The 144,179-nt window shown below is 42.7% G+C and overlaps 3 protein-coding genes across 7 annotated transcripts; 1 reads left to right on the top strand and 2 right to left on the bottom strand.

The window, feature by feature from the left end:
- Nucleotides 1-20,026: 20,026 nt before the first annotated feature.
- LOC147891647 (Photosystem II reaction center PsbP family protein) lies at nt 20,027-21,886 on the bottom strand. 2 transcript variants are annotated; one of them, XM_087388286.1, is made up of 4 exons: nt 21,190-21,886; nt 20,883-20,971; nt 20,619-20,774; nt 20,027-20,521 (listed from the first exon to the last, which is right to left on the bottom strand). In XM_087388286.1, exons 1-4 carry the CDS (start codon nt 21,500-21,502, stop codon nt 20,270-20,272), a joined length of 810 nt encoding a protein of 269 aa, XP_087244412.1. In that variant the 5' UTR covers nt 21,503-21,886; the 3' UTR covers nt 20,027-20,269. The 2 variants fall into 2 exon arrangements, with proteins under 2 accessions (XP_087244412.1, XP_087244411.1); XM_087388285.1 differs by having other exon boundaries at nt 20,883-20,977; nt 21,190-21,884.
- Nucleotides 21,887-62,093: 40,207 nt separating this feature from the next.
- LOC147891646 (uncharacterized) lies at nt 62,094-66,012 on the bottom strand. 3 transcript variants are annotated; one of them, XM_087388609.1, is made up of 7 exons: nt 65,880-66,009; nt 64,794-65,254; nt 64,479-64,690; nt 64,338-64,387; nt 64,163-64,250; nt 63,915-64,031; nt 62,094-62,549 (listed from the first exon to the last, which is right to left on the bottom strand). In XM_087388609.1, exons 2-7 carry the CDS (start codon nt 65,200-65,202, stop codon nt 62,496-62,498), a joined length of 930 nt encoding a protein of 309 aa, XP_087244735.1. In that variant the 5' UTR covers nt 65,203-65,254; nt 65,880-66,009; the 3' UTR covers nt 62,094-62,495. The 3 variants fall into 3 exon arrangements, with proteins under 3 accessions (XP_087244735.1, XP_087244733.1, XP_087244734.1); XM_087388607.1 differs by having other exon boundaries at nt 62,095-62,549; nt 65,790-66,012; XM_087388608.1 differs by lacking the exon at nt 65,880-66,009 and adding an exon at nt 65,352-65,558 and having other exon boundaries at nt 62,095-62,549; nt 64,794-65,302.
- A 32,380-nt stretch (nt 66,013-98,392) lies between these two features.
- Nucleotides 98,393-133,032, top strand: LOC147891645 (NADH dehydrogenase ubiquinone complex I, assembly factor-like protein (DUF185)). Of its 2 annotated transcripts, XM_087388856.1 has the most exons (10): nt 98,393-98,599; nt 98,686-98,759; nt 98,843-98,986; nt 99,070-99,180; nt 109,020-109,263; nt 109,583-109,641; nt 116,934-116,989; nt 117,097-117,328; nt 132,257-132,365; nt 132,540-133,032. In XM_087388856.1, the coding sequence occupies exons 1-10, from the start codon at nt 98,440-98,442 to the stop codon at nt 132,797-132,799; spliced, it is 1,449 nt and encodes a 482-aa protein (XP_087244982.1). In that variant the 5' UTR covers nt 98,393-98,439; the 3' UTR covers nt 132,800-133,032. The 2 variants fall into 2 exon arrangements, with proteins under 2 accessions (XP_087244982.1, XP_087244983.1); XM_087388857.1 differs by lacking the exon at nt 98,686-98,759 and having other exon boundaries at nt 98,402-98,599.
- Nucleotides 133,033-144,179: the final 11,147 nt, after the last annotated feature.

Genomic DNA, 144,179 nt, shown 5'->3' with positions numbered 1-144,179 from the left:
GGCATGCATGTGTCAGATGTCTCAAAATAATTGAAAATTGACATGTTCATTGAAAGAAGACTATAACATTTAACTCTAGTACAAGATGTACTCAGATATTCAATGTATGGAAAGAGAAAGAGACTAAATTCTATTAAAAAGATATATAATGAAGTCTAAAATACATAAGGACGAGTATGATGTTCATTTATTCTCATGCCTTCTCATTCCCTAAGCTTTTCTTGTTGACAATGCAATCCAAAATCAAGATAGACTCATTGTAAAATGGATTGTGCTCAAATTGAGCTATGTATGCCTGGAGATCTTGGCATTGAAGGCAAACAAACAACCAAGGCTATACATTCTCCATCAAGCCTGACTGCATTTCTTCGGCATCCTACATCTCAAACTTTGGAAGTATGCTGCACCAAATACTAGACGAAGTTTGGAACTATGCACCATGCACTAGACGGAGTTTGGTGAATTGTATATAGAGGATCATCTAGGATAATTGTGTTGGTTGCAGACAAGTGCTTGTATCAATCCTAGAGTCTTTACAGGTCATTAAAGAAAATGGCTGTATCACCCAATGCAAATCCTGCTTGATGGCAATCTTCTTGACCCATTATATTAATCTTTTTATAGTAGTACCCAAAATAAGCATGCAGAATTCTATAAACTTTAATTGTTTGGAGGTGTTCTAAACAAAAACATTGAAATGTCTAAGAGAGAAATCCAAAAGTACTCCCACATCCTTCCTAATAATATAGTTCATCCTATGTTCTCTTGAAAGTTGGACTTATATGATGGGGCCTTTTCTCCATGAAAGAATTCTATGACCTTCACCAAAAGGCCGTTTGGTTCTAGCACAATCGCTCTCCAATGTACATGAATAGGTGTCAGGACAACCTTTGATGTGGGTGCAGGCAGGTATGATGGATGCAAATGTCTAAGTCCATTGTTCATTAGGTGACCTATTGAAAATGATGTTGAGAAATAATGCCCATCATTCCTAGGTTCTAGAGTCATTGAGTGCAGAGCTATTTTGGGTGTATACTGGGGTGCGTAGAGTGTAGAGCAGAGCTACTATTTGGGCTGTATGCAGGTGCATAGAGTGTAGCATAGAGCTATTATACCCAAGCTGTTTGGGCTACATAGTTGGGTGTGTAGAGTGTAGTGCAAAGCTATTGTATCAAAACCATTTGGGCTCATTCATAGAAAGAATTTCAAAGTACAAGAATTGCCCACTTTCCTTCCATGTCTTCCTTACTTTATGTTTCCCTGGAATTAGAAGGGATAACATAACATGTCCTTTCTTAATCACCATAGAGGGTGGAAGATTATAATTCACCAATATCACTGGCCATACACGAGGCCAAATGGGTTCACACTATCCATACCCAATCCAAGTCTCAATCTCCTAGGTTCTTCCTTGAAGCCTGGCAATGTGTCTTCAATATGCTTCCATGCAGGAGTGTTCGTAGGAGTTCTCCACTTGCCATCAATTGATCGATGGGAGGAATGCCATGACATCAGCTCTGCAATGGATTTGCACTTGAACATATGTTGGATGCGAGGGATTATGGGAAACTTGTATTGGATTCTCATCAAACCATGTCTTTGACCTACCATGCTTGTAAGTCCAAAGTTTTGCATGACATTTTTGCCTTCTTCTCTACTTTGAAGTTCTTTCAAAATCCATTTTATGGATTATATTTGATTGAGGGCTTTGTCCGAGTCATTAATTTGAGAGGAATTTGATATTACACCATACAAACTATTAAAATGAGGACTATGGTCGAAGAGGTTTGTAGCATCTAGGATCTCTCATTCTAATTTTATGTGGCTCATCTTGAATTTATATGTCTAGTGTTAGAGTGTCACTCTTTTATTTTATCTGGCTCATTCTAATTTTAAATATCTGGTTTTAGGGTGTATCTTTCTTATTTTAAATGTTTGGTTATAGAGTGCCTCTTTATGATTTTATGAACACTTGTTTTTTCATGTCTGATGTTATATGAGTCATTATGATGTACATCTACCTTTATTTTTAAAACTATTAAATTGTCCTTTTTGTACAGGTCTAAGCAATGTTAGTAACACTAATGCCCTGTCAATAGCGCTCATGCCCAATCAAAGTGTGCCTAATCAGTAGCATGTGCCCAAGTAGACAAGGCAATTGAGGATGAGTACACTAAACGAGACTAGATTTTCAGAAGGTCTAACAAGCAAAAGTGGTGGAGTTCTTCTTCTTACCCATCTTGGTAGCCACATTTTCCAAGGGATTTTCATCACCCGTGTCCATTTGAACATCATTTGTTGATGACTACCCTTGGTTCTAAAGGCTTTCCAAATTAGTCATCAATACTTCGAGTATAGCAAAAGAAACCAAAACGTATTTATTCTACGGTGTGGAAATCTATGAAAATTACTTTGCATCATAATAGTCAATTGTGTTGCATGTTGTTGTGAGTGGCTTAATTGACATTAGCATTGCATGCATATTTACTATGATTCTTTATTTTAGAGTAGTCATAGGACATAATAATGATTGTTGTGTGCTCTAGATCACTATCCATCATGGCAACATAAGAGATAACAAGAGCTGAGCTAAAGGCTAATATTCAAATGTTTGTCCCTCAGTTAACAATTTGAACATATGCTTGTTGACTATGTCATGGACACTGTAACAATACTATGCGCTGTTACATTTTGTGAGCAACCTTTCCATAGTTACTGACTGCTCGCCTAGGGATTTGAGACCTATGTTTCTTTCATCAATCACAAGTTGGGATTGGTGGCATGCTACTATATCATCTACAATAGTATCTACACTTGTAGATACTTCTCCTTCAAAAATAGCTACAACTCTTTCCACTCTTGGCCCTTTACACTTCCCAATCTACCTTTGAGGTGCACCTAAGGAGTGTTTGCATATCCTTGTGCCTAAACTTGTGCTCTTTGTGACAAATGTTACATCTCCACTTCATCCTACTTAAGAGAGTAACATAATCACACACCTTTGTAGGGTTTTGTCCTCGTTTCTCTGGAGCCATGTTCTTTACTATATACACATATAAACAATTCATTAGACTCTAAAAATTCCACCCTTTTCATAAAAGCTTTTCTATTAGACTCTATTTGCTTCCCCTATTCGCTTCCAATTAATTAATCTACCTCTCCTCCCTCCTATGTACCAATTAACCTATCTCTACACGATTAACATATCTCTCCATGATTAACCTATCCTCCAACTACTACCGTCACTGCTCCCTCCTTTGCCCAGCTTCTCCTCCATCTAGCTCTCCCTCCATGGTCCTCCTTCCTCCCCTCCTTCCTATGCCTCTGCTCCCTCCATCCTCTTCCTGTCCTCCTTCCTCCTCCTCCCCCCATTCCTCTTCCTTTGGGGAGAAGCCCCCTGCCTCACTCTGCTGCCTCAACCCTCTTATATAGCTGGAGCAGAAGACTCTGGAATTGGTGGTTTCTTCGTGAAGCCACCACCATGAAGACTTTGGAATCAGTGGCTTCTTCGAGAAGCCACCACCATAACCCCCCCCCCCCCCCAAAGAATAGGCTAATCGCATCACATTAATTGGTGCCCCCCAAAGAATAGGTTAATCATGCCCCCCGCCCCCCCTAAAGAAATTAATTAATAGGAGTTTTATTGATTGGGGGGCCCTATACACATATAAACAATTCATTAAGGTGAATAAGTTCCCTATTCATTTTGTTGTTCAATAAGTTTCTTACTATGTTATGACATGTACCTTGTTGAGATATCGAGCTCCACTCATGATATGCCAGGGTGACTGTTGTGTATTTATGTCACCGACTTGTTAGCTGCAGATGTGGTTGGTACACCGCCCATGAATAATAGCTGGATGACAGCTATCCTTATCTACTCTAGTTTGTGGCTCCGTTAGTATGCCACCTTAGTTAGTTGAGTTTGGTTTGAGACCCACATATAGGGTTCTTTTATTTCTTTGTACTAGAGTGCTTTTGGCTTTCACAACTAAGAAGAGGAAAACTATTTTCAGCCTCCACCTGTGTGTGTATTCCGCCATTGTGTACGTGAGAAAGCCGCAAGTGAGACTCCTTCCCTCTCTCCCACTATCTTCACATGGTATCAGAGCCTTGTTTGTGGTAAGGAGCTCAAGAAAGCAAACCAAGTTCGCAGTGTCTTGGTAAGAGGACCAGTGTTGCTTTCCTTTTTCGAGTTTGGGAGCAAATCTCTGCAGGTAGCACAGCCAGAAGTGCAAGAGTACACTGTCTCAGATTGAGACGCCCTTCGTGATGTGGCGAGAGGGCAGTATATGCTGCGAGTAAGGGCAACGCCCTTGGTGACTTTATTTTTCTGATTCGAGGCCATTTTGGGGCCCGTTTTGAAGGCGGAAGTTCTTCGCAGGCACTCACAAAAAGGCCCTGTTTTTGTTGTGCGACCACTGCTCTGCTGGTTGGTGAAAAGTTACCGCAGAAATTGCATCGTCGTATGCCTGTGTGCAGAGATACTAGGAGTTGCAGAATCATGCTTATTGCCTGTTGATGAGGTTATGTTCATGCTATTCATCCTGAGTTTGTTTGCAGGTTGAAGAAAGCCTTGTATGGCTTGAAGCAAGCACCTAGAGCATGGTCTGACAAGATAGGACAGTATCTTATCACTATTGGCTTTCAGATTTCCAAGGCAGATTTCTCACTCTATGTGAGAAAAACAGAGAAAGGTATTGTGCTGCTTGTCATTTATGTTGATGATTTGATCATCACAGGTGATAGTGATGCAGATATCCTTCATGTGAAAATGCTATTGAAGTAGAAGTTTGAGATGAAGGATTTGGGAGAGCTGCATTATTTCTTGGGCATTGAGGTGATTAGATCACCAAGTGGGATACAGCTCTTGCAGAGGTAGTATGGATTGGACATGCTGTCCAAATATGGGATGACAGGCTGTAAGCCTATTTCAGTTCCTTGGAGCAGAATGTGAAGCTGAGCACAGATGCAAGTGAGCTTCTGGAAGACCCTACTATGTACAGACGCATAGTAGGAAGTCTGATTTATATGACTATTACCAGGCCAGATTTAAGCTATGCTGTTGGATTGGTAAGTTAGTTTATGCAGGCTCCAAGGAAACCACATTTGGATGCGGCTAGACACATACTCAGGTATGTGAAGTCCACATTGCAGTATGGACTATTTTATGAGGTTGGGGTTCAGATACAGTTGCATGGATACACTGATGTTGATTGGGCTGGTAGTACTTCTGATAGACGATCTACCAATGGATATGTGTTCTCTTTTGGGAGCGCTACAGTCACCTGGAGCAGCAAGAAACAGCCTACAGTTTCCTTGTCGAGCACAGAGGCTGAGTACAGGGGTGCAGCAATGGGTGCATTTGAGGTAGCTTGGTTGCATAAGCTACTTTATGATATGCATCAATCTATAGATAGGCTAGTTGTCATTTATTGTGACAACATGAGTAGTACACACTTGGCAAATAACCCAGTCTATCATGCTAGAACAAAGCACATTGAGGTGCATTATCACTATGTGCGGGAGAAGGATTTACTAGGTCTTATTGATCTAGTTTATGTCAGCACAGAGGATCAGGTCACAGAAATATTCACGAAGGCATTGGGCACAGAGAAGCTGTGCAAGTTTAGAGACCTGCTTGGTGTGCAAGAATTGGGATTGAGCTCGAGGGGGAGTGTTGAGATATCGAGCTCCACTCGTGATATACCACGGTGACCATTGTGTATTTATGTCACCGACTTGTTAGCTGCAGATGCAGTTGGTACACCACCCACGAATAATAGCTGGATGATAGCTATCCTTATCTACTCTAGTTCATGGCTCAGTTAGTATGCCACCTTAGTTAGTTGAGTTTGGTTTGAGACCCACATATAGGGTTCTTCTATTTCTTTATACTAGAGTTCTTTTGGCTTTCACAACTAAGAAGAGGAAAACTGTTTTCAGTCTCCACCTGTGTGTGTATTCCCCCATTGTGTATGTGAGAAAGCCGCAAGTGAGACTTCTTCCCTCTCTCCCACTATCTTCACATACCTCCCAAGTTATGACTCATGAAATAACTTGCTTTATTGTTTGAAATTTTTTCTCATTAAGTTTCGTACTGAAAATATGATTTCAACATTACTATTGTAACATTATGTAAGTGAGCTAAAACTTGAGAGAGAGCAACCATCCCAATCCTCTTTCCCCCTCCTGACATAATTGGATGACTATAGACATGGTAATCTACCTATTGAAATAGGCGTGGGATGGCAGGTTGCCTTATCCCACATCTTGCTCTTTCTCAAGCAAGCATCTGTCTACACTATAATCATTCACAACGTCATTGTATATGAATGTCAATATTTCACACATACTAGTGCAATTAGCTAGCGATAGTTACATCTATGTGTGGTAATTCTTTGGCAGCATGATTACTATCATCCAACGATAAAAACACAAAAACTATTCTAAACGTTTGGAAGTATTCTGGCACATTATACATAGTATGAAATGTCTAAAAGATGGCTTTTGATTCAACATAGCCAGGTCCTAATACAACGCAATCCTTTCTATGTATTACAAAACAAGGCATGTATCAAATTGCAATTCCCATGCTCCAAATCATTGTCACATTACATTGGCATAGTTGTACTTGGATGCATCATGCATGTTCTACTATCACTCATCTACAACTTCAGGTTCTTCACGGATAATGCCTTACAGGATGGCAGTAATAGATTTGGCAACTAGTCCCTCACACCTTTTTATTTATTTTTGCTCGTTGCCCATCAAATGTTTTCTCATACTTAAGGTAGATCCCGTAAACACTTGGTTGCAAATGTTGCATCTCCACTACTGACAATCTAACATTGTAACAGAATCCCATGTCTTCACACGATTTCACCCTCGTCCATGAGCTTATTTTCTGGGATTGTTGTTGACCTATCCTATTCTCTACAAGGGCAAGATATCCTTCACCCATGGAGTTTCTCTCTCTCTCTCTCTCTCTCTCTCTCTCTCTCTCTCTCTCTCTCTGTGCCATGATTGTTGTCCATATAAAAGAGATGAACAATCTCATGTCATGAAGATGTGTTACCAATTCAAGACCTTTCAAGTAGCTTTGATTTTCTTGTTAGTATGTACATCTAACAAGAGTCTTAATCCATTCCATGTAATGAGCTAGACCTCGAGGGAGAGCAACCATCCAATTGTCTTACCCCCTCCCAACATAATTGGATGATTATAAATGTGCTAATGTACCTGTTGAAATAGGCATGGGATGGCATGATGCCTTTCCCCACGTCTTGCTCTCTCTCATGTAAGCATCTATCTACACTATGATCATTCGCAACATCATGCTTTGTACACGAATGTTGGTATTTCACACACATTAACAATACTTACATCTGCACTTATCATTATTCTTTTTTTGTATCTATAGAGTAAAGAGGACACCTAGCTATGATAAAATATAACTACAATTACAATTCTTTACATCTACACGTACTGTCAGTTCATTTAAAAAAAACTTACGTGTTTACAAGTTTTTTTTAAACAACTGACATAATATTAGTTTATTATTATTAAAATACAATATGGAAACATCTAAAAGTTCTTATTATTTTATGTTTATAGAAGATACATGACTGCATGTCTCATGGAACTTATAAACTATATTGCAACTTATGTTATAATATAACACCAATTGTGTCTTACCAAACAAGTATGGTCCATGACAATCTCTAGCGTGTAATTTGCAGGTTTGTGCAAGCTAGAAATTGTGAGCTACACAATCAGCTAGGCTTTTGATGGGTTGTTATCAGTTGGCAAAAGTGAGCCACAACCGATCAAAGTCAAGTATTCTCTCTCATTAGTAATAACTACTAGCTATAATATATAATATAGTATTTTACATCCATGTGCAAGTTGTTATAGGTTGGCAACAACGAACCCCCCAACTGGCATAAAGATTAATATGTGCCCTTCACATACCTGAGCACCCGCATCCCTGCATTCCAATGATTCTCTCGGGGCTTATTGGAGAACTTGCTCAAAATGCCAATAGAAAAACTAATGTCCGGTATGGTGTTGGATAACTAGATGAGACTGCCGACCAACTTCCTATACCTCCCGATGTCTGCTGGTGGTGAGGCATCCTCCATAGACAACCTCGCATTTACCTCCATAGGTGTAGCTATCTCCTTGCACTCGAACATACTAAATGCCTTCAAGATCTCCCTTGCATATTTCTGCTGAGAGATGAAGATCTTGCCTGGCTCTTGCCAGACTTCAATCCCCAAACAATCGTGCATCAACCCTAAGTCTGTCATCTCAAACTCTATGCTCAATGCCTTTCTAGTCTGCTGGATCCTGTCTTCATAGTCACTTGTAATAAGGAGATAATCCACATATAGAACAATAATAGCAGATTTTCCACCTTTCCTGTACACATACAAGTTAGCATCTGAGGCACATCTTTTGAAGTTTAATTTATGAAAAAATTTATCTATCCGTTGGTACCACACTCTTGGGGCCTGTTTCAGCCCGTACAGAGCCTTCTTCAGCTGACATATCTTGTTCTCAGAATGGGGGGCCTCAAACCCAAGTGGCTGAACCACGTACACCTCCTCCTTGAGGTCACCATTCAAGAATGTTGATTTAACATCCATTTGATAAAGTGGCCACTTTTTATGAGTAGCCACCGATAGTACTGTGTGAATAGTGGTCATTCTGGCAGTCAGAGCAAAAGATTCCTAAAAATCAAACCCATCTGCAATAATCTCACCCATCAAGGCCATATTGACTATGTGAGCAGAAGCCCTCCTTTGCTCCTTGATTCTCTAAGACCGCTTTGGTCCATCGGCATGCTGCTCAACAGACATAGGCATCTAGTTATCATGGTCGTAGAGCTGCCTTACCCATCACGACAATGGCTTTTCCGATGATGTAACAACAGGTTGGTGACTTATACCTTCATCATCTGATATTTCCTCCTCCTTTACAGCTCCTAGGATAGGTCCATAGTGAATTACCTTTTCGCTTGATGATAAAATCGAAGAGCTCTTCTCTGCCTCCATTGCGTGTGGCTGCTCCCTGAACACCACATCACGGCTCACTATGATCTTCTTTGCCTCTCGGTCATTTTACTTATAGGCTTTCTTCTCACAATAGCCTAAGAAGATACATTTGGTGCTTTTTGGTTGTAGCTTGCTTCTCTCTTTGTCTGGTACATGCACATAGCATTCGCACCCAAACTCTTTGAAGTGGGAGACAGATCGCTTTTTACTGCCGTAAGCCTCATGTGGTGTTTTACCTTTGAGTGCCTTTGTATAGCTGTGATTAAGGATGTAAACCGCAGTATTGACAGCCTCAGCCCAAAAGTGGTTTGGCAGTCTAGCATCTTTCAACATACACCTCCCCATCTCCACGGTGGTCCGCATTCGGCGTTCAACAACCAAATTTTGCTGAGGTGTATGTGGTGTCGTCGTTTGTCGCTTGATCCCCTTGCTCTTGTAAAAATCTCCAAACTCTATAGAAACAAACTCACCACCACCATTCGATCTGATTTTCTTTACTTTTCTCCCTGTTTCATTTTCAACAAGCTGTAGCCATTCTTTCAATTTACCAAAAGCTTGAGTCTTTTCGTGAAGAAAGTACACCCACATCTTCCTACTATAGTCGTCGACAATCAAAAAAAAAAAGGAAGATCCCCCCAAGGCCTGTGTAGGCATCTTACCGCACAAGTCAACATGCACCAACCCTAGAGGAGCGTTTGCTCTATTCTTGCTTTCTTGTGGGAATGCCTTTCTCTGTTGCTTGCCCATCATGCAAGCTTCACACAGTTCTTTGATTTTTGCTACTGCAGGTAAGTGAGCAACCATACCTTGCTTCTGCATCTCCTTCAGCACTGCAAATCCGATGTGGTCAAATCTTTCGTGCCAATGTCTGCTTGTGCCCACTCCAGCAGTGGCTGTAAGAGCACTTAGCTCATACAGGTTGTTCCTCCTTACTCCTGTGCTAACAAGATTGCCAGCACTATCCAGAATTTTTGCTCCTATCTTGTTGAACCTCACCTCATGGTCAAGGTCAGTTATGGAAGCAATTGATAGCAAATTTCTCTTGATTTGTGAAACATATAGTACATTAGATAGTTTCTTAACATCTCCATTTACAAAAACAAATGAAACCATACCTGTATTCTCAACATGGCATTTTGCGTTATTTCCAACCATCACGGTGATGGGTTCCTGTAGATGCTGCATGGAACAATATAGACCCTTCTTGCAGGTCATGTGACGGGAGGCACCACTATTCAACACCCATGAATCAGTGATTGACGCTTCTTGAACTGAGGAACACTCTTCCTCAATGGCTAGAAATAGATCCAACTCTGCTTCCGCTGTGTTAGCTACCTCTTTCTCCTTATCTATCTTCTTTGGGGTACCATTCTTTTCATCTACTTTCTTGACCTGGAAATCTGTAATCACATGGCCCTTCTTCTTATAGTAGAAGCATTCTCCCTGAAACTATAGCTATGAGGGCGATAGTGGGATCAACGTAGTTGTGGGACCGACCAGTCAACCTAGTTGGTGAAGCCGACTAGTTGACCTAGTCGATGGAATCGACTAGTCGTCCATGGAATATTCAAGAAATATTTCTTGTACCGTCGCCTCGGGGGCTCTCACCCCCGAACCCCCACTAGGGGGGCCAATTGGCCCCCAGGCCCCAGCAAGAATAAGGAGCTCCCACACAATCACCTTTCTACCATCAACGGTCTCATTAATAGACCTCATCTGACATGCAAGTCAGGATCCATCCAATGTCCCGGGCTCACACATGGCTTCTCCTCATATGGGGGCCTTACAACTTGAGCACCTTGGACCACTGGTGGTTACTAGGAGGGTGAGGCATTGAGCATATCTAATAAAGACCATACATTGTATGCTATCCCCCCCCTAGTTTTGCTAAATAATAACTGGGCTGATGATAGCCTTTTTGAAGTTTGATTTAACAACTTCAAATGGGGGGATCATCACATGCATATTACACATATATGAATGAAATGTTTGGTCATAGCAGTGACATGCAGTAATAGCCCTTGTATGCAATCCCCCCCTTAGTTCTATTGAATAATAATTGGGCTCAATGATAATTTCAATTTAACGACTTCAAGTGGGGGGTTGATCATCACATGCACATTACACAGAGGCATAAAACATCTGGTCATAGCAGTGACATGCAGTAATAGCCCTTGTATAAGTAGGCCGTAGATCCAACAATCCAAGTTTCTCAATTTTGGTCACCAAGCTTATGAAATAGTTTTTCTTCTCATACATATAACAAGATGAATCTAGGAACATGCCCAAACTCATCCTTTGAAAACATAATAAATTGTGTAGTTTCCATCTCATGATCGTCACAAGGTTGAAAATCATTAACTCCATCACATTATACGTATCGGATATTATGGCATCCCCATCGATATCATCAGCACCCAACAATGGGTGTACATCATAGTATAGACAAATGCTCTCACACATACATTTCAACACCTGCATGTAGACTTGCGCATCCACTTATTCAAGGTTCTTCATACTAAGTTTCTGCTATCCAGGGAATATCCCCTGTTGACAGTCTATTTCTGACATGGTAATAATGAATCTCAATGTGCTTTGCATATGTGTGAAACACTGGGTTTTATGCAATGGCTAAAACGCTCTAATTGTCGCAATAAATACTGGTGGGGGATGTCTAACTAACATCCAGACTTGCAAGTAGCTTATGTAGCGAATGCATTTCACTGTGGCTGTAAAAGTTGCCCTCTACTCGACTTCACAACTAGAACTAGAAACTATGGGCTAATTTATTCTAAACCAAGATATGGATGAAGCTCCAAGCATAAACAATTGCCATTGTGTGACATTAGTGTCATAGCATACATCCCATCACTATCTATGAAAGCATGCAGGGTAGGTGAGGAATCATGGGCATAGAGAAGGTCCAAACCTTAAGTGCCTTTCAAGTATTTGAAGATACGCTTCATAGCCTACCAATGTTGTGTACTGGGACTATGCATGAATCTACTCAACTCAGAAACAACACACTGAAGATTTGGCCTTACTTGGCAGATACATATAAGGCATCCAATAATCTACTGATAAAGACTAGTATCAAATGGCTCAACAACATCATCCATGGAGAAACAAAAAACAAGCTCAATAGGCATAGAAACGAGTTGGTAGTCCTTAAACTCAAATCTGGAAGAGCCAACTAATGTACTTGGACTGTGAAACAAAAACTAGGCTCATATAGGTGTAGAAACTAGTTCGTAGGCCTTAAACCAGAATCTTTTGGGAGAGCTAGCCGCTGTACTTGGACTAACTCATCATAATACCCTCCTTGTCTTGAAATAGTAGTGTAGCTAGCCCAAATCTGTCACAACAAACGATTGTTGCAACCCTAAAGATGAAAATATGTTGTGTGGAAGGTCCAATCAAGAGGACACCATCCACATATACTATGAAAATCAACAAGTCGGCATCTACTAGCGTACATGGAGAATGCTCTCTATAAGACTATTCTGAAAACTAAGGCTGATCAGATGTGTATGAATGTTGGCATAACATGTGGGGGATACCTGCTTCAAACCATATAATGCTTTGTGCATACCTCATTTTTAGACCCTCTCACTTGAGGCTAAGGGTCATAGACCTCCTCTTGCAAATATCCATGAAGGAATACGGTTTTGAGTGTCAAGCTGATGCACTTGCCAATGATGATGGGCTACTATGGCAATGATGAATCTAATGCTTGTAATGCGTCATGTGGGTGCAAAAGTTTCCTCAAAGCCAATACCTTCTGTTGAGCTTTTACAATGAGGCGGGCCTTATACGATCAACACTTCCATCAACCTTCAATTTGAGTTTGTAAACCCACTTAGTGCCTATAGCATGCCTACCTTTAGGCAAGTCGGACAACTCCCCATTGCCATACTCATGTATTAGATCCAACCCGGATATCATAGCATCCATCCAATCCTTGCTCTCAAAAAGCATGTGAATCACGGTAGCCTCCTAAGATTGCATTCATAGGATATGGTTGTTGATCTCTCAAAGATGCATTTGTTGGGAAAATGCACTCGTCTTCTTTTCCCAAAGACGGAAGTGTTGGTGGTACATCGTGTAAGTTGTGGGGCCAAAAGGAGATATATAAGAGGGAGACTATATAAGTCCACCTCCACACCTTTATATGGACATTTTTTGATGTCACATCTAATCCACTCACTCTCTCTCTCTCTTCCCTTCTGTTTCCTACCTCTCTCCTACCCCTTCTCCATGTATCTCTCTCCCCGTCTCTCCTCCTCCAAATCTGCCCCTACCCCCTTTTCTACATTGGTATCAGAGCTCCGACCCTGACACCGTTGCTTCCCCTCTTTCATCTTCCTTCCCAACTCCAATAGCACACTAGCGTCAACGCCAAAGCCTAGGTCACCACTAGCAACTCAACCGGCTCACTAGCAACTCAACCGGCAAACATCAATCGTTTGCAGCACACAATGTGGCACAACCAATCAATTGTGAACTACGTGAGCTTGTACCACAGTGAGAGCAAAAGCAAGCAAGCACCTTACTACAGTGCGACTGACGGCTAACTGGGAAGCATGCGCTAGATCCGCGACCCTTACGAGGGACTTTGTGATACTTGGATAAGCAGCAGAATCCTAACGCCACACTCTCGGCAACGGAGGCCTGGCGGGAACCAAACAAATAGTGAGGTGAATCAACGTCCCGAATCAGCTGCCCCTTCCTCGTCCTTCCCGCCGCCCAACCAATTGGAAGGAAGTTGTCCGTTTAACCAACCAGTTGCATCTCCAACTTATCCCAGCGCGTCTGTTACCACATCTCCTGTTTCCGTCCATTTCCGTCTGTCACCCACTCCTGCTGGGTGATCACCATGAGCTTGCCCATTCGCCGATTGCCTGATGGTGCCAGTGGAGATCTACTCCGTCCACGCCACCCACCATTCGTGGCCGCCCTTGCCGCATTCCTTCGTTGTCCTGGCCTCGCCGCCTCGCCCGTCGCCTTCTTGCAAACCTTAGCCTACAAGGTTCTCTGTCTTCGGTTAGAATTTAACCCGGGTTAGTTTAGTCAGGGGTTAGGTTTAGGTTTAGTTAGGTTGGTTGGGTTAGGTCAATTAGGTCTAATCAACTAGGTTGAGTTAGTTGGTTAGTTAGGTTAACCTACCTAGAGTTCAATTATTAAGTCAGGTTGGGTTAGATTAAGTCAGCGTCCTAACTATCTTACTAGTCTTTAGGTTAGGAGTCCTAAGTGTTCTAGGTGACTTAAGGAAACCCCCCCCCAAATCTGCCCCTTGGCCTAGGTGATAACCCTCCCCCCAAAAAAAAAAAAAAAAAACTCAAGGGCAAAAACTCAAAATTTTCCAGCCTCTTTAGGGGCACCCCACAGCCCTATTTGGGCTCATTTGGACCCTGTTCAGAAGCCTCTTCAACGACCTCCTGAGCATCTTCATCAACTTTTCCGAGCCTCTATCACATTTTGAGCTTTGAGACAAGCAGAAAGTCAGCACATGTGCATGTATTTGGCATAGTGGTGCAGCCACAAAGGTTTAATGCACATGATGGGACAGCCACATGCATATGAAGGAAAAATGGAATGACATGCCTCTAGTTTTGGATAGATTATGCAGGGCTCTATGCAGCATGCAAAAAGCTTAGGGCAGCCTCAACGTGGGGAAAATTCACAGCCCAATGGAATCCTGATGATTACCATCCACAATCTGGAGTATCCCATTACATTGGATGTGTTGTATCAAGTATTTTCTCCTTTTGGGTGTATTGATAAGATTGTCATGCATCCGATTTCAGGTAGTGCATTGCAAGCACGAAGCAGCTTGCACGGTCGGGATATATATGATGGTGGTTGTACCTTACATATTCAGCTGTTAGATTTGATAGCGATGTCCTATGCTAAATGTCAAGAAACAAATGCCATAGAGCAAGTTGTTGGAACTATGATTCTGAGGGGAGTGATGCCAAAGGCTATGCAAGCCTATAAGAGCAGACACCCAACATCTGGGGAGAATGCAGCCAGGCCAATGTTTGTCATGCAGCCCAGCCATGCTATGCATCTCCCTAGTACGCAGATAAATCATGCTTCAAAGCCGTCGAAGATGCCTCAATATCTAGGACAAAAATCTGGTTGTTTCCAGGCTATTACTGCTGCAAATATACATATATTGGGATAGCTGCTCAAATTAAAGCAGCAGCCCACATGATGGAAACGAATATGGACAGCAAGGATGCTGTCGTATCAGTTTGCAGGACCGATACATTGCTCCAAATGATGCCCTAGCAGTTCAACATACCAATGGAAGGAATACATGTATGCATGGTGATGGCAGAAGCCTACATAACAGTGACAATGAAGCAGGCCAAATGATTGAAAAGACAGATGATGAGAAAAGCAATGTTGAGCAAATCTGTGATAGAAATCAAGATGCGGATGTTGACCAGCAAGGTAAGGATGTGGATGCACTTGCACTTGACATGTCTAGGCATGCAAACTTTGAGGACAGTTTTTGAAAAGGAGGTGAGTGTCCAGCGTTGTATGGTCTCCATTAAGGAAGAAAATATTGAAGACCACGGTGATGATAACAAAGGATGCCAAAGCAAATCTACTAAGAAGCAGATTGTGCAGCAAAAGCAAGGTATGCATGACAGTTTAATCCCTGAAGCTGCATCACCACACATTCAGGAGCAGTACAGTGGGAAAGATAGCCACATGAATAATGCCCTTCACTATTGCTCACTAAATGAGTATACCTGGGAGTTTTGCCTCCAATACTTTGCAGCCATAATGGGAATGAAGGCATTTCGCATGAGTGCTGTAAATGCAAGGGCAGCATGTCATAAATATTGCTGCCATGTATTGGCACTTTCAAAATTTGAGAACAAAGTTTTCAAAGGGCAATCAAAACTTGAGCTGCTCAACTTAAATGACATGTTTATGAAGCACACAATAGAGATGCATTCATCTGGGACTGAACTTAATGGTAGGAATGGAAACCAGGCCAAGCATGCAGATTTCTGGGATACTACCAGATGGCATACGTTCGTGACTCGTAGGAATGACAAAAGCTGCAAGTACATGGTACAACCTTGAAATAACAGCCCAAATTATGAAGACAATGGACAGCTCAAAGAAGATGGCTGTTATGGCAATGGACAGCAGAAGGAAGATGCCTGTTATGACACTTTTGAGGTGGTGTATGATGGCAAGCAACCCTTGCACTACCAGATTGGTCTAAACAGCTACTGTTTCCAACAGTACATGGGTGCACAGCAGCATGATAATGCAGATTTGCCAGATGATGGAAAAGATGCACATGGAAGTGTGATGGAAGGAGACCAAGGTACAACTACAGTTAGGGGTGAGGCAAACTTGCCACGACACAAGTTGGGTATTGTACAGGACAAAGGCAATCAGCTTCTTTCTGAGAAGGGTGATCTCATACGACACGATGATGCTACATCCTTGTTTGTAGAGCACGAAGTTACACTCATGCATATGGATTCTGTCGCATCCCCACACAAGATGCAGGGTGGGGAGGCAGTAGAGTATTTACTACACAACCAGCCAAATCCTTCCATCTTTGGGAAGCGTATTAGTGAGCAGCCCACTATGATCTCACCCATGGGAAATTTCAGCCAGAGACTTCCACCAGCGATTCTTCCAAGGGGTGATATCCTTGAGTTATGTGCAGGGGATATAGGCCCATCTTCATTGCTGCCATTTGGCACATCCCAACCTCATGTTGATGTTTTTGGGAGAGCCTGTCCCTCTAGCACTCATCTCTCAGCTTTGCTTCAGCCCAATGCCTATGAGAGGATTTGGCCTCGATCTGAATCAGACATGAGGCTCTACATAAAGTCTAGGCCACCTCAAATGCAGCCCGGACAGATTTTTGTGGAAGGATATTTCAGATTATATCCAATGGATGATGAGGGCAAGGTTCCTCATGATGGCATGCACCATGCCCACACTTGGTTAAAGTCGAGGGCTTCGTCTTGGAAGCCCTACACATGGGCAGCTTTCAAAGACCTCATGGGTGTCATGGTTAGAAGTAAATTACAGCAATACAGCCCAGAGCTGAAGGCCTTACAGGTGAGGAATGAAAATCCTTGGAATGCTGAGGAAGCACAAGCACTGCTGGAATTGTTAGAGCCTGAGTACAGCAGCTATAATGAGAATGATTTTCAGTTCCTAGCATATGGGCAGTTGAAAAATGCAATGCAACAACTCCTCAAAGCTGCCTTACAAGGTATATGGCAAAACAATGAGTGCTTCCGACGTGGGGAAAAGTGGGCAGCAAGGCACTGAGAGGTCCCCAAAATAGCTGTCTTGGGGAGAGCCAATCTGTATGTGCTTTTGAAGCTTCTTCATGACAAGTATGCTAGGTGGGATCAACACTTACATGACCCCGGTGGTGCCACAACTTATGGGGACAAGGACTATCTTATTTTTCCTTTTGACCCAGGTGGCATATTTTTCACCGTTTTGCAGCAGCAAGGAGCCTTTGTTTCCAGCCACCACTTGCAATTTTGAGGGCAAAATTATATTGAGCGGGGATGGTTGTAATGAAGGCCAAGATCAGGCCAAGTTAGTGAGGGTTAGGCCTGATTTGGCTTAGGGGATTTTTAGGCCTAGAGGGGGGCAAAAAGGAGATATAGTAGAGGGAGACTATATAAGTCCACCTCCACACCTTTGTACGGACTTTTTTTGATGTGACATCTAATCCTATCTACTCTCCCTTCCTCCATCCTGCCTACGCTCGCTCACTCACTCTCTCTCTTCCCTACTCCCTCTCAATCTCTCCCTCTCTTTCCTACCTCATCCTCTCTCTCCTACCCCTTCTCCCCCTCTCTCTCCCCTTCTGCTAGTCTATCCCCCTTCTCCAAATCTGCCCCTACCCCCTTTTCTACAAACAAGCAAAAGAACAAAGGAAAATTTTCTATTTAAAAAATGAGTAAATGAGAAAACTAAAAAAGAAGAAAAAGAACTTAGTAAACAAAGCTATGCTTATGTTCCCATCAGTACCCAAGCATAAGCTGCCATCTCAGATAAATAAAGACCTTAAATATTATTTTGTTTCCCTCAGCTTGTGAAAAATGCCCCTGCTAGGCAACCTTAGTTCAATCATGCCTGGCAGCTATGACATCCGTGCCCACTTAGTGAATGGTGGTAGCCAAATTCTCACACAACATATGGCTTGATATTTGCATGCATATGCAAATATACTTTTGCAACACTTCATGCCAGCCAAACAGGGCTCTTTCTACCTTCTTGTCAAAGGAATTTGACAAAAACGCTGCTTGGGAGCAATCCCAGCCCTGGCATTATCTTTAAAAGAGATATTCCCACGTTTAACTACAGAAGCCAGACCCAAAGAATAAGGAGTTGCATGGGAACACTGCAAATTTTGTGGAGCTTAAGCAGTCAGAGGTTTTGCAGCAGCCGGCACAGAGACACAGAGCTTTATCAACACTATTCTCTGGCTGAGAAATACCTAGTGGCTCAAGTTGCAGAATATTTGTCATGCTAGGTTGAAAAGTTGGAGAGATGGAGTTACAGGAAAAATGAAGAGATTACATGCAACACCACATGTTTGAAAGCTAGAAGCATCCCACTGGCTACATTAACCCACATGGGAATTCGATGTAAGGACAAAAAGAGGCAGTGCAAAACAGGACGACTTACCTCACTGGGTTAGGACCTGGGAGCTGCAGCCAAGACAGTGGCAGACAATACTGCAGTAAGACCAGCGAGAGCTAGTGCCCAATTGATACAAGGGCCCCACCAAACTGGCTGACTAGGCCTGACCAACCAGCTGCCAGGCACCTTCCCACACTGCCAGCCTGGCCATAGACCTACCTGAAACCCCTTGCAAGCAAAACAGGGCAGGAAAAGTATACTTTCTGTTACGCTCACCCTCGACAAGCTGTTAGGGGGCTGTCGCATTGACTTGTGTGGAACAATTGCTGTGACAGGCCATGCTCTTCTAGCCTTGATCTGCCTTGTTTTTGGCTTTCTGTAGCTCCTGCAGAATGCAAGAAAGACTTGTGCACCAGCTCTGTTATCAAGCTGACGACCCTTGAGTGGTATAATTAGCCTCTACTTTGTTTATGCATGATCTCACACTACAAAGGGAGTCACACATATATAAGGGCCAGGCCTTGGTTCAAAGTTTAGGCTTCTGCAAGAGCTCACCATATCCAGAGGCCATCACTACAACTATCTCAAATTCTGCAGCTTTATGATTTCCTCTTGGCCCTCGGTTGCATACAAGTTGGTTGCGCATTCCTTGCATATTATCTGTGCACGTGCACAACCACTCAACATTCTGGGCCAAAGAGGCTTGTAAAACAGAGAATATTCAGAAGACTATATCCGTCCACAAAAAGTTACAGAATAATATGGAGAAAGCTGATGTCGCTAGATGGGAGAGGAGAATGGTGATGAAGATAAGGAAGGATACGATGCTGAAACCTGAGACTGTTCTGACAAAGATTTAGATGAAGCTATGGAAGAAAGTGACAGAAAGGTAAAGACAATATATTGGACATGCTGACAATGCCATTTATAATGACAACATGATGGTGAGAGAAAATTTCCCAAAGGTTATAAGGTCAGCATTGGAAAGGATACCTCCTGCTGCTGCTGAATATTTGTTATCGAGAGAGAGAGAGAGACAGAGAGAGAGACAGAGAGAGAGAGAGGGCCACACGACTCTTGATAGATGGCCACGCTGAGTTTTGCATTATTGATGTACACAGCATTGTATTATTTTCCACAAGTTAAGAAAGATGCATGGTCTTTGCAGAATCACATGGCCCTCTGATGCAGGGCTGCGGAGTGTTTGCTTTTCATTCATGTACAAATATCCTCAACAAAAATGGACAATGCATAGTCTTGGAAATGACAATCTTAACATTGCTGGCATGGTAATATATGACTATGGTAAGTACCCATAGCATTTATAAGACGGTTTCATACATCATATCCCTTCTTCATTCAGACTCAAACTGACCCAACAGTCCCATAACCCTTTGAAATCAACCCATTCCCTTCAGTGCTGTGGTTCACTCTTCACTAATCATTTTAAAGCCCAACGTGGATAAGTCCTGCAATTAAGCTACCAACAAGTACAAACTATCGTGACCACTTCTTTGAAAAAATAGTTCTCTGCAGAAATATTGTCACGTGTTAAGCTAGTTTAAGAGATCAAAGGAATTCATGATCTGGTGTAGGGTCGAGGCGACTGTTGGTGAAAGCGGCTTTTCTGGACTATCTACAAAAGCAAGGTTCAAAATATATAGCTTCTTAGATGACACAGTCACAGCAGAAAAAATGCGTTTAGCCCCCCTCGTACTGTCTAGCTTGTACTCAAGTTGATATAGGGGTTCAACTCCACGCACTTGCCGCTCTTGCACATTGATCAGCTGCACGTTGTTGGTGCTGGGCTGCAGACATAAATCTTCAATTGAGGACAATACTACAAGCGGGTAGTGCAAATTGCAGGCCAAATCAGCGGGCAAACTTTGTAAAACAGTTTAGCACCTTTTTCATTTCAGCTTGTAAAAGTTTACTCGCAACAGCGTCGGGGGTCCCAAACTCGCTAAGGGAAGATATTCGGACAGGATTGATCACCACACCTAAGTTGTTGCCTTTGGATTCGGGATCTTCAAAAAGAACAGTTGCTCCAGCCTTGTCCACCTTTGTAACGTGAAGTAAAATAAAAAGTGCTAAGGTAGAACAAGAAACAACTGGGTTATGGCAGCAAGCAAATTGTGTGGAGCAGAATTAGTTTGCATTGTAGCTGACCTTGCTCCATTGAACAGGTTTCAATACGACGAAACCTTCCATCTCATTCATGTAAGACTCCAGGTTCAGGGGCCTTTCAGCCTTCTCATCTGCCACTTCACAACCGCGCCCAAATGTCATTCCAATCCCAAAAGGTGACGCGGTTGGATAAAACTTTTGTGGACTTCAATTACACAGAAAACGTGAATTAAGAGGCAAAATTAATCGACTACCTTTCTGTCTAGCGTCCAAACTAATTTCTTGTTCATACCAAAGTCGGGAGATCCTGCACTAAGTGAAATTCGTCTTGGGTCAACAGAAACCATACCTTCCGCTTTCGCCATCCTTTCACCCAAACTGATTACATAGTTTAGGATTAGCCCCGCAAGAGCTGCTCTGCGATTGAGAAAATCGAGGCTTGCAAAGGGAAGTGGTCCTTCGGAGGTCGAAAGCGAGCGCTTCTCGCGAAAGTGGACTGACTGTCTCGCGGAGGATTGCAGCGAGGACGCCAATCCTTCCTCCTGCAAAATCATGCCTTTTCGTCGTGTAAGTGCAAGGGACACTTCTCTCGGTAGCAACCTTGAAGGCAAATGTGTGCTTGTGTTGAAGCACGACAAATCAGGAGGCAGGGCAGCTGCCATGGATGCCTCACGAAGCTTTGAGAGAGAGCATAAGAAGAAGAAGACAACAATGAAAAGAGCATAAGCCAGAGAAAGGGACAGAGAGCAAATGAAGAAGAAGAAGAAGAAGAGGAGGAGAAGAAGAAAAGGGACATAGAGCAGAATTGCAATCAAAGATTAGGACACATGTTTGCAGTAGATTGCTTTCAGTTTTTTTCAATAAAAAAATTTAAAGATTGCATTCAGTTAGTCATGCTGCCTATCGGATGCTATTGGAATTACGGGCACATGGCTGTCGGTAGTTACCCACTGCCCAAATCGTACTGGGGTTACTCGGCTATGTTTCGATGGAAAAGCAGCTCATTGTCATTCGGGCTTGAGCAGAGTAGATTGCATTTGATTGGATGTCGGAGGAGTGTTGGCCTTATTGGACTTTGCACTCAGTTTGCGGCAAGGATATATGTTCCGATTGCCACATCAACCTTCGATGGAAAAGCAGCTCATTGTCGTTCGGGCTGGAGCTTAGTAGATTGCATTTGATTGGATGTCAGAGGAGTGTTGGCCTTATCGGACTCTGCACTCAGTTTGCGGCAAGGATGTATGTTCCGATTGCTACATCAGCCTCTACCACTATCGCAGGAAATTTGGCTCATGTGCCCAAGGTCGGAATGCTGCCAAGCAGATGCTATCCGAATTAGGGACAGGGCACATAATATCCTAGAATCCGGCAACCCAATAGGAATCCAATTGGAGTTACCTGTACATGAGTCGTGAGGAATCCGATAGGTAAGCATCCCGTAGATCAGGCAAGTAAGGGTCTTCCGATTTCTATCCTTTAGGAGTTTCAGTGCCACATTAACGAAAGGTAGGCAGAAGGGCATAGTAAGAGGCTCAGAGGAACTAAGGAGCCAGATTCTAGGGCACTTTCCTTGCGCAATGACTCGTCGAATTTTAGGGCAATTTTCTCCTCGTGAAATGTAATCCCAGCTCTCCCTCACGTGGGAGGGAGACGTGTTGCCATGCCACATCACTTACTTGCCACTACCCACGCTCGTGCGTTGACAAGGTATTCGATTCTTCGCCTACGCACCAGATCTGACCCTAAAGCTATGCACATTGCGCGGGTAGCACATGAATCATGGTGATGGCTACAACACATTTCAGAGGCAAACATTGGACTTTGATGTGGCAAAAGGAGCATGGACACACACACGCACACAAGCATGTACACATACACATACACACACACACATACACCTCCCCTTGGGGACCCCTATGATCCTAGGGTGCGCAAGGACCACCAGGTTCACCTAGTGGGCTACCAGGAGTCGAGGGACTATACATGGACCAATAGGTTCACATAATGTTGTGGGGGATGTTATGAAAAAGGATGCATATAGATATTGGACCACCATGGAATGGAATATGAGGCCATGGACCTCTCTCCATTGGAATTGTTATTTTTTATTTTTATTAAAAGAGATGTCCACATACTATAGAGAGGGCACATTGAATGTGATGGCCACTAAAAGGCTTTAGTGCACTAGCATGCTTTGTATTGCACGATTTAATGTAAGAGAGGATATTGGGGTCTACCAATATACTTCAAGCGTGGATCATGACTTGCCTCATTACATTACTACTACATGTTAGTGGAGAGCCATCTTATGTGATGAAGCATTTAAGTGAGGATATGTAAGTGTCTTGAGGGAGATGAAGAGCAGCGTGGTGGCTTGAGGTACATCTCTCTCTCTCCCCCTCTCTCTTTTCCCCCCCCCCTCTCCGCAATGGAGGACTGTTCAAAGCCTGCATGAATCGAGGAGCTCCAGCGTGAACACTTCTCTCTATTTTGCAAGCAACGTAGGTGAACTCCAAGCAGCGTGTACAAGCTCCAATGCCATACTCGACCGAAAAATCCAGGTATTGTTAAACATTGGCGAGGGGGAGGTAGTCTGTCATCTGTTTTTCCTGGTGCTGAAAGGAAGTCCCGCGTATTACCAGTTTTGTAACTTCTAGGAATCTTTTTGAGCAGACAATCCACAAATGCTCCACTGATTGTACTAGCTTCGTCCATACTTTCCCCGCTGAGCACATGAAGCTAATACGTGCATGGATTATAAACGGCGAACTAGAATGCAGCACGGCTTAAAGGCAAAGTTCAGCATCACTCGGTCCTATGCTCCAGGGAGGGGATTCGCTTAGACGCGCTGTAATATGCTCTTTGCATATGAACATTTGTCCAAGCCAGTCGACCAGCCTCTGTTTTGGATTGTGAACTCACGGCTCTAGAGGTTGGCACTCCTCCTCTCCATTTCTTCCACAGTCTACAAATGATGTGAAGCTCTGAGATGGCTTTGGCGCAGCTGCTGTCAGCTTAGGAAACTTGAGCTTTTGAGCTGTGAAGGTGTTGGAGATACAGACACGTCCTCCTTTGTACATTGTCTACCTTCCCTTCAAGAAATTCATCTACGTAGGAGCCGAAGTATTTCTGGAGGGGTTTTACTCTTAATTTCGGAGCACTGTCGTGACTTAAAATCTCTAACAGTACATGACGGAGGAGACATAGATGAACTTCGGCATGTCCTGCGTAAATGCCGAGACTTAGAAGTTCTCGATTTGAGGCTACCACTTGATTTGAGCAATGAAGATATGGTAGAAATTGCTCCGTGCCTCACTGGGCAGAAGAAGCGTATCCCACGTTATATCGCAATGATCTGGAGACCTGTACGAACCGTCACTCTCGGATTATATGAGTTGTTACAAACATATCGAAACTCCCGACAAAGCTGCCCTCTACTTAGCACCTTAATCGTGAGGACTGACTACGTGAGTAATCCAATTATTCACACCAAGGCAGTAGGTATTTCCTCTGCCTCACAGACGTGTACATTGATGAGTAGATTCCATAGACTAGCAAGAGGCGCACAACATGTTTGAAGGAATGTCATATGGAGGGCGAAAGATAACCATGTCTACTGCCCAAGCTCTAGGGTTGCAATGGGAGACACTAAGGAACTATTACGCCAAGATTGCAGTCACTCTATGCTTGATTTGATCACAATTGCGGTCCTCCTTATAGAGCTCCATACTTGACTTTGGAGGTCCACAATTGAAGAGAAAAAACAGCTCACGTAAGCTCAAGTTGAGGAAACGTTTGTGAGCCCCTTAGAACACCCCGACATATGTTAGGATTATCCCCTTCTAGGCATGAATGTTTATAGCAGCCTACTAAACTAATTATGTCGTAGATATGAGTATTTTAAGGGTTCTATGCTTAAGGGTATGCTTAAGGAGAATGGCACTATTATATTTGATGTCGGACCATTTTTTACAATGTTTTGCAAGCCAATGTTATGATGGCATTGCCTTACAACTCGGGCTATTTGCCTTGGGAATCTTATCCCAGAGAACATAGCTAATAATGCATACCTTCCGGTTATAGAAAGTAAGACCTCTTTGAAAAGATATTGGTTTGGCTTTTGATAAATATTTATGTTTCTTTTTTAAAAAAAAGTGAAGGTAACACCACTATGACTACTCCTCTAGTAAGGTGTTAAACATTGGAAAAACCTTGTTCGTCATCCCATATCATGATTGATGTTTAATATTACAAGCCCTTACTATTAGGATTTCCATGTATTCCCTTAGGAATTTACTTAGTACTATAGGTGGGGAGCATTTTATTTTGGAGTATTATTGATTAGATTTAGCGACATTGCTCTTGAAATTCATGCTATAACTAAGCTCTCTAGAATTTCTTTTATATTACATGGTTCTTGTCATGTTTAATATATGATAGCATTGCTTCACACATACGAGGATCTGGGGCATTATCTTTGAGCCAATGCTCTATATGATTTCCCTAGGAAGATGGGAAAGACTAGTACATTTACTTGTTATGCTTATCATCACTTACTGGGTTAGACTGGTCTATTGGTGAAGGGAACTATACCTTTTTAGGATTACTTAAGCAGGAAAATGGAGGAAGATCCCCCTTGAGAACTTTTACACTTGGGAATTTGTTACAGTAAGTGACACTAGGGATGCTCTAGGGTAATTTCCTTTATGGGTTGAGGTTGCTTTCTTTGGGAGCAAAGGAAATGCCCTTGGAGACTTGATTTCAGATCCCATGCTTGTGGAATTTCATTTAGCCCGTTGGGATTGATCTACCATTTTATATGCACTTCATTAATGTTATACATGCCAACTGTTTTAAGAATGCCAAGATTTTATTAATGCTAATCTGATTGAGTGGTGCAGGGATAACAACTGTGTGCCAGCATTGAAGCTTGGCTTCCACATTGAAAATGTATTGACCTAACTTTCATTTTTGTTGTGATGGTGCCAGCAGAGTTGGCACACCTCTCTGTCAGATTTGCAAGTGGAGTCTTGGGCATGATATCGCGAAAAAAGACGTTGGCAACCTTGAAGACTACACTTGGGAGACTTATGATGAGAGATATAGTACTCTTGACCTTGTTATGCACACTTACATAATTATATGTGTCTACAATGTCAGAACTTAATAGTGAACTACCTTGCAACTTGCTTAATTTAGAAATTGTCTTATGGTTTTTGCCATTGGACAAATTGATTGGACGTTATTCTCTTGGATTCATGATTTGAAATGCAGCTAGAGTAATCAAATGGATTCCTCTTTTCTTGATGATCCTCTCTAGACTCTGCTGCACCCTTAAGCACCAACGTAAATGTGAGCATAATCTTGATGAAGCAATGGTTGCCAAGGGCCTTTCAAAGTGTTGACTAAGAATATGGATTAATGGAGATCTAGACTCATTCAAATAGTAGGTAACACACACACATGCACACCCTTTCCCTCAGGGATCCTTGCAATTTGGGGATGGTAGCAAGCTAAGGGTGTCACTTTTTGGCCACTTTCCATGGCTTGGGAGGGGAAAGAACATCCTTTTTTGCACTCAAATTGGGAAATCTGGCCTACTTTCCTAAGTATTTAGTTCTCAAAGTCTTAAGACAAAACACCAGACATGCCTTTATGCACATAATGGTGTAATCTGATTGAAAATTGGAGTTACTCCATAAAAACTTTATTTGTGACTGACTTCAGCGCTTGTCACACATTTTCACAAACAGACAATGTGACACTAAATTCACAATTTCTCCCTTGTTATACATCAAATGAAGGTGAAACTTGATAGGAAATGTGTTCACATATGGTGGAACTTAACTTGATTTTTTAGAATTTTTTTAAAGGGTGTATATGAAGGACAAAAAAAGGTACATTTTTTGTACCACAACATTTTTTTAGTATCATGATTAATTGAACAAATCCAATTTGATAAGGGTTAGTGGACACACAAGTTATGTGATGGAAGTGAAAAATCACAAATTTAATGGTTGGATTTTGAGAGATCTAAGATTAATTTTTACTTTCACTGGTTAAAGGAGTGGTAAAGGAAAAATGAAATAAATATAATAATTTGTGCACATAACCAATTATAGCAAAAATCCCATATATTAACCTCCTCCAAGTGATGAATCTAAGGAAATTTTTTTCATTAAAATTGATTTAGGGAAGGGTCAAATTTGGCCTCCCCATGTTAAAATCCCCTTTTTTTGGAAAAAGGGGTTAGCCAAGCCAAATACCAAGCCTAATTAGGCTTGGTAGATCACCAATCCTAGTGGCCACCATTTGGGGGGTGGCATGGTGCACATGTGGAAGGCTGACTCATTAGACAGCTCATCTAAATTGCATCATCATCTTGCCACGTATGCAAGTTTGACTATGGTTACCCATGGCACCTCCCCACCTCTTGCCACCTCACACATCATCAATGTTCGCCTCATCAGCTCACCCTCTTCCACGTCATCACACGAGCTGCCACATCACAATGGTTTGCCACCTCACCATTCTACATTTCTGCCACCTCATCCACATGTGCCACCTCATCAAGTCACATCATAGGCATGGTTGGAGCCTAGTCATCAGTTAGCCGCCGCCTTAGTCTTCCACCTCATCTTTTTCAACTCATCATTGCCACCTCGTGTCATAAAGCCATGTCACAACCTTGGCCACCTTAGCTTCCCACCTCATGCATGATGACCTTAGAGGCATGACACATGATGTGCCACCTTAGCAAGCAAGCATGGAGCCACATCACCCATCAACCATGCTCATGCATGCATGCATGAGCATGTTTTCATGCCAATCTTCAAATCGTCTAGTTATGCCAAATTTCGTGGAATTTCCCCCGCAAAAAAATATGTGTGGAATTTCCCCCACCAAAAATTATGCGTGGAATTTGATTCAATAATTAGCAGGTGAATTGTATTACTACATAACTATAACAATACACCATTTGGTTAACGTATAATATTTGCTACATAATCAAAATGTTAGGACATACCATTAGGTTAATTTGGAAATTAAAATTAAACATAATAATATACCATTATATTATGCAAACATGAAATCCGATTAGCATTGGATTCCTTTAAAATTAGTGTAAAAAAATAAAATTATGTCAAATTAGAAGAGCCACTTATTTTGGCAAATCACCACAATCACTAGATTTAGCCAAACTAAATCCAATCAAGATTCAGATTAGAAGAGCCACCAAATCACCACAACCACTAGATTTAGCCAAACTACATCCAATGAAAGCCAATCAAATCCAATGAAGATCTAGGGGAGGATTGTCCAACCTCTCTATGAGAGACTACTTTTTTAGAACTCATTTCATGCATCCTCACTATTATTTGCAAGGCATGACATAACCGAAATCCCACCCATGCAGCTGATGATCCCATCGCACCAGTAAAAAGAAGTGTCGGAAGATGACAGGGCCTATCTCACATCCAACTTCCCATATCTAACCACTCTCTCTACCAACCTCATAACCTCACTTACCCTTGCTGCTACCACCCTCTTAACCTTCCCCGAGCTCCATCCTAATATCTATTCCCTCCATCGTCTCTTTGCTCATGCCTCTTACCATTTTCAACTAACCCAACAGTCACAAACTTACGAGCCCCTCACACCTAGCTTCTTCCCCTCCCTTGCTAATCCTACCCTTGAGGATTACCAAGCTACTCAAACCATTTGCCCAGTTCTTCTCCCCCTTCCCTCTACTCCCCCTTCCACAGCTAACACTCTTCCATATTTCTCCGCCATGTCCCCAGATTCTCTCCCTGTCCCATCATCACCTCCGACACTACTTATGCTTCCATCAGCAGAAAATGACACAGTATTTGATTTTAAATATTAGGTTCTAGATAATCCAATTCATACTCCCATGCCAAGTTCCAATGATGGGTATGATTTTGATGAGATACCACTTCCCAATAACCCCATCAAGGAATTTTGGAGCAAGTATCCTGATATGAAAACTCGAGGTGGATGGGCCCTGGACAGCTTTCCTACCAACCTTTTTCAGCGTCAAATTAGTGAAGGTTGGATAAGCAAGTTGGATCCACAACCTGATTGGTGCTGTCCCAAGCTCTTTGATGTAATCTTCTTGAAGGAGTACCTGCGTGCACCTCCATGTCTCAGAACCCATCCCAAGTTCTATGCAATTCCATGACGTAAAAAATGGGAAGTCAGCATACACACTTTGGATGAAGATCGAACCATTAATTGGCCAATGATCGAACCATACTCAGATGTAGAATGGAATATCCAAGGCACAATGATCCGAGCACAGCAGCAGCATGAGCAAATAATGTGTGGCAACATTGATCACTTCCTTTGCCTAAGTGCTATATTCTGTAAAACATTGGAATTCATTATGGAGGTCCCATGTTACCTCAATACCCATTTGCCTCCACTCAATTTCAATCCCAATGAACGGGTTGATGCTCAAATTACAAGCTGACTCTATCAAAGAGTGATCTTCTTAGAAGCACGCCACATATCTCTGTTCGAATAAATGGTGGATACAGGCTACCTGGAAACTGAGCAAAAATTGTATAGTGCCAAGGCTTTATAGTAGGATCGACTGGCACGACACAAGTTCCACAGCCATTGGACTAAAGGCATGGCAATCTAGGTAGATGCTCGTCGCAAATAAGCCATAACACAAGGATGGGTAATAAAATGGATCCGGGAGTATGTTGTCTTTGTGCCAACATGGACTTACGTAGAACAGAATGTGTGTATAGAGTAGCGGCAAAGTTTCGCTTGTACTTGCATAAGGCTAGAAATAATCCCTCTTAGAAATCCAACTTGCATGTTCTACATGCAAGTCCTACATGCAAGTTCTACATGCAAGTCCTACATGCGAGTTCTACATGCAAGTTCTACATGCAAGTCCTACATGTGATTCCTACATGCATGTTCTATATGCGAGTTCTACATGCAACTCCTACATGCAACATGCAAATCCTACATGCAACTTGCAACTCCTACATGCAAGTCCTACATGCGAGTTCTACATGCAACTCCTACATGCAAGTTCTACATATGCAAGTTCTACATGCAAGTCCTACATGCGATTCCTACATGCATGTTCTACATGCAAGTTCTACATGCAACTCCTACATGCAACTTGCAACTCCTACATGCAACTTCTATATGCAAGTTCTACATGTAGAGAGAGAATGTCTTATAATTCCTACATGTAGAGAGAGAAGCTCTCCAACTTGTATAAATACCCTATAATGGAATGAAGCCCACACCCTTTGGGGCATTGTGTTGAGTTCTACTTTGGTATTCCAAGCAATTGTCTCAAGTGTCCATGCTTCCTTGCACTCCATGTCCAAAAGCATGTCCTAACCTTGCAACTCCTCCTCCCCTCTCCTCCAACCTTGCAACCCATCCTCTCCCTCTCCTCCTCCCTCCTCCTCCTTCCTTCTCCTCCTCCTCCTCCCTTCTCCTCCTCCTCCTCCTCCTTTCTCCTCCTCCCTCCTCCTCCTTCTCCTCCTCCTCCTTCCTCCCTCTTCTTTCCCCCATGCTCTTACACCTTCTTTCTCTCCCACTCCTATGCCCCCCCTAAACCCTTAGTTCCTCAACCCTTAACCTCCATGATCTACGAGGGAGACGAGTTCTCCACCATGTACTCTACCCTAAACCTTGGATCCTCCTTCTAACCTTGGAACCTCCTCCTAAACTCTAGAACTCCTTCTAACCTTGGAACCTCTTTCTAAACTTTGGAACCTCCTTCTAAACTTTGGAACCTCCTTCTAACCCCTAAACTCCTCCTAAACCCTGCAACCCCCAATGAAGGCGAAAGCCTTCATTACCTCAACCATGATGATACATGTTCCTTTTACACATGCATGCACTATGTTTGCTTATTACCACACTTGAGCCTACGTCTCTCACCGGAATATGACTCGAGGTCCTAAGCTAAATGTATACTACAAACAACAACCCCGATATATCTGTAGGTGACAAAAAGCCTCGGAGCCCTGCATACTGAGAATACCCAACTCTTCCTGCGGAAGCCGTGGGGAAGAGCAAACAACTAGATTTTCCAACAAAGTGAGAAAATGCTAAAAAGTGAAAACATGTTGAAAAATGTACTCAACATTACTAAAATTAGCTCTCATAGTGCTCAAACAACATCGTTGCTACAACAAGCATGGTGGTCTTTTGCAAAAAAATATTCTCTCTCTCTCTCTCTCTCTCTCTCTCTCTCTCTCTCTCTCTCTCCCTCTCCCCTCCCCCCCAATTTCATAAGATGAGCTTTAAAAAGTATGAACAAGTGCTCAGCAATGCTAAAAAGTGTCAAAAGTGGAAGAAAGTTCTAAAAATTGATAGAACATGCTAAAATGTGAAAATGTGTTGAAAGAGTGCTCAATATTACTAAAAAGTTCTCTCACGGTGCTCAACCAGGATAATGGCTGCAACCACAATGGTCAATTGCAAAAGAATATTCTCTCTCTCTCTCTCTCTCTCAATTTCATAATATGCAAATGAAAATTAGCCTAGTAAATAGCATCAGACAATTATCACAGTGGCTACAAGCAGAATGGTGGTTGTTATTTCAACCACCATGCTAGTCTTTGCAAAATAATGTTGTCTCTCCCTATCCATCCCTCTCACATCCCCAATTTCATAATATGTAGCTAATAATTAACCAACTTCCTTGGCGGACCCTCAACCTTTCAAAAAAGACTATTGATTTGAAAGTTTTACTTTTTAGGGGAATATGTAATTCACTATAACTCCCATTGTACCCTTTTGCTTCTACAACTTTTCCAGCACTCCCCAACAAGTAGTTCCCTCTTTCTCACTTGGAAGCCTCTCCAACAAGCTATACCCTTATGGATTCAATAGAATGTAATCTTCCTTTTAAACTGACATAGCCAGCATGGTGGGTGAAACTAACAAAAGTATATTTTCTCTCCATCCTCACCTTGAACTTCACTAGAAAATGGATACATCCAATCATCCAGTGGCCAATAGTTATAAAAGTAGTATTATGCACAGCTAAGATTGCTAAGTAGCATATGACAGTGGTAACATGCATTTTCCCAATGTTCATCGCATGAACTTTTAGCACATAAAAACAAGCACTCATCAATTGGAAATCACTTGCATTGCATTTTCCTTTTATTGTTTTATAGATATCACCCATTATAGTTTGGATATAGCATGGTATTGATTTTTCCCCATTGGTCATGGCATCCATGTATGCTAGTAATCTCTGGGGCTCTTGACGAGAATTTTGATATCCATTCCTTAGGGAATTTTGTCCAATTCTTCGGACACTTCTCATGGTTACTTCGACATTTGAAGAAGTGCCTCTAGCCATTCGACAATACCTCTGGCGAGTGTGCTAAAAGCTTTCAAGGAAATACCTATAATTTCATCAAAGGCCAACATGCAACACAAGTGATTTCCCATTCTAGCTAGGTTGGTGGTTTCTTTTCATGTGCTATGATTGGGACTTTAGAACACTAGAACATTAATGTATTACAGTATAAACATAGGACATTCAATGTATGACACTAAATGTGCTATATTACACACCATGTACCATTACACACCATAGGACATTCAATGTATTCCACTAAATGTGCTGTATTACACACCATGTGCCATTACCACACTGTAGGAGTTATGTAGCACACTATATCTGCCCACTATATAGCATAATATATCAGTAACATATTCATGGCTAGACATGACAATGCAATGACTTGATTGGCTTGCTCAAGTTAGGCTACATAGATCTCTAACTAGGACCAGCATAAAGGTTGTTATTTCAACCATTGGGCTTTCAAAACAATATTGCCTCTCTCTCTCTCTCTCTCTCTCTCTCTCTCTCTCTCTCTCTCTCTCTACCTCCCACGCCAAGAAAAAATTTAATGAAAATTAACTAGCATAATGATTTGCAAGAGAAAAAGATAGCAATTGACATCATTAGAAGTCCGACTACTAACTTGGATTGTGTCAAGGATGTGTATGATGTGCTTCTTATACTACTTGCGTCCCATCCATACCCTATAGACATCCTTCTTTTTTGGATAAACTCTCGTGTTATTGTCCCAAAACAATGTCTTTGTAGAGATGACTTCCTCACTTAGGCTATATATCCTTTTCTTCTATTGAGTTGATGCCCACAAGCTTGCTACATCACTCCAAAAGATGGCCAATTTCTAGAATCATGTTGGTCCTTCTAATGGACAACATATTCAATGTTGTGCATCCAAGCCATTTTGTGTTTGTTTTAGAGGAAAATAGCATTGCTAATGCTACCCTCTTTGTAGCTAGTTGATATAATATATGCACACGTTTTACATTGTTGAGTCCATCTCTCAACCTAGAGAGTATGGCCTTTTGGGCATGCAACTCTCAGAGCATTGGAAGAGTGGACACTTTATGAATCCTCAGGTACAAGGTAATGCTTTTGAGAACAACAGCCTAGTATTTCCTCAATTTACCTGATGTTGCTACCTCAAATGCTCTCAATAGTTTTGAGACCATAGCTTTATTCTTCATTCTGATGGGATTGCTTGAATGGACACATCTATGACCTTTGAGGCTAGCTGCTCTACGAGGAGGCATTTTTTTTGGCATTGTATCTACCTCTGCATTCATTGCAAAAGTGTCTTCCATTGCTACTTGGATATTGTATCATCCATTTTCATGGCCTTCAACCTCCTCCTTGTACCTTGATTGAGTTTGTTAACATTTCAATCTTGCAGCCTCTCTCTAGTTGTCTTGCAATCCATGATAAACTACATCACACTATGTGGTGGCTTACTTTAAATACAGAGAGAAAATTTGAGAAATGATTTATGTTAGATTAGCCATCTTGTAAAGAGAAACAAGGACTTAGTTGAAGCTTTGTGCAATAATAAGAACTTGTATGCATTCCAAAAGCTCTTGAGGAGCATGGAAAGCATAGAGGTGAATGTCTCTGAAAGGGAAAGGTGCATAGATGGAAAGAAGGCAAGATAGATACGACCAGGAAAACAATTTTGTAAAAGAAGCAAAATGCCTAAAAGGGACAAGTCACATATGTGAAGAGAATGCTCTGCACAAGTTACAACATAAAGGTGATAGGGTAAGACACGAGTGTGCATTGTGTACTTTATTTGGGATTTATTTGTGTGAGAGAAGTGAAATTTCAAACATAAAAGTGGAAGATGTCAAATTTTGGGAAAAAATGGCTATGAAAAAACGTTTTAAGACCACCAAATATCAAAGTTTTAAGACCACCATGCAGTACCTCCATAAGTGTGAAGAGTATTTTAAAATATTTTGCCTTTATAACCAATTGAATGTGACCTCATACATATGCATATAGTTGTAGCACAGTATTGGACACTCCTTAAGCCATAGCAAATATTCTCAATTGGTTGCCTCCTTTGGTTTGTGGGAAGCTCAAATAGTGCACTTTCAAATAAACAACTACTTCCTTATACATGTAGAATAATTATTTGATGTTCTTCACATATTTTGGATATCCTATACAGTCCAAGATGCATGTTTCATAAGAATTATGACATTTGCAATACTTTTATCATCTCATTCAAGATGCCAATTATGCAATGTACAAACACAAAGTTTGTCAAATTCCTTTGAGAAATGCATAAGTTACAAATCGGCCAAGTTAGCCATGGAGAATGTGTAGATTAGTTTAGACACAAAGTTTATCAAATTCCATTGAGAAATGCATAAGATATAAATCAACCAAGTCACCCATATCAATCTATTACCTAAACTTCACAAAACAAGGCAATACCCAATCAATTGGCCTACATAATGAAAGAACTTGCCTAGCAGATTTGAACTATGCACCACCTCCATCAGGCCAAATCCAACATTGTTGCCATGTGACAAAGCAATGTCACACAAATTGTGCATCATGAGAACAATCATTTCTCACATAGAAATGGAACTCCCTAGTAATCACTAGACACTCAGGAGTGCTATCAACCCCATCCAATTGTGACTGTGCATGATGACAATAACTAATGTGCACCAAAATAGCAACCTATGTAAGGAGACATAGAAAAGAACAATGAGGGCAATAAGACAAAAATAAATGCATGTGAAAGCACATTGACTCTAGAAGAGAATGTTACTTACTTATTAGAAAATCGCAAACATGTAGCTCATAGCAAAATACACCACTGAGACAATCATCCCTGGAGGAAATGTACTCAAGCAAGTGCAGAACTGATGATCCTCGCAATTTATAGTGTGGGTGGGTTGTATGTACAGGTAGATCTACCCTCTAAATGCATCAATGAATACTACACATGGAATCTCTTTCTTGACAATTCATAACCTTCTAGATTGGTCTAGCATATGCGTAACATATTCATCGAAATGTAGATTGTGTGAATATCTATTATCTTCTAGAGATGCAACAGGGTGTCTTCTAGCTCACTCTTCTCGATCCTTCACATGATCCTCACTGTGTCCGTGGAACACAAACTACTCATTCTTAATCCACGAATAGAATTAAGTGCCCTTTAACTTCTTATTGAATAGGCAACTTGATCTCCAAGCCATCCTAGTAAACAAATGCTAAAAATTTCCAAAAGACATCTTGCACTCCTCAGTAATGGTGTCCAAAATTACTGTGGTGTACATGGTTACACATGATCCAAGGTCACATTACATCATATAATATAGTAGTGCATTAAACACACAAACCCCACACTACACTAACACCGGGGACTTGCTTGTTGCAGGAAAGTATATCCTATGGAAGTGCCTTACCAATTTATCTAACCTATACAGAGCTTATTAAAGCCACAAAGCTAACCTGGCATTTAGTTTTCCAAACATGTTTGTTTGCATTTGTTAAGTTGATAAGATATTTGATTAGCCTACTAAAATTTGGGATGGATATCTTGTAATAGTTGATATTTTTGTTAAACACAATCAAGTCACATAAGGATTAGGAACTATGAATATTCTACTCATGTTGGTTCTTTTGTTATTCATTAATTCCATTTCCTTTTGAATGCATTTTCAACTTTTAGTCGGGAATAGTATAATGTCCTTTATATGATAATCCTCCTCCCTTTATTTATCCTCATGTACAAAATCTTCCAAGCCCCTTGCAACTATACTTTAACATAAATAGTCCAACTAGCCTCTATTAAAACTCTTCACAACCGAATCGACCAAAAAAACTAAACAAGTTGAGTACAAGCAGTCAGAGTACCCTATAGATAGACAAACAAACATGAGCGATCTCAAACCATTAGCCTTCCTATAGTTTTAATATAGATCATCTGAAAACCTTAACCCAACAAGCCAACGTTCTGATTGAACCAACAAAAATGGAAGCCACACCATAGTTGAAGCGACCACAACACACCATTTCAATGATAACAAAGAAAATGGGAAATACCACACTACAAAACCCCTCCACACTAAAATAGCATTTGATTAAACTTGAATGTCCTAAGCATGACAATGCCCTATGCAAAGCTATCCAAACAGAATGAACTCAATTTTAACACTGTGCTTCAACACATGAAGACAAAGTAACTTGTTGTTACACCATCAGAAAATCCATTGCCGCTGCAATGGGTAAGGCAACTCTATGACCATGATAACCAGATGCTTATGTTTGTTGAGCAGCATGCAGATGGACCAAGGCAGTCTCAGAGAATCAAGGAGCAAAGGAGGGCTTCTACTCACATAGTCAATATGGCCTTGATGCTCTTCACCATGCCTACCACCACCCCTCAATACAATGTGATCTACCTTCTTGTATAAGGTGATTGCGTTGCACTCATTTGGAGTAGAAATGCTAGCTCTAGTGGACACCCTTCATTCCATTCCCCCATATTTGCATGTCACGACCTTAGATGATATGCTCACCTCTGGCCTCTTTATGGCTGTTCCATATGGGTTCCCCCTAGAGGTTGACGAAGGCTTAGGATTTTCACAATAGCAGAGTATCATCATCTTATGGGGGGGGGTAATTTGAGTCCTGGCAATGTGCATGGTCTTCCATGTCTCCATTGTATCCTCCATTAACTCCCTCGAGGGTGTAATTTGAGTCCTGGGAATGTGCATGGTCTTTGGCCTCTCCATCGTCTCCTCCATTGGCTCCCTAAAAAATTTTAATGCAACAAGATGGGCTAGTGGCAATACTCAGTTGTACAAAATTCCTCTTGCTCATCGAGGCTCATAACCACTTAGCAATGGTTGGATGTAATCTTTTGGCCTCGTAGGCTCTGAGTGATCTATTGGCTAGCTGGATCTGTAATGTTTTGGTCTCTAAGGAACTCAGCAATTGCTGAGTTTTTATTACATTTTATGTAATCTCTTTTTGTTCAATTCAAGGCTCTCAGTATGCACTGTTGTTAACTTCATTGCCTTAGAAGGCAATCCTGAGCGTGTGTATTACTATCTATTGAGTTGCTCTATGGTGAAGAGCGTGCTCAACCAAGATGTAGTGGATGGGCATGGGATCCATTTCTATGCTCACAGCATGATCGTAGAGTTGGGTACCACTTTGAGCAGGTACATAGGCATGGTCACTTCTACAAGTATAAGGAGTATATGGCAGATCATGAGGCGTGCATGTACTCCCATCTTGTTGTTGTGATCAGGGTAGCTGACTCCTGTTCACAATCACAAGATGACATCCACTCCTCGATGGTGCCTTGCTCTTGAGGATCACGAGAGCATACCTGCAACTATTGGCATGAGAGCGGATCCTCAGGAGTAGTTTAGGGTATATCATTGTATTGGGGATTTCTACTTTATTACATGTCATTGTATTGGAGATCTATGGTCCCACATTGTGAGCACACCATTGTATTTTGAAGGGACTTTTTTAATGCATTTCACTGTATACAACATGATTGGTTTTATATAGTGTCATGCACATCTTGTATTTGACTCTATTTTATTCATGATCTGCATTGCCTCCTTCATTCCATTCCTTGTTTTTTCATGTAAAAGTGTTTATTATTAGTTATATTCCAAGGGCATATCGTGTTTTGGTGATTTAAATGGTTGTTGTACACGTACCATGCAATAAAGGATTAATAAATTGTGAATAGGATTTGCATGTTCACGTGTCAGATTGAGCTCAAACTTTGCACAGGTCCTAAACCCTATGGTATCCATGCTTTTGAAAATTTTGAGTCCCATTCGGCATTGAATGTGGGCACAGGGAGGTCAAAAGGCCCATTTTCACGCTATGCACCTAATTACATTAGTGAAGGTGCAAAATATGGAATGGGTCATTAGGATTTGCTTGTCCATGTGTTGGATTGGGCTCAAACTTTGCAAGGGTCCTAAAACCTATAGTATCCATGATCTTGCAAAGTTTGAGTCCCATTTGACACCAAATGTGGGCACGGGGAGGTCAAAGGGCCCATTTTCATCCTATGCACCTCGTTACATCAGTGAAGGTGCAAAATATGGAATGGGTCATTAGGATTTGCATGTCCATGTGTTGAATTGGGCTCAAACTTTGCACAAGTTCTAAACCCTATGTTCTCCATGCTGTTGCAAAGTTTGAGTCCCATCTGACACTGAGTGTGGGCACAGGGAGGTCAAAGGGTCCATTTTCACCTTGTTACATCATTGAAGGTGCAAAATATGGAATGGGTCATTAGGATTAGCATGTCCATGTGTCAGATTGAGCTCATACTTTGCACAGGTCCTAAACCTTATGGTTTCCATGCTCTTGCAAAGTTTGAGTCTCATCTGACACCGAATGTAGGCATGGGGAGGTCAAAGGGTCCATTTTCACCCTATGCACCTCGTTACATCAATGAAGGTGCAAAATATGTAATGGCTCATTCGAATTTTCCTGTCCATGTGTTGGATGGGCTCAAACTTTGCAAAGGTCCTAAACCCTATGGTCTCCATGCTCTTGCAAATTTTGAGTCCCATCCAACACTGAATGTGGGCACGGGGAGGTCAAAGGGCCCATTTTCACCCTATGCACCTCGTTACATTAGTGAAGGTGCAAAATATGGAATGGGTCATTAGGATTTGCATGTCCATGTGTTAGATTGGGCTCAAACTTTTTACAGGTCCTAAGCCCTATGGTCTCCATGCTCTTGTAAAGTTTGAGTCCCATCCGACACCAAATGTTAGCACGCGGAGGTCAAAGGGCCCATTTTCACCCTATGCACCTCGTTACATCAGTGAAGGTGCAAAATATGGAATGGGTCATTAGGATTTGCATGTCCATGTCTTGGATTGGCTCAAACTTTACACAGGTCTTAAACCCTATGGTCTCCATGATTTGCAAAGTTTGAGTCCCATCTAACACAGTATGTGGGCACTAGGAGGTCAAAGGGCCCATTTTCACCCTATGCACCTCATTACATAAGTGAAGGTGCAAAATACGGAATGGTTCATTAGGATTTGCATGTCCATGTGTCAGATTGGACTCCAAATTTTCACAGAACTTAAACCCTATGGTCTCCATGCTCTTGCAAAGTTGGAGTCCCATTGGATACCGAATGTTAGCACGGGGAGGTCAAAGGGCCCATTTTCACCCTATGCACCTTGTTACATCAGTGAAGGTGCAAAATATGGAATGGGTCATTAGGATTTGCATGTCCATGTGTCAGATTGGGCTCAAAATTTTCACAGGTCCTAAACCCTATGGTATCCATGTTCTTACAAAGTTTGAGTCCCATCCAACACCGAATGTGGGCACGGGAAGGTCAAAGGGCCCATTTCACAAAGCTTGATTTGGTATTATATAGCTTGAGCTTGGAAGTTGGAGAGTTTTCTATTTTCTTCTTGCCTTACACTCATCAATGTAGCATAGTGACAAAGCTTCATGTCTCTGGAATATTTTGATTTTCAAAATTTCTTAGGTCATTCTCTTAGTTGGAAATTTGAAAAAGACTAGTGGACACATTTATTTTACATTTAGAAACCTAACTTTGATCTCCTTTCAAATAATTTGATATTATTGTGTGGACCATTAACACTATAGAGTCTTGAACTTAGATATAACAAAGCTTGGTCCCTCCTAAACCATAGAGTCTCCTCTTTGCTACTTCAAACTCTCATCAAAGCAGTTTTAAAAATATTCTAGAACAACTTCTAGCATAGTGATCAAGCTTCAAACTTGTTCTAACTATGAACAAAGCACAACTTCACTTTTATTCATAAAATTCAAACTCAAGTTGTACAGTGTTTATTAATAGTTGTCTCACAAGATAAGCATATCAATCTATTGGAACAGTTTGTATATCAAAAGCTAATCATCTAGCTTGTTATCCAAAACTTAATTTTAAAGAGAGTTGTAGTCATGGTGGTCCTTGTGCCATAAGTGCTGATGGTATAAATACAATTGCCACCATGTTAGGACCCTGGCATATAATAGTTTAAAGGCAAACTTATTCATTTATTGAAAATTTTAGAGTGACATGTTTTCTTAAGCGAAGTTTAGCAATGGAATGATGTGAGATTAACATTACATCAAAATACCTTATGGCAATTGAGAGCAAACATATATATATATATATATATATATATATATAAATTACATTTGTTTCAAATTCAAACATTTAACTTCGTAAAGCATGTATACACGTTGTGATGCATGTAGTTAAAACAATATTCTTCTCTACCTATGGTAAATTTATGATACTTCTGGTACACTATGAAAGTTGTTCTCTTCAAATTCGTCCTTTGTCACATGCAGGAAAGGATGTTTTTGGGTACTTTTGTTCTTTTTGGGATTGGCAATCTATCATTGTTGTCATCTTTTTGTTGAGTTTTGTATGTTGGAGTGCATCTAACAATGCATCAACTATTAGGATACACAGTGTAGCATTGCGTATAGACGCACTATCAGCTGCTTTAATAGATTTGCTCTGATAGACAAATCTCGATCTTTGCTTCTCCTTCTCCTTCTCCTTCTCCTTCTCCTACTCCTTCTCCTTCTCCTTCTCCATCCCCTTTCCCTTCCCCTTCCCCTTCCCATCTCCCTTCTCGTTAATCCATTCCCCCTTGTCCTTCCACTCTGTGGTCTAGAGTCCCTTATTCCCTATGGTTAGGAGGCCATTATGCCTTACAGAGCCGCCAGCGTACTCCCATGTGGTTGGGAGTCCCTTCTCCAGAGACAAGTTCCCATCATACTAGCTCATCACGACTGGGTAGCAAGCATAGTGGTAGGGAGATCTCTGGGGGATGTATGGCATAGTGCTTTGGGGGTAATGCTGGGGGTAGGGAGGATTCAGATGATGTAGACATGCCAAGGGGTGATGGTACGATCTTCTATGACATCATTATGACACACGGCATCTTGATGGATGCACAGGGAAAGGACATCATGGCCTTCATGTGCCCTGTAGTTGCTTTATTCCATTCAAAGAGTAGAAAAAAAGTTTGGTTGATGATACCATCAATGCTCTATGCTCTAGGTATCATCCCAATCCCTCCAATGTTGAGTTCACAGAGAAGTGGTCAAAGTCAAAGATTACCATCATACTTGCCAATAAAAGATCTTTACTTAAGAGGAAGGCACTAGCCAAGATTGCTAGGAGAGAGGGAGGTCAAACACCAAGGGTCTAGCCCCACATCGCTCATAAGCGCGAGTGGAACTGCAACCACATAGCATACATAGCATTATGTTCAACCACACATGATTCTTTTTTTTTAAAAAATTTGTAGAGCATCTATAAGCGTGTCTATTAGCACATCTTTCTGTTTTTCTTTAAATTTCTACAGAGCATCTAATAGCATGTCTATAGGCACGTTTGTCTATTATATAGATGCACCTATAGATGCGGGTCTATAGATGAGCTAATAGATGAACTTTTTTTTAAAATTCAAGAAATGCATATGTATGCACATCTATGGATGCATTGTGTTGTTGTGGATCAACTAGTTGGCCGAGGTCATCAATAAAAGTAACAAAGAGAAAATGTATTATTTTCTCTTAATGTTAAAACTTTGAGTATATAAAAAAATTCTCCATAATAATTGGAGACTCGTACTTACAAATCAAAGAGAGGAGTAAACTCTTATACCATCAGTTGGTGTCATGAGCATGATAACTTGACAATAGAATGGTGAACCAAAGCTTCTTGTGACCCATACATACCAATGGCAATGTTTTCAGCCATCAATTTGCTATCCATTCCAACATCCAAGTCTAGCAACCAAGGGAGAGAGGTGTTCTTTAGTCCCATTGCTCAAATTGGTATTGAAACCCAATCAAGTATACCCATTAGTTGTAATATTTTTATTATTTTACAATGGATATACTAGTATGTGTCTATCCTATCAACTACACTGTTGCTACAACAATTCTATGTACTAGTAAACCAAATACAATTATATATCATTGCCCTTAACATCACATAAGTAATAATAATCCATTACCATACCATCCCTTCCAAAAAAGTGTCAAAGTAGGAGTCAACTTACACACACATTCATGTTAGTAAATTGCAAAAAGTACAACAATAGTCCTGATTAGTCTCCAATAAAAAGTCTAATCTTATTTATTAGTAGTTGGACATGATACCACCATAGAGTACTCCTCCAAGTTGCTATTGACGCGTGATGTATCTTCATGCCTTAGATTTTTCAATGCAAATTCGATGGAGAGGTATGCCGACTCACCTGGTGCCATCACAACACAATGAAAGTTAGAATAATTCATTTGTGCTATGGAATCCAGCATTCAATTTTGGCACACAGTTGTTATCCTTGTCACTCTATCTAGATTTGCATTAGTCAAACCACGACATTCTTATAGAATAGAACAAAGGTTGGCATTTATTTAACATTTTTAAAAGTTTCATAAAGTACAATAAGAAAAAGAAGACTCCCTTAATGGTACAGAAAGGAGCTAAGAGGCAGCTTTAGGGGCAAGGAGGAGATAGAAGGTCAATGGAATAGAGGAGATGGAAGGTCACCTTTAGGAGAAAGGAGGAGATGGAAGGTCTCAGAGGAGGAGATAGAAGGTCACCTTCAGAAGGAAGGAGGAGATGGAAGGTTAATGGAATGAAAGGAGGAGGTGGAAGGTCTTAGATAAGACTTAGCCAATATTTCAAAATCCAATCCAAGTATGCAAGGTGAATTGATTAGCAATTTAAGAATCAAAGATCCACCTTCAGATGGGGAGTGGTTGAGGATGGTCATGCATTTTTTCCTATGCAAAGCATGGGTTTAGTACTCATAAGTTTTATTGAAACTATGCTATGTTGTGAATAAACAGAGATCCATTTATACACTACATGCAGAGATCCATGCTAGGATTTCATTGATGACCACGCAAGATTTATTCACAGGAACGTGGTCCCATACCCCAGGAAAATTATCAGACTATGACTTCATCTATAGGTCCAAGTTACATGCGAGGTGTTAAGACCCTTGATCGAGTTTTCTCATAAGTTGGAGCTCTTACTGTGTAGTGCATGAGATATTAAAAGCGGGGATTGACTCGTACAATAGAGCTTTTAATGAGAACTATTCATGAGTACCAAATGCACACTGATGACACTTCATGTGAATTCAGCTTTGGAAGGAGGATTCCATTTGAGGGACTATTGCTAGAAGAAGATGATGTGGCTAGAGTGGTGGTATCTTCATCAAACCCATCCTAGATTATTACCCCATCATGGCCCTTTCCAATCTTAGTGGCACCTTTAGCATTTCTGCACGTAGATTGAGTTGTTTCTCTAGGTTGGGATGTACTAGCCTTACCTCTTTTTGCTTGCTTATGTAGCTCTTTACTGAAGGCCTTGGCTTGGGCCCTTGTAATTACATTTACGGATACAGAGGACATGTTGTCTCTCTCAATGTTGAGAAGATTAAGAGTTGCATTCTTCAATGCAGTAGTAGCTGGCATTGTTGAATTGAGTAATCCTTATAGGTCAGTCAACTCCACTCGCAGTGCACAATGGTGCTTGTGTTTTTGAAGGGCCAATGATTGGTGCGGATGGGGTGTCCTTACAGGGATAGTATTTCCAGGAATGAGGTCCTTCAAATGTAAAGAATGAGATCGGTGGATTAGCCGCTCCATTGTATGGACACTCATTAATCATATGAGGATTTTGACACAAGTATAGCATTGAATCAGTGGTCTCCTTATCAAGGTATTCACATCTCTTGCATTTTGAGAGACAAAATCCATTTGGTAGATGGGGAGGTCCTCATAACCACCTAGTCGACGTAGACCATTAATGACTGCATCCACACTTGCGATCAAAGGGCCCCAGCATCTTGTAGAGTCCTTATCTCAACTCTCAAAATCTCAATCTATCGCTATACAATGGCGAGAGCTAGGTCAAGTCTGCATAAATAAACACATACATTTAAAGTCACTAATTCAAGTTGCATATGTATGTTTGCATGTGTCTACTCACATACACATGCATGCTCAATTGCAAAACCCAAAGGTGATCTACATGGATTTGGCTTCAACTCCATAATTCAAGCACTAACACAAATTAGTGCTCCATAACAACAACATTGGTGTCCCTTGAGGCTTGAATACATGTTTGGGTATTGTGGGGGTTAAAGGTCACTATGCCTTTACCCCAATTATGTACAATACTCAAACACATATATAAATGAATGAAAAAGAAGATTAGGGTGGTTCTGCACCCACCAAAACTTGTGTGGCTCTCTATTTCTCTCTCTCCCTCTTTCGTTCTTACTTCCATTGAGAGCACTTTCAAGTGGTATCAGAGCCCAGGTGATCTAGCTAAGTGTGCGTGAATGCTTGAAGCTCAACAGCTCTGTGGGAGGAAGGAGAAGCTCTGTGGGAAGCTTTGTGGGTGACTTTATTTGCATCCGAGTGTGCAGAGACCTTGGAGGAACCTTTGGAAAAGTCACTTTGGTTTTGCAAAGTGGTTTTGAGAGCCTATTAAGTGTTTTCAAAGAAAAAGTCGTTTTTTGTGCTTTTCCCTGTTCCGTTCGATGATAGAGACTTCGTATTGACTTATAGAGGTAAATATTGCTTGCTTTTGGTGTCCACTTCACTTTAGGAGCTTGGAAACACCTTCATTCTTGAATCTGGGATCATTTCATTGGATTTTTAACTCACTGTGTCAGTTTCTGCATTTTTCTACCCGGGTGTTGGAACTCAAGTTTGGAGCAACCATTTGCAGATCTGTCAGTTTCGGTGGACTCAGGAGGTCCTAAAACTTCTATGTTGCTCATCATTCGCACTCGGGTGGAGTTTACAAACAGCTCTATTTTCAAAAACGTTTTTCAGTCCGTGTGTTGGACCCAGTGATTGAGACTACGGTTTCCAAAACCGTCTATCCCATTGCATTTCGGACGCCCAAAAATCCCTACCTGTCAATTCTTACACGATTCGGTGGAGGATTTTCAGAGTTATAGATCTCTGTGTATTCGATTTCATCTCTCTATTATGCATTTTTCATTCTAAGGTTAAGGTTTTGAAACCTTAGATTTATGCCACATGGCAGTGGATAAGTGTTGACTCCCATTTCTCACTCATCGGTTGGGATTTTGGAGTTTCAACAGAAGAGAGATATTTGCAGATTTTCTTGCTGATCCAATTATGCTATGGTGCCCATGTTTTAAGGCATCTCAAGTTATATTTTCAATAGCGATCATTACCGTAGGACCATGATTTCTTGAGCATACCTTATGCAGATCACTCTGGTTGCAGTTTGAGTAGTGTGCGCTCATTTGTGGTGTGCATTGGGTTGAAGTGGATGATTTATACGCCATTTGGATGCATTGTGGTCCTTATTGGATGCGCTGATAGGCCCAAATTGCCTTGTGGGATGTTATTTTTATGGACGCTTTGCACATGGATGCTATTTTATGCTGAGGGACAGCTTTGACACATTGCAGGTGATGCACTGATAGTGCTATGCTCTCTTGGATGAGATATTATTGATGCATATGCCAGTGGACGGTGTTTATGCTTGAGTCATTTGGCACTTATTGGCATTTTGGATTGCCATTGCAGTTGGCATTTTCTTTTGGGCCAAATTTGCTCATATGGATGCATAGTATATGCACATGAGTCAGATGCATCTTTTTGATGTTTTGAGCTTTGAGTTTTGGTGATATTTCACTCTATTGTGGCATACACATTTGGGTGCACCTGGTATTTGGTGTGATTCTCTCTTATAGGCACTAACATTTGGGATTTTGCTTCATTTGCATTATGGCATCCTCTTCCATGTCTGAAAAGGAGATTTTTAGCATTTAAAAGTTTGATGGGATAAACTTTTCTTTGTGGAAAGAACAAATAAGGGATGTGCTTATTCAAAAGAAGCAGTTTAAACCCTTGGCAGGGATTGAATCTAAGCCTGCAAATATGTCTGAGGATGATTGGAATGAGTTGGATGCATTAGTAAAATCTACTATTAGACTTCATCTTGCAGAGTCAGTTTATTTCACAGCAGTAAATGAGTAGACTACGGAAGATTTGTGGAAGAAACTGTGTGCCACTTATGAAAAGGAAACTGCCTCTAATAAAGTTTACCTCATGAAGAGGTTGTTTGAGCTGCAAATGAAGGAAGGGGTCTCCATTGCTTCTCACTTGAATGAATTCAATATTATTTTCAGCCAACTTCAGGCTTAGAAGATGAATTTTGATGTGGAGACTAAGGCAATATTTCTCTTATGTTCATTGCCATCCTCATGGGATACCTTCCGTACAGCTGTCAGTAACTCTTCACCTGGTGGAGTACTGAAATTTGATGATGTTGTGGGTAGCTTGTTGGCTGAGGAGATTAGACAGAAGTTTATGGATGGCAACAAGAAGAATGTAGCCTTAAATGTGCAAAGGGGTAGATCACAGTTCAGGGGGAAATCCCAAGAGAGAGGGAAGTCTCGTAGCAAATCCAAGGCACGGAACATTGAGTGTTACCACTGTGGCAAGAAGGGCCATATGAAAAAGGATTGCTACAAGCTGAAAAGAGGAGCAAAAGAATAAGAAAAAGAATGCAAATTGGGGTGCAAATCAAAAGGAAGAGAGTCCAAGAAAGGACAAAGGAAAAGTGAAAATCGAGGAGATCAATGCAGTCACACATGATAGTGAAATGACGTTCTCTTCTTGTCTAGTTTATCTGCAGAGTTGCTTACCACTTCAGATGATGCATATTCCCAGGATTGGATTTTGGATTCTGGTGCTTCATTCCATGTTACTCCCCATACGGAATGGTTCTCCACTTATGACAGTGGAAAGACAGGTTGTGTGCATCTTGGAAATGACTATGCATGTGACATAGTGGGAGTAGGTGACATAAAGTTTTCTTTTGCAAATGGGCCTGCATTTATTTTGAAGCATGTGAGACATGTGCCTAAGTTGACCAAGAGTCTTATTTCAGTGGGTCAGCTAGATGATGCTAGTTTTTACACCACTTTTGGCTTTCAGAGTTGGAAAATTCAAAAGGGCTCTATGCTTTTGGCCAGGGGTGCCAAGTGTGGGACTTTGTATCCCTTACATGTATCAGGGGTATTTGATCATGTTGTTGCAATAACCGGGCAGCCAAGCACTTCTTTGTGGCATTGCAGGTTGGGGCACATGAGCCAGAATGGAATGAAACTCTTATGCCGTTTGGGTTATGTACCACATTTGAGTTTCTCTGATTTTGAATTTTGTGAGCACTGTCTCTATGGGAAGCAGACTAAATCAGCCCATAAAAGAAGGGGAAAGAAAGAGTTTGAAAAGCTTTATTTGGTGCATTCAGACGTATGTGGTCCCATGCGTACACGGTCATTAGGCAGGGCTGAATACTATGTGACTGATGAAACTAGGAAAGTGTGGGCTTATGCTATAGCTCGGAAGAGTGATGTGTTCCAGGTATTTCAAAAATGGCTGGCCTTGGTTGAGAATCAATCAGGTAGAACGCTTAAATGCCTATGGACTGACAATGGTGGAGAGTATCTCTCTTATGACTTTCAGCATTTCTATGATATACGTGGGATTAAGAGGGAGCTCACATCCCCTCGTACTCCAGAGCAAAATCCAGCTCCAGAAAAGATGAACCGTACCATTCAAGAAAGGCTGCAATGCATGCTTTCCAATGCAAGTCTTTCTGGTGGTTTTTGGGCTAAGGCAATGAAGACTGCAGTGCATGTGATCAATAGATCACCTAGTAAGAGTTTGGATGGTGGTATTCCTGAAGAGGCATGGAGTGGCAAGAAGCCCTCTTACTCTCATTTGCATATATTTGGGTGTGAGGCATATGCACATGTGCCAGAAGAGCTTCAAAAGAAGCTAGATCCCAAGTCTAGGAAATGCATCTTTCTGGGTTATGGTGAAAGTGGAGAGATGGGCTATCGTCTCTGGGATCCAGAAGCAAAGAAGATCATACGCAGCCATGATGTAGTCTTCAATGAGAAGAAGATGCATAAGGCACCCATGAGGGATGTGGAAATGAGGAGAATCACTTTTTAGGATGTGAATCCACCTACATATGTTGATAGACAGTAAGCTGTCCATGCACCAAATGTGCAAGAAATGGTACCACCAAGTACTCCCACAGGTATACAATCAAGGGTAGATGATGGATCATCTATTGGTGGAAATGATAGCCAAATGTGGTTGATATGCAGGTGGGACAGCAAGCTGAAATGCCCTTGAGAAGATCATCTAGAGTGTCTAGACCACCTGATAGGTTTGTTCCAGGGGTAGACTATGTGATGCTTACTGATTGCGAGGAGCCTTCTTGCTACAGAGAGGCTATGATGCGCGAGGATCAACGCAAGTGGGAATATGCTATGCAATCAGAGATGAGTTCACTTATGAAGAATAAGACTTGGGACTTGGTTTCTTTGCCACATGGAAAGAAAGCATTGTCATGTAAATGGGTCTACAAAATGAAGGTCACAGGTGATGATGTGCCTAGGTACAAGGCCCGTTTGGTCACTAAAGGGTTCAAGCAAGAGAAGGGTGTGGACTTTAATGAGATATTCTCTCCAGTTGTGAAGATGACCACACTTAGATGCATGCTTGGACTAGTGGCATCAGAGGATATGGAGCTTATGCAGATGGATGTCAAGACAGCTTTCTTGCATGGGGATTTGCATGAGGAAATTTACATGGTGCAACCGAAATGCTTTGAAGAAAAGGGCAAAGAGCATTTAGTTTGCAAGCTGAAGAAGAGTCTTTATGGTCTTAAGCAAGCACCTAGAGAATGGTATCAGAAGTTTAATGCTTTCATTCAGTCCTAGGGTTTTAGGAGGAGTGAAATTGATCACTGCCTCTACACTAAAAGGGATAAGGATAATAGCCTGATAATCTTGGCACTATATGTAGATGATATGCTATTGGCTAGCAAGAATACTTATGAGCTAGATGCATTAAAGGCCAAGTTGCATGAGGCCTTTGATATGAAGGATTTGGGACTTGCAAGTCGTATTCTTGGTATGCACATCATGCGTGATCGGAGTAGGAAACTCCTTTGGCTTTCACAAAAAGAGTATGTTACAAAAGTATTGTAGCATTTCAATATGGAGGGGGGGAAGGCAGTGAGTACTCCATTGCCTCCATATGTGAAACTAAGTCATACAGATAGTCCCAAATCAAATGAGGAAAGGGCCATGATGGCCAAGGTTCCTTATGCCTCAGCAATTGGGAGTCTTATGTATGCTATGATAGCTACTAAACCAGACATTGCATTTGTAGTGGGAGTTGTTAGCCGGTATATGGCTAATCCAAGAAAGAGGCATTGAGAGGCAGTTAAGTGCATCATGAGGTACATGAAGGGTACCAAGGAGATGTGCATTTGCTTTGGTAGAAGAGACATGCGTGTACTTGGGTACACAGATTCAAACTATGCAGGCATGTGGATAGTAGGAGATCCACTTCTAGTTATGTGTTCACCTTTGCAAGTGGTGCAGTGTCGTGGATGTCTCGCGCACAAAAGTGCATTGCTTTGTCTACCACAGAGGTTGAGTATGTTGCAGCCACAGAGGGTTGCAAGGAGGCTATATGGCTTGATCGGCTAGTGGGAGATTTGGGGATTCATACAGGTGTACCGACATTGCATAGTGATTCCATGAGTGCTATTCAGCTAGCACAGAATCTGGTCTTTCATGCAAAGACCAAACACATTGAGGTCAGGTACCATTTCATTAGGGAGGTACTTGAGGACAAGTGCATAGAGCTTGTCAAGGTTCATACAGATGATAACCCTGCAGATATGCTGACAAAGAGTCTACCTAGTCAGTAGTTTGAGTATTGTCATGTATTGATGGGCATTGGATAGTATGCTCACTGGTTGTTCTCCCTTAAAGGCACATTGTCCTTTAAGTGGGAGGTTGTGGGGGTTAAAGGTCAGTGTGCCTTTACCCCGGTTATGTACAATACTCAAACACATATATTAATGAATGAAAAAGAATATTAGGGTGGTTCTGCACCCACCAAAACTTGTGTGGCTCTCTGTTTCTCTCTCTCTCCCTCTTCCGTTCTTGCTTCCGTTGAGAGCACTCTCAGGTATACCCTTGGGGAATAAAAACAAAATTTTGATCAAGGGTATAATGATTTATTTCTTGACTTTGAAAGTTTATAAAATGTGGTGGCTGCTATTCAACGAGGTGAATTGGGTTCTACCATTGTATTAGGTGAGTCTATTTTAAATGTGAGTAGTCAAGTGTTGCTTGACTCCTTACATTATGCTAGAGATGCATAAACTATGGCATTGAAATGCTTGAGAGAAAGCAAGAGGGACTAGACTCCTTAACTTCTCATGCGTCAACCATTCCCACTTGCTAACATGTACATATAGGTGCCTCCTTTTAATATGAGGAGGGGCTTCCACATGGCACTACCATGTGGCCCTTATGCTGAGCTCCTAAATTAATAAGACTAAAATGGAATCAATTTTTTCTAGCAATGTAGAAGTTGTGGTGTGTGTCGAGCTAAGCAAAGTCGCACAAAGGAGCAAGCTTGGGCTTAAGATTCTGAGCTAAGCCTTCAAAACAGTGTACAAAGTTTTGGGGCTAGATTTCATAATGGGCTCTTAGTTGTGTCTACAGTTCACTTAAATAGGGAGAGAGTTCATTGAGCCCGACCTTCTTAATCTTCAATCTCATGTTGGTTTGGTAATTGAAATGTTTGAGTTCATTGAGCTCGACCTTCTCATTCTTCAATCGCATGTTAGTTGTCTAATCAAAATCTTTTGTCTCACATTAGTTCTCTAGTCAAAATCTTTCGTCTCATAATAGTTCACTAATCAAAATCTTTTAGTCTCACATTAGTGATCTAATTGAAATATTTCGTCTCACATTACTTGTCAAATTGAAATCTTCCGTCTCATTATTATCATCGTGCGGGCATGGATCAAAGGACACTATCTAATCACATAGTTGAGAAAACATTACCCAAGTAAACTCTGGAGAAGATTAACAATTCAATAAATTACACAAATTACATAGATTACAATCTCAAAGACTTCTTTACTTCGTATTACAATTCTAGACTTGCTAATTAAGTAATCATTGGCTATACACCTATTTAAGTAGCCTTCAATTTGCATTGCTTTGATATAGACTTCTTACTTTTCCTAAATCTTCTAAGGTAGTGCTCTTGCTTCAATTTGTAGTTTCTTTATACTTTTTTAAATTAATTACTTTCTCCTCAATTTCCAATTTAATTTATAGATTTTTTATCGATTACTTTTAGTTAAATTGCTTTAATCAATCTATCAATTAAGGGAGTGGATCGCCCCCCTTCAATCACTTATGGTATTTTTTACATCTTGAATCTAGACGGTTGTCTATGTTCCTAGGTAAAGCAATAACACACCAGGGGATACATGCATTACCTGTCTACTCATTTGAAAAGATGATGTTTTAAACCTCATTTTTCTTGGATGGTGGTAGGTAACTGGGACCCTAACCTCGAAGCTTGGACTACCTGACGGATTCAACACTTTTGTACCAACTTTTGTTTTATGGACTAGCTCCTTGTCTGCCATGTCCCCATCATTTCTCACTTCTTTGAGCCTATCTTGGAGCTCCTTCATGTGCTTCTCTACTGCTTCTCTTTTGTGCCTTTCCATGTCGACCAATTTTGTAGTGGCCTTAGCTTGCTCTTGTGCCTGCAAGGCCCTCGCTTCTTGTGCCTCCTCTACCTTGGCTTTTGCACCTTCCGTGAGACTTTTATCAAGTTGCACTACCTTTGCTACATTGGTGGCTTTCTCTTGTAGAAAAGTCACCTTTTGAGACATCTGCTTATCATATTGCTCAAAAATCCCTTTTGAGGGTAGATGCCATAAGGTGCATTACAACTCCAGCGGACTAAGATGACAATTGGGATTTGCCATCCACACAATTCTTCAGGTTGGTTAACATGCTCTTGGAGATCGCCCTTGAGAAAGATACATCACCGCCTTTCAGTTGCTCTACTACTGCTTAAACCTGCCAAATATTGCGGGTTCCTCTCATATTGGGAAAGAAGTGAATGGTCTTCTTCAGCACATCTTGGAGGTTTGTTGGCAAGCTCAAAATCTTGACTCCACCATCTTTACTAATCTGAGCATTGGGGTATATGTCTAGAATATCTTATCTCTTCCACTGCTTCTCGAAAAAGTGTGCTTGCAAACTGCTTCATGCTTTCATTGATGGTAATCTTCTGACCTTGACAGACTAGTTGCCCCTCCTTCACGTTCACCTCTTGTACCAACCTGGTGAAGTTTTGGAGAGCATCCAAATTGGGATTTTGAAGAGCGAGAGAGGAGCTCCCATATGTCACGATTTCAAGATCAGGGGAGGAGGGGCTCTCGCACTGTGTTGCAGAGGGGAAGGAAAGATTGTGTGAGGAGCTCCCAAAACATGCAGGGTTATGAGAGGGGATAGAAGTTGCAGGAAGAGTGCAAGGGAGATTCAAATGGTCGAGAGGGATAGAAGACGCAATAGTGAAGGAAATGGACTAGCGGAGGCTTGAGTTTATAGTCCGATTGCAAGGGAGAAAGAAATGTTCAAGAGGGATAGACGAAGATGTAGTGAAGGAAATGGAATAATGGAGGCTTGAGATTGCAAGGGAGAACATAATGGCTGAGAGGGATAGAAGACGAAACGGTTAAGGGAATGGAATAGCAATTTGTAGCTCGACTACATTGTCAAGGTGAGAGCCACTGTAGTGTGGTTATAGCCCGTCTATTGTCAAGATGAGAGCCACCACAGTGGTTGGCCTGAATTTTGATTAATTCAAGGCGGCAGTATATTGACTTGCATGGTAATGAATGATTCCTAGCCATGTCTGTGGCAGCGGCTAAGACCCACCGAGCTAGCAATTAATTACCAGCCATTACAATGGCCCGCAATTACTTAGCTTCCAGTTACCACCACTAGGCTTGCATGTATGATTACTACGAGTGTAGTAAATTACCAATCATCGAGCTTGCATGCTCAGGACAGTACTAGAGTGCATGATCATGAGGGATTAGAGGCGATTAGGTTTCATGATTTACTTTTGTGGAATTACTGCCAGATGGTGGTGGTTGTCAACATCAGCCACGTCTATCATGGTTATGATTCCACCATGCCACTACTCACCTACCACCGTGCTTAAGCATGCAGCTTAAGCATGCATGATCACTACGAGTGCAGTAAAAATTACCAGTCACCAGGCTTGCATGCTTAGTAGAGTACTAGAGTGCATGATAATGAGTGATTACAGCCACGTCTGTCGTGGCTATGATTCCACCAGGTTGGCAGTGTAAGTTACTAGCCACTGCTCACCCACCACAAGGCTTAAGCATGCATGATCATTATGAGTGCATTAAAATTACCAGTCACCAGGCTCGCATGTTCAGTAGAGAACTAGAGTGCATGGTAATGAGTGATTAGAGCTTTATGATTTACCTTTGTGGAAATCACTACCCTGTGGTAGTGGCTCTCATCAACCACGTCTGTCATGGCTAAGATTCCAACAGGCTAGTAGTTAATTACCAGCCACTAGAGTGGCACCACATGGCATCTTCTTCATGATTACCAGCTCGTTAAGGGTGGCGCCTAAGATTCCACCATGGTGGCTTGTAATTAATATGGATGGAACCCCGAGCTCTAGCTACCATGGTGGCTCAAACTTTATAATATATATAAGATCCGTGGCATTTGGCATTTTACTACGTTGCTTTGATCCGACCATGCTCTGCTACTTTGCTCCACATGCTCTGCTACTTTGCTCAACACCCATCCTCTAGCTCTTTTCCACCGCTACTCTACTTTACTCCACACTCCCTCCTGTAACTCTCGTCACTCATCTGCTCCCCTGCTCATTTTCTGCTCACCCACTCATCTTCAGCATGCCTACTACCACCCCCCCTTGATGCTCTGTGATCCTAATGTTATCGGCCTTCTCATATAAGGTGATTGCATTGCACTCACTTAGAGTAGAAATACTACCACTAGTGGAGACCCTTCATTCCCACGGTCGATGCATGTCACCACCTTAGATGACATGCTCATAGAGGGCCTCTTTATGGTGGCTGTGCTGTATGGGTTCCCCCTAGATGTCGACGAAGATGATTTTAGGGTAGAGTACTCTCTCCAAGCCAACCTATGATTCACAATGTGCTACGGGCAAAGATGCCGCAAAAGGCTACACGATGACATGTGGTCATGCTAGAGAATGCACTGCGACGGTGTTCAAAATGATAGATTGTGTCTAATTATTACGCTAAGAACTAGTGCGGTGTTCTCTCCAAGCCAACCTTCAATTTTAATGATCTACATGGGTGCGGTGCAGGTGGCAAAGCTACGGCAAAAGGTTGCATGATGATAAGTGATCAAGTGACGTAGGCCAGAGACTGCACTGCACGAAGCAATGTAGAGATGCCATGTGTCGAGTAATGCTATGTTCAGAACAAATAGATTGCATCTCATTATTATGCCAATGCACCTTCATGACGTTGGGCAAATTTTCGATGAGAGCATGGGTCCGCATAAAATTCAAATATTCACCCAGGAGCACATCGCGTTGCGACCCCAAAATGGCCCTGAAAATAGTTCTTCAGTTGGCTAGACTCAAGCAAACATTGACCCTACAAGCAGGACTTCTTGAGCGATGACTACTACTCCAGAGCTTAGAAATTTTGACTCAACCAAACAAGTTTCGTTTCATGAAAACCACCCCAACAAAACAGGTTTGTTGAAATGCTTGCACAAATTCTTTCCAACAATTTCGTATGAAGACATGTTGAGAATATTGGTGCAATCTCTTTTCCTTGGCTCGGATGCACTAGGTCTCCTTGGATTGAACTGCTACACTTTTACAGAGGACCAACAAAATAATTGCCATAATTACAAGAGGCATTTTAAGCACTATGTCAACCTCATGCACTTTGCTCTATGATTGCTTAGTTTGCCTTTAAAAAATCTTCCAAACTAGCTTCCAAGTCATTTATCTAAACATGTCTAGTGTGAAGCAAGTTTTCGAGGTCTTGAGCCCCTTCCATGAGGAATCATACACTATTTTGATAGACGAGCTCAGGTTTCCTATTGAGATCTTGCCTCTCTTTTGCAAATGACACAAAAGGCAATACACAATGTGGGCACTCGAGGATGAGCTCAATCTCATTAGGCTCGTTACAGACACACCTATTGCAATTGCAAAGCAAATTACATGCAGCTACATGGCCTTGCATCTTGACAAAAACCTTTGTCCAGAAGCTATTTCAAGAAGTGTATCACATTCAAAAAGGCTTTTCCAAATGGTTGGACAACAGCCTCTCAACTCCATGAGCAAAGAAACAATGTATGCAAGGTAGGAAAGTTGGGACCAGATCAAACCATAGAGGTGTAAACCGCTCAACCGCACGTTATTTCTAAGAGTATCATAGACACACCATCTTTTGTTTGTATCAGTTGCAATGCGCTATGCTTTAGATCAAAACTCATTGGCTTATCTTCACAAGTTCGCAATTTCTTACAGTTGTACTCACTCATAGAAGGAAGCACACGAAACGACGAAGAGTTGATATGCTCTTTGTGCAATGGCCGAATACGCAAGGCATAGTCTCTAGATTTTTCCATCGAAACATGCCCTTATCTCCATCAACCCCTTGCATAAGCCAACTAAACAATCTAGAGGCACGACTCATTTCAATACGTATACCCTTCGCACAAATACGTGAGTTCACATTTGGTGGCCAATATGGCCTACAGGTGCATGTGTCAATGTTTTTGATGATGTTAAGCACTTAAAAGACAATTAGTACTCATAAGGTTAAAGGCCAAGATGAAGTAGCAAAGCGAAAAAATCGGAGGGGGGGATTTTTTAATTAAAACCTTCTATGGTGGGCTATAGAGCCAAATTTGCCTCACCATTACTCTTTAGACAACAATGTATAAATTTGTGTGTGGAAAACAAGGGGGGGCAAGGGGGGGGAGAGAGAGAGAGAGAGAGAGAGAGAGAGAGAGAGAGAGAGTAAGCCAAAAAGTAATTTATGTGTCCAAGGAAAATGTGTGTGTGTGTGTGTGTGTGTGTTTGGGGGGGGGGGGGAGAGAGAGAGAGAGAGAGAGAGAGAGAGAGAGCTTTGTTGAGCCACCTTGTACATAACCTAATTTTAGAGTTTTCATTCATAGAAGTTCCATAACTTCTTCTATTTTGGTGCCTTCTGATGTTTTTCTTGTTTGGACTTCTCGATGGATTTCTAGCAATTAGTGTTTGCTCTATGCTCCAAAAGTGCATCCAATCTTTTCCAAACAATGGTTGGGGGGCCGTACAGTTCAGAGCTCTCAGCACAACCATGATAGGTAATGTTATCCTCATCACATTCTCAAAAGACTTCTATAATGCCGGTGACGCTGTAATGGTGCTATTCCTTGGCTTACAGACACATCTTTGAAAAATTTCGCAATGGAATGTCTCGATCAAAAGGTCTTATTTTTTAATTAATGACATGCTTGTACTAATATTTCGACATCTAGTTTAAGGTGCAAGTGCCCGATGCTAATGAATACAAACATTGAAACTCTCCTTATAGCAGTCTACAAGCATTTTTACAACTCTTTGCATTATCCATGACTATTTGCACAACTTTTTCTAAGCCTATCTCCCTTATGGTTTCTACCAATATACTTTCTATGTAAATCCCATACTATCTTTTATTTTTTGAATCAATGGACTTATGGCAAGCCTCTCGGGTGGTACAGCCATCACATTCAATGGACACCTTTTTATTTTTGTCCATCCATCTGAAACAATTGTGCGTCTTGGGTTATGCAAGAGTTGAAAAATACTACGGTTGATGTGATGTCTTTGCTCGGCATAAGCTTTGTCTAGTTTAGTTTTTGCAAGGCATTATAAATAGGAGGCTTGAAACTTGTACCATGTCATGCAATGCAATCCCATGCATCTTGCATGTTCTGAGTTATTAACCATGCTCAATGGATAACCAAAACATAAAATTAATCAACGAGGAATTAATGAGACATCTCCAAGTCCTAGATCCGAATACTCCCTAGAAATAATGGTTGCCTCAGGCTCTAATTCCCACTCCTAGCAATAACTTTGGTTCTACGTAGGTGTAGATATGGGTGTTTTCTAATTCTCTGATTGAAGCATGCTAGCACCAACACTACGAAAATGGGCTTGAGTAGACTCACTACTTTGTGCAAGATTGTGTGATTGGAGTCTGCGATATGGTGGGACATATAATGTTGAAATAACCTCGCATAACTTTCCAAATTGTTCTTTTTTTGGCTCTTTTCAATTGCCTATAATTTATCTTTTAGCCGATTGCCTCTAGTTTATCTTTGAAGTATCAAGCAGCTATTGCATTTGGAGCATGGCAAAGTGCAATAGATTTACTTGCAAAGCCAAGTAGGTGACCCCTATATGATGGGGCACGGCCATATATTTACTCATGAAAGAATTTGCATCTCCATTCAAAATAGTGTCACACTTTGATTGCAAAATCCCATTCTGGGCCAAGAAACTTACATTTTTCAATACCACTATTTTTTATTCTCCTTTGTGCTACTCTCTTCTATGGTTTTCCCTATTTTTCACTCTCCTTTTTGTTGCTCAAGAAGCCTCAACAAAGGCTCTAGATGTACCTTGATCAAAACTCTCATGAGCATTATGCACGAGAGAAATGTGTCCACTTGTGTTTGTGGAGCTTCCTTTGAATTGCATTAGCATTAACAAGGCTCATCAACCACATTGTGCATAGTATGAACGAGTGAGGCCTCTATGTTTTCAACCACATTTGTAACTTGCCTCTCATTCTTTGGTTGAGCGATTGAGGCCTTTATGTACTTGCCTTCTACTTGAACCTCATTCTCTGGTTGTACCTCTTCTCCATACTTTAAGCTTTCAAAAGTAAAATCCCAAAAATGTAGACAAGTATCAACCCAATCTCTCCAAATACAACTAGCATCTCAACGGATATAAGTTGTGGTATGTGTAAGTTGCACAAGACTTCAGATCTAAAAAAGAGAGAAAATTTAACCTCTTCGAAATTTCATTACCTCACTCTCCTCCCATAATCTTGATTGCATTTGCAGTTGAGGTAAACCTTTACACTGTATGCTAGATATTGGAGTAGTCGACCACTTCCAAAACCGCAATGAACATTCTATCCCTCACCCTTGTCCTCTCACAACTCAATTGTGGCCCACCTTACCACAAAATGCTAGATGCAGGAGATATGGACTACAATCTTGCCTAGTGAAGGGTGCTTGTAGCTCTCACAAGCCTTTTGTAAGAAAAAACTAATGAAGGATTATTATTGTCAATAAATGCCATACTACCACCAATATTGTCATTATAATGATAGTATTTAAACTATCACCACTGATAATACTCCAACAGCCCAATAATTATTGTCGGTAATGTTAAGATTACTGTTCGTATATTTATTTGATTTTATTCGTTATTTTTCACGGTTATCATCATCATGCCGTTATTCTCACGCTATTTTGGACCGAAAATGATGATCGATAAATTGCGCAATGGTGAAAAACATTAATGAAATCCTTGGATGCAAGGCATTGTTTACAAACAAACTATGATAATAACTAACAGAGCTTGATTTTTCAAAAAATGAACGGAGTGAGAATTGGTTCGACATCTATAACAAGACTGCCAACCGGGATGCTAGTGGATATTGTAACGTACTAGATGTTTAAAAATTTGTTACATCAATCCATCCTTGAAGGAATTGCCAAACTCACAGACAGGACTAAAAGACACCCTCAATGTAGCTAGGGTTGAATTCTCCCTCGATTGCCTAGCCCGAATGGCTCAATTTGTGAATCTAATAGCTCAAATTGTTCAAGTTCACATGACTCAACAGTGATAGCATCAAACTCTGTAAGAGGTCCATCTTGTAAGGCTTTCTCTGAGACACAAATCATAGCTATGATCAATTCCTTCACATCTCCCTTAGAATGAAAATCACCCATCCTTGCACTTATTTCAGAGAAACAAGAGAGCCATGGAACAAAATAAATATATATGCTATCAATCTCATAACCACCATAAATGGAAATGCTAAAAAGTAAAAGCGTAAGGCCAACTCTTGATGTAAATTCCATTCTATTGATAGCAATTTGCGAAGGCCCAAATCTCAACATGAGTGTAAAAGGATGAGAGAAAGTTCAAGTCTCTCTCTACCAATCTCTCTCGTCGGCCATTGCACATAGCTCCTCCTTGAACTCCTACATATATTCTCTCTTGCACAAAATTGTGCTATTCTATATATTACTCAAACACAAGTGATCGTGATCTACAAGGCCACAGGCGTCGTCATTTTAGTTATATTGCTTCATATCTAAGTACATTAAATAACCTTATGATTTAATAAGTTTTTACACGATGGATGACAAGATTATCAATGTGCAATTAGATATTAATCTACGAGTCACATTTATGATCACAATGGAGGTTTGCCACCCATAGAGGCTATCAACCCCCTTATCGAGCTACACCAAGCTCCATTGAGATTACCCGAGTCCAAGTCTAATCAAAATCTTCCTCTAATTGCTCCAACCGTTCTCTATAGACTAGGGTGTAGTGAGGTCAACTTGGACTAATTCTCCTAAGTTCTTCTTACGCTGATTTTCAACCCAATGATTTATCGATCTTGATTGATGGCCTCATTGAGAGATGATATGGAGTGCAAGAAAAACTGTGATCTCCATGGAAATCTACCCCAACGGGTGTTTAAACTTTTGACAGACAAAGTGGTAGCTTTCTATTGGAATTGGTAGGAGGTGGGGCTTCTAGCTCTTCTACCAGAGAACAGGGTAGGGGAGGGCCATGGGAGTCCTTCCCCGAGAAGGATTTCATCGACCGGCTGATAGCCAAATCCAACTAGATTTCAATCGAAGAGGCCAACATGTGAACTTTCAAGGGAAAGGGGGAAGGGATGAGTTATCACCACGTGGCTACTAGACCACCTTGGGTCCCTTATCTTAAGGAAATACCTCCTCCGTACTTTTCTAGGTCAACCACTGTTGCGTTCCCTTTTCTTTTGCTTCTCGGAAGGAAGTCTTTGGCTTCTTCAAACAAGCTCCTCGGCTATCAATATCATCGAACAATTGCAAATATTCGATGAGTCGCCTCAGAATGCACATTATCACTCCCAATTTATTGATCCCCAGCATGCATGCAACAACGATGCTAGAAATTGAATGATTTCATCCTCTCCAGTTTATGACCTCCCACCAGTCAACTAGGTGTGCAATCAGCATAACGTCGTGCTCGCGGTAGCCAAAAGTGAGAAGGCGATTGTGCGTTTGATCTTTTCAAGCATCCTTCAATCTCCTCGATGAGAATTGCAAGCTTCACTTTGAAGGAATTGGCATTCGATGTCTTTGCCAAAAGTCTCACCATCATGACGAGGGTAAGAGCTGTTGAGAGCGAGAGAAAGTAGCTAGAGACATCCTATGATAATAACAGGACTTAGATTGACTACCCTGGGCATCTTCCCTAAGCTGTCGCTTGGGTTCTGCTGTATGTTTGAGGAGTTGCGACACGACGTTCTTTGGATTTGCGAGACATCTCAATGGGAAATCAATGGGGTCAAAAATATGATGTCGACGATTCTTGCATTTTTCGACTCTGTTTCACTCCACCAGCACCCCCCCCCCCCCCCCCCCGCTCTTTCCCCCAAAGAAAAGCTTTCGCTCTGGAAGTCTTCAAATTGCTTGTATGAATCATCAAGGCAGCAAAGGTACATGGAAGTAGAGCACTAACCACTAGATCTTGATGATCAAGGTAAAACATCTACCGGACAAGTGATTCTCGATTGTCCTTCCCCTTGAGCTCAGAGTCTCGCCTTTGCCACGAACATGCACACTTTAAGCCTTTTCACCTTTAAATAAGAGCCTAGGACACTCGCACAGATCAAGGAAAGTAAAGGATCAGATTGGCATCCTTACTTCCATAACAAGAAACAAGAAAAACATCTTAGGCATCATCTCTAGACAAGGCTTTCCTTAGCCTCTCATGAACCGATGTATATCACGATTTCAAGTTGAGACATCCAATGTGACTCCCATCATAGGTCTTCATGAAATCAAGTTGATAGAAGATATACCTTGAACTAAATCTTTACAACTCGCAAGCTTCTCCAACAAAAAAATCTTACACATAATGTCAAACTACTTGCAAACCTCTTGTTCCAGTTTGGAAAAAGCATGGAGGCCTCATTTGACTCCTGAATCACAAGACGGTCTCATACAAGTCATCGCAATGGTTCTCAAGGTCAGAGCTAAACGTTGCTAGAGCCTATTTCTAGCCAACCTCCAACTATCTTTGTCATCAATATGTTTCCTCCATGCACTTTAAAGCACTTGTTGCACTTATCTCTTGTATTCTCCCCACTGTATCCTTGCCATAACTGTTATGCCACATCTTTATTCTTTCAAATTAATCTTTGGTTTCTATTTCTCTTTGGTTGTCTTGCTTTCCCCTCCAAAGTGGCACCCAATAGAATCTATTCGGTCTCTCGATTGAAGATGACACACAATCATATTGAATCTCATTGAAGCTGAGCTAGTCACCCTCACTTTTTTGACCTCCCCCAAGGGGTTCCAAGCAGAGCCTAAAATTGCAAGATTTCCCCTAACTTTGCCCTTTTTGTTTGAGCCTTACTTGCTCTAATGACTTGCTACGCTTTCCACACTGCCCACCCCCTCCCCCTCCAAAACACACACACACACACACACACACACACACAAAGGAGCCTCTGACCAGACTCTTCCTGTCCACATCTCCTGAAAGGTTTACATATGTATGTGTATATGTCAGCATGTATGTGCATTGTGTACATGTCAGCATGCATGTATATATGTGTGAAGGTATTTACCTATGTAAATACTGTAGTACCAAATTATATGTACATGTTTGTATCTATTTTTATATGGGGCTTACAATTATCCCCTCTGCCCAAAAAAACAAGAAAAAATCCTGCATAGCTTTAAAAACGCCGCTTCCATGTCTATTCAAACAAAGTATAGGAAATAAATGATTCCCTGATGGGCCATACTGAGCCTGCAAGTAGAAGCACGAGTTAAAATAGTAACAGTATGCAGTGTCAAAAGAGAACAAGGACACAACACACAGCCAGAGTTGGATGCGATGCAGATTATTGTACAACTGGAGTAAAAATGTGCATGTGGATATCTACAGTGGATTTATTAAACTTCTCATCCCCATTCATGCTATGCCAATGAATTCACAGGTACCAACTTGCCCTCAAGTTCTCGGATTTTTTTCTGCAAAACAGAAAACGAAGGGAGAAAGCACAGACTCAGTTAAGTATTGTGTTGTCGTTGACAGATAGCCACATGATCGCTACAAAACTATGAGCTCTTCATTACTCCATTGTACGAAAACATACAACCCAGATAGCCTCAAAGCGACCAGCAAAAATAAGTATAGGTGCAGTCTTTAAAAAACAGCTTTCCCATTCGAACAAGGAAGTCAACACAGTAACTGTAACTATCAATCTTGAATACTACCACGTTTATGACACTCCTTGCTGAGAAAATGTTTGCTGCTGAATATGCCTCCTGCCATAATATATACTCCTACCTTAGGCTTGATATAGAGAAATGAGGTCAGAGATTGGGTTTTGAATATGCTGCCCAACCTGCAACATTGACCTATCCAACTGATGAGACCAGCTGGTCAAACTGGCAGGCTCCCAGTTGGCCATCGGTTGAAACCTCCCATTAGCTGGCTAGCTGCAGACAAACGTGCCACCTAGCTGATGGTTGCCTTATAATCTTCCCTTGGGACTTGAGGCAAGCTAGAATGCCTGTGTCCGTAGCTAATCTTAAATTGTCTTAGCTACAAAGGTGTCTTTCTTTCCATTACAGAGTATGTGTAACAATGGACCTAGTTTCATGATCTTACAGCTAACCTCACCTAAATCTCAATCCATACACCGGAATGCTACCGGAATGCAAGTCAGCCACCTCCTGCTTAATAATACATGGAGGGCACAGCTTTCCTAACTTTCAAGTCAACACAAAGAAGAATATTTCATACACTTAGAGTGCCATAGGAATTTTCTGGGAATACTTTGGCTCCCTCTATATCCATCTGTTGTTCAGTTTCTACACAGTTTATATTGGACCAACAGTCATCCAAAGAAAGGCCTCAGTCAACAGTCATCCAAAGAAAGGCCTCAGTCAAAATATATGGAAGACGCTATTGATAATCCACAAAATTTGTTGGTCGCATCTTAGGTTACCACTTCTTTAGTCCAAACCTTCTGATGGAACTGGTCTCTTTATATGTTTCATTCACAATGTATGCTTGGTGATCTTTACATAACCCTCTGCTATGGACTTAAGTACAGCTTAAAGCTGGCCTTGCTGTTTTAGCACGTAATGTTCATGCTACTATGGTAGAGAGTATGCTGAATACATGTCCTTCATTTCCAGGTTTGGATCCAAAGTAACTTTGTTTGTATTCGTATTCTTATAGTTGAAATCTTAAGTCTTCTTGTTAATATAAGAATCACCATAAAGAATCAAGTCTATGTGTTTATCTTCCTTGCCTTATATACCTTTCCTATCTTTCATGCCATCATTTTTCTTCAACAGATAATCATCAAATGTCTTGAAGTTTACCTGATAAGATTTTGATCTCCGAAGTGAAGGATCCAGCAGGAGTGCTTTTGAAAAGACAGCTTGGGCAGCATTATAATCGCCTATGGACATGTAAGCTTCGCCTTGCCGTAATAGCGGCTGATTCCAATGCCACAATTGTCAACTCATACCCACAAGTACTATATCTTCAAGTAAATTACTGTTCTTTTCTGAATGCAGAAAAAAATCAAGCACTTGCAGAAATATGTGTGATTTTTTAAGAGTTATACCGTATGCCATGTTGGTGCCAAACTAGCGGCTTGCATAGCATCTTCCAAAGCAGCATCTGCATCACCTTTAGCTTGACGGGCTGCAGACCTGAGGACTCATGAAGTTATAATTAAACACAGACCAATCAGACGAATTTCAATTCAAGATGTAATGGATCATCGATAGAAGGCCTACCTGTTGGCGTACAACAAATGTAAGCCACCCGAAGGTTGCAGATCAATAGCCTGTTGTCAAGGAGGGGTAAAGCACAAACTTCAATAGCTCACGTATGAAGCATGATAACGTGCCATATGATCTGCAAACGTGATAGCTCACCTGGGAAAACAAAATATCTGCCTGTGCAATGTCACCAGCCTCAAATGCTTTGTTTCCCTGCTGCTTCAGGGCTAGAGCTTTTAGATTGTTATCTGGATCGGAAAGTCCACACTGTATGGCAAGCAACCGAGCTGCGTGGGTTCCAGTGTTGCAATGGCTTACAAAAATTCCTGGGGGAAGCACCACCAAATTTGGTCCCGCCCCACACCGCCCTGAGGTCATATGAAATCGAGTCCAGTAGTAAATCTGCTTGCATGCCATCGGCGTGTACAATCGATTTTTAAGGGGCGGTGCTGAGTGCAAATGTGAGCTTACCGAGGCAACCACAAGATTCTACCACAATGCTTGGCGAAGCCAAGCCTTTGAGTAGCTCGAGCGTTTGCAGGGAGCCACTCTTACGGCACGTTTTATGAGTGCATACCCTGAGCTCATACCGACGTTCTTCATCACCATCGCCTGGGACCATGACAACGGACGGCGTTGCCTTGGGTCTGTGCGCATGCTTGGAAATGTGGATCATGAAGTCGTTCTTGATCGATGAAGCCAGTCGAAGGGATGCGTTGCTCGAAATCTTCTGGTTGGTGACTGTGGTCTTCACTATTTTCGTGGTGCTTGACATATTCTGCTTCTTGAAATATGATTTTGCAGATGTTGCAACGGATTTGGTACGAACATCGCTACCAACTTCTTCCAGAGGAGGGCGGGTAAAAGCAGTGAAACCCATTTCCCGGGGGCCTGTGCAAAGCTCAAGGTCCACAGTTCTAGCTACACAGCATCTGGTTGTCACAAACGTAGTGCCCAAATTAGAACTGTAAAGACTACGCCTAGTGATTCTCCCTCACTCAGCCATCATTAGAATTGTAAAGACTACGCCTAGTGATTCTCCCTCACTCAGCCATCACACCTGGCGATCTTCTTATCTTCACTTTTTTCCGAGCTTGCCCGCGTTTCTGGCTCAAGCGTCAGACAACGTATTTCTCCGCCTCAAGCCTCGCCAGCTTCAGTGTCTTGACAATTCAATTGTGTGCGAACCTCTTGCGATGATCGCGATGGCGTAAACGGACATCGTTTAAAGACAAAATCTTTCGCCTCCCCCTCCCCTCCCTCTCTCCCTCTCTCTCTCTTTGTCGCTCACTCACTCAGCCAGCTCCCCCTCCCCCCTCTCCCCCCCCTCTCTCTCTCTCTCTCTCTCTCTCTCTCTCTCTCACTCACTCTGATGTGTGTCTCTATTATTCGACTGTAAATCCCACGTAAGTCCGCTCTACTGTAACCTAAACGCTAGAAAGCCAATAAATCAGCAAAGATCGATACCTCTCAAGCTGGATTGCTGATCGACAACCCACACCAATCCCGGCTAGTAATCAATGTCCTCGTGTCTCTCCGAAGAAACCTCACACTTACCGCGCAAACCGCCTGAGGATAAACTCATTCGTGAACTCGGCCAGCGTACAAGCTTGCAAAATTGCAACACAACACGCTTCATTTGGGTCCTTAGAATATGCGGGAATAACGCTCGACTCGTTTTACACTTGGCACCCCACCAATGGGCCACATGGCATGCACAGCCCACCTCGCCCACGGAGCAAGGATTGCCCACTGCCTAGATGCATTCAATGCACCATGCGCAGGCACCCTATGAGCACTTTCAGACAAATCCAATAATCATTTTTGTAAAACACCATTTGGATCATTTGTCGGATAATCAATTCTCTGGCAGGATCCCTCCTATAAATCCGGTTCAGACAAGGCGGACTGCTTCACATGTCATTTTCTGCTCACAGCTTGACTTTAGAAGGTTATTGGCCATTCCAACCCCATAAAGTGGTGCTTAGGTTGGTAGGATTGGGGGGATGGTGCGCCACACGAAAGAACCTCCCATTAAATATGTCCTTCAAATGGCATGTGCCATCTCATGAAACGCCTCCTTTTTTAGGATGGTGTATGCCCCGTCTAAACCCATCACTAAAGAAACATTTGTTCAACAAGGTACTATGGCCTTGCTTTAATGAAAGGAAGAGGAGTTTAGATCATACTAAGAAAGGCTATTCTTATTGCACCAAATTAAACACTAACCTACTTTCTAACGACTAGAAACATGGGAAAACAAACATCGGCCTAGACTAGCAAAAAAGAAAAATCCCCAACTTTCATTAGATCCTAGTAGGACCAATAAAAATTATTGTATGCTCCCCCTAATATTCCACACTTAGAACTCATTTGAGACTTCTTGAGGAAGGTTGCTATATTTATTATTTACTATAAAGTTCAACCTGCATTATTCTAAAAACTTTGATGTGCATGGAGATATGCTATGAGTGCATAGATGAGCTTGGCAAGATTATTCCATGATTGGGGGTAATCAATGTGGTTAAATTCAACAAAGCGAGATCTTAACAAATCTTGTAAACATTAGAACCATTAGGCAAACTCAAAAACTACACTTGGAACATTGGTCACCAAGACATTTAGATGTTGAGGATGTGAAAACAGGCAGCAGACTGAGATCTATGGACTAAGTCGGCCAATCCTGCGAGAATATGGCCCTTAAACAGCCCATTGTGGGGGCACTTCACATGCAGGAGTGCACAGCCTTGAGTAGCTACTGAAGCCTACCACAAAGGTGTGTGGCAGGAAGGAAGAGTTTCCTACAGAGGGTGCAGCGAAACAGAGCTTGTTTCGGTACCTTACCTCCTAGAGGTGTTGTTACATAGGTTATTTTTCAGAGGTTTGACGGAGATCTCAGTGGTGCTATCGATAAGGGTGAAATGAGAGAGGCTCTTCTAAGCCTTGGATATGCGATCTCAACTCCCATCCTGGATTGCCTTCTTTAGAATCATGATCGAACTGGTCAAGCCAAGGCGTTGGACTACGATTGCTTTTGTGGAGTGAGAAAACTTTAAGTAATAGCCAAAGAGTTGAGCTCCCCGTGAGCTCCTGCTGCGCCACCCCTGTCTGCCTCGCTGCCTCTCCCCACCCGCCTCCTCTGCTTCCCCTCCGCACTCCCTCTCTATCTTGCCCCCTCCTCCTCCCCGCTTCACCTCCGCCTCCCCCTTTGCCACTTTTCTTTCTCACCCTCCTTTTGCTATTCTTCTTCCTCCCTGCAGCAAGAGCAATTGTGCTTGTTAAGGTGAAAGAAGAACCTTGGTGGTGACCCTTGGTCTAGCCAAAGGGGCTCTATGGTAGCACCCTTGAATTCCACAGCCGTTAAGGTTCTTCTTTCCCCAGCTGACAAGCAACAAGTACAACAGGCAGTTCAGTCCCTCTAAGACAAGGCATTTGTAGGTAGAATTTTGGGCCTCATGCCTACATGGAGACAGGTGTAAGAGTGGATCCAGGCAAGCTTAGCATTAGAGGGAGACCACATCCAAGAGGTCACCATCTATGGACGAGGCGTTTTCCTCATCTAGCTGAGCTCCCCCGACTCTGCCTTGTCACTTGTGGAGCAGAGCCCCATCCTCCTTGGCGCGCATATTGTCTACCTCTTTTCATGGTATCATGGGTTCACAGTGGAGGACATGGATACGACACATCATGTTCCACGTTTTCTGATCACACTCCGCTTCCCAGGGCTCCCCAAGGAGTATCGAGCCATCCTCCCTTCCATTGGTCGGGCATTTGGCATGGTGCTTGAGTCCCTGCCAGAGTCAGTCGCCTCAGTTCTAGCAGATGAGGGAGTCCCCAAGATTAGGCTGGTGGTTGAGAGCCCAGAGTCCCTCCTGGAGTTGATCCTTCTCGAGACCCTAGAAGGGGGCACACTTCGCCAAAGGGTGGAGATCTCCAAGTTACTAGGCCAGTGCCTTCAGTGCAGACAGATGGGTCACCTCGCCAGAGATTGCCCCCGTCCTCCCTCGTGTGTCTCCCCCCCCTTCCTCCACAGAGTAGGCAGAGCCAACAGGCCCGTGTTCAGCGGGCCTCTCAGGCAGGAGCAACAGGAGTCTCAGACCCCATGGGTTACCCCCTTGGAAGGAAACTGTGGACACAGGTTAAAAAGAAAAAGAAACCAAGCAGGCAGGCCCGCAAATGCTGCAGGCAAAGGGCCAATCGCAGGGAGAGGGACAGGGTTGACCGAGAGGCTTCAAAAGAGGAACATTGGGAGCCACCTCCTCCAGCAGTAGGGGCCACTGCCCATCCAGCCAATCCTCCAGCTTCGGAGGTTCAGCCTCCGCATCCACCCTTGTAGCAACAAAGAGCCCCAGGAGATCCAGATGCGGCGATGGCGAAAGTCGCAGACGCTAGCCCGACAAGGGCCGTGGAGGAGCTGATCCAAAGCCCTGATGAGCCTGATCAAGAACGGGGGCCTGAGGTCGCCCTTTTCCCTCCTCCTCCCCCTCGCCCTCATAGTGCAAGAGCCTCTCCTCCCCTGATCTTGAAATTGAGACATCTGGAAGCTTCTCACTCGCTCTACAAAAGCCCAATTTGGATGCTCTCAACAACTTCACAAGGTTGGTATAGGATGTGAACGTGGATGAGGGACAAATAATCTTTCAAGGTTAAAAGATTACCATCGCTCAAAGCGTGATTGAAAATGTGCTAGGCATTCCTTGAGCAATTTGCAAGCACACTTCTTCAAGAAGTAGTGGAAGACACATGATATTCTAGATGTATACCCCAAAGCTTAGATTAGTAAGGATGGTGAAGTCAAGATTTCTAGCTTGCCAACAGACCTCCAAGATGTGCTGAAGAAGACAATGCACTTCTTTCTTGATACGAGAGGAACTGTGAAGTTCTAGTAGATTCAAGCAGTAGTAGAGAAATTGAAAGGATGTAATTTCTCTTTCTTAAGGGCGATCTCCAAGAGCATGATAACTAACCTGAATAATTGCATGGATGGAAAATCCCACTTGTCATCTCAATCCACTGGAGTTGCAATGCACCTGATGACATCTCAATCTGCTGGAGTTGCAATGCACCTGATGACATCTCAATCCATTGGAGTTGCAATGCACCTAATGACATCTATCCTCAAAGGGATTTTTGAGCAATATGATAAGAAGATGTCTCGGAAGGTGACTTTTCTACAAGGGAAAGCCATGGATGTAGCAAAGGTAGCACAACTTGAGAAAATTCTTACGAAGGGTATAGAAGCCAAGGTAGAGGAGGGAGACACGAGGGCCTTTTAGGCACAAGAGCAAGCTAAGACTGCTGCAAAATGTCAACATGGAAAGGTATAGAAGAGAAGAAGTAGAGAAGTGCATCAAGGAGCTCTGAGATAGTCTTGAAGAAGTTAGAAGTGATGGCATGGACAAGGAGCTAACAATGATGCAAAAGGAGCTTGAAGATCAGAGAGCCAAAAATGAGATTCTTTACAAATGGCTCTGCAACATAGAATTGAAAAGGGAGAATGCCAAAAATAGAGCGATGATGCAGGATCTGCAAGAGAGCTTTAAGGCCAGGAGGATGGGGATGCAAAGAGCAATCAGGGTGGAGAAGACAATGAGGAACCTCTCCAAGTCGAGAAGGATGCAGAGTAGCCATGGTGGAGCAAGTTGTAGCAACCACAATGGGGGTTGTTTTTTCGAAACATTGTTAGAAGTTCAAAGAGTAAGCTACAAGACCATGCAACAAGATTAAGATAGGGTTGTGCGCGAGCTTGCAGTGGCTTTCAAAAGTTTTGAAAAGAACTCCATCATCGTGAGAGATTTCCAAACTAGAGTGGAAGTCTTTGAAATGGCCCATGTTGATGTTTTTGAGAAATTTAAGCAGCTTCAAGAGATGCCAAGGGAATCAAATGAAGTTATTGCATGGTGTGAGCAAAGAGTGGAGGAGATGAAGGAGAATGTATTCGTAGCCTTAAGATGAGGGAGGAAGGAATCAAGAAGCAACTTCATCATGTACAGAGCAAGATTGTGGTATTGACAGCTACAATAGTTAAATCAAATGCCTATCTTGCAATGCGGTAGGGTCCGAAATGCATGGCCTACCATACCCCCATCATAGAGGACTGCATGATCTGATGGCCTGCGTGCTACCACCCTGTGCACGATTTTTTATTTGGGGTGTTTGTGCATGCATCCTCAGTATGTAGAGAATGTCATTTGCCATTTCCTATGTCATGGACAGTAGATCAAATGTGCCTGCCTGCTACAACTATCTACGATGATGCTATAGCTCAATTTGCCATTTGGGCAAAATTTGCAAAGAAGAAGGATCTCAAATTAAAGAAGGCCAAGAATATGAGGAAAAGGAGCCTAAAGGGAGGAACCATCCCCCTTCAAGAAAGGAGCAAGAAGAGCCGCCAAGAAGCTCAAAGCAAGGAAAGAGAAAGCAACATGAAGGGAGGGGCTGGGCTCCTAAAGGAAGGAACCAGCCCCGTTGAGGAAAGGAGCAAGGAGAGGATCAAGGCGAGCCGAGAGCCTTAGGGAGCTAAAAAAGATGACTTGCTCAAAGTAATGTGGAACTAACCCCCTGAAGGAAAGGAGTCTCTGAGATGTAATTTATGTAATTTGTTTGTAATCTAGTGAATTACTAATTTTCTCTAGAGTTTTCTTGGGCAATATATCTATTTTAGGATAACACCAGCATGGTGGTTTGCTACACCAAAAAATGGCTATACCTAAACATTAACTGGCATCAGCGCGGTGGTTTTCTTTCATTATTATGAGGATATTAACTTAACTGCAACTAGTGCGGTGGTTGGTCACCAGCACAGTGGTTCATTACACACTAGGAATATAACTACCACTAGCGCAGTGGTTTTATTCTATTATTTTTATTACAAGACAAGATGAATGGCATACAGTTCATTCAACTAGCGCGGTGGTTGGTCACCAGCACAGTGGTTCATTACACATAGGAATATAACTACCACCAGCGCAGTGGTTTTATTCTATTATTTTTATTACAAGACATTCTGAATGAATTGTATGCCATTCATCTTGTCTTGTAATAAAAATAATAGAATAAAACCACTGCGCTGGTGGTAGTTATATTCCTAGTGTGTAATGAACCACTGTGCTGGTGACCAACCACTGCGCTAGTTGCAGTTAAGTTAATATCCTCGTAATAATGAAAGAAAACCACCGCGTTGATGCCAGTTAATGTTTAGGTATAGCCATTTATATATATATGTATGTATGTATGTATGTATGTATGTATATGTATATTATGCAATATTATAATCTTTCCAAAGTCAGTGAAGTGATGTTTTCTCATCTATGTGATTAGATATTGTCCTTCGGTAGGCTCGGGACCATAATGTGAGACGAAAGATTTTGATTAAACAACTAATGGGACATGAAAGATTTTGATTGAACAACTAATGTGAGACAGAAGATTTTGATCAAACAGTCAAATAATGAGAGGTGGACATGTCAGGTTGTATTAAAAAAGAATGGGAAGGCTGGGCTCAATGAACTCTCTCCCTCAGTTAAGTGTAGTGCAGACACAACTAAGAGCCCATAATGAAATCTAGCCTTGAAACTCTGTACACCGATCCACCTACTACAAATCTATGGAATAACCAAAAGATTTTGGAATGCTCATGTTCTATCTGAGAACAATGTTGGATGACCTCCTCATAGAAATAGAGCTGGAGATGAGGGAGGAAAATAGTTACAAGGAGGACATGCTTTGCGATTGGTTGTATGACATGGAGTCGGCAAAGACGGTGAATATTAATTCCCTTATCTATCCTTTTTTCTACTCCTTTAAGGTACTTGTCAAGCTCATGATGTAGGTTTCTTTTGGCAAGGCATGATGGAAGCACAAAGTCGTATAAAGCACCAATACTAGGATAAAGAGGATCCCAACCAAAAGGAGGAGTTACTATGGGCATATTGTAAGAAAACAAACGTCTGTGCTCAATAGATAATAGGATCTCATATGCAAGAGAGAAAACAGATAGTATTGAGAATCAAAAATTTGATTATTGTAGAACTGATACAATAGATGGCACTGCCTCCCAACCGTGCGCTCTTGTGAAAGAAGCTTCGATGGCGAGCTAAAAATAGTAGAGGACGGAGGCTGGATGCTAAGGAATCAAGGTTGCTATAGCCAGTGATTAAATGGGCTTCATGAGCTTGATCTTATATAGCCACCAGTCGTAGTCGGTTGGGCTCAATTGGGTGACCGACCCAGTCCACCCAAAACGGTCGACTGGGGGTTTGAAATAGGCCACTGACCACACGATAGAACCAGTGCGCAAAATAGAGCAACTTACCTACGGTTACCGTTTGGCCCAATCATCTGGGACTCCAAATGGGGCCTGCAACCCGAGAGTGGGCTGCCCTAGGAAATGCTCCATCTACCCTCAATGCGGTCAGTCATGGGATGCTTTCCTGCACTTGCATGTAGCCTAGTTGGTAGTGTGCCAACTCCGTCCAGCCATCAAACCACACATGGCCCCCATCTGGTGTCCAAACTAGGACCTACTAGAGTTAGCTGGTTCCCGTGTAGTTACATGAGAGTGGAGCATTGATATCTAACACCCCCCCTCAATGTCCACCCACAAGTGAACTTACTTTTTCAGTCCCCAATGCCAAGTCGATGAAGATGCCTCTCTAGCAAGTCTCTTCCAAGAGCCTTTGTGAAGATATCCGTAGCATTCTCTATATTCGGACAGTATAGCAAGTTGACCTCTCCATCCATGATGAGCTCACGTACAAAGTGATATTGAATCTCAATGTGTTTTGTGCAAGCATGGAACACAGGGTTCTTTGCAATGGCCATGCAACTCTGTTTGTCACATGATAACCACGTAGGCTTGTTTTGCACTGCACCCATGTCCCCCAGAATCCTCCTCAACCACATTGCCTCGCAAGAAGCAAAGCATGCTGATTTGTACTCAGCCTCGGTAGAAGAAAGAGCAACTGTGGGTTGCTTCTTGCTGACCCATGACATAGCTCTAGATCCAAGTGAGAAACAGTAACCTGTCACTGATCTCTTGTTGTCCACGTCTCTTGCCCAATCCGAGTCATAGAATCCGATCAAGATGTTGCCCTTGGTATAGGTGATGCCATAATCAAGTGTGCCTTATCTCAGCACCTACATCCCTACCCTCCAATGGTTCTCCGGGGGCTTATTGGAAAACCTGCTTAGTACACTAGTCACAAAGCTGATGTCTGGCCGTGTGTTACACAAGTAAATCAAACTGCCCACAAGCCTTCTATACTTTGCTTCATCCACCAGTGGTGATGAATCCTCGTTTGAGATCTCCAAATCAACCTCCATAGGGGTACCAACTATCTTGCGCTCAGCCATGCCAAATGCCTTCAGTATCTCTCCAGCATACTTCAGCTGTAAAATGAAGATCTGTTTCGGCTCTTGCTAAACTTCAATCCCCAAACAGAAATGCATCAGTCCGAGGTCTATCATTTCAAACTCTCTTCCTAGCAAATGCTTTGTTTGCGAGATCTCTTCATAGTTCCGTGTTATGACAAGGTCGTCCACATAAAGGACCATGATCATACACCTACCTCCTTCTTTGAAGATATACAAATTTGCATCTAATGGCTCCTCTTGAACCCATTTTGCAAAAAGTAGGCATCGATTCACTAGTACCATGCTCATGGGGCCTGTTTCAGCTTGTAAAGTGCCTTCTTTAGTTTACAGACTTTACCTTCTGAACCGAGGATCACCAAACCTGGTGGTTGTTCCACGTATACCTCCTCCTTGAGATCCCCATTCAGAAAGTCAGATTTTACATCCATCTGAAATACGTGCCAACTTCCCTGGGCAGTTAAAGCCAAAACACTGCGAATTGTGGTTAGCCGAGCTGTGGAAGCAAAAGTATTCTGATATCAAAACCATGTACCTGTGGAAATCCTTTTGCCATGAGCTGAGTCTTGTACTTATCCAACGTGCCATCAGACTTGTACTTGGTCTTGTATACCCACTTGGTGACGATTACCTTGCATTTGGGTGGACGATCCACAAGGTCCCAAGTGTTGTTCTTCATTATGGAGCCATACTCCGACTGCATAGCCTCCATCCACCTATCATCACCTTGTGCCTCTTCAAGACAAGGGTTCATCAGCATGGATCACTTCTGTCATCAAAGCATAGTTGACCAAGTGTTCCTACCCTCTTCTTTGCTCCTCTAATCTCTTGGACCGGCGGTGTTCAGATGGTTCCTCCTCAATGGCTGGAGGTCCTCTGCTATCCAAAAGCTGCTTTACACACTTCGGGAATGGCTTTTGCCATTGTGGTTTTGCAGGCTCTTCTTCATCTTCTTTATCTTGAATCCTCTCAAGCACTATTGGGGGAGTTTGGTCAACTGTTGGTGCTGGTACTAGATGCATATTCAGGTCCTGGTTGTCTAGGAAGGAAGCATCCTCCTCCAATTGATGCAGCTATTGTGAGAGGACCACATCACAACTTACTATTACCTTCTTGGTAACAGGGTCATAGATACGGTAAAACTTTGCCTCTTCACTGTAGCCTAAGAAAATACACTTCCCACTCTTTGGTTCCATTTAGTCCTATTAGCATCAGGGACATGCACAAAACAGTCACATCCAAAAACTCTAAAATGTGCAGCTGAAGGTTTCTTACCAGAAAAGGCCTACAGTGGAGTCATCCTGTTCACAGCTTTCGTGTAGCTACGATTCAGAATGTCAACTGTCGTGTTACATGCTTAAGCCCAAAAAGTCTTTGGCAAATCTTTCCCTTTCATCATACTCCTGCCCATTTCACAGATGACGTGCATCTTGCGTTCTGGTACTCCATTTTGCTGTGATGTATGTGGCAGGAGTTTTTGCTTTTGATCTCCTGACTTTTGCAGTAACTCTTGAATTCAATTGATGTGAACTCTCCACCTCTATCTGATCTCAATTTCTTCACCTTCTTTCCTGTTTCTTTCTCGACCATTACATGCCATTCCTTGAACTTACTAAAAGCCTTGTCTTTAGTCTTTAGGAAGTATATCCATATCCTTCTATTGTAGTCGTCGATCAGCGTCATGAAGTAGTAGGAACCACCCAAAGCTTCCATCTCCATCTTTTCGCAGAGGTCCGTGTGAACGAGCTCTAGAGGAGCCTTTGCCCTACTGGCCTCTTTGGAAAGGACTGCCGATGCTGCTTGCCAATCATGCAAGCTTCACATACATCGGGTAGATTTGAAATTTCTGGTAGGTCTGCAATCATTCCACTTTTATGCATCTCCTTCAAAGAACTAAGATTTAGATGACCAAACCTCTCATGCCACAGCTTAGTGTTCTTCACATCAGCTTGAGCACTGAAAGCTGACAGTTCATAGATGTTGTTGTGCCGTGTACCTTTACCAATGACCTTTCCTAGAAGATCCAGGATCTGTGCACCATTCTTATTGAATTGAACTTTGAGGTCCCAATCCGTGATCGCAGAAATGGACGACAAGTTCCTCTTGATATCTAGCACATAAAGAACATCAGACAACTGTTTTACAACTCCATTTGACTTGAGAGCAATCATAACCTTTGCTTTTGCTGGACATTTTGCATCATTGCCAACTACTACCAAGATGTCATTCCCTACTGGCTGTAGAGAGATATACCAATCCTTTCGACTGGTCATGTGGCACGATGCACCACTGTCAATGATCCAAGGTTCATTTGTAGGTACATGAAATGCCTCCGTGCACATCTCCTCAATTGCTATGAATAGCTCTACTGATGTTGCCTCCACACTATTGTTGGACTCTTTTTTTACTCTGTTCTTCTCATCTGTAATCTTCTTTCAGGACTCATTCTGCTTGTGCCCTGCCTTGTTGCAATAGAAGCACTTGATCTTCTTTTTTCTCTTTTTATCATCAGAAGAAGATGGGTTACCAGAGTCCTTACCCTTACCTTTCTTTGATCTAGCATAGAAAGCCGAATCTTCTCCAATCCTCATCTTTTAATGCATCTCCTCATCCAAAAGCATCGCGCTGAAATCCTCAAAGGTAAGGCGTGGATTTATGTTCTACGTATTCAGCATCATAACATGACCGTCATACTTTGGTGGGAGAATCCGTATACACCTTCGTGCTAGATTCTTGCTAGTGATGGTGATGCCAATCGTAGTCATCTGATCACGCAGATTCTTCACCCTGGTCTCTGTCGCTTCAAACTCAGACAATTTCTCATTCGCGAGTTGAGTCTCTAGATTCTTAATCTGTATCTGATTTGTGGTCTCTTACTGATTTTTCAAGACCATCGTCCATGCCTCCTCCGCTGTGGTGACCTGTTGAATTAACGCCATGATGGAATCACTCACACTCCAGACAATAGAACATAGCGCATCTGCATTTCTTCTTGTCCATGCGAGAATCTCATCCGCATTTTGTACTATCTGTTGTCCTGCATTGGCTGGATCTGGTCTTGCAATCGGCCTCACATCCACCCCAGTAGCAGTGTCCCAAAGCTCATATGCACTTAGGGTGGTCTTCATCTTGAACTTCTAGAGTGGATAGTTAGAGCCATCCAACTTTTCGCTTTCACCGAACGGTGGGATTTGCAGTCTTACGGGTTGGGCCATCTCTCACAATCTGCTCACAAACAGAAACACACTACCAAATCTTCTTACTAGAGTCCAGGCTCTGATACCATGTAAGAAAACAATACGACGTCTGTGCTCAATAGATAACAAGATCTCGTACGCAAGAGAGAAAACAGATAGTATGGAGAATCAAAATTTGATTACTGTAGAACTGATACAATAGATGGCACTGCCTCCCAACCGTGCACTCCTGTGAAAGAAGCTGCCACAAGTCGTAGTCAGTTGGGCTCAATTGGGTAACCGACCCAGTCTGCCCAAAACGGTCGACTGGGGGTCGGTCTTGAAATAGGCCACCGACCACACGATAGAAGCGGTGCACAAAATAGAGCAACTGAACTATGGTCACCGTTCGGCCCACAGCCATCCAGGATCATCTGGGACTCCAAACGGGCCCCGCAACTCGAGAGTGGGCTGCCTCAAGAAATGCTCCATCTACCCTCAAGGTGGATGGGCTTTTTGTAAAAGGTTGCATGGAGGAAAGCACGGGGGCTTTTTGTATGATTTTTGCTTGGAAGCTTTTTGAGAAATATACAGTCATGGGATGCTTTCCCGCACTTGCATTAGCCTAGTTGGTAGTGTGCCAACTCTATCCAACCATCAAGCCACACATGGCCCCCATCTGGTGTCCAAACCAGGACCTACCGGATAACCGAGCTACTCAAATGCCTTCTTCTCATATGGGGGGCTTACAAGTAGAGTTAGCTGGTTCCCGCGTAGTTACATGAGAGTGGAGCATTGATATCTAACACATACAAGTTGGCGGTGTTAGATATCAATGCTTCACTCTCGTGTAACTACGCGGGAACCAGCTAACTCTACTTGTAAGCCCCCCATATGAGGAGAAGGCATTTGAGTAGCTCAATTATCTGGTAGCTCCTGGTTTGGACACCAAATGGGGGCCATGTGTGGCCTGATGGCTGGATGGCTTCAGATAGAGTTGGCACACTACCAACTAGGCTACATGCAAGTGCAGGAAGGCATCCCATGACTGACCGCACTGAGGGTAGATGGAGCATTTCCCGAGGCAACCCACTTTCGGGCTACAGGGCCCATTTGGAGCCCGAGATGGCTACACCTTTATTCATATGGTTGTAGTCCATGTGACAATATTGTAAAAGTTACAATGAGGATCGATTATCCTCAAGTCGACCATTTTGGGCCGACTGGGTCGGGTCTAACCAACTACAACCGGTGGCTATATAAGAGCAAGCCTGTGAAGCCCATTATCATCACTGGCTATAGCAACCCTGATTCCTTAGCATCCAGCCTTCGTCCTCTACTATTTCCAGGATGCCATCGAAGCTTCTCACACAACATGAATGCATGGCTGGGAGGCAGCGCCATCTATTGTATCGATTTTCAGTAATCAATTTTTTGATTCTCCATACTATCAACTTTTCTCTCTTGCATACGAGATCCTGTTATCTATTGAGCATAGGCATTGTATTGTTTTCTTATAGGCAGAGGCAAGCAAGTAGTTGGTGGTCCAAGTGTGTAATGAGGTCTATGATAGTTCATTAGACTAGCCTAAAGAGCTAGGAGATGCTTGCTATAGAGAGGTTGATAAGATAGTTGGGAGTTTGTAATTTCCCTAAGCTGCAAAATGTTATCGTATTTTAAAAAAAGTAAAATTCTTGCAGGCATTTCTTGGACTTGTGGACTTTCTCGGACTACCATCATCCATGATCTATGGTGCTCATAATGCCTGATTTTGTGTTGACCTACATTCATGTTAATACTTAAATATTTTAAGTAGCCCGGTGGTTGAAATCTAATAGTTAAAGATAACCAGTCTAAAGGAGACTGTTTTAGTATAACACTATGCAATAAATTTTAGGATAGCATGGTGGTAGTGTAGGATAAGTGGCCACCAACATGATGGTTGGTTGCACACTAGGATAGTAATAGCCACTAGTGTGGTGATTTGCTTCTATTATTACAAGATGAATGGATGTGTGGATTTGTGGATTCGTTATGGGATTTAATAAAACCAACATGGTGGTTGTTTGAGATATACTAAAAACAAGCACGGGATTTATCATTTGGGATTTACAAAAATAAGTGTGGTGGTTAGTTTGGGATTTACTAAAAGAAGCATAGTCTCAAATACAATTTTCATTTTCCAAGATAAGTGGAATATTTTTTCCTTGCAATGAGATATATTTTCTTAGTACTATCTTAGTCGTCCTCATCCACCGTTGCTCATGCATGTCTAAATCCAACTTTAAGACACTCTTGCCCTTCTTTTGTTGTGGAACAGGTTGCATCTAGAACTTAATAGATCTTACTAGATGAGAGTACAAAAATGTTTGTGGACTCTTATGTAGCAGTTCGTAATTGCAGCCTCTCTTGGATGTTTTTTTGGTACCAAAAAGCTCCAACTACTACATCCCACTTCTCATAGGTTGTTCCCCAATTATCTTTAAATGCTTCCTCAATGTTGTTCTTAGGTTTTGTGCACTACAACAAAAAGTATGGGTCATCTTCCTCATTCTCCCAAGAAGTAGCAACAACTACAAAGTTATCCCCCTCTTTCAGATAGTCATTGAGTTCATCACAACCCTCCCCAAAAACTGTGGCTAGTCATTGTTTATCTCTCCATTGTCTGTCACTCCATCTATGGCAAGTCACTGAGGTCATCAAAACCCTCCCCAAACTGTGGCGAGTCATTGTTTGTCTCTCCATTGTTTGTCACTCCATCTGAATGTAGAGGGAAAACTTGAACTCGCTCCCATGTCTTCATAGTTGCAATGTTCTCACAATCGTCAAGATCTCCTATAATGCACACACTACAAAAACAAGATAGTTTTCTTTTTTTAATCAGTTAGTTGTTTGAAAAGCCCCATATGTTGTGTAGACCACGTACTCCTTTAATTTTCTCACAATCGTGCCGGCTTCTCCTTTGCACTTCATCCAGTTTCACTTCATGGAACACTCTACGTACTACACTATTCTTAGGTCTTTGTTTACTATGTGTTGAACTGTGGAGAGGTTGGCTGTAAGCCATGTTACAACATCATGGGCATCATTGAGTTTTTCTTACGAGCATGTTAATTAGTGTTCAAACAGAGCTTGCTTGATAACATCATCACATTCATCATGTTCACCCTTGCCATGGCTATACCCAAATAAATCCCATATCAGGTCTAGACCGGTCAAGGATTTCAACCTTGAGACAAAGAATCCATGGGCTGATTTAAATTGAGAGGTGTGAAGATAGTGGGAGAGAGAGAAGGAGTCTCACTTGTGGCTTTCTCACATACACAATGGGGGAATACACACAAAGGTGGAGGCTGAAAACAGTTTTCCTCTTCTTAGTTGTGAAAGCCAAAAGAACTCTAGTACAAAGAAATAGAAGAACCCTATATGTGGGTCTCAAACCAAACTCAACTAACTAAGGTAGCATAATAACTGAGCCACGAACTAGAGTACATAAGGATAGCTGTCATCCAGCTATTATTCATGGGTGGTGCACCAACCGCATCTTCAGCTAACAAGTCGGTGACATAAATGCACAACGGTCACCCTAGCATATCATGAGTGGAGCTTGATATCTCAACACTCCCCCTCGAGCTCAATCCCAATTCTTGCACACCAAGCAGGTCTCTGAACTTGTGCAGCTTCTCTGAGCCCAATGCCTTCGTGAATATGTCAGCTACCTTATCCTTTGTGCTGACATAGACTAGATCAATAAGACCTAGTAAAACCTTCTCCCGCACATAGTGATAATGCACCTCAATGTGCTTTGTTCTAGCATGATAGACTGGGTTATTTGCTAAGTGTATATAGCTCATGTTGTCACAATAGATGACAATTGGCCCATTTGTAGACTGATGCGTATCATAAAGTAGCTTATGCAACCAAGCTACCTCACATGTAGCCATTGCTAGCCTCTGTGCTCGACAAGGCAACTGTAGGCTGTTTCTTGATGCTCCAAGTGACTGTAGCACTCCCAAAAGAGAATACATATCCACTGATAGATCGTCTATCAACAATACTACCAGTCCAATCAGCATCAGTGTATCCATGCAACTGTATCTGAACCCCAGCCTCATAAAATAGTCCATACTGCATTGTGGACTTCACATACCTGAGTATGCGTCTAGCCGCATCCAAATGCAGTTTCCTTCGAGCCTGCATAAACTGACTTACCAATCCAACAACATAGCTCAAATCTGGCCTGGTAATAGTCATATGAATCAAACTTCCTTCTATGCATCTGTACATAGTAAGGTCTTCCAAAAGCTCACCTGCATCTGCGCTTAGCTTCACATTCTGCTCCAAAGGAACTGAAATAGGCTTATAGCCTGTCATCCCATATTTGGACAGCATGTCCAATCCATACTGCCTCAGTAAGACCCTTATCCCACTTGGTGATCTAATCACCTCAATGCCCAAGAAATATCGCAGCTCTCCCAAATCCTTCATCTCAAACTTCTACCTCAATAGCATTTTCACATGAAGGATATCTTCATCACTATCACCTATGATGATCATATCATCAACATAAATGACAAGCAGCATAATACCTTTCTCTATTTTTCTCACATACAGTGAGAAATCTGCCTTGGAAATCTGAAAGCCAATAGTGACAAGATACTGTCCTATCTTGTTTGACCATGCTCTAGGTGCTTGCTTCAAGCCATACAAGGCTTTCTTCAACCTGCAGACAAACTCAGGATGAACATCATGAACATAACCTAGTGGTTGCTCCATAAAGACCTCTTCTTACAAATCACCATGCAAGAAGGCATTATTTACATCCATCTGATGTAAAGACCATCCCTTTGATGCAGCCATAGCAATACTGCTCTTATGGTTGCCATCCTTGCAACTGGACTAAATGTTTCTTCATAATCAATGCCATATGTTTGTGCATACCCCTTGACAAGTAATCTTGCCTTGTATCTGTTCACAGAACCATCTACATTGTGCTTCACCTTATAAACCCACTTACAACCAATTGCATTCTTGTCTTTAGGCAAAGGCACCAATTCCCATGTAGCATTTGCTTCCAAGGCATCCATTTCTTCATCCATGGCTTTCTCCCATTTTTCTTTTCCCATGGCTTGCTCAAAAGAAGTGGGTTCTAGTTCCTGTATCACTTTGACCATATAGGCATATTGAATGGCTGTAAATCCATCATATTTCAGCCTATCCACAGGATACCTAGCTCTGATAGACCTGTGCAAAATAGGCTCACTTCCAAGTGCTCTCAAAACATCCTCGGTCTTCCTTATTCCAGGTCTAATAATAGAAGGAATACCCAACTCCTCATCAATGCTCTGTTCTGAGCCACTAGATTCACCATCCACATAAGAGTGACCTGCATTCACATCGAACATGGGCTGATCTACCTTCTCTTTTCCTTTTCGTGATACCTGCATACCACTATCTGCATTGCTTTGAGGAGATTCTCCTGATCTCAATTTGCCTTGTCCATGGTGAAGTATGTAGAGGACACTATAGGTCCACTAATATTTTGTGATTGCTGCTGTGAATTCTATGCAACATTACCATTTTGTGCATCTACATCAATCATCACATTTACTGGTTTATACTAGCTGCTCATCTCATCAAAGACAACATCTCTGCTCACTGTAAACTTACAAGTAAAAGGGTTATAGCATCTATACCCTTTTTGCTATAGAGAATAACCAATAAAGATGCACTTCTCAACTTTTGGATCCAACTTGGACCTCAACTCATCTAGCACACGAACATAGGCAATGCAACCAAAAATTTTCAAATGAGAAATATCTAGTTTCCTACCAGTATACATCTCCTCTAGCATCATGCCATGTATTGCTGCAGTGGGAATCCTACTCATTATATAGACTACTGTAGCAAGTGTTTCAGCCCAATAATAATCTGGTAGGTCTTTTTCATTTAGCATGGCCCGAGAAACCTCTCCAATATGCCTATTTTTCCTTTCTGCAAGTCCATTTTGCTGTGGGGTATGACTGCATGAATATTGTTGCTTTATGTTATGCTCCTGCAGGAACCTTGCAAACTCATTTGAGAGGTACTCTCCCCCTCCATCTGACCTTAGGCATTTTATTCGCAGGCCTGTTTCTTTTCCAACCATAGCTTTAAAAGCTTTGAAATGCCCAAACACTTCACTTTTCTTTTTCATAAAACGCACCCAAACTTTTCTACTATAGTCATCAATCAAAGTGACAAAATAATGATAGCCTCCAATAGATGTAGCTTTAGTAGTCCACATATCAGAGTGGATTAATTCCAATGGCTTCTTACTCTCTTAAACGTGTCTAGGAAATGGTTTCCTTGCCTGTTTTCCAAATTGACAGGCTTCACATACCTTATGCATTTCTGCAACCTTGAATTTAGGCAATCCCGCAACAATATTTTGGGCCTGCATTGATTTAAGTCACTGTACATTAACATGACCAATGCATTTATGCCAAATATCAATATCTGCAACTACACTGGTCCCATGTGCAAACATTGCTGCACTCAATTCAAGCATGTCCACATCCAACATAAACATCCTGCCCTTCTTCTTTCCTTTTGCTATCAAGCGACCGTTATTTTCCATATCCTCAACAAAGCATCCATGAGGATTAAATCTGACCTACAAGCCCTGCTCAACCATTTGACCAATAGAAACCAGGTTCTTGGTGATATTCGGGACATGAAATACATCAGACAGGTATTTCTTTTTCCCATCCTGCATAGACAAAGGAATTTTACCAATTTGCACAATAGGATGTGCAATATCATCACCAGTCTCCACAAATCCTAGTCTTTCCATTTTCCTCACATCCTACATCCATTCTGCATGACCTATCATGTGGTTTGATGCACCAAAGTCAACGTACCACACATCATTACTTTCTTCTGCACTTGTCACAGAATTAGTCATGTGCTGCACCATAAACAAATGCTCATTTCTGTCATCACCCTGTCTACTAGAGGATGCATAATTGCCTTGCTGCAATTTTCCATTCATAATGTCATTCTGCTTTTTGTAGCAGTCTTTAGCCATATGACCCATTTTACCACAATAGTAGCATTCAACATTGTTGTTTGCATTTTGGCCTCTCTGCCATCCACCATGACCTCTTTGGCTTCCCCCTGCCTCTAGAGTTACCATGTCCTCCTCCATAGGACTAGTTTTCTTGAGTTTGCTGCATATTTTGATTTCTACCATGGCCTCCAGATTGGCCTCCTCTACCTCTGCCTCTACCTCTTCCAACATTTCAGTAGAAGACAGTTTCTTTTGAAGTTCCTCCTGAAGAAGATGCACCACCATTTCTCTGCTCTTCAGAAATTAGAAGAGCAAACAACTCCTCAAAATCAGGAAATTTTTCACGGACGGCAATGGATGTCTGGAACTGTGCATAATCCTTTCCTAGACCATTCAAGGTCATAGAAACTAAAGTGCATTTGCAATTTTCTTCACCTTCATGTGGTAGTCATTGATGCTCATATTTTCTCTCTGCACATTGTGTAACTCCTACTTGAGCTGCATTTTCCTGGCTTGTGTATTTGTGCTGTACATTTTTGCCAAAGTATCCCATGCCTCCTTTGGCATACTTGCATCCTGAATATGCACAATCATAGAATCTGAAATACTAATAGACAACCAATACATAACTTTTCTGGCTCTCTCATGCCATCCTTTAAATGCCTACATTTCTAGTTGATTGGGAAAATTAGGAAGAACTGGTTCTTCTTCATTTCCTATAATGAACTCCCAATAGCTTTTTCCCATAAGGAAATTCGTCATTCTAAACTTCCATGCTTGGAAGTTGTTCTTGTCAAGCTTTTCAGTGACAATTTATGAAAGAGAATCAGACACCATTACAGAACACTACAAAATATTCTGTCACTGCAAAAAACATAGCTTCTGCCTCACACGGGCAAATCTACAAAACTGACGAAAGTGGTATTTGACCACACAGTCACTTCCTAGTGATGATTTTGCATCAACAGGCAATAAGGATGATTCTATAACTCCCAATATCTCTACGCATAGGCATACAATGCTATTTCTACAGCAACTTTTCACCGACCTACAGAGCAGTGGTCGCACAGCAAAAATAGGGCCTTTTTCTTAGTGCTTCGGAGAACTTCTGCCTCTAAAACGGGCCTCGAAATGGCCTCAAATCAGAAAAATATAGTCATTAAGGGCTTCACCCACTCCCACAACATATATTGCCCTCTCACCACACCATGAAGGGTGTCTCAACCTGAGACAATGCACTCTTGCACTTTCCGGCTGTGCTACCTGTAGAGATTTGCTCCCAAACTCGAAAAAGGAAAGCAACACTGGTCCTCTTACTAGGACACTGCAAACTTGGTTTGCTTTCTTGAGCTCCTTACCATGAACCAGGCTCTGATACCATGTGAAGATAGTGGGAGAGAGGGAAGGAGTCTCACTTGCAGCTTTCTCACATACACAAGGGGGAATACACACAAAGGTGGAGGCTGAAAACAGTTTTCCTCTTCTTAGTTGTGAAAGCCAAAAGAACTCTAGTACAAAGAAATAGAAGAACCCTATATGTGGGTCTCAAGCCAAACTCAGCTAACTAAGGTAGCATAATAACTGAGCCACGAACTAGAGTACATAAGGATAGCTGTCATCCAGCTATTATTCATGGGCGGTGTACCAACCGCATCTTCAGCTAACAAGTCGGTGACATAAATGCACAACGGTCACCCTGGCATATCATGAGTAGAGCTCGATATCTCAACAAGAGGTAGCACCATCTAACCACACCCAATGTTATTTTATATTTTTTGCATGGGGATTTTCCCATTTTAGACATTCCCATTGTAGTAGAGAAGCATGCTACAAAAATAAGTGTCATGTTCCCTATCATATGAAATGTAGAAATGGTATGTGCATTGCATTGACCTGGACTCTTGTGAGTCAGCACGAAGATTGGAATAAGTCATAGAATAATATAGCAAATGACTGTAGGTAATATGCACAAGAATTGTTATCTGCTTCTTGTACTAGTGAGCACTTTATACCTATGAGCCAATAACAATCAGATTGTTATTAGTCATAGAAATGGTTGTACGTGATATGCACAGAATTGTTATCTACTTGTTGTTCCAGTAAGCACTTTGTATCTCATATGGTTTTTGAAAAGAATAATTTTCAACAAAATCTATGACAAAGACAATAATGTCATGGGGAAAATTGGCAAGGCATGTCTTGAACTGCTTATCCTACCAGCAGCTAGTTGTGAAATTGTGAAGCACATCTTTTGGGATGGATTGAACCACGTGACCTATAAGCTCCCTCAGCTGAGTGCTCTTATGAAAAAGACTTCAAAAATGAGGGGCAATAAGAAAAGATCCCACCCACTTCAAACTCAGTAGACCCACAAGCACCTATCCCTATCATGGGGCAAGCATCATAAGAACTTGCTAAGGTAAAGGATCTTGAACATCTTGATGTGACATTGCTAACGCTAGAGCAGCACAAAGTGCCAAAAAAAGTCACCACCAACATGCTCAAGAAGTCTACAACAAGACCCTTCCCACCAAGGGCAGTGGCTCAACCGGCCAACCCCTTTACATCTTGGTTGGCAGCAAGGTATGCCCCTCTACTACATTCTTGAAGACTTGCCCCCATGGGAGCACTCACTTGCATGCATCACTATGTAGATCTAGGTGAGTGTCAAGGTTAGGCATCTGAGTGGATATCGGTAGGTAGTTCATACTCACAAAGTCCTCTGTTAATATTTGACATGTCAAGGTCAACATGCACTAGGTGAGAAAGATACTCTCAACCCCAAGTCTCATAGTTAACACAAGCATGTCATTCCACTCACATTTTAGGCATGAATTCAAGAGTTTCCCCACATACACAATTCCTTTTAGGGTAAACCCTTCTTTCTACCCATACCACCAATTGTACTTCCAACAATCAAATCAAGCCAAGTTAGAGTCCCAAAACGTCAAGAAATGTCAAGTCCAAAGAAATGTCCAAAAATGGCCAAACTAAAAACCATGCTAAAACACGGCTAGTTTGTGCACACTCAATTGTGAAGATAGTGGGAGAGAAGGAAGGAGTCTCACTTGTGGCTTTCTCACATACACAATGGGGGAATACACACAAAGGTGGAGGCTGAAAACTATTTTCCTCTTCTTAGTTGTGAAAGCCAAAAGAGCTCTAGTACAAGGAAATAGAAGAACCCTATATGTGGGTCTCAAACCAAACTCAGCTAACTAAGGTGGCATACTAACTGAGCCATGAACTAGAGTAGATAAGGATAGCTGTCATCAAGCTATTATTCATGGGAAGTGTACCAACCGCATCTACAGCTAACAAGTCGGTGACATAAATGCACAACGGTCACCCTGGCATATCACGAGTGGAGCTTGATATCTCAACACTCCCCCTTGAGCTCAATCCCAATTCTTGCACACCAAGCAGGTCTCTGAACTTGTGCAACTTCTTTGCACCCAATGCCTTTGTGAATATGTCAGCTACTTGATCCTCTGTGCTGACATAAACTAGATCAATAAGACCTAGTAAAACCTTCCCCTGCACATAGTGATAATGCACCTCAATGTGCTTTGTTCTAACATGATAGACTAGGTTATTTGCCAAGTGTATATAGCTCATGTTGTCACAATAAATGACAACTGACCCATCTGTAGACTGATGAATATCATAAAGTAGCTTATGCAACCAAGCTACCTCACATGCAGCCATTGTTGCACCCCTGTACTCAGCCTCTGTGCTCGACAAGGCAATTGTAGGCTGTTTCTTGCTACCCCAAGTGACTGCAGTACTCCCAAAAGAGAATACATATCCACTGATAGATCGTCTATTAGAAATAGTACCAGCCCAATCAGCATCAATGTATCCATGCAACTGTGTCTGAACCCCAACCTCATAAAATAGTCCATACTACAATGTGGACTTCACATACCTGAGTATGCGTCTACCCGCATCCAAATGCGGTTTCCTTGGAGCTTGCATAAACTGACTTACCAATCCAATAGTATAGCTCAAATCTGGCCTGGTAATAGTCATATAAATCAAACGTCCCACTGTGCATCCATACATAGCAGGGTCTTCTAAAAGCTCACCTGCATCTACTCTCAGCTTCACATTATGCTCCAAAGGAACTGAAATAGGCTTATAGCCTATCATCCCATATTTGGATAGCATGTCCAATCCATACTGCCTCTACGAGAGCTGTATCCCACTTGGTGATCTAATCACCTCAATGCCCAAGAAATAACGTAGCTCTCCTAAATCCTTCATCTCAAACTTCTGCTTCAGTAGCATTTTCACATGAAGGATATCCTCATCACTATCACCTGTGATGATCAAATCATCAACATAGATGACAAGCAACATAATACCTTTCTCTATTTTTCTCTTATAAAGTGAGAAATCTGCCTTGGAAATCTAAAAGCCAATAGTGACAAGATACTATCCTATCTTGTCAGACCATGCTCTAGGTGCTTGCTTCAAGCCATACAATGCTTTCTTCAACCTCTGCAAACAAACTCAGGATGAACAGCATGAACATAACCTGGTGGCTACTCCATAAAGACCTCTTCTTGCAAATCACCATGCAAGAAGGCATTCTTTACATCCATCTGATGTAAAGACCATCCCTTTGATGCAGCCATAGCAGTGACTGCTCTTATGGTTACCATCCTTGCAACCGGACTGAATGCTTCTTCATAATCAATCCCATGTGTTTGTGCATACCCCTTGACAACTAATCTTGCCTTGTATCTGTTCACAGAACCATCTACATTGTGCTTCACCTTATAAACCCACTTACAGCCAATTGCATTCTTGTCTTTAGGCAAAGGCACCAATTCCCATGTAGCATTTGCTTCCAAGGCATCCATTTCTTCATCCATGGCTTTCTCCCATTTTTTCTTTTCCCATGGATTACTCAAAAGAAGTGGGTTCTGGTTCATGTATCACTTTGACCATATAGGCATAGTGAATGGCTATAAATCCATCATATTTCAGCCTATCCACAGGATACCTAGCTCTGATAGACCTGCGCAAAATAGGCTCACTTCCAGGTGCTCTCAAAACATCCCTGGTCTTCCTTACTCCAGGTGTAACAATAGAAGGAATACCCAACTCGTCATCAATGCTCTGTTCTGAGCCACTGGATTCACCATCCACATAAGAGTGACCTACATTCACATCAAAGATGGGCTGATCTACTTCTCTATTCCTTTTCGTGATACCTGCATACCAATATCTGCATTGCTTTGAGGAGATTCTCCTGATCTCAATCTGCCTTGTCCATGGCAAAGTATGTGAACCACTGCTAGAGGACACTGTAGGTCCACTAATATTTTGTGATTGCTACTATGAATTATGTGCAACATTACCATTTTGTGCATCTATATCATCAATCACATTTACTGGTTTATACCAGCTGCTCATCTCATCAAAAACAACATCTCTGCTCACTATAAACTTACGAGTAGAAGGGTTATAGCATCTATATCCTTTTTGCTATAGAGAATAACCAATAAAGATGCACTTCTCAACTTTTGGATCCAACTTGGACCTCAACTCATCTGGCACATGAACATAGGCAATGCAACCAAAAATTTTCAAATGAGAAATATTTGGTTTCCCACTAGTATACATCTCCTCTGACATCATGCCATGTATTGCTGCAGTGGGAGTCCTATTCATTATGTAAACTAGTGTAGCAACTGCTTCAGCCCAATAATAGTCTGCTAGGTCTTTTTCATTTAGCATGGCCCGAGATACCTCTCCAATATGCCTATTTTTCCTTTCTACAAATCCATTTTGCTGTGGGGTATGATTGCATGAATATTGCTACTTTCTGCCATGCTCCTACAGGATCCTTGCAAACTCATTTGAGAGGTACTCTCCCCCTCCATCTGACCTTAGGCATTTTATTTGCAGTCCTCTTTCTTTTTCAACCATAGATTTAAAAGCTTTGAAATGCCCAAACACTTCACTTTTCTTTTTCATAAAATGCACCCAAACTTTTCTGTTGTAGTCATCAATAAAAGTGACAAAATAATGATAGCCTCCAATAGATGCAGCTTTATAGTCCACACATCATAGTGGATTAATTCCAATGGCTTCTTACTCTCTTGAACATGCCTAGGAAATGGTTTCCTTGCCTATTTTCCGAATTGACAGGCTTTACATATCTTATGCATTTCTGCAACCTTGAATTTAGGCAATCCTGGAACAATATTTTGGGCCTGCATTGATTTAAGTCATCGTACATTAACATGACCAATGCGTTTATGCCAAATATCAATATCTGCAACTACACCGGTCCCATGTGCAAACATTGCTGCACTCAATTCAGGCATGTCTGCATCCAACGTAAACATCCTACCCTTCTTTCCTTTTGCTATCAAGCGACCATTATTTTTCATATCCTCAACAAGGTATCCATGAGGATTGAATCTGACCTGCAAGCCCTACTCAACCCTTTGACCAACAGAAACTAGGTTCTTCATGATGTTTGGGACATGAAATACATCAGACAGGTATTTCTTTTTTCCATCCTACATAGACAAAGGAATTTTACCAATCTGCACAATAGGATGTGCAGTATCATCACCAGTCTCCACAAATCCTAGTCTTTCCATTTTCCTTGTATCCCGCATCCATCCTGCATGACCTTTCATGTGGTTTGATGCACTTGAGTCAACATACCACACATCATTGCTTTCTTCTACACTTGTCACAGAATTGGTCATGTGCTGCACCATAAACAGATGCTCATTTCTGTCATCACCCTGTCTATTAGAAGATGCATAATTCCCTTGCTACAATTTTCCATTCATGATGTCATTCTGCTTTTTGTAGCAGTCTTTAGCCATATGACCCATTTTACCACAATAGTAGCATTCAACATTGCTATTTGCATTTTGACCTCTCTGCCATCCACCACGGCCTCTTTGGCTCCCCCTGCCTCTAGAGTTACCACGTCCTCCTCCATAGGACTGGTTTTCTTGAGTTTTCTGCATATTCTGATTTCTATCATGGCCTCCAGATTGGCCTCCTCTACCTTTGCCTCTACCTCTTCCAGCATTTGAGTAGAAGACAGTTTCTTTTGAAGTTCCTCTTGAAGAAGATGCACCACCATTTCTCTGCTCTTCAGAAATTAGAAGAGCAAAAAACTCCTCAAAATCAAGAAAATTTTCACGGATGGCAATGGATGTCCGGAACTGTGCATAATCCTTTCCTAGACCATTCAAGGTCATAGAAACCAAATCATCATCTTCCATTGGCAACCCAATGGAAGCAAGTGCATCTGCAATTTTCTTCACCTTGATGTGGCAGTCATTGATGCTCATATTTTCTCTCTGCACATTGTGTAACTCCTGCTTGAGAGCTGCATTTTCCTGGCTTGCATATTTGTGCTGTACATTTTTGCCAAAGTATCCCATGCCTCCTTTGGCGTACTTGTATCCTGAATATGCACAATCATAGAATCTGAAATACTGATAGACAGTCAGTACATAACTTTTCTGGCTCTCTCATGCTATCCTTTAAATGCCTACATTTCCTGTTGATTGGGAACATTAGGAAGAACTGGTTCTTCTTCATTTCCTATAATGAACTCCCAATAGCCTTTTCCCATAAGGAAATTCGTTATTCTAAAGTTTCATGCTTGGAAGCTGTTCTTGTCAAGCTTTTCAGTCACAATCTGTGAAAGATAATCAGATGCCATTACATAACACTGCAAAAAATTCTGTCACTACAAAAAAAACACAGCTTCTGCCTCACACAGGCAAATCTGCAAAACTGACAAAAGTGGTATTTAACCACACAGTCACTTCCTAGTGACGATTTTGCATGAACAAGCAATAAGGATGATTGTGTAACTCCCAATATCTCTGCACACAGGCATACGATGCAATTTTTATGGCAACTTTTCACCGACCTACAGAGTAGTGGTCGCACAGCAAAAACAAGGCCTTTTTTTGAGTACCTGCGAAGAACTTCTACCTTCAAAACACGCCCCGAAATGGCCTCGAATCAGAAAAATAAAGTCACCAAGGGCTTTGCCTTTGTCCGCAGCATATATTGCCCTCTTGCTACACCACGAAGGGCGTCTTAATCTGAGACAGTGCACTCTTGCACTTTCAGCTGTGCTACCTGCAGAGATTTTCTCCCAAACTCGAAAAAAGGAAAGCAACACTGGTCCTCTTACCAGGACACTGCAAACTTGGTTTGCTTTCTTGAGCTCCTTACCACGAACCAGGCTCTGATACCATGTGAAGATAGTGGGAGAGAAGGAAGGAGTCTCACTTGCAGCTTTCTCACATACACAATGGGGGAATACACACAAAGGTAGAGGTTGAAAACTATTTTCCTCTTCTTAGTTGTGAAAGCCTGACATGCCATAAGAGGCGCGGGCCTCCTCATGTATAGGATGGATGAGATTATCATATCATTTTGAGGAGCAAATTTGACCACTGGATGGGGGTTTCTATCAAAAGGGAAGACAACTATTCCCCTCATTGTTGATCCAGATGTGTCTCACTATTATGCATGCTCTCTCTATGATGTTTTGATGCAAGCACCACCAAACATGTTCTCTATGCCCAAGCCCACTACCTGTCACTTGTTCACTACATAGAATGTATAGGATGCACTCCGTTAGATAGATAACCAAAAAGCACAGGATCATGAGGGCCTATAGACTAATTGATACTAAATAGGATGATCTACAGTGGTCATATAGAGCTTTGGGGGTAGTGAGAAATAGGACGTGCAGGATTTCAAAGAAGGCAACATTCCCACTCTAGATCACATCTTCTCTTTGAGGGTTATCATTGAGGAGGCAAAGTCCAGACATCAAAAATTCTATGCTTGCTATGTAGACTTTCGAAAGGCCTTCAACACTGTCTCGCAATCCCACATGATTAGGAGACTACAAGAGATGCATATTCCATAGACTTGGATTTGGGGTGAGATAATTATATATGAGTGTGTCAGAGAGACTATTCATGCCCTAGGAGGCTTATCCGATTGGGTCAAGAGCAGGGTGAAATGGGATGCCCCCTCTCACCGACTCTTTTTAGCATTTATATTGATGAGATCACATCCTTCATATACTGCCTAGGGGGAAGGGATCACTACTACTTGACCTCATGATATAGATATTGCTATACGCCAATGATGTAGTCCTCATATCATCTTCAATGGTGGTCTACAGTCTGTAGAGACATCTAGAGGACTTAGAGGTGTTCTATAGAGAGAGAAACCCGACAATCAACTTTGGGAAGACCAAGGTTATGATTTTCAATACCTCATGCATAATGCTTTACCAAAATTATGGGGTTTTATTTATGTGGAAAAATGAGGCAAAGGATTGTCGCACACAATTGAGAGTGCATACCCACCTAGCCCACATGGGAGATTCCTCAACACACACCATGCATGTGGGAGGATGCATTTATTGGGAGAGACTCCCTCTCTTGGCTATAAAAGGAGGGGGCTATTCCTTGATGTGACATGCTCATTCTTCTAAAGCCACCTAGCTAGTACTTTGATTTCCCCCATCCTTCCTTTCAAATAAAGCATGACTCTCTTCTTTTCCCTTGATGTCTCCATCTCTACATTCCACCTCCCATCATGTACATGCTCCTCTTCCCCCTCTCCCTTCCTCTTTGTGCCATGGTCTCCCTCTTCATTCCCACCCCTATTAATCCCTTTTCCCCACCCATGTTAATGCTTCTCCCCTCACATTCCCTCTCCCCCATGGCCCTTGAGCGTCGCCATGCCTAGCGTCTAGCCTCATGCCTTGATTTCTTTTCTAGTTAATAGTACCAAGAAAACTACATAGCACTTCCAATCTATCAATTTGATCTAGAATACTAGCAATTATTATGGTTAGTGATTTTGATTGACTGCTTCCCTAAAATTTGCCTAAAATTGCAGGGGAAACAATGCTCAATTCTCTCTTTTGATGCTGAAGGTGGAGCTATATTTAAGGTTCGGGATAATGTTTCTAGATGCACAATTTAGTTCCCATTCATTTAAGACCTAAAGCCATTCTTTGTTAGGAAATTGATAGATAGAGTTACGTGTTGTTGCATCTATCATGTGGAGATGAAGATGCAATAAATCATATTCGCTTTGAAAATTTTGGATTCCATGGAAAGTTTTGTAGATCTGACTATGCTATTTGTTTTACTGAAGGTCAATCAAGTGAATGTGGGAACCATAAGTACTGGCATCGTAATCATGTGGGAGCTATATTTTATCCCAAACCACATGATTTGAATTGCCTTAAGGGGATTGCCACAAGTGTGGCACAAAAAAAATGACTACCTATCCCTATGAGCTATCTATAATAGATCATCTAGTTAAAATGAAGTCATTTGAAAATGTAGATGTAGGTATGAATGACAATAGCAAGAACAGAAGTTGGGAGATTGACATATAAGGAGGTTGAGGTATCCATTGCACTAAGAACGTGGAAAAAGCATCTTGAATGATTTATCCCACATATTTTTTTGGCAAGATGAAAATCTAACCTATTCAAGGAGTGTTTGAGAAATTTCCCTTTGGATGTTGTCACTTTAGTGGTTGAATTTGCAAAAAATATAGTTTTAAGAAGAAAAATCAGATACAACAATGCATTGGTATTCTAATAAAGTCATTATACTTGTCCAAATAATGTATCAACACTTTGAGATTGAAGGAGAGAAGAAGATTCATAAAGAGATTCACTTTTATGTCTCTAATGACAAGGAATATGATTCACTTTTTTGTCTTTAACAACAAGGAACATGATACACTTTTTGTTCAACATTGTTTTATGTTGCAACATCAGTGGTGGTTAAGGGACGAAGGTGTAATCTCAATAGGGACTTGGTCTAGTTAGATGGTGTTGCATATTCTCTGTAGTCGGACAGTACACCAAGTCGACCTCTCCATCTGTGATGAGCTCGTGTACAAAGTGATATTGAATCTCAATGTATTTTGTGCGAGCGTGAAACATAGGGTTCTTTGCAATTGCCATGCAACTCTGATTGTCACATGATAACTGCGTAGGCTTGTTCTGCACTACACCCATGTCCCCTAAAATCCTCCTCAACCACACTGCCTCACAAGAGGCAAAACATGCTGATTTTGTACTTAGCCTCGGTAGAAAAAAGAGCAACTGTAGGTTGCTTCTTGTTGACCCATGACACAGCTCCAGATCCAAGTGAGAAACAGTAACATGTCACTAATCTCTTATTGTCCACGTCTCCTACCCAATCTGAGTCACAGAATCCGGTCAAGATGTTGCCCTTGGTTTAGGTGATGCCATAATCAAGTCTGCCTTTGATGTATTTCAGCACCTGCATCGTTGCCCTCCAATGGTTCTCCCGGGGCTTATTGGAAAACCTACTTAGTACACCAGTCGCAAAGCTGATGTCCGGCCATGTGTTGCACAAGTAAATCAAACTACCCATAAGCCTTCTGTACTTCGCTTTGTCCACTAGTGGTGATGAATCCTCATTTGAGAGCTTCATGTCAACCTCCATAGGGGTACCAACTGTCTTGCACTCAGCCATGCCAAATGCCTTCAGTATCTCTCTAGCATACTTCAGCTGTGAAATGAAGATCTGTTTTGGCTCTTGCCAAACTTCAATCCCGAGATAGAAATGCATTAGTCTGAGGTCTGTCATTTCAAACTCTCTTCCTAGGAACTACTTTGTTTGCGAGATCTTCTCTTCATGATTTCCTGTTATGACAAGGTCGTCCACGTAAAGGACCACGATCATACACCTACCTCCTCCTCTGTAGATATACAAATTTGCATCAGATGGGCTCCTCCTAAACCCGTTTTGCAAAAAGTAGACATCAATCCGCTGGTACCATGCTCATGGGGCCTGTTTTAGCCCGTAAAATGCCTTCTTCAGTTTATAGACTTTACCTTCTGAACCGGAACCGGGGATCACAAGACTTGGTGGTTGTTCCACGTATACTTCCTCCTTGAGATCTCCATTCAGAAAAGCAAATTTTACATCCATCTGAAACATGGGCCAACTTTCCTGTGCTGCTAAAGCCAAAACACTGTGAATTGTGGTTAGTCAAGCTGTGGGAGCAAAAGTATCCTGATAATCAAAACCATGTACCTATGCGAATTCTTTTGCCACGAGCTGAGCCTTGTACTTATCCAACGTGCTGTCAGACTTGTACTTGGTCTTGTTGCTGATTACCTCGCGTTTTGGTGGTCGATCCACAAGGTCCCAAGTGTTGTTCTTCATTATGGAGCCATACTCCAACTGCATAGCCTCCATCCACCTATCATCACCCTGTGCTTCTTTAAGACACTTGGGTTCTTTAGCACGGATCACCTCTGTCATCAAAGTGTAGTTGACCAAGTGTTCCTGTGCCCTTCTTTGCTCCTCTAATCTCTAGGACCGGCGGTGTTCGGATGGTTCCTCCTTAATGGCTGGAGGTTCTCTACCATCCAAAAGCTGCTTTACCCACTTTGGGACTGGCCGTTGCCATTGTGGTTCTGCAGGCTCTTCTTCCTCTTCTTTATCTTGAATCCTCCCAAGCACCATTGGGGGAGTTCGGTCTATTGTTGGTGGTTGTACTGGATGGATATCCTCATCCTGGTTGTCTGGGAAGGAAGCATCCTCCTCCAATTGATGCGACTGTTCTGAGAAGACCACATCGTGACTTACTATTACCTTCTTGGTAACAGGATTATAGAGACGGTAACCCTTTGCCTCTTCACTGTAGCCCAAGAAAATACACTTCCGGCTCTTCGGTTCCCATTTGGTCCTGTTAGCATCAGGGACATGCACAAAACAGTCACATCCAAAAACTCTGAAATGTGCAACTGAAGCTTTCTTACCAGAAAAAAGGCTTGCAGTGTAGTTCTGGCAAATCTTCCCCTTTCATCATACTCCTGCCCATTTCGTAGATGACGTGCATCTTGCGCTCTGCTACTCCATTTTGCTGTGATGTATGTAGCGGGGGTTTCTTCCTCTTGATCCCGTGACTTTTGCAATAACTTTCGAATTCAGTTGATGTGAACTCTCCACCTTTGTCTAATCTCAACTTCTTCACCTTTCTCCCCGTTTCTTTCTCGACCATTACATGCCATCTTTTGAACTTACAAAAAGCCTTATCTTTAGTCTTCAAGAAGTATATCCATATCCTTCTACTGTAGTCGTCGATTAGCGTTATGAAGTAGTAGGAACCACCCAAAGCTTCTGTCTCTATCTTTCCGCAGAGGTCCGTGTGAACGAGCTCTAGAGGAGCATTTGCCCTGCTGGCCTCTTTAGGAAAGGGCTACTGATGCTGCTTGCCCATCATGCGAGCTTCACATACATCAGGCAGATTTGTAATTTCTGGTAGGTCTGCAATCATTCCACTTTTATGCATCTCCTTTAAAGATCTAAGGTTTAGATGACCAAACCTCTCATGCCACAGCTTAGTGTTGCTCACATTGGCTCGAGCACTGAAAGCTGAGAGTTTGTAGATGTTGTTGCACCGTGTACCTTTACCAATGACCTTCCCTTGAAGATCCAATATCTGTGCGCCATTCTTATCGAAGTGAACTTTAAGGTCCCGATCTGTGATCGTAGAAACGGACAACAAGTTCCTCTTGATATCTGGCACATAAAGAACATTGGACAACTGTTTTACAACTCCATCTGACTTGAGAGCAATCGTACCTTTTCCTTTTGCTGGACATTTTGCATCATTGCCGTAAAGTATTAAGGCGCAAAATGAAACAAGGATGACCTTAGGGTGTTTACAAGCTATCCCACCCACGGATCATGGATAGAAAGATTGCCCCCACATATAGCTCATGGCCTAGATACTTTTAGTGTGGCATGGGTGGGTAAGTGCAGCTCTGCACGCCTGTTGGCGTTGGGAAGTCAGCCTACTTGGCATAAGAAGCATGGGGGCGAATTGCCTTTGCATGTCGTCAACTCTTGTGCCTCTCTTGGCTACCACACCGGCCAGGGCTTTCACAGGGTTATCAGATGTCGATCTTGGGGAACTCAACACACCCAACACAAGAGTCACCCCTGTGATGATTGACAACAAGTGTGATCACCAAGAGCAGTAGAAATGTTGGCTTGGATGAGACTATATACACACTGAAGAGAGGATTCACTGCAAGGCCTTTGACAAATATCCAAGGGCACCACTCATACACTCACACCCCTCTTCTTTGTTCAAAGAGAGGCCTACAAGCTCTCCCTCTGGTGCGCCTCTGCCTTCATGCATGGCGTCGCCACTGTTGGTCGACCTTCTCGTCGAGATGGCCAACCTTTACCGTCTCCTCGATATAGGTTGCGCGGTCTCATTTTTGACCTATTGAGCCAGAAGTGATTGGGGCCGTTGCATCTGCGCGTTAGATGACAGCCACAAGGTCCGGTGAAGCGCCAGGTTGTCGCTGCTGATGTGGCAATCCTACTTGGCAGAGAGAGAGACAGAGAGAGAGAGAGAGAATGAGAGTTTTTCTTAGCAGTGATGATCATCATCATCGCTCACCACTTTCACGCTCTTCATGGCGACCCTGCCTTTCCTCCGGATTGGCTTTCGAACCACCAGGAGCTGCCTTTCCCGGTTCGTCTCTGCCCAGCCTTTTTGTTCTCACCAAAATGCTGATTTCCAAGATCACAGTGTCTTCATTAGCATCGACAGAACTGGCTTGTCCGCACCTCCAGGTGCTCTTGCGTCGCCTTCTCCATCCTTTCTTTGCTGCTTCTTTCCTTGTATCGTCTTTCAGGTTGACCTCCACGTCGTTTCACAGATCACAGCCATGGGGAACGCTCTGAGCGGTTCCAGGAATCTGCGATGTTCAAGCATATCAAGTCACTGATTAGAGTATAGGCCCTTTTTTGCTGGCATGCATTTATTTGAATTTGCGTACTGCACTGCGGTAGTACCTAATGCAGCTGGTTTCGCAGTTCCGGGGTGGTCCCATCAGCGTGGCTGACTACATGGAAGAAGTCCTCACGAATCCAACCGCCGGTTTCTACATGAACAGGGACGTCTTTGGAACCGATGGGGATTTCATCACGTCACCGGACGTCAGTCAGATGTTTGGGGAGGTTTGTTTTTGTGGAGTGATTTCGTCTTGAACTCTTAGATGTATTCACATTCAAGCGGTAATTATTTATTGATAACTGTTCAGCTGATCGGCATATGGAGCATGTGCTTATGGCAGCAAATGGGGCAGCCAAAGGAATTCAATCTTGTTGAACTGGGGCCTGGTCGTGGCACCTTAATGGCTGACTTACTCCGTGTAAGCTGTTTATCCTCATGTAACTAGCATTGTTGCTACCTAAACCTCACATTCTGGTGGGAAAAGTATGGGGCCATCCGTATAGTCTACCTTTCATTTGACATATGCTTGTGCGTCTTTGCCCCTATACGCGTGCATTTTGGATGAAATGCTCTTGCATGATTTCAAAAGAGTTTCTAAACTCACAAGTTATCATTGGAAAACAGAATTAACCTAAGCACGAAGCTTCAAAGCCCTTTTTCTTTCTAGTTATCATGTTGTCAATTTGGTCTCAGGTAATATGCTACTTTCATGTCAATCTTGTTGTATGCTCGTTTGTGATCGAAGTACGAGGGTTTCCTCGTCAAGTGGACAAGAAATTAGATTAAACCATCCTATAAAGGGAGAGAGAAGAATAACATGGCCAACTACAAAAACATGATGATTAGCTCCGTCATGGCAAAGGTGTTTGTACAAAGCACATAGTATCGGTCACTTTATGTGACCTTATTGGAAGAATTGAATTACCCCTAGCTTTTTATAGCCTTGAAAAAGTGCTTTAAAGCTTTAAAAAGGCGCTTAGGCTAAATCCCAGCTCATCCTAGCCGCCATAAGATCAGAAGAGTTGTGCTATATAAACCTTGTACAGTAGACTCTAAGAAAGTCAACCGGCATTTTTCTAATTGCGATTTACAGCAATCACCTCATGCCTGAGCTTGGCTTTCCACTACTTGTTTTTCTCGCTTGCTTGTTCCTAGCTCTGGAGAGAATGGAAAATTGGTGGTACTAACTATCCTATCTGTAAGGTGAAGCTATGTAGTCAAGGCTTATATGGGAGATCGCTGAAGGAATTGATGTGAAGCCCAAGGATTTGATGGATCCACCGACAGGAGTTGTAGCACCGCAGATCCAATAGCAGTGCGAGATTGGACACAGAGAGATGTGGACGCACTATCCATGATAATCGGCACCACTGCAGATGCGGTTAGACCCCACATCTAGCTTGTGGATATGACGGCAAGTGCCTGAAAGATCTCCAAGGATCTCTATGAAACAAAATAACACGCCCCACAGCTTTTCCCTCCAGAATCAAGTTTTCAGTATGAGGATAGAGGATGGGGACCAGACCCACAACCATTTTATCAAATTGAAGGTTGTGATGTACCAGTGGCAGCAATTGGTCACAGAGTGGACACGAGTCAGTTAGCCATGCTTGGGCTAGGGTCACTCCCTAGGATCTTCAAAGGGGTTTGTAACAAGGGTGGCAATGGGAAACGGTCTACTATGATCACGTTTGAGGAGCTTGGGTCTCTGCTGTTGTAGGAGGAAGCCTGAGAGAAGCAATACGACGGAGATGGCAATGGCAAGGTCTTCCTTGCCAAAGTGAGAGGCTGCAAGGTAAGCCTGGCAACACAAGCCCAATGATGACGACGACTTGAAGGGGACCAAGTCAGATGATTGAGGACAAGAAAAAGAAGAGGAAATATTTCTATTGCAACAAGCTTGGCCATATTGCAAAAGAGTGCAAAAGTAGATCGGAGGATGAGGAGGGTGACAAACCCTAGGAAGAGTGAAAGTCAGATTCAATGAATGTTGCGAGGGGGAGCTCTTTCTCATCATTGCAGCCTGCATATTTGGACCCTTTGGTGATTGTTGGAGATAATAGGAAGTGCTGAGTTAAGGGATTGGGACCATTCCATTCACCACAAGCTCAAGTGAGGAGAGGACTCTTCAAATGCTCTACCTGATCTATGCAAGAAACTGGTTTCTATTAGTCAGATTATGAAGAACAGAACGAGGGCAGAATTTGATGTCAGAGAAGTTCTGATCCAATCAAAGGATACAGGAAAGACCATGGCACAAGGAATAAAGGAATAGGGGCTGTACAAGATCAGGGCATTGCTGGCCCACATGCATGCAAACAGCTCAAAATTGTAGCATTAGAGTTTTGGGCTATGAGGAAGCTTCAGTTGAAATCTGAGCAGCAATGGTTGAAGGAATGAGGAGATATTGACAATTCTTCGGCGAATTTTGCTGCTGCTGCTGCCCCGACTTATGCCGCATGACTTTTCGCCTCTCCTCTGGGCTGGACATACACCTCAATAAGAGCTTTCATTCCCCTCAGAAAGCCCCTTGAATGCTGCTGCTAATAGCTCCAATTTTGGCCTCCAAGTTCAAACTGCTCAATTTGGGGGAAATCTCCAAAATCTGGTCTGAGTTTGACCATTCCAAGGGTATTACTAAGACATATGAAAAGGTCAAACAGAGCTTTATCTGGGATGGCTTGTGGTGGGATGTAGTTAAATTTGTCAGTGAATGTTTGCTTTGCCAATAGAATAAAGTGAACAGCCGGTTACCCGCGGGTCTGTTGCAGCCATTACCTATTCCAGAAGGCAAATGGACTCACATTGCTACGGATTTCATCACATGGTTGCCTTCCACAGAGCGGGGATGGGATAGCATTTTTGTGGTGGTTGACAGAATGACAAAGCAAGCCCATTTCATACCCACTAAGACCCGTTATTCAGCATCACAAGTTGCTTGGCAGTTCATCGAGCATGTTTTTAAGCATCATGGCTTCCCTCGGGAGATTGTCAGCGACAGAGATGCAAAATTTATGGGTCACTTTTGGCAGGAGTTATTTATAGCAGTGGGTACTTCTCATACACCTAGCACTGCTTACCACCTTGAGACGGATGGACAGTCAGAAAGGGTGAACGAATGGCTGGAGGAGTATTTGAGGCATTTCTGTCATGACACACAGAAGTCTTAGGATAAGTGGGTATCAACAGTACCAAGCACATCTCTATTGGCATGAGCCCGTTCGAGGCTATGTATGGATGCAAAGTGGGTATGCGGGTATGCCATCTTTAGTTGCTGACATGGCTGTGAAAAATCAGCAAGCAAGAAATGACTTGGAGAGTATGGATGCCCTTTTGCAATTGGCTAAAAAGAATATGCAGGATGCCTAGCCAAGCAGAAGAAGTATGCAGATGAACATAGGAGGTATCTGTCTTTTGAAGAAGGGGATTATGTGCACTTACGCCTCCATAAGAACCGTTATGCCTCGCTGAAAGGTAACACCAACATGAAGCTTGCTCACAGGTATTACCGTCCCCACAGGATCCTCTGCAAAGTTGGTGAGGTGGCGTATGAGTTGGAGCTACCGAGGACCTCCAGGGTTCATAATGTTTTCCATGTGTCCTTGCTGAAGCCGCATGTCGGACAGCATGTCCAAGTCCTTCCTGAGCTACCACCTATGGATGAGGAGGGCCACATCTGGAGCATATCATGGGTTTTAGGGATCACGTACCTCGAACAAAGTCTACACCGAGTATCTTATCAAGTAGCAGGGACTTCCTGAGGATGAGAACTCATGGTAGCCAGAGAGAATTGTCCAGGACAACTGCTATCTCCTACTGGGCTGATTATTATTTGCTGTTTGCTGCACCTATTTAACAGCCCGCATATAAAATTTTGAGGGCAAAATTCCTTGGGGAGGGATGGCTATAATGAAGGTGGGAAATAGCAGGGAATTAGGTGGAAAAAAAGAAGGGAAAGTGTCTTAGATATCAATGCTCCACTCTCGGGTAACTACGCGGGAACCAGCTAACTCTACTTGTAAGCCCCACATATGAGGAGAAGGCATTTGAGTAGCTCGGTTATCCGGTAGGTCCTGGTTTGGACACCAGATGGGGGCCATGTGTGGCCTGATGGCTAGACGGAGTTGGCACACTGCCAACTAGGCTACATGCAAGTGCGGGAAGGCATCCCATGACTGACCGCATAGAGGGTAGACGGAGCATTTCCCGGGGCAGCCCACTCTTGGGTTGCGGGGCCCGTTTGGAGCCCCAGATGATCCCGGATGGCTCTGGGCCGAACGGTAACTGTAGATTAGTTGCTCTATTTTGCGCATCGGTTCTATCGTGTGGTCGGTGGCCTATTTTGGGACCGACCCCCAGTTGGCCGTTTTGGGCGGACTGGGTCGGTCACCCAATTGGGTCTAACCGACTACGACTAGTGGCTATATAAGAGCAAGCTCGTGAAGCCCATTTCATCACTGACTATAGCAACCCTGATTCCTTAGCATCCAGCCTTCCTCTACTGTTTCTAGCATGCCATCGAAGCTTCTCTCACAGGAGCGCACGGTTGGGAGACAGCGCCATCTATTGTATCAGTTCTACAATAATCAAATTTTTGATTCTCCATACTATGTGTTTTCTCTCTTGCGTATGAGATCCTATTATTTGTTGAGCACAGCCGTTGCATTGCTTTCTTACATGGTATCAGAGCTTGGACTCTGGCAAGAAGATTTGGTAGTGTGTTTCTGTTTGCGAGCAGATTGTGAGAGATGACCCAGTCCGCAAGACTGTGAATCCCATCGTTCGATGAAAGCGGAAAGTTGGACGGTACTAACCATCCACTCTGGAAGGTCAAGATGAAGACCATCCTAAGTGCATACGAGCTTTGGGATATTGCTACTGGGGTGGACGTGAAGCCGGTTATCGGATCCAGCCAATGCATGACAACAGATAGTACAAACTGCGGATGAGATTCTCGCGTGGACAAGAAGAAATGCAGATGCGCTGTGTTCTATTGTCTGCAGTGTAAGTGATTCCGTCATGGTGTTAATTCAACATTTCACCACAGTGGAGGCGGCATGGACGGTCTTGAAAAATCAGTACGAGACCAAGAATCAGACGCGGATTCAGAATCTGGAGACTCAACTTGCGAACGAGAAATTGTCTGAGTCTGAAGCGGCAGAGAAGTTCATCACCAGGGTGAAGAATCTGCGCGATCAGATGACTACGATTGGCATTACTATCACCAGCGAGAATCTAGTACGAAGGTGCATACGGATTCTCCCACCAAAGTACAACGGTCTTATTACGGCGTTGAATACGCAGAATAAAAATCCGCTCCTCAACTTTGAGGATTTCAGCGCGATGCTTCTAGAGGAGGAGATGCGTCTAAAGACGAGGACTGGAGAAGATTCGGCCTTCTATGCTAGATCAAAGAAAGGTAAGGGTAAGGACTCAAGTAACCCATCTTCTTCTGATGATAAAAAGAAAAAGAAGAAGATCAAGTGCTTCTATTGCAACAAGGCAGGGCACAAGCAAAATGAGTGCCGGAAGAAGATTGCAGATGAGAAGAACGGAGTAAAGAAAGAGTCCAGCAACAGCACGCAGGCAGTACGAGTAGAGCTATTCGTAGCAATTGAGGAGATTTGCACAGAGGCAGTTGTCTGATGTTCTTTATGTACCAGATATCAAGAGGAACTTGTTGTCTGTTTCTGCGATCACGGATCGGGACCTCAAAGTTCAATTCGATAAGAATGGTGTACAGATCTTGGATATTCAAGGGAAGGTCATTGGTAAAGGTACACGGCGCAACAACATCTACGAACTCTCGGCTTTCAGTGCTCAAGCGGATGTAAAGAACACTAAGCTGTGGCATGGAGATTTGGTCATCTAAACCTTAGTTCTTTAAAGGAGATGCATAAAAGTGGAATGATTGCAGATCTACCAGAAATTACAGATCTGCTCGATGTATGTGAAGCTTGCATGATGGGCAAGCAGCATCGGCAGCCCTTTCCTAAAGAGGCCAGCAGGGCAAAGGCTCCTCTAGAGCTCGTTCATACGGAACTCTGCGGAAAGATGGAGACGGAAGCTTTGGGTGGTTCCTACTACTTGATGACGCTGATCGACGACTACAGCAGAAGGATATGGATATACTTCCTGAAGACTAAAGACGAGACTTTTAGTAAGTTCAAGGAATGGCATGTAATGGTCGAGACAGAAACGGGGAGGAAGGTGAAGAAATTGAGATCAGACAAAGGTGGAGAGTTCACATCAACTGAATTCGAAAGTTACTGCAAAAGTCACGGGATCAAGAGACAGAAACCCCTGCCACATACATCACAGCAAAATGGAGTAGCAGAACGCAAGATGCGCGTTATCTGCGAAATGGGCAGGAGTATGATGAAAGGGAAAGATTTGCCAAAGACTTTTTGGGCTGAAGCATGTAACACTGCAGTTTATATTCTAAATTGTAGCTACACGAAGGCTGTGAATGGCGGGATGACTCCACTGCAGGCCTTTTTTGGTAAGAAACCTTCAGCTGCACATTTCAGAGTTTTTGGATGTGACTGTTTTGTGCATGTCCCTGATGCTAATAGGACCAAATGGGAACCGAAGAGCCAGAAGTGTATTTTCTTGGGCTACAGTGAAGAGGCGAAAGGTTACTGTCTCTATAACCCTGTTATCAAGAAGGTAATAGTAAGTCGCGATGTGGTCTTCTCAGAACAGCCGCATCAATTGAAGGAGGATGCTTCCTTCCCAGACAATCAAGACCAAGATATCCATCCAGTACAATCATCAACAGCAGACCGAACTCCCCCAACGGTGCTTGGGAGAAGTCAAGATAAAGAAGAGGAAGAAGAGCCTGCGGAACTACAACGGCAACGACCATTCCCGAAGTGGGTAAAGCAGCTTTTGGACGGCAGAGAACCTTCAGCCATTGAGGAGGAACCATCCGAACACCGCCGGTCCAAGAGATTAGAGAAGCAAAGAAGGGCGCAGGAGCACTTGGTCAACTACGCTTTGATGACAAAGGTGATCCGTGCTGATGAACCCAAGTGTCTTGAAGAGGCACAAGGTGATGATAGGTGGATGGAGGCTATGCAGTCATAGTATGGCTCCATAATGAAGAACAACACTTGCGACCTTATGAATCGTTTACCAAAACGCAAGGTAATCGGCACCAAGTGGGTGTACAAGACCAAGTACAAGTTCGACGGCACGTTGGATAAGTATAAGGCTCGGCTCGTGGCAAAAGGATTCGCACAGGTACATGGTTTTGATTATCATGATACTTTTGCTCCCACAGCTCGACTAATCACAATTCGCAGTGTTTTGGCTTTAGCTGCCCATGGAAGTTGGCCCTTGTTTTAGATGGATGTAAAATCCACCTTTCTGAATGGAGATCTCAAGGAGGAGGTATACGTGAAACAACCACCAGGTTTTTTGATCCCCGGCTCAGAAGGTAAAGTCTGTAAATTGAAGAAGGTACTTTACGGGTTGAAACAGGTCCCACGAGCGTGGTACCAGCGGATTGATGCCTACTTTCTGCAAACGGGTTCAGGAGGAGCCCATTTGATGCAAATCTGTATATCTTCAGAGAAGGAGGTAGGTATATGATCGTGGTCCTTTATGTGGACGACCTTGTCATAACAGGGAACCATGAAGAGAAGATCTCACAGACAAAGCATTTGCTAGGAAGAGAGTTTGAAATGACAGACCTCAGACTAATGCATTTCTGTTTTGGGATTGAAGTTTGGCAAGAGCTAAAATAGATCTTCATCTCACAGCGGAAGTGTGCTGGAGAGATACTGAAGGCATTTGGCATGGCTGAGTGCAAGACAGTTGGCACCCCTATGGAGGTTGACGTGAAGCTCTCAAACGAGGATTCATCACCACTGGTGGACGAAGCGAAGTACAGAATACTTATGGGTAGTTTGATTTACTTGTGCAACATGCAGCCGGGCATCAGCTTTGCGACTGGTGTACTAAGCATGTTTTCCAATAAGCCCCGGGAGAACCATTGGAGGGCAGGGATGCGGGTGCTGAAATACATCAAAGGCACACTTGATTATGGCATCACCTATACCAAGGGCAACATCTTGACCGGATTCTGTGACTCAGATTGGGCAGGAGATGTGGACAGCAGGAGATCAGTGACAGGTTACTGTTTCTCACTTGGATCTAGAGCTTTGTCATGGGTCAGCAAGAAGCAACCCACAGTTGCTCTTTCTTCTACCGAGGTTGAGTACAAATCAGCATGTTTTGCTTCTTGCGAGGCAGTGTGGTTGAGAAGGATTTTAGGGGACATGGGTGCAGTGCAGAACAAGCTTACACAGTTATCATGTGACAATCAGAGTTGCATGGTGATTGCAAAGAACCCTGTGTTCCACGCTCGCACAAAACACATTGAGATTCAATATCACTTTGTATGCGAGCTCATCATGGATGAAGAGGTCAACTTGGTGTACTGTCCGACTATAAAGAATGCTGCGGACATCTTCACGAAGGCTCTTGGAAGAGACTTGCTAGAGAGGCATCTTCATCTACTTGGCATTGGCCCGAAAAAGTAAGTTCACTTGCGGGTGGACATTGAGGGAGGGGTGTTAGATATCAATGCTCCACTCTCAGGTAACTACGCGGGAACCGGCTAACTCTACTTGTAAGCCCCCCATATGAGGAGAAGGCATTTGAGTAGCTCGGTTATCCGGTAGGTCCTGGTTTGGACACCAGATGGGGGCCATGTGTGGCCTGATGGCTGGACGCGGAGTTGGCACACTGCCAACTAGGCTACATGCAAGTGCGGGAAGGCATCCCATGACTGACCGCATAGAGGGTAGACGGAGCATTTCTCGAGACAGCCCACTCTCGGGTTGCGAGGCCCGTTTGGAGCCCCAGATGATCCCGGATGGCTCTGGGCCGAATGAAAACCGTAGGTAAGTTGCTCTATTTTACGCATCAGTTCTATCGTGTGGTCGGTGGCCTATTTTGGGACCGACCCCCAGTCGGCCGTTTTGGGCAAACTGGGTCGATCACCCAATTGGATCTAACCGACTACGACTGGTGGTGGCTATATAAGAGCAAGCTTGTGAAGCCCATTTCATCACTGGCTACAGCAACCCTGATTCCTTAGCATCCAGCCTCCGTCCTCTACTGTTTTCAGCACGCCATCGAAGCTTCTCTCACAGGAGCGCACGGCTGGGAGGCAGCGCCATCTATTGTATTAGTTCTACAGTAATCAAATTTTTGATTCTCCATACTATCTGTTTTCTCTCTTGTGTATAAGATCCTGTTATCTGTTGAGCACAGACGTTGTATTGTTTTCTTACAAAGTGGTGGTAAGATAGGAGAAAGAAGGGGGACTATATAAGTCAGCCCTAAATGATTTGTATGGTACTTTTGATGTGACATCTAATCCTATCTACTCTCCCTCCTTCCTGCTACCTGCTGCCTACGCTCACACTCTCTATCTCCTCTCTCTCTCTCTCTCTCTCTCTCTCTCTCTCTCTCCCCTCATCCTTCTCTCTCTTCCTCTCTCCTTCCCCTTCTCCTCTCTTCTCCCTTCTTTCTGCTATTCTCTCTCCATCTCCAATTCTTCCCCTTTCCCCTTCTCTACAGCTGCAGGCGAGGCTGGGAGGCCAAAAGTGAAGGGGAAATGAGGCAAGGTTAGAGGGAAGAAGGGGCAGAAGGGAAGGAGGCTGAGAACAGAGGCGACAGGGAGCAAGGAAGGCAGCGCGGGGGGATAGCAGGGAGCTTGCAAGATCAGCCTACCAATATTTCATTATTCTTGTTCATCAGCTTTGAGAGTTCTGCTAATAAAGAATAGGCATTACTCTGATCACATAAGGATCTATCTCCCTGGAATTTTTGGGCTTACCTGGTGGAGAAATCTTCTCCTAAGAGGAGCATTACCGAAAGCATATGCGTTATTGAAAGCATACGCGTATGGATTGAACTCATTGCTTGTGGGCCTTTGTATTTTTAAGTGCATGCTGTTCATATTTGCAGTGTTGCATATAATTAGCAGCTGCTGTGCATGATTGGGTCAATGATTTGTAATCTTGTTGACTACCTAAGGTTAACTACTGCATTTCTCATTTTGCTTTTACAGGATTAGTTTTTTTTGGTTGAATGAATCCAAAAGTAAATGACATTTCTGCAATTGCATCTGATTGGTGGACTGCGTGCCAGTGCATACATGGATGCTAAACTGAAAGTGACATCTGCATGTAATCAATGTGAACTGCTGAGCATCCTTGTTTTCTGTACCTTGTGCTTCAGGGAGTTGCAAAATTTAGTGAATTTTCCCATGCAATGGCGGTGCATCTTGTAGAGTGTAGTCCTGCTCTGCGTGTAATCCAGCAGAAGTCTCTTGGTGTTAATTCAGAAGAGAAAAGGGAAGAATCAAATACTGGAGGTGGTGCTTCCCAACAAGAAATGGCGAGTGCCCCCAAGAAGATGGCAAGCAAATTTTTCGTGCCAAACATCTCATGGCATGTTGACTTAGAACAGGTTCCACGCGGAGGTGAGACCTTCACAAATGATTTGGTTTTCTTATTTTGTACTGCAGGACTATGTAGTGTACTTACTTTAAAACTGTGGTTTTTTCTTATTTTCTGTTGCAAGAAGCCATGTGTGGGAAATTTCTGATTGGCGAATGAATTGTTTGACAATTCAACCAATGAAACTCACTAAATGTTTGTGATCCTGAAGGTCTGTGGATGTGATTCGAGGATGCTTTTTGTGATGTTTCCATATTGTTTACTGCCAGTTTCTCTTTCTCAGTTGGTCGCCTTTTAATAGTGATTTTTAATCTGAAATTTGAGTCACTTGTTTGGCTGCAGTGCCCACAATCATCATTGCCCATGAATTTTTTGATGCATTACCGATACATCAATTTCAGGTAACAAGTAATGCCAAATCAGGACTTGTCACCTGCATTGTTCTTCCCTAGGCCTTTAAAACATAATTTGAATGGACGTGAAAATATTCTCACTCGAAATCATGAATTTATAGATGGAGAAGGATCCTTTAAAGTTAAATAAGTGACGAACTGCCTGCTCTTGCTGTAGGAGTGTGAGGTCATCATTCAAGAAAATCTTGGGACCCTTTAGTTACTCCCTCATGCTCATGAGGGTGGATCTATCTGTGGCTGTCCGGAATTTCACTACCATGGGCCTTGTCTGTGCCTTCTACCTTTCCCACCCTCCAAACTGATTCATACGTGAGCTTTACTCCCATCTTGACAAATAGAGCTTGGGTATTTGACATGGGGGTGTCACCTACTGTTAGGTCTCTAACCCACACATTTAAAGCCTTGCTGCTACGCCTCTTCCTCCAAAGTTTTAGAGATGAGTTCCTTTTTGGGTGCTGCTGTACCTTTTTTTAGTACATTTTTCCATGCAAGCATATCTGCCTTTCCCTTGGTGATTTGCTGCGTAAACTCGGCATGTTTCCCCTGCGTAGTTTTCTGCAAAACTGCCATTTCTTTCTCGAGTTGCTCATTCTCATATTTCAGCTCAATCCATGATCTTGCATCCCTTTGCTGAAGTCCCCTTTACATCCTTGAGTTGCTTCATTTTCTCTTTGATGATGTTCAGCTCCTCTTTTAGGGGTGGTTGAAGCTCTCCTCCCTCCCCATGTGTGCCTGCCTTCAGCTTCTCGTTCTCCTCTTTGAGAGTAGCAACTTGGGCTTCTAGTGTGTTTCAATTTGGGAAGCAATAGAGCTGGTTTTCTTGTCCACAACTTGAGCCATATCCTTTGCCCATTTTGTTTGCATCTCTCCTTTGCCATCTCTTCATGTCATCTTGCATTTGGGCACGCAGGTTTGAGAGAGAGAGAGAGAGAGAAAGAAAGAAAGAAAGAAAGTTTATTAAAGTCTTCGGGAGACCGTGAAGGTCTATGAGACTAAAGATAACTGATACAATGAGCATAACGGTGGCGGTCTCAAAACGGGCCAGCCAACCGTTTCTACAAAAAAGAGGTTATGAAGGACGGTGTGTCTAGTCCTGATACAAAAAATATGTGTCAACCTCCAGATGATACAAAAAAGAAGGGGGGGGCACTAAAAATGGGGCAGGGGAGGGAGATACAAAATATATGTGCAGGTGGTGATCGTCAGAGACCAATCATAGAGGGGCCGTCAAATGGGAGGCTGGAAAAAACCCTGCGATAGATGACTGGCCTCTGACGTCACGCGGCCTAGTCGACCTTGGTCGTCGGGGGGGCGGGTGGCCCTGTGGATGAGGGAAATGGTAACCCCGGTGGGGCGGGCAGAGAGCAGAGACGAGATGTCATGGACCCGGATGTGCGAGTCCGTCCGCTGGCGCAGCTGTCGTGGCTTTGGCTCTCGCTCACGTCCGCGTCGTCGGCTAGACTGAGGAGAGGTATCCTGTGACTGGAAGAAATCAGTGATGGGCCGCTGGGTGTCCTCACGCTGTGTGTGCTGCGCGTGTCGCTGTGCTCGAAGAGAGGTATCTCGGTGGCGAGTCATCTCATGTAAGAAAGCGGCTAGGCATCGCTGATCCGGGAACTGCAGCATGTGTGGGAGGGGGCCGAATCCGTCGCGGAAGAGATAGTGGTATCGGCCTCGGATGGCATAATAGATAGGACATCTGAAAGCAAAGTGCTCCTCCGACTCGATCTCCTGCAAGTTGCAAAGTGGGCAAAGGCGGCCCTCTCGTGAGAGAAAGAAAGAAAGAAAGTTTATTAAAGTCTTCGGAAGACCGATGGATCTATGAGACTGTGAAAAACCTGGTACAAATGAGCTGTGGTGATGGAGCTACTAAAACGAGCATTCATACCAATGCAAATGCAAGAAATACAGAATGTCAGTAATAAATCATGAGTACAACATAGTCATGTTGGTAATCGACTATCTCATCATCATCATCATCATCATAATCATCATCAACATCAGAACATCAGGGTGGATGAGGCAATGGGGGCATGGAATCGGCGATAGAGTGTTGTCGGCCACTCAAACGTGCAGGCCTGGCATGTCTCCTGGTCATAGCTCTGTGACTAACCAGGGCGACTGTGACTCCCGTCAAGCGGGAACTGACTCTAAGATGCTAAAGAAAAGATAGGTATGATCAGGCCCTAGAGAGAGAGGTGCTACGGTGAAGTCAGTGATGCGAGATGTGAAGGCAGGGGATCCCATGATGTAATCAACAACGCTGGAGCATCCCCCATGTGGAAAGCACGTGAAACCACCTGAGGTGGGCCATCTGTAAAGACTATTATAGACAATGAGATCACGCATCCTGTCGAGGTCTAATAGGGCCCCAAAAGATGTGAATGGACCTCGTCTGTTAGCCGATCCATAAGGCTGCATTGAGTGTGGTTTGGTATGCCCGTAGGCTGCATTTAGTTTCTCTGTCCAATTAGAACGCTGTGGTTCTATTATCTTGGTGATGATAATGCATAATATTTTATTAGTGGATTCGGCCTGTCCATTCCCTTGGGATAGTAGGGTGTGCTTTTTCTATGGATTATCATAAAGCCAGACAAGAGTTCTTGGATAACCTCATTGACAAAATGCGCGTCTCTATTCGATATAATTTCAATGGGATATCCGAATTAGGTGATCATATTCTCGTATAAGAATCTCATTGTGCTTTTGGCATTTGTCTTTCTGACTGCTTTAGCTTTAGCTCACTTGGTAAAGTAATCAGTGGCGATAATGATGTAGCGTGCCTGTGTTTCCTTTGCTGCTGGATGGATCGGACCCACATAATCAATCCCCCATTTTTCAAATGGTTTTTGTGCAATAAGTGTTGTTAGGGGATTGAAGTCCTTGTGTTGTGGTTTAGTAGTCCGTTGGCATACATCACAGTCTTTGACATATTCATAGGCATGTGTCTAAAGTGTTGTCCACTAGTAGTCTGCGAGGACTTTTCTTGTTGTGGCTTTCTCTTGGAAGTGTCCTCTTGCAATGCCTTTATGGACTTCGCTAAGGATTAACATGATCTCATAAGGCATTACACATCTTCTTAAAACGTGGTCCTTGCCCATCTTGTATAGTTGTCATGTAATGAGTTGATAGGGTGCAGCTTTTAAAATTAGTTTTCTGGCATCCACTATTTGTATTTCAAAGGGTGGTCTTTCCACCATTAAGTACCGAATGATATCTGCACACCAATTTGGAACATCTATATGAAATAGTGTGGCATTTTGCAAGTCATTCTCTACTCCAGTGGCTTATTCTCCCGTCCTGACACGAGACTTATGATCGGCAATGTAGTATCTGGTACCTTTGTGGACCACTATCTTGGAGTTGAATTCTTGAAGCAAGAGAAGCCATTTGGTTATTCTTCCTATTGTACGTGGACTGTTGACAAGATAAAGCAATACTTGATGGTCGGTGTAGAAGACAAAATCATTTGCCAATGAGATAGTGTTGAAATTTCTTAACATTATACACCATTGCGAGGGCTTTTCTTTTTGTGGTGGTATCGTTGATCTCTGTATCATTGAGTTGTCGACTAGTAAAGTAGAATAGGCAGTCTTTCTTATGTTCACCAGGTTGGCAAAGCACACTGTCAATTGCATACTTAGAGCCATCAGATGAACATGAAAATCAATATCCCAATTGGGAGATATAAGTATGATTGCTATGATTAGGCGTCACTTTAAAAGCTTAAAGGCTTAGTCGCACTCTTCTATCCATAAGAATTCCACTAATAAATTGTAAAGTGATTTGGCTATCATGGCATACCGCAAGATAAATTCCTTTATAATAGTCGGCATATCCTATAAAGACGTGTACATCTTTGGAATTTGTAGGAGGAGATAATTCCATGATGATTTTGATTTTGCCCATGTTAGTTGCAATTTCATGTTATGAAACGATGTGTCCCAAAAGAACTTCGTGGGTGACCACGAACTGACATTTTGTTGGATTTAGGGTGACCATGAATTGGCATACTCCCTGCATTTGATTAGAACTGCTTCAAGACATTTGAAGTGGTCTTTTTTGTTCGAGTGGCTGCACAAATAATCTAAGAACACTTGTAGAAACGTATTCATAAATGACTTGAAAGCTGTGAACACGACTCGTTGGAATGTGGCTTGTGCATTACAAAGGTTGAATGGCATGACTCTACATGCAAATATATCCCATTCTGTAGCAAATGCTATTTTGATTGGTCAGTAGGAGCAATTTGTACTTGCTTATAGCCATTGAAGCCATCCAAGAAGCTATATGTCTCTGATTCAGCCACCTTTTCCAATACTGTTTCTGTTAAGGGTAGGGGATAGTGATCCCTGATTGTGGCAGCATTCACATTCTTTAAGTTAACGCATATTCTTAGCTTCTTGTTGCGTTTAGACACGATGACGATGGGTGAAACCCAATCAGTGTGCTCGATCTCATAGATGAATTTGACATCTAAGAGTTTTTCCAAATCGTCATAAACCATGGTGTCATACTTTGGATTTGTTCGATAAGGTCCACATACCTTAGGGTGGACATCTTCCCTTATAGATATTGTGTGTACTGCCAGTTCTGGTGAAATTCCTTTCATTTCCTCGTACGACCATGCTACGACCATGCTAGGAAGTCTCGGTATTCCATTAGGAGTGCTTTGAGTTTTGTTTCATCTTCCTGTATAAGCTGTTTTCCAATGAATACCAATTTTTCTTCCTCCCCTTCAGCGAGGTTTATTGTGCGAGTTTTTGCCGGTCCCTCATAGATTGGAGTCTCTCCAATGCTATTGGTTTCTTGAACTTCAGATTCTCTTAGTGGTCTTGGCATTGTTATGGGGACAGTACTACTTGTGTAGTTCTTGAAGTACTCTGGCACTTCTCAAAGATTAGTCTATGATGGTGTTGAACTAGCTTGACATGTGCTATGAGTATTGTGTGGCATAGTAGTATCATTAATCAATTTTTGAGGCTCATGTAGACTTTCTTTTTTTAAAGTCTTTGTATCAAGCTTCATCCGCACATGTGACTTATACTTTCAAAACTCCTTACGTTGGGAATTGTGGGGTAACTTTTCCACGGACAAAGTATTCCCAAGTAAGGGTTCATTTGCTGTGCATATTCCTTTAAGTTCATCAGGGGACCATTCAAGAGGAGGTGGCTTAGATTTTAAGGGACCTGGCTTGGTAAGATACAATTCGACGATCCTAGTTTGGACTCGTTCGAACTCATTAAAGTGTTCGGTCTTGGCTTTGCGGCGAATCTTATGCTATTATTCAGCTTTGGAGTTTCAACTTTGGGAAGCTCGACTTCCATTAGGGCATGCAGAATAGCTAAGTCATTATCAAAGACTTGATCTTTAAATTGAGCATTCTCAGCTTCAGTTTCAAGGTCCCAAGGAAAATCCGAGTCCTTATTGGAATGGATAGCTTCTTCAGATTCCATTCAAGATCCACCATAAAGAATGTCACCTCTAGATCGATTGGTCCTTCATGTGTGAGGGGAGGATTTACGTGCAGGACCTTAGTTCAATCTGCGAGAAGATGGGATCTAGTGAATGGCAGTTGTCAATGGTTGCCAATGCTTGGATCCAAATTATTGACATTGCTTTGTGTATCGCCCGCTATGGCATGTTGTTGCAGGGGGGTTGATTTGCTTGAAATCATCGTTGAAGAGGTTTCATCCAATGCTTTAGGCACGATTGGTTTTATTGCTTCTGTCCCCACATTCACTCTTACTGCGGTGTCACGATTTTGGATTGTCAGTTCCGCAATCATGGAGGACTTATCTTTCACGCAACCAAGGATGTCCCAGCAAGATTTGATAGGATTTCTTGGAGAGATTCAAAATTGTGAATTGAAGAGAAAAGGCAAATGAGGAGAGGATGCCACGTGGCATTCTTCAAGCCTTGGATGGATTTGGCAAGGTTGCTTGAGGAAGCACCTGGAGAAGACACAGAGAGAAAGAGGTGTGAATGGGTTGGTCGACGAAGGAGAAACCAAGACGGGCAGTTTACGTCACACATGCGGATGAAGGCCCGTTTCATGTATGGAAGGTTGTCTGTACGACATACGAAAAGGTAATCGAACTGCATGCCATTGAATTGTACGGATTCCAACTACCTACGGCCTATATGGACTGCAGGCGATAGCACGGCTGTACGTGGTGCCCATATTGAGTATGTGTTGTACGGAATTCAGGCATTGTATGGCTGCACGGGTGCCAGGCTGAGAACTGCATTATGGAAGCTCAGAGCTGTACGGTTTGCAGCAAGACAGTGAATGTACGGGGATGTACGGGCAGATTGCCTGTGCTTGTACAGACGGCTGTCTGTGTGGCAGTGTTAAAAAGTGCTCTCCGGTTAGTATGCCATAACTCGTGTTTGGGCTTAGATGGATGCTTCGAAGTTGTTGGGTGGTCATTCTTGCTTTCATTTTGTGAGTTTGAGTACATAAGAGGTCCCATGACCATTCGTTGGTAGGCAGGGGAATTGTGTGATCCAGAATGGATTGCTAGTAATAGTTTCGGGTTTTTATGCAAGTGCCTGGGAAAGATTTGGATGCTTATTGTATGCTTGATGAAGACAGAGCCCAGCAGGGCTGAGGCAAAAGGGCATTGATGCCTAAAGGAATGTGGAGTGCCCTGAATTCAGGAGGATTTGTGTTTACTGTGTAATCCTTTTGTAGGGACTTCCAAGTAATAAAGAAATACCAAAAGGGGCGCCAAGGGTTTGGGGCCAATCTGTGTCCTTGTTCTTGTCACTCTAGCTCCCAATTTGTATTTGAAACATTTGCTGAGTATTGTTAATGTGAAAGCATTGGCTGGTTAGTTGTCTATTACCATCCTCTTGTTGGCCTTGAGGCTGGTTTTATTATCTCGAGTTTGAAATTTTGTTAGCAAAAGAAGGCCAAATGACAGTGAACCAAAGCTCAAGCTCTGTGGATGCTATTGTCTTTTTGATTTGGAAACTACTTTTGATAGTTTAGAGCATACGGTTAAACTTTTGACAACCCATTATCATGCTATGTTCTTGCTTAAACGATCCCAATGTATGGAAATGAAATAAAAGCAAGTGGTACAAGGGTCTTCGAACTATTGTCTGAAACCCATATTGGAACATTGCAGAAGCATATTTCAAAGGGTCTTTCACATAAGGGCAAATTGTAGAAATAGATTTCAAGTTGCAATTGTTCCGTACAAGGAATTTGTTTTATAAAGCTAGTCAATATGTTCAACATATGAGCTTTATGGGCAATGCTTTGTTTACAGAGAACGCCTCGTGGATGGTGTGAGAAGCTGGTTGATGTGGCTGAGGGGTCTGATGAGTAAGAGCTCTGTTACGTGTGCAGATTTTCTTTACCAATTGATATCCTTGAATTGTTTCTGAAGAATGAATGTCAGATATCCTACAACATATCAAATTGTATTGCAGGCAAGGTTTACGCTTTGTACTTTCTCCTGGACCCACAACTGCAAGCAAAGTCTATTTGGCCAAACGATTCAAATGGGCTACCTTGGATGAGCAGGCAAAAATGGATCAAGTCGAAGTCTGTCCTCAAGCTTTGAAGATAACACATGAGATTGCAAAGAGAGTAGGAGAGGATGGTGGTGGAGCTCTTGTGATTGACTATGGAGAAGACAGGCTGATTTCTGACAGTCTACAGGTTGGTTACTATAATCAAGCATGGTTGTTGATACTTGAACATCATATCTCTGATAGACTTCACACATTGGGGACCTGTTTTCCAGCTCTCAATGTTCACATTTTTGAAAGGAAAAAAGAAGATAGAAAAGTTTAGCCCTGCAGGATGTTAAAGAAAGATGATATGCTAGGACCATTCTTGTACATTACATCATGAGCGTTGAAAAATAACCGTTCTTGATTGTTTTCTAAATTGAATGATCTCAAATTAGATATGCTTGATTGGGAAGTTTGTCTTACATTTGGATATTCCATTTGTGAAAGTATTAAGGTATCAAATAGCACATATGGTGCAGCTTTCTCTTGAACAGTGTAACAAGTAATAGGTAGTGGTCTTACTTAAAACTCTCGTTATGAATTGAAAATAATCTTTCAATGATCGGAAAGTCAGATAGCATTTCTCAAAAGGAGAATGTATATTCCACACTTATGGTGCAGCTTTCTCTTGACTAGAGCAACAAGTAATAGGTAGTGGTCTGACTTGAAACTCTCGTGATGAATGGAATACTTTCAATGATCAAGCGTAAAGTTAGTCATTTGTGGTGTGCTCTCTAGATGTGTCCTCTCTCCTCATCTCCACTCTTCTCCTCTCCCCTCTTCATATTTTGTCATGGTATCAGAGCATCCTTGCCTTCTGCTGAGGCACTGCGATCTGTATGTGAGAAAGCAAGAAAGAAAGAAAGTCTATTAACGTCCACTGGAGACCAAAAGGTCTATGGGACAGCAAGAAACCCTCTAGTACATCTGCTTTAGGGAGGGCACATGGCAGCTCCCAAGGAGTGCAAAAAGCCACCCCTATTATATAGAATACCTACATGATAGTCTGGAAGAGTAAATAGCCATACATCAGTTTAAGACTGAGAGTCTTTTGGTTTTGATTTGAACTCTCTGATTAGAGTATGAAAGAGTGTGATAGCTTGAGAGATTGAAAGATTGAGTTTTTCTTTTCCGTGAGAGAAAAATTCCGTTCATTTAAAGAAAACTTCCGTCCATTCTGTTCATCTCTAGTCGAGTGAGAGATTTCTATTGCACGAGAGAGAGAGAGAGCTCTTGTGAGTCCACTTTGTCTGAGAGAGAGATATATATAGAGGTGTTCCAAGAGAGTTTGAGAGTGCTTCTTTTGTGAAAGAGAGGTGAGAGATTTCAGTTTCGAGAGGTATTGATCACACAGAGTGTTGATTCCTGCTGCTGCATAACAGAATTCTAGCTTGACATACTGGGTCTACTACTCTGTGTCCATCAATAGAGTACACACACCTCGTTTTTTTCATTGTTGTGTTTGAGTAGTGCAAACACGCCAACATCGGAAAATGGTCATTATCAGGAGATATCAAGCTATTTTGGTCATTTCTAGTCCATCTTTTATATTGCCACTCATTAAAAATACAATTCCAATAAAATTTTAAAAGATAAATCTCTTTTGAGAATTTGCCATGCTAGGAACTAGACTGACCTAGAACCTTGATTTGCTAAATTGACTTGTGGAAAACACCCATGGGTAGGCGGGCATCCTTGGTAATGTCAAATGTCTATTTGTCTACTTTGTCTTAGGTTGAGAAAATTTGATATCATAAAAAAAAAGAAAAAGAAAAAAAAGGAGTTGAATGGAGTACGAAGTAAAATGTATTTTAAATGATGAGAAAATGCTTGTTGGTCCAGCTTTTGTGTTGCTTCTTTTGAAAAACAATAGTGTAATTGAAAATTTTGAAAAGTCAATGTCTTTTAAGATGTTTCCATGCTAGGAACTATGATTTGCGAAGTCAACTTGAAGTGCAAACAACCACAAGGGTTTCTGACAGATCAGCCATATATTGGGACACTGACTGGAAGCGTGTTGTTTTGTATGATGCTGTTATCCTTTTCTTTCAAGGCTCCTTACCGCTTCGGATTGTCTTTGACTTGCTTATATCTTTCAGGCTCCTGTTGGGGTTTAAGGTGAAGTTTTGGGGTCTTAAGGTTCTTAATCATAGGGCTAATATATCTTTATTACTCAGGTTTATGAGAGTATGAGCTTGTTGGCTCACTCATTGTAACTCGCAAAATTTTTCTCCCTTTTTTTCAAATTTTTGGTCCCCAAGGCCTGTTAGCCCAAGAAAGTGTGCTCTTATGCGGGTAATCCCAATGATGAGGGAAATTTGTCACGAGGGCATGAATTTTAGCGCATCCATGTTGGTTTGCATGTGGGCCCCAAGAAATAAAGCGGGCAGGGCCTTGGGTTGCTAGCTGAGCAAAGGGCGGCCCCTAGGTGTTAATTGTGCCTTGGGGTGAATTGAAGTCCTTAGAGGACTCTTAGAGTGATCCGAGAGGGGCTAAGGTGCGTGGACTGCCACGTGGCACCTTCTAATCCCAACCATGTTATGTGCATGCATGAGAGGGTAGCTACGAGGAGGTGCTTGTCAGGTCGAATCAAGGAAAGAGTCACGTGGTCGACAAGCAAAGGGGGATCGCGTGAGCTCTTGGGCTGAAGGTCACATGAACAGAGAAGCTGGTCGAGAGAGAATCGAAGGATTTTAGAGCTGTGGGTCTGCTTGGCGCACGCGAGAATTATCAGGGCTGAGAGTACAATCTTTAGTATGACTATGTTTGGATTTCATACAGGCAGGTACAACACTGTTGGTAGTAGAGGCATGTATGGTTGGAGCCTGTGCAGAGGATTGCGTACAGGAGCCGTACACGATTGTACGCTTGTACGTGCACCTTGGTACGGTCTGAGGAAGCATTAGTACGGCCTATTGTACGAAAGGGTACGTGGTTGCTTACAGATTGCCAGCACGAAGGCTTACATGTCAATGTACGGATCACTGCAATATGGCCTGCAGGATGCGGACCTCGTACAGACTGAGGACAGGGCCTGTACGGAAGACCAACGCACACGGTCTGTGTGCGAAGGTAGCATGGAGCAAATACAGGTGTACAACGGACTTTAGATAGGTGTTACGACCTTGGTTTGGGCTGCTTGCAAGGAAAGCACGGCTTTTGGCTGGATAGCAGTTCATGTGGCAGGGTGGAGGTGTTAGTCCTCCCTTTTAAGTTGCAAAAGGTCGTGTATGAGCTGAGTTTGTTGCCTTGGAATTGACTGGTCAAGTTTGCAATCATCCTCTGACCCAGATGCCTATTGTTATGCTTGTGAAAGCAGATCCCAGCAGGACTGATGCATGGGTTAATGATGCCAAGGCTTTTTGGTAGGTATCTTGTTTCCTGTAGAAACATACGTTTGGTTTCCTCAAAAGATTGATCACATGCAGGCAGTGGATTTTTGGCGAAGGGCACATGTTGGTACAACCTTGCTACTGGTTAGGGAAGGGTCGGGAATCCATGCTTGAGATGGAGAAATGGGTTGATGTATCAGGATATTTGTTGCCTATATGGTGAGAGGCTATAGGTAGTGGCAGTCTAGGACATTGGAGAAAGCTCTTGTATGCTTTCTCTTTCTGCTTTGGCAAATAGGAGGTTAATTGGGCACTAGTGACAGCTGTGGGGAACTGTGTGGCCAAGTGTGGTTACTAGTAGCAGTTCCGGCCTGTGTGCAAGCTTCCTGGATTAGGGATGGAGACCTATTGCCAGGATTGGCGAGTGGTGAAAAGCCGAGGCTATGCATGGTATGTGGAATGCCCTAGATGCAAGAAAGAATATATCCTTTCTATAACTTGTATTCTGGATTTCTCCAGTTAATAAAGAAAGACTGTAAGGGGTGCCAAGGTTTGGGGACAATCTGTGTCTTTGTCTTGGTGTAGGGGCATTGTAGTAAGTTACTTGCTGAATGTTCTAATGTGAAAGCATTGGCTGGTTATTTGTAGGTCTAGTACCCTTTAAGTTTTTAAAGGCCAGCTTCATGGTTTCGTTGCCGGGACACATCACAATCTTCTTTAAGGAGGTGAGCCTGTGGTTGTCTCTGGTGCAAGTATAGCTTGCTGTAATTGAACTGCAGCAAGGAAAATTCAGCAAGTATGTCACTCAGTGATTGACGAGGATTGGGATATGGGATAGGACCTATGCCATTGAATGGACAGCCAGCCATTAGTTATGCCAAATGGGAAGGGTGCTCCATTGCAATGGTTTATTCATGGTCCTGGTGTTGGTTCGCATGGCCAAGGCAATGGTTTTCAGCATGCAGACCAGGGACAGCAAGTCATTCCGCACCTCACACCTAGGGGATTTTGGTGGTGGTTCAGTGTTCAAGAAATGGCTGGCCAGGTTGGGAATGGTCTAGGTATGCTTGGAAATGACCCCGTTGGTTTTCTGCCTGGAATCAAGGTATGCAAGGGTTTATGCTTGGGGGTACGCAGGTGGGAATGCAGAGAGTTATGAATGGAAACACTGGTATGCAGCCAGGGATGCAAAGTGCAATGCATGGTACTATGGGAGCTCGTGCAGGCGTGATTGGTATGCAGAGCACTGGGGCTTTTATAGAAACCCTGTTATGGGTAATGGCAATGTTGGTCAAGCTTTTGTTGTCCAATGTGATGAATGTGGGAACTACATTGGTTCAGGTCTCATGCAGATGGACGGGTGGTTGCCTATGAGAGTAGAATGTTGCAGGATGCTGAAAAAAATTTGCAAGTTTATGAGAAAGAGCTGCTGGCTGTGGCTCATGCTCTTTCTGCATGGGAGCATTACCTGCTAGGGGCTGATTTCACTTTGCAGACAGATCACAGACCTTCAGATATTTTCATCACTCAGACTAGGTTGTCTGAGAAGCATATGCGTTGAGTCATGAGTTGGATGAGGATTTTGCAAGGATCTATGATCAGTTGTCTGATGGACAGCAACATGAGCACCATACTCCCAGAGATGGATTCCTTATGATGCGTGGTCGTTGGTGTTACAAGCAGTTTAAGCCTTGCATGCAGGGCATCGATGAACTGATGCTTTAATGAAAGCAGTGGAGACTTTCACTGGCCAGCTTTGTGACAAGGGATGGATGTCTTTGTAAGGAATTTGCATCATACGTCAGAGGATCAGTGATGTAGCTTACTGATTGAAATTACCAGATCATTATGGGTTCTAAGAATGGCCAGAGCTATTGTGAGCGTAGGAACTACTTGGTGACAAGGCATCTTATGTAGCACCCATTCTATGCACATCCATGGTCTTGGGTTCCAAAGGCGGAATCATGTGACCATGCATGCATGCATGCAATGTCATTCACATACATTGCCAAACACAACACAATCAATCCAACTGCCTTAAGCCCTTGCAGACCGCTTCCAACAAGACATAAAGAGAAGCTATTGTCTTTTCTCTATCAATTAAGCTTATATTCCTTGACATAATTTGCCATTGTTTGTGTACAATATCACATGGTTCTTGAATTTTTTGCACAGCTATTTCTTTCAATATTAACTACCACGCAGGGTGTAGTCCAAAGAGATTGCTCCTTTCAGTCCTATCAGTGGGAAAAGAGCTAAGAGCATAGCCTTATTCTCAACCCCAGCAAGATGCTGGAGGATTCATAATGCCTGAAATGGGAGTCTTCTCAAACCTTTCCATGGAGATGTGTCAGAGGATATGCCATATGAGATGCAGCCAGAGGTTGAGGAACTAGATGAGATTTAAGTTCCAGAGCTGACATTGGCACGTAAGGAAAGGAAAGTTAGTGAAGTTTTAGAATCATTCACCATTGCAGATGGAAGAGGGTGATTTGGCAGATATACCACAGTTATTGTAGCTTTACCTGGAAGCTTTTTATCTTGAGCAAACTTCGGTTGTGGCTCCTTCAAGCTCAGCAAAGCATTATGTCTGGAGCATTGCCTGATGCTCAAGAGAGGGGTAATACCTCTGTCTCTTTGTTACGGATAGGCTCAGATATCTAGAGGTCGCTTGGTGACATTGTATGTTTCAACCAAGGTACTGCTTGCTGATAGTACATCTGCCTTGGGACTTGTATGATCAGTGCACTAGTCACTATGAGATAGTTTTTGCAATGTATATGGATCTAACCCCAACCATGTTACGTGCATGCAGGGGAGGGTGGCTATGGGGAGCTGCTAGTCAAGTCGAATCAAGGAAAGAGGCACGTGGTCGATGAGCAGAGGGGGATTGCGTGAGCTCTTGGACTGAAGGTCACATGAATGGAGAAGCACTTGGTTAGGAGAAAATCGAAGGATTTTAGAGCTATGGGTTTACCAGGTGCATGCGAGAACTCTCAAGGTTGAGAGTACGATCTTCCGTACGGCTGTGTACGGATTTCATACGGGCAAGTACGGCACTGATGGTAGTAGAGGTGTGTATGGGTGGAGCCTATGCAAAGGACTATGTATGGGAGCCATACACAATTGTACGGGTGTACGGTGCACCTTGGTACAGACTGAGAGAAGCATTATTATGGCCTATTGTACGGAAGGGTACGTGGCTGTGTACGGAATGACCAGCACGAAGTCTCACACATGAGTGTGCGGATCACTGCAGTACGGCCTGCAGGATACAGACCTTGTACGGAATGATGACATTGCTTGTATGGAAGACCAGTGCACTGCCTTGTACGGTCTGTGTACGAAGGCAGCATGGAACAAATATAGGTGTACGACCAACTTTAGATAGGTGTTACGACCTTGGTTTGGGCTGCTCGCAAGCAAAGCACGGCTTTTGGCTGGATAGCAGTTCATGTGGCAGAGTGGAGCCTCCCTGTTAAGTTGCAAAAGCCGTGTATGAGCTGAGTCTATTGCCTTGGTCAGGTTTGCAACTATCCATTGAGCTAGATGCCTATTGTTATGCTTGTGAAAGCAGAGTTCAGCAGGACTGATGCATGGGTTAATGATGCCAAGGCTTTTTGGCAGGCATCTTATTTCGTGTGCAAACTCGTGTGCAAACATACTTTTGGTTTCCTCAAAAGATAGATCACATGCAAGCAGTGGATTTTTGGCGGAGGGCACATGTTTGGTACAGCCTTGCTGCTGATTAGGCAAGGATCAGAAATCCGTGCTTGAGATGGAAAATGCCCCTGGAACCCAGAGGGCTGGTACAAGTGTGGTTGATGTAGGCTCTCTTTTGGAGAAACAGATTGATGTATTAGGATGTTTGTTGCCTAAAGGGTGAGAGACTATAGGTAGTGGCAGTCCAGGACTGTGGAGAAAGCTCCTCCTGTATGGTTTCTCTTTCTGCTTTGAGCAGATAGGAGGTTAATTGGGCACTAGTGATAGCTGTGGGGAACTGTGTGGCGAAGTGTGGTTACTAGTAACAGGTCTGGGCTGTGTGCAACCTTCTTGGATTAGGGATAAAGACCTATTGCTAGGATTGGCGAGAGTGGTGAACGGTAGAGGCTATGCAGGGTATGTGGATGCCTAATGGGATGTGGAATGCCCTAGATGCAAGAAAGAATGTATCCTTTGTATAGCTAGTATTCGGGATCTCTCCATTTTATAAAGAAACACCGAAAGGGGCGCCAAGGTTTGGGGCCAATCTGTGTCTTTGTCTTGGTGCAGGGGCACTGTAGCTCCCAATCTGTGTTTAAGTTACTTGCTGAATATTCTAATGTGAAAGCATTGGCTGATTATATGTAGTTCTACTGCCCTTAAAGTTTCTGAAGGCCGGTTTCAGCAATACTTGCATTTACAAGTGTACTGCCCCTTTCCCAAAGGCTTCATATTCTCCACACATTCCCGTTTAGCTCCTTTCTTTCTTCCCATGTGAGAGAGAGAGAGAGAGAGAGAAGAAGAAGAAGAAGAATATATTATCGTCCTCTGAAGACCAAAACCGGCCTATGGGACCTGAGCAATACAATATCACAAGTACATGAAAGCTCCTCCCGAAGATGGGAGGGTGGAAAGAGAAACCACCTTCTAGGATTCAGGTGGATTCCTATGCTTGAAGAGCTTATACACAAATGTTCCTAAAGCTGAAGGTGACCCTTTATGCAGCAAATCAGCCAGTTTGTTATGTCCCTCAAGGAGGTGATTGAACTCTTCCCTAATGTGTGCATAGTGAGGGCATATCATTACCATGTGTTCTTCTGTTTCAACCATACCTTGATCACATAGTTGGCATATTCTACTCTCCCTTGGCATCTTTTTCCATCCCCCTGTTTCTATTTGCAGCTGGTGTGATCGGGTGCGAAGTGAGGCTAAAGCCCTCCGCAGCTGGTGTGATCGGGTGCGAAGAGAGAGAGAGAGAGAGAGAGAGAATCTGAGAAGAAAGCTTCACTATTCAACAGAGAGGGAGAGAGGGACATGCGAGGGAGAAAGAAAGAAAGAAAGAAAGAAAGAAAGTTTATTAAAGTCTTCGGAAGACCGATGGGTCTATGAGACTGTGAAAAACTTGGTACAAACAAGGTGTGGTGGTGGAGCTACTAAACGAGCATCCACACTGCAAATGCAAATATGCAGAATGTTAGTACTAAATCATAGATACAACATAGTCATGTCGTGTAGGTAGTCGACTATCTCATCATCATAGTCATCATCATCATCATCATCATCACCATCAAGACATCAGGGTGGGTGTGGCAATGGGGGCATGAAGTTGGCGATAGAGTGTTGTCGGCCACTCAAAGGTGCAGCCTTGGCATGTCTCCTGGTCATAGCTCTGCGTCTAACTAGGGCTACTGTGACCCCCATTGGGCGAGACCCGACTCCAAACATGGAGGGGATGTCCCCAAGTGTGATCTTTGTGTCAACCCTCTGTCTGAGTTGTCGGGTCACAGGCTCACGACCATGTCGAGGCCTCGCCCCATGGGTGTCCATGTGATCTGGCTGTAAAAACTCCGTGATAGAACTATGAGAGGGATCAGCCAAGGAAGAAATATGCTCCTGTCTCCGTGCTCGAAGTATCCTCTTGCGCAGTCTAAGTGCCTCATGAACGAAACCTGCCAAACATCGCTTGTTTGGGTAGGAGATAAATTGGGCCAAATCCCCATAACTATCTCTGAAGAGGCAGTAGAAATGCCCACGGATGTAATAGTAAACAGGACACCTGAAGATGAAGTGCTCCTTTGTGCATGAGGGCTCAAGATGTATTAAAGATCATAACCTTGGTTTTGCCTAGGTTGACCTTCAAATCATGAGACTCACAAAAGGACTGTAGTGCGTCAAGGTGTCTCTGGAAGCCATCTGTTGTGGAAGACAAGAGAGCCACGTCATCTATGTAAAGCAATATCCGGATCAACGTGCCCGCAAGGGAGCAACGTACCCCCCCTGTGTCTGCATCACTGTCTCAAGCTCATCAATGTATAGGCCAAACAAGGTAGGTGATAATGGACACCCTTGTTTGACCCCGATAGTGCTCATGATCTCGTTTGTCTACCCAGATCCTGCTCGGACTCTGCTTGAAACTCTCTCATAAAGTGCCATGACATGATCTCCTAGTCGTAACCCAAATCTTGTAGGTGCCTCTTGGAACCGTGTCAAATGCCTTGCGGAAATCCACAAAGCAAGAGTAAACCCTCTGCTTCCGTCCCCTTGTCTCCTCGATGATACATCTGAGCATGAGAATGTGGTCCATGGTCCCATCATCATGTCGGAATCTAGCCTGTCTTGTTGCTCTAAGTCCTTGACTCTTTGCAAATGTGCTGACCTCAGAATCAAGTACTGACGCATAAATCTTGGACATGACATGCCAATCGTTATGGTCTTGTAGTTCTCCAGACTCATGGCATCCCTTGCCTTGTGAATGAGTGAGATAGTGTTAATGGTCCAGGTGCGTGGAAACCCCAAACAAACAGCTTCATTAAATAGCTTTGCTAAGATCGGGGCTAGAAGGTTAATCCCATATGCAATGAACTCAGTGCATAGTCCCTCATGATCCTTTGCTCGGCCATTATGAAGTTTCATTGCGGCATCCTTTACCCCCTCTCTAGTGAAGAGGGTGCAGGACGTGGGGCGTGTCATGTGTGAGAGGTTAGGAGCTGGCTGATTAGGGATATCATAGAGTGTGCGTGCATAATCAAACTGCACCTGGGTGTCAGTGATGAGTGGTGAGGGGGACCGTCCCTCTAGAAATCTCGGCCAAAAGTCCTTAGAGTAGTTACTGAACAGAATGTTCAGTAGCTCCTCCCCATTTCGGCAAACATAGTCTAGTTTCTTTCTGCATACCAGTCGACGGTACTCGCATAGCATCTCTGGTTCGCTTAGAAGATTGTTTTTGGTTTCGAATCTGAGCTGATGGCGTAAAGCCTTACACTCATCATCGTACCAGCTATTACAGGGTACGGTTCTCAGGGGTGGTGGGCCGGTGGAGCTGGTGGTGTGGGGAAAAGCATGAAGAGCAGCCTCATGTAGTGAGCGGGTGACTAGGGCAGCATGATCCTTTAATAGGGGTGTGAAGTCAATATATGCGAGAAGTATATACAGACGGCCAGAGTAGGCAGGTGAGTGATCACGATCAAAGCGTATATCATGGTATGTGGAGTAAGAACTCAGCGGGGTGAGAAGTGCTGCGCGGCGGGATGCTAAAGAAAAGATAGGTATTATCAGCCCTTGGAGGGAGAGGTGCTACGGTACAGTCAGTGATGTGAGATGTGAAGGTAGGGGATGCCATGATGTAGTCAACAACACTGGAGCCTCCCCCATGTGGAAAGCACGTAAAACCACCTGACGCAGGCCATATGTCAAGACCATTATAAATGATGAGATCATGCATCTTGCCGAGGTCTAATAGGGCCTATCCATAAGATGTGAACGGTCCTTGTGTGTTAGCTAAAACCCGTAGCATACCTGCCTCCTCAAGGTCAATGTCTTGCAGTAGAGTGGAATCCTCCTTGAAGTTGAGGAGTGGTGCCTGACAAGTGCTTGTCCTCGTGTTGAAGTCCCCAACTAGGAGGACTTCTCCACGGCGGCTGGAGAAGTCAACAATGGACTGATACAAAGTGGCAAATGGAGATGTCTCATCCTCCCCTTGAATATCTTTGGCAAAGCGGGAGGTCTCAAGGGTGAAGTAGCAAACATTAATAAACAGATCCAGCTGTCAGTGTGCCAAACTCGGATCCAAAGAAACCTGGAATGTGCATCTTTTTGCTCCACTAAGATGGCCCCCCAAAAGTGTGGATCTGTAAAGGACTGCGACTCCTTCTGACTCTCAAACCCCTCCGGTATCCCTCGTCTCATCTCTGTAGGCAAACTCCCATGTATACCCACTGACTACTGGTAGTGGGCGCTCTGGGCTCTGATTTGTCTCTGTATAAAAGACTATGTCGTGACGTGTATAGGATTCTGAGAAATTCCCTAGTTCTGACCACAAGGTACCATTGCAGTTTTAGATCATGCAGGATAGGGTCTCGTATATCTGAGTCTCATAGACCCCGCCCCCATATGTGGGAGGGGAGGTGCGTGCCTGACGGGGGTCTATAAGGAATCGTCCATCTCGTACTACTGCCCACTTCCCCTCCTTGCGGGCTTGACCCTATTGTTGCAACGGGAAGCGCCTCTCCTCAACCTGTAGTGGAGTGAGGTCCTCATCCATGGAGATCGCTGGCTGGTCTCGTAAGGCTAATCTACGACGTAAAGCCAAAAGTTGTGCCTGAGCGTCATGGAACCATATGATAAGGGGCTGCTCTCGATTTGGGTCCCTCCCTACCGGCGCGCCATGCTCTCTCAATCTTGTGCTCAGTCATCCCTAGAGTAGTGGCCACGAAGGTCGTTGCATCTGCCATCGATGTAGCCTTAGTGCGTGGGATCTCACGTACTCTGATGTTGAGAGCCTTATTGGCTCTCTCCTGTTGCTCCAGGAGGGTAGCCGTAACGGTTACCCTTGCAGATTCATGTTTGGCTACGTCGACCCATCTGGACGTCTCCTCGATGGCAGATTGCATGCTCGCAATCTATGCCTCCACAACTGGGGTGCTCCCTGGGATTGTGTGTATAGCAGTGACCTCCTGTTGGAGCTGCGAGATCTCTTGTCTGAGCCCCTGAATAAGATCAGCTTGGTCTCGGATAGCTTGAGACTGCTCTTGTATGAGACGCGCCTGGCCCTGGGTGAAGCGTGTTGGCTCCTGTGCAAAGCGTGACAACTCCATCTCGCGCTCTCGAATGCTATGTATCTCCATCAACAAGTTCTCCCAAGCCTCTGATGGGTCAGCTCGTTTGTGCCCTAGCGGAAACTGAAAGGACTGTGGCAAGAAAGTGGGGGGATGAGACAGGAGGCTAGGTGAGGACTGGGTGAGATGGGTGTGGTATGGAGACGATAGTGGCCTGGAGGAGGCGATCCCAACAAGATGTGGGAACGTGGGCCGACTGAGAGGCAGAGGGGAGAGAAAGGTCGAGTAGTGCGGACGCTCCAAAGTAGGTGTCATAATCGGGGAGAGAACTGTAGTGGGAGAAGAAGGGAGAGATGGTGTCAGTGACAACCCCTCTATCCTAGGGGAGGGTGGAGCAATCGATGTCATGGGTAGGGGTATATCAGTGCCAGTAGCTGTAGCTGTGGATGGGGCTGAAATTGAGGCTGAGGCTGAGGCTGAGGCTGAGGCTGAGGCTGAGGTTGAGGCTGAAGCTGAAGCTGAGGCTGAGGCTGGCGCTGAGGCTGATGTAGCTGAGATGGAAGCTGAGGCTGAGGTAGACCCCTCCTTTGCTTTGCTGTCAACTCCAAGTCCACTGTGGTTGTAGCGTGTGTTCACATCCTCGAGTTTCAGTTGTGTTTGTTTCTTGTTTTTGTTGGTGGCTTTATTCATATCTTTGCCACCTTTCCCCATTTCTTTGTTTGGCTGATCCCGCGTTCGGTGCAGGCCTTAGTGCAGGAGCGGAAGCATGAGCCCCCCCCCCCCTCCCATGGCAGGAGGCGCACCTAGTCTTGGAGCTGAAAATGGCGGGGAGCAGGAGAGCTAGAAGGGGGGGCTGAAGGGGAATGAAGGTGGGGCTGCAAGGGGCTCCTGCAAGGAGCTGCAGGGTGGAGCAGCAAGGAGGGGAGACGAAGCAGCTCGGAGGGAAGGAGAGGCTGGAGCGGAGAGCAGCTGGGGGGGGGGGGGGCAGAGGAGCTGCGAAAGAGGAGAGGGGGAGTGGAGCTGCAGACGGTAGCAGCGAGCAGGAGGGGAGGAGGGGGCAGAGCTGTAGCAGGCAGCTAGCAGGAGCGGAGAGGAGGGGTGAGAAGGAGCGGGGATGAGGGAGCAGCGGGCGTGGCGGGCGGGCAGGGAGGGAGCTGCAGGGCGGGGCAGCGAGCAGGAGCAGAGAGGAGGGGCGGGCAGGAGCGGAGAGGAGGGAGCTGTGGAGGGGCTGCAAGGGCAGAGAGGCAGCCGGGCGGAGGAGCTGCATGGGCAAAGGAGGAGCTGCAGCGGGTGGGGGAGCTGCGAGGAAGAAGCTGCAGCAGGCAGGAGGGAGGAGCTGTAGCAGGCGGGAGGGAGGAGCACGGGAGCGGAGAGGAGGGGAGGAGGCGGAGCTGCAGAGGCAGCGAGCAGTGAGCAGGAGGGGAGTGATGAACATGAGAGATAAGGGGAGTGATGAGTCCGACCTCCTTTAAATGAAATTTGAATCAATTGAGCTGCAGCACTTAGGTCACAGAGGACTCTAACCAAGGTTGAAGCCTTGAGGCTGTAGGTTGTACGGCAATGGTACGGCAGGCTGTACGTGACTGGTATGGCTGTATGGCTGTTGGAAGACCAGGCTCACAGCCTTGAATGACGAGTGATCACAAGCCCACGGTGGTCGTGATTTCCAAGGCGGTCTGCTGCTTGGAAGCCGTATGAAATGCACAGAAATCTATTTGCCAAATTTCCAAAACCCGTTCCGTTCCCCCCTCCCCAAAAAAAAAGAGGTCACGCCTGCATGGCCATTCCGTACTCGTACAGAACAGCCATACAAAATCCGTACGGTACGACCAACCGTACGTTTATGGATCCAACTTTGTTTTCCGCCATGCTCCATAGTTTTTGAGCTTTGAGAATGTTCTCAAACTTGAACTTCTAGATGCCATAATTGGTGCCATCCAATTTGACATCCTTTGGAAGGGGACGCTCATCGGTCTTACTCCACACAGGCTAGGTGAGTTATGTGTGTGCTTTTCTAAGAGTAGATCAATCAAATGAAAGTATAACACCTCAGAAAATGTTAGTGCTTCTCCAATCAAAGACACTAGGATCAGAAACCAAGTAGAATAAGGCCACAGCCCTTATCTCACTGCAAAGCCGTCAGGTAATGATGATGCTCCCCTTCAAAACCGCAATGGCCTTGTAGCAACCACATACTCTTCTCGTATTGTGAGGTTTTGTGCTTATCATAAGCCCTTCTCTTAGTGTTAGGATAACAGGGGAGACAATTACACGTGCACTCTTGACAAGCCCTCTACTGAGGATGCTTTGTGGGTTACAATAAACTTTTACAATCGATGTTGTGTAGAGGCTAAAATAGTTCGAATGCTCAAAATGATGTCAGCAATCCTTCTAGTGACCTTGGCTGTTGTGCTCAGCCAAAAGGCAGACTATAGGACCCCTGTAAAGAACTTTTTCTTTGTTTGCTATCTTGGAGTTTCTGCAGCTATGGCTGCTTCTGAATGTTGGACTCCTATTTTCTTTGTCTATATCAGAATGAATATGCTTTATTGCTGATCTTTGAAACAAGTCAATGTCCTTTTAAAGCTCTTGTTACAAGTATTGGTCATTTTCTCTATGCTGGTTGCTGTTGGATGTAGTTGTTAGGGTGGCGCTAGTTCATACTAGTTTAATCTTTGCATTGCAAAATTCCTAAAGGTTGCAAACCTTTGCTGAAAATAAGCTTCCTTCAGTTTTTGTTTGTGTGCAAAGATCTGATGTTACTCTTTGTTGTTACTTCCTTCGTTTGCCTCCTTAGCAAGATCCTCTGTAGCAGCTGACCTTGCAGACCAAGAATTTGGCCCTTGCTTCACAGAGCCTCAGCTGTGTTCTGGAGATGGGACGGCTCATCCTGTTTTGTGAATTTATGCAGGCAATAGAGAAGCACAAAGCGTCAGCTGCGCTCCGGAGACTAACTGGCTTATCCTGTTTTGTGAATTTATGCAGGCAATAGAGAAGCACAAATTCGTGCCAGTTTTGCAGGATCCTGGCAAGGCAGATCTTAGTGCCTATGTTGACTTCGCTGCTTTGAAACAGACTGTCCGAGAAATTGCAGGTGTGTTAAGAAAATTGAATATTCTCGCCAAGGGAGAGGTTCTTGGTGAAGGAATTTCTACTTTCATTATGAAAGAGAGGTGGCATATGGGTATTATTTTGAAGATATTGCATTGCCCTCATATCTGCTATTAATACTCTTCTCAGATATTAATTGATTTGTGGGCTTCTGCAGTTGGGGCATCTAGTTTCGGTCCCATTTCACAATCACAGTTCCTTGGGATGCTTGGCATCAATTTTCGACTGGAGACATTACTTAAAAATGCAACCCAGAAGCAAGCAGAGGCACTTCAGTCCGGGTACTGGAGATTAGTTGGTGATGGCATTGCTACATGGTGGGAGGGTGAGGAGAGGCTAGCTCCTATTGGTATGGGCTCTCGCTACAAGGCCCTTGCAATTGTAAATGATGCATTTGGTGCTCCACAATGTTTTTAGTGGGCATTTTTGTCGAGACTAGTATGGTGAAGAGAGGCTGAATCTTACCGATTTGGGCCCTAACCAAACGATGGCTGTGCTCAAGGTTATCTATGCTAACATAGCAATAATCCAGTGATCTGTCTTCAATGTAGAGGTTCTGATGTGGAATTTTAAATGCACCAGAGCCAGTAAAAGCCAGTTCGCTGTAACCATGTCAACTTTCCTAGAAGTTTGCAGTCATTAATGGATCTTATTCTCTCCAACAAGCTTGAGCTAGGTCCATCATGTTGGGTTTAATATCCAGGGTGGATCAAATCTGCAAAAGAACTAACAGGTTGGTTTTGACCGATGGGGTTCTGAATTCATCTCAATGTTACAATTTTAATGTTACAGTCAGTGATTGACTTCAAGGTGGGAGGTTCTGTTCTGCACTGTAGCTGTGCTGAAGTTTTCAGACAGCAGAAGGTAATTGGTTGAGGGAACAGTTTCATTCGTGCATGTAGACTGAGACCATGCATATATACATAAAGCAGAAGCAAGGATTCTCAAGCAAAGAGTTTGCAGTGATGCTCTCCCAAGCCAGTCTTCCATCTGAAGGTCAGTAACCACCGCTACTAAAAGGATGATGATGAATGGAAGGGGGGTGCCTTCTAAGCTGAAGCTGTGCCCTCCAGACAAACCGTCATGTTTGTGTCCAAATGGACCCAACCAAGAGCTGACCTCATGAAGCCAATATGCAGCCAGCATGCAATGTGGCAAGATGTCTTTATTGGCAGACATGTGGCCTCCCTGCCATGTGCTACCTGCTTGCTTGCTGCTTCCTCAGTGCTAGATTTGGGCCTTCATTTGGCCCATGTGTTTCATGGCCTGCCTGGTACATAGGTATCTTTGGTTTTCTCAGATCTTGTCCTTGTGTGCGCATTGGCTTCTCCGCCCTTACAGCTTGAGCAACCAGCAAATGTCCCTACAAAGTGGAGGGTGGAGCATTTGTATCAAGCACCACTTTCAATGTCCAATCTTTAGACTGGAGGTCTGATACAATGTAGCTGATGCAAGTACTCTTTCGCTCTCAATTGAGTGTGTTCGTGAGGATGTTTGCTGCATTCTTTATGGCTAGACAAAAAACAGGGCTCCTTTCTCTGGATCTTCTCTTGGACAAAGTTTTAGTGAACCTTCATATGCTAGTAAGCAAGACTCTTTGTAAGACATGGCTGCATCAATATGAGAAGAAGCCATGACATCCAATATTGATTGTCTATGCTTAATTCATCTGCCTTGCAAAGTCAAAATACAAGCAGCTTAGTACTGTCGGAACATGTTTGTGTTCAATATTGCCTTCCTATTGTGTATCTTCCTTGTGCACTCTCAATGAAGATGCACTCTGAGGTGTTTGGCTATGTTGTGTGTGTAGTGTCTACACATTGCAAGATGCTTGATCCCTTGGGGATTCAGTAAGTGTATTTGAATTTGTTGAATGTCAATAACTTCATGTTCAAGAAAATAAGCCCATATTTTCGTATTGAACTGTTTCAATGATCAAGTGATGAATCGTGCATGACACCACAAAAATCTGAGTTGGTGTACAATGATTATGATCCTATCCGTTGTAACTTGTTCATTCCAACAAAGGATATCATAGGTCTCCGAGACGCCTCCCAACCAATAGCCCAAATCTTCTGACACCTCTGCATCTACAATTGCCTAGCTTAGGTGATGTATTCATAAAAACCCATGTACCGCCGTTCCTCGCAGCGGGAGATTCAAGCCCCCAATTCCTAGAAGGTCCCATTGCTATAATTAGTTGCTTGCTAAACCTTAGTGCCCCTCACCATGTCTTTAATTAATTAGGTCCTTTAGGGTTCATTGACACTTACCCTTATCCCTATGAACTTGTTTCTATGCGCATAGTTAATGAACTAACTTGAACTCATGCACGTGGAGACCTGATGACCTTCTAGTCGCCAAGTGTTGGACATCATGGATTACCAAAGTCCATAATGTCAAACAAGGATACCCAAGATTTACTACCCAATCTTGGATTGTTTTATTTAATGCAAGTAGGACCCAAGATTGAGTAGTGGGAATCATCTTGAAACAAATGATTAAAAAAAGAGCATCAACCAAATTTTGGAAGATATGTTGAGAGGATATGCTTCCTTAAGGCAAAGCTCTTGGAACAAGTTGCTAGAATGTGCCTATAATGATAGAAAGCACTCTACTACAAATATGATAGAAAGCACTATGCACACATTGTCTCGTAGCTAGGGGTTTGGTGTGAAAGAATATTGAGAAAAACTCTCTTCTTCAAATTGCCAAATATATTTTCTTATCTGCAAAGGTTTTAGCTCTGTCCACAGATGTTTGATCTAGTTAGTTTCCAACATCCTCCATATCTGCATTATATAATTCGTAGTACTAGCTACCTTTTTGTGGAACTCCCACTGTAGTTGGATTAGCTGGTCTAAACTCATAATTCAGCTCAAAAGAAGTCAGATCTGTGGACGAGTGCTTTCTATCATTGTAAGCAAATGCTAGCAATGGCAACCACTTGTTCCAAGAAAAGCTCTGATTGTGTGACCCTTTTGTCCTGTATCTTACGTGGACTTCCATCTCCATTCGCACTGTATATGCATAGCTAGATGTGATGGTTTTTTTCCTCTTGACCATATTTGACCTAATAACATTGTTTATTGAGTCTGAGGAAACATCATAATGACTTTATGCTTGGCCACTTGCCCTTTTTTCATCTTTATTAGTTTTTACATTGGCAAAGTCAAAGTACCCTATTGTTGTGGGTTTAGACAAGATGTTACAAGGTGCATTCTTAGCGTTTTAGCAACAAAAAAACATAATACAATTGATATCACAGAATATGTCCAGTGTCCTTGAATACATGTTGAGATGGTGCTATATTCCTTTAGACGTGGAGTATTAAGTTCTTTTCAAATACTTGTCATATTTTTTTTGTGTACACTCTCTATTTGGGTCTTGTGAGTTTGTAGACTAGGTGGTGGACCTCTATATGGTAGTGTTTCTTCTAGTTGCCCCTTGGGGTGTTGTCAGTGGTTTCTATGGTCCAAGGCTAATACAAAGAGTTTTGCAACTAGCTAATGAAAAAAATTTCTATTAGACTTATATAATACAAAGTTTATACTGAAGAAAATTTGCTTCAATTGTTGTAATGCAAAATTTGATGACTGTAACGCTTGTAGGTGTGATGGTACAAGAGTTTTGCAACTAGCTTATGAAAAAATTTTCTATTGGACTATTACGATATAAAGTTCGTATTGAAGAAAATTTGCTTCAATTGTTGTAATGCAAAATTTGATGACTCTAATGCTTGTAGCCGTGATGGTACAATTTTGTGACAATGGAGTAAGATTTTGAAATCCTTTAAGTGTTAACAAATGAGATATATCTGCAAAAGGAATGTGGTGCCATTGGTGTGGAATACATGGTTATAGAAGGAATGTGGTGTCAGTGGTGTGAGATGCATTGCAGTCTAGGAGTTTAGGTGATGAATTCAGAGGTGAGAAATCTCGCCACTCTGTCTCATAACAACTTGTTAAGAGAGTGAGATACACTGTGCTTCTTACTACTAAATTTATCATAAAAACTCCAAGAATTATTGTGTATTCCATACTAATACTACCTCAAGTACTCATCATAGAAAATGCAAGTTGATCATTGACCACTACAATTATATTCCAGCAATTCTAGTGGTTGGCATGAGCCTATGTCTACCAAGAAAATCCTCTTCCCCCCCCCAAAAAAAAGAAGGCCGGTAGTGCTCAAAAGTGCTAAATGGTGGTAATAATCGAGTTCTTTCTTATTTTCTTTTTCATTCAAATCTTAGATTATCACAATGGAATTAGGGCCCCTCCATCGATTTTGAAATCCCTTTTTGCATTCTGAGGATTCAAAGATCTATTGGGTTTTTCTTATTCATTTCTTGTTTAGATCACTACAACGTGATCAGGGCTCCTCCATCAATTCGATACTGGCATATTGCATTGTGACGATTTTGAGACTTGTCTCATTATTTAAATTCTATTTCTCCTTTAGATCACCAGATGTGATAAGGCCCCTTTGTTCCATTCTAAACTCTTGTATATTGTTGTGATGATTTTGAGTCCTTGTGGACTTTGTTGGAATTTGAAATTATCTTTTTTTCTAGAAACTTGGACATCTGCTGCTATTCAAAGCTCATTCCTTCCCTCGTAATTATGTACAGATGGCTCAAGAAAAATAAACATCTGGGAGGTTGAATAAAAGAGATCCAAAGATAGAAAAGTGAGCGTGGAAAAAGATGAGTGTGAGCAAAAGGATGGCAATAGTGGATGGAGGGAGGTGGTGAAGGTATCAAGAGTTGCATCCCTAAAGAGATTAAAAGGCCGGAGATACATGACATGTGCCATACCCAAGAGTCCCTTTCAACGATTGGCAAGGTCCATATGCATACACTATAATTTGGGAATGCAATGGCAAAGACCTACCCTTGGCACCTTGCATGAGTCTACGAAGGATTTCTTGGTTGAGTTTTTCTAGGATAGTTACATATCCAACTCCCATGTACATAGGCCAATATTTTTTTGAGGGATATGAGCTCGCTACATCTTCTCAAGTTTCAATTTGATAACACTCTTAGGTGCGCTGTTATTTTTGACATGAAGTAGAGTGGCATATTGCATCTCCCTCCAATCAGAAGGCAAAGAGTAACGACTACATAAGTCCCTCAAACCATATGTTCAATGAATACTCATCTCAATGCTCAAATTCTAGCAAGTAAAGAACCTATTAATAATTATAATGAGGAGGAGAAGAGGGATTAGGATTCATTGAGGCCTGAGAAGGAGAGAAGGCTTGGAAAGGAGAGGAGGCTTGAGGAGGAGAGGAAAGTTGAGGAGAAGAGGGAAGGTAAAGAGGACCCGAGGAGTTGTGAGGAGGATAGAAAAAGTAGAAGTTTTTTATTAAGCAGATCAATTTTGCAAACATTGCTACATTGGAGCAAAGGGAAAACCTCATTTAATGTAATGTTTGTCATTTGAGAGTGACCTCAATAATTTTTATTCATTAAAGACAAGTTTTAATCCTTTACAACCCCAAGAAAGAGGTTAATCACAAATCCATCCTCAAGTTTGATACACAAATTTCCTTGGCTTGACACTTTAGTATTTTGATTTAAGCCAATGAGCTAATTTGTGTTACTTTTTGGTGCAGTATGCTTATATCACACACACACACACACACACACACACACACACACACACGCACGCACACACACACACACACACACACACACACACACGTGTGCGCACACGCGCACGCACGCACGATTACCTCCTTTCTATGATACTGAGCAATAAGAAAAAGTCCATGTTAGAAGTTGTCCTTGGTTGAAACCTTTACATTTGGATGAGGTGCAAGTTATCTGTATGGCATGCCATAAGAAGTAACATCACATACTTAGTTCTAATCAAATAATAATTGTTCTCAAATGGCTGTGTAGCTCAAATTGACATTCAAGACAAGCAAAGTATTTTTGTCACTTTAATCATAGGCTATCATGGCACCGTGAGATAGTAAGCATACACTTAATGTGTTGCTACTTTGATGCTATCTATTGTGTCTAATACACACATTCATGTTCTATTGTGTGTAATGTATGCTATGATGGGAAAGTTGGAAAGAACGTTGGTATTTGCTATTGAGGCAGTCATGCATGAAGATGACTTGCTAGAAAAAAATAAGTTTATAAGATGCAAAGTAGAGTGGAAAAGGGAGAGCCATGCTATGTTTGGAGAGTGCTACAATTGCATGTTGCTCTTGAACCAAATTTATGAATTGAACCCACAAGTATGTAATGGACTACTTTCTATACAATGTCGTATTATATTTCTTTATTTTTAAATTGAACTCATAAGAATGTAATGGACTACTTTCTATACAATGTTGTTTCATTTTTTTTCATTCATGACAACATATTAACTTTTAGTTTCCTTGTAGAATCCCTCAGTGTTAGCACATAGATCTTTGTATCTACATGCATGTAAGGTTAAGATCATTCTAAACCACATTGCTAATATTGGGGACCAACTTGCAATGTTTACCCCTCCTAAAAGTCTTTTACCAAGCGTACTTGTGAGCAGACACTCCTCCCTTGAATGCCAGGTATCACATACAACCACCTCCTCTTTTGAAACACATTGGACAATTAATCTTTGTTGTATCTTGATGAACCAAGAAAGTTGGGTTTATTTGTAATATTATATCTATATTGGAGAGATACTGAACCACCAAAATTTGGTTTTTATAGCATCATATTTCTCTTTGAACCCAAAGTAGTTTTATATTCAATCCGATTTGTTAAACTCTTGAGCATACATTGTAAACATGTAGATCAAAATATATCTATTGAAATAGATTCTTGTTTTTCCCGAAACATCCTTGCGTAGTTATCTCAAAAGTATCAACATTTTTAGGAGCTCAGGTGGAGATTGGGGCTTCTTTACAAGTCAAGTCTATGCGGAGACTCTCCTACAAGTATCTCTGATGAGGTCTATCTAGTGTGCTTCACGATCTCTTGTTTACCTACCAAGCCTTCTTGATTGGCTTGTAGTACGTTGAAGAGAGTTGTGTGCTTCTTAGCTGATCCAACACTCATCATATTGTGTTAAGAGTCCATTGTAAGTGGCAGAAATCTTCCATAGAGATGAGCTACAATCCATAGTCATCTTCTATCTTTGAGTCAGTGAGATAATACAGAGTTTTTGGTCTTTTTAGCATCATCTATGGATGTGATATGCTCAATTTGGTTTGTGAACATCAATTGCATGTTTCGATTAAGATAGAGGGAATGTTGTGCTTACAATATCTTGTTTATTTTCCAATGGTGGTATCAGAGCTATTATCTATAAGGGCTTGTGAGAATTCATCAAGAGGCTAGTTGTAGCTTGTGGGGATTTTGTGAAAGTTTTGAGAAAAGATTGTCAATTTTGTGAAGTCATGGACACTTGGTCAAAAAAAGATAAATCTATGTTCATTGATTCTTCCTTTTCCAAGTTTAATGGATGAAATTCCCCATTGTAGAAACTCTCAATTCGATTGTTTCTAATGGACGCTACTGCAGAAGGGTCTCTAGGCGGCCATCAGTGGCTCTAAGAAGAAACCTACCAACAACCAAAGCTCTAAGAAAATACAATCATGGAGAGTCAAGAATGATAAAGATTTGGGGATACTTAGACAAGCACTTGGGATGGATTTCTTTCATCATGTCAACAACAAAAAATTGGACACTTTTGGAAGGTTTAATTGGGTCAGACAAAAAACTCAAACATTTTTCTTAAATAAGAGCTTTTTAAATTGACATGGTGAGATGGATAGAGGCAAGATATAATGAAGCAATTGCATGCACTAGGAGCTACGGTAGATGTTGTGGATGCCAAAGACATTCTTCTCTCTAGCCTACCACCATGGTATGTTGAATTGGTCACCGTTCTTCACTTCAATTTTCATGACGTAGTGTTGACACTTCTAAGTGAGGAGAGGAGACCAGAGGTGCTATTTCTAGGGGGAAGCATGCCTATGCCTTGAAATATGGTTGGAAAAAGTCATAGAAAAGAAAGAGAAGAGTTTAAGGGAAGAAGATGTTCAAGCGTCAATATTGTGGCAAAGATGGGCATGTCTAGAAGTTTTGTTATAAAAAGAATCGGATGTTTAGTGAAAGTTAGAGAAAGCTTATATCATGGAAGAGTCTACATAGGTCAAGGAGCTTGTAGATCTTGCATTGGATAAAGATGAAACTAGCATGATATGATGGTTTTCCATTCTAAAAAAGCTTCAATTTACTATCTTTTCTTTATGCGCCTTGCCCTGTTGGGTCACCATCTTTTTCTTTTGATAGTGGTGGTGTTTTTAGCATAGTCCCATGTGTGTAAATTGTTCACATTCTTGTTGCTCTCTCCATTTTCAATCAGTAAAGTTTGTGTTTTGGTCCCCTCCTCAAATGAAGGGGGGATTATTGGGAGTGTGATCCTTGGAGGTGACATCTTTGATGACATTTTATGTGATTGATATTTTCAATTTTGAAAGGGGTGAAAAACCTATGAATATGTACACATACGTACATACATGCATGCATACACACACACACATACATACATATGTTAAGAAACATCATGTGTTAGATATGTGCATAGCACTAACCCAATAGAGTGCTATAAAGGAAAGGGTCAGATACCCTAACCCTAACTCTAAAAGGATTTGTATATATTATACATTCTCAACTAAATCTAGTGTACGGTTAGTCATTTGTGGTGTATCCTCTAGCTGTGCCCTCTCTCCTCATCTCCATTCTTCTCCTCTCCCCTCTTCATATTTTGTCATGGTATGCCTTCCACTGAGGCATCGAGATCATTCTTCTCCTCTCCCCTCATCATATTTTGCAATATTTTATCATGGTATGCCTTCCAGTGAGGCATCGAGATCATTGTGTGAGAGATTGAGAAATTGAGTGTTACTTTCACTTCCATTGAGTGATAGAGAATTTATGTCCATTTTAAAAGTTTCCGTCCATTCATTTGGTTCATTCTTCTTGAGTGTTTGTGAGGATTCTTGTGAGAGATTCATTATTTCTTGAGTAATCTTTGAGTTGAGAGAGCTTTCATTGATGCTATTTAAGAGAGGGGGAGAACTTTGTGAGAAATAAAAATAGAGAGATGCTTTGAAGAAGTCTCAACTTAGTTTCTCTATCTTATGAGACTTTCTGTGAGAGAGAGCTATGGAGCAAAGCTACAACCACCTTGGATAGCAGCAACATCTTTGAGAAGATCAAAAGAGCAACCCATGATTCTCAAGACGCAGAGGGACAATTGATGTGCCGTCGCCATTGCATTAATGACCATCGAAGCTGAAGAAACTACTTAGCCAACAACTTTCACCAATGCTGCCTTGGCTAAATACTTATTAGCACTTTCTGCGATTGCCATTATTCCGATGTATCTAGACTTTGACATGCCATTTTCATCGTCCAGAGGAGGCAAAGGGGCTGCTAATGAACAAGGGTGCCGCATTCAAAGGCTTCACACGTAGAGTCCATGTACAACAACCTGATGTACCGGCACCTAGCGTCCATGTACAACAACCTGATGTCCTAGCTTCATGCATAGCAACACTTGACCTGCTGCCTCTGCCAACAGAGCTCTCCAGCCGAACATGCTCTAGCCTCCTACAATGCCTCTAGCATCTATAAACTTTCAACTCTCGGCTCTTGTAATAGCCTCGCCTTCCAACTTCGCTAGCGCCTAACCATTCAGCAACCTCTGACTCAGCTCTGACTCATCTGGCCGATAGCTCGCATGCAAGCCTATTTCCAACTACGAATGTAGGTTGCTCCACGGCCAACCAACAACATCTACCATCTGCTACGAGCTCTTGGCCCTCGTCCTTCCACAGTAAAGGCAAGCACAATGGTGGAGGCAAATCTACTGGACTCCACGCAACAACGAACTCACCAGTGACTTACGTCAATCCAACGATGACCAACCGCTTCAACAACTACTTTGACAAAGATGCCCACAGCCTCTCCTAGTACCACAATGACAACCTCAGCTCTAGGTGACACGGTGACTGTGCATCTCCAACACCCGGTCGGAAACGTCTGTCATCAATTAAATCTTAAAGATTCCATCAGCATCATAAAATGCCACAATAGAGTGAAATATCACCAAAACTCAAAGCTCAAAGCATCAAAAGATATAGCTGACTCATGTGCATGTACTATGCATCCATATGAGAAAATCTGGCCCAAAAGAAAATGTCAACTGCAATGGCAATCCAAAATGCCAATAAGTGCCAAATGGCTCAAGCATAAACACCATCCATGGGCATATGCATCAACAATATCTCATCCAAGAGAGCATAACACTATTAGTGCATCACCTGCAATGTGTCAAATGGCTGTCCCTCAGCATAAAATAGCATCCATGTGCAAAGCATCCATGACACAATGAGTCCAATGAAATGATCCAAAATTCAAGAATGAAGGTGTTTCCAAGCTCCTGAAGTGAAATGGACACCAAAAGCAGGCAATGGTTGTCTCTACAAGTCAATACGGAGTCTCTGTCATCGAAGGGAATAGGGAAAAGCTAAAAAAACGACTTTTTCTTTGAAAACACTAAACAGGCTCTCGAAACCACTTCGCAAAACCAAAGTGACTTTTCCAAAGGTCCTTTAAGGTCTCTGCGCACTCGGATGCAAGTAAAATCACCCACAAAGCTTCCCAAGAGCTTCTCCATCCTCCCACAGAGCTTTTGAGCTTCCAGGCATTCACGCACGCTCAGCTAGATCACCCGAGCTCTGATACCAATTGAGAGTGCTCTCAACAGAAGCAGAACGGAAGAGGGAGAGAGAGAAACAGACAGCCACGCAAGGTTTTGGTGGGTGCAAAATACCCTAATCTTCTTTTTCATTCATTTATATATGTGTTTGAGTATTGTACATAACCAAGGTAAAGGCATTGGTGCCATCCAACTTATCATCTTCATGAAGAACTCCAAATAAATCTTGATTGTTCCCAGCCATAGCAACTGTGATACCCTGAAAAAGACCTGAAAACCCAAAAGCCTCAAGGCTATCACTGCAAAAAAAAGCTGGCTGTCCAAAAAATGACAGCAAATATCTGCAAATTTCAAACCCAAATTAAAGGGCAAATGCAGATCTGGCCCAAATGTGATTGTGATAGGCAATGTTCACTGCAAAAACAGCAAATTTGGCAAAAGCCCCAAATTTATTGAGGGCAAATAGGCCAAAAAGAGGGCAAATGCAGAAAAGCCCCAAATTTTGCTGAAATTTTTGCAAATGTGACCCAATGTATGCAAATCTGACTCAATGTCCTGCAAATGTAACTTAATGTCCTACAATCTGACCCAATGTACTACAATCTAAACAAGAATTTGCAATCAAAGGAGGTGAGAGGAACTAAAAGCCCCAAATTTGCCAATGTCCTGCAGAAGCCCCAAAACTGCAAATGTTTGTAGATGGCTGTAGGTAGAGTCGCACGTGTGAAACTGTACGAAATACCCAGAGCAAGTACAAGCTATAAAGCTATACAATCAGCTGTTCTACATGTACATGTGTACAGAAAGCTGGTACAAGCTGCTGACGACTGATCTATAGGTATACATGTACGAACGATCATACGAAAACATGTACCTTGTACGGAACATGTACAGTGTAGGTACCTTGTACGGAGTTCCTACGCAGGTACAGTTGTACAGAGAAGTTTCTACACAGGTATAGTTGTACGACGAAGTTTCTTTGTACTAAAAAGTTCCTGTGCAGCTACAATTGTACGACGCAAGTACCATTGTATGGCGAATCTACCACTGAAGATATGATG

The sequence above is a fragment of the Dipteris shenzhenensis genome, chromosome 17, assembly GCF_047967505.1.
Source record: "Dipteris shenzhenensis isolate YYH24624 ecotype China chromosome 17, Dip_SZ_1.0, whole genome shotgun sequence".
Classification (NCBI taxonomy): domain Eukaryota; kingdom Viridiplantae; phylum Streptophyta; class Polypodiopsida; order Gleicheniales; family Dipteridaceae; genus Dipteris; species Dipteris shenzhenensis.
The sequence above is the reverse complement of the archived record's forward strand: the minus strand, read 5'-3'. Positions and strand labels throughout refer to the sequence as shown.

What these genes read in the sequence shown, in the direction of transcription:
- LOC147891645 (XM_087388856.1), top strand. Translation starts at nt 98,440, where the DNA reads ATGGCGACCCTGCCTTTCCTCCGGATTGGCTTTCGAACCACCAGGAGC. An exon ending in TACCGATACATCAATTTCAG is followed by an intron (nt 109,642 to 116,933) that starts GTAACAAGTAAT and finishes CTTTGTTTACAG; the next exon opens with AGAACGCCTCGTGGATGGTG. An exon ending in TGATTTCTGACAGTCTACAG is followed by an intron (nt 117,329 to 132,256) that starts GTTGGTTACTAT and finishes GAATTTATGCAG; the next exon opens with GCAATAGAGAAGCACAAATT.
- LOC147891647 (XM_087388285.1), bottom strand. Translation starts at nt 21,502, where the DNA reads ATGGCAGCTGCCCTGCCTCCTGATTTGTCGTGCTTCAACACAAGCACA. An exon ending in AAGGATGGCGAAAGCGGAAG is followed by an intron (nt 20,978 to 21,189) that starts GTATGGTTTCTG and finishes GCGGTTGTGAAG; the next exon opens with TGGCAGATGAGAAGGCTGAA. An exon ending in TACAAGCTGAAATGAAAAAG is followed by an intron (nt 20,522 to 20,618) that starts GTGCTAAACTGT and finishes TTATGTCTGCAG; the next exon opens with CCCAGCACCAACAACGTGCA.
- LOC147891646 (XM_087388607.1), bottom strand. Translation starts at nt 65,202, where the DNA reads ATGGGTTTCACTGCTTTTACCCGCCCTCCTCTGGAAGAAGTTGGTAGC. An exon ending in AGAATCTTGTGGTTGCCTCG is followed by an intron (nt 64,691 to 64,793) that starts GTAAGCTCACAT and finishes ATATGACCTCAG; the next exon opens with GGCGGTGTGGGGCGGGACCA. An exon ending in GGAGATCAAAATCTTATCAG is followed by an intron (nt 62,550 to 63,914) that starts GTAAACTTCAAG and finishes TCTGTTTTGCAG; the next exon opens with AAAAAAATCCGAGAACTTGA.